The 123,012-nt window shown below is 40.5% G+C and overlaps 9 protein-coding genes and 1 pseudogene across 11 annotated transcripts in view; 7 read left to right on the top strand and 3 right to left on the bottom strand.

The window, feature by feature from the left end:
• The first annotated feature begins 3,011 nt into the window (after window positions 1-3,011).
• On the top strand, window positions 3,012-9,925 carry LOC109476680. Its single transcript, XM_019777687.1, has 9 exons — window positions 3,012-3,221; window positions 4,042-4,187; window positions 5,303-5,477; window positions 6,240-6,327; window positions 6,851-7,026; window positions 7,526-7,910; window positions 8,636-8,800; window positions 9,293-9,356; window positions 9,388-9,925. The coding sequence occupies exons 1-9, from the start codon at window positions 3,028-3,030 to the stop codon at window positions 9,531-9,533; spliced, it is 1,539 nt and encodes a 512-aa protein (XP_019633246.1). The 5' UTR covers window positions 3,012-3,027; the 3' UTR covers window positions 9,534-9,925.
• Window positions 9,891-25,015, bottom strand: LOC109476776 (probable ATP-dependent RNA helicase DHX58). The gene is made up of 12 exons (XM_019777796.1): window positions 24,573-25,015; window positions 23,692-23,979; window positions 21,582-22,885; window positions 21,036-21,191; window positions 20,304-20,680; window positions 19,412-19,665; window positions 18,704-18,877; window positions 15,221-15,401; window positions 14,628-14,751; window positions 13,712-13,946; window positions 12,077-12,147; window positions 9,891-11,383 (listed from the first exon to the last, which is right to left on the bottom strand). Exons 1-12 carry the CDS (start codon window positions 24,856-24,858, stop codon window positions 11,261-11,263), a joined length of 3,573 nt encoding a protein of 1,190 aa, XP_019633355.1. The 5' UTR covers window positions 24,859-25,015; the 3' UTR covers window positions 9,891-11,260.
• A 1,229-nt stretch (window positions 25,016-26,244) lies between these two features.
• LOC109476746 (tripartite motif-containing protein 2-like) lies at window positions 26,245-28,416 on the top strand. Its single transcript, XM_019777756.1, has one exon. It carries the CDS (start codon window positions 26,245-26,247, stop codon window positions 28,414-28,416), a length of 2,172 nt encoding a protein of 723 aa, XP_019633315.1.
• A 1,140-nt stretch (window positions 28,417-29,556) lies between these two features.
• Window positions 29,557-31,728, top strand: LOC109476745 (tripartite motif-containing protein 2-like). The gene has a single exon (XM_019777754.1). It carries the CDS (start codon window positions 29,557-29,559, stop codon window positions 31,726-31,728), a length of 2,172 nt encoding a protein of 723 aa, XP_019633313.1.
• A 1,093-nt stretch (window positions 31,729-32,821) lies between these two features.
• On the top strand, window positions 32,822-35,148 carry LOC109476744 (annotated as a pseudogene).
• Window positions 35,149-50,172: 15,024 nt separating this feature from the next.
• On the top strand, window positions 50,173-71,687 carry LOC109476679. The gene is made up of 22 exons (XM_019777686.1): window positions 50,173-51,048; window positions 52,588-52,659; window positions 53,996-54,086; window positions 55,396-55,503; window positions 57,041-57,097; window positions 57,971-58,137; window positions 58,693-58,843; window positions 59,619-59,758; window positions 61,043-61,168; window positions 62,066-62,180; window positions 63,104-63,325; window positions 64,149-64,270; window positions 64,541-64,608; window positions 65,670-65,821; window positions 66,420-66,517; window positions 66,728-66,870; window positions 67,676-67,786; window positions 68,207-68,312; window positions 68,902-69,049; window positions 69,731-69,795; window positions 70,216-70,765; window positions 71,236-71,687. Exons 1-22 carry the CDS (start codon window positions 50,530-50,532, stop codon window positions 71,685-71,687), a joined length of 3,783 nt encoding a protein of 1,260 aa, XP_019633245.1. The 5' UTR covers window positions 50,173-50,529.
• A 5,565-nt stretch (window positions 71,688-77,252) lies between these two features.
• On the bottom strand, window positions 77,253-91,843 carry LOC109476678 (HMG box-containing protein 1-like). The gene is made up of 14 exons (XM_019777684.1): window positions 91,760-91,843; window positions 89,927-90,156; window positions 89,334-89,455; window positions 88,988-89,088; window positions 88,346-88,466; window positions 87,006-87,132; window positions 86,288-86,412; window positions 85,021-85,186; window positions 84,783-84,895; window positions 80,909-81,149; window positions 80,129-80,310; window positions 78,722-78,906; window positions 78,083-78,224; window positions 77,253-77,479 (listed from the first exon to the last, which is right to left on the bottom strand). The coding sequence occupies exons 2-14, from the start codon at window positions 90,033-90,035 to the stop codon at window positions 77,465-77,467; spliced, it is 1,749 nt and encodes a 582-aa protein (XP_019633243.1). The 5' UTR covers window positions 90,036-90,156; window positions 91,760-91,843; the 3' UTR covers window positions 77,253-77,464.
• An 811-nt stretch (window positions 91,844-92,654) lies between these two features.
• Window positions 92,655-104,922, top strand: LOC109476757 (nicotinamide phosphoribosyltransferase-like). The gene is made up of 12 exons (XM_019777772.1): window positions 92,655-92,753; window positions 94,706-94,837; window positions 95,524-95,622; window positions 96,929-97,057; window positions 98,362-98,520; window positions 99,040-99,170; window positions 100,523-100,607; window positions 101,259-101,402; window positions 102,304-102,430; window positions 103,269-103,402; window positions 103,952-104,074; window positions 104,713-104,922. The coding sequence occupies exons 1-12, from the start codon at window positions 92,694-92,696 to the stop codon at window positions 104,836-104,838; spliced, it is 1,449 nt and encodes a 482-aa protein (XP_019633331.1). The 5' UTR covers window positions 92,655-92,693; the 3' UTR covers window positions 104,839-104,922.
• A 3,502-nt stretch (window positions 104,923-108,424) lies between these two features.
• On the bottom strand, window positions 108,425-117,789 carry LOC109476677 (2'-5'-oligoadenylate synthase 1-like). Its single transcript, XM_019777683.1, has 7 exons — window positions 117,768-117,789; window positions 116,345-116,517; window positions 113,811-113,953; window positions 111,647-111,789; window positions 110,500-110,645; window positions 109,507-109,736; window positions 108,425-108,866 (listed from the first exon to the last, which is right to left on the bottom strand). Exons 1-7 carry the CDS (start codon window positions 117,787-117,789, stop codon window positions 108,746-108,748), a joined length of 978 nt encoding a protein of 325 aa, XP_019633242.1. The 3' UTR covers window positions 108,425-108,745.
• LOC109476761 (E3 ubiquitin-protein ligase TRIM69-like) overlaps window positions 114,758-123,012 on the top strand; it is a 12,064-nt gene continuing 3,809 nt past the window's right edge. Inside the window, exons 1-4 of one of the 3 annotated variants that reach the window (XM_019777779.1) lie at window positions 114,758-114,792; window positions 121,220-121,570; window positions 122,055-122,279; window positions 122,738-122,913. In XM_019777779.1, the coding sequence (XP_019633338.1) occupies window positions 121,222-121,570; window positions 122,055-122,279; window positions 122,738-122,913 (750 nt within the window). In that variant the 5' untranslated portion in view covers window positions 114,758-114,792; window positions 121,220-121,221. Of the gene's footprint in view, window positions 114,793-118,574; window positions 118,787-118,948; window positions 119,019-121,219; window positions 121,571-122,054; window positions 122,280-122,737; window positions 122,914-123,012 lie in introns of those variants that run through there. The other 2 variants (XM_019777778.1, XM_019777780.1) reach the window with 2 other exon arrangements.

Raw genomic sequence — 123,012 nt, 5'->3', positions numbered from 1 at the left:
AACAAAAAATAGTAACCCAATGAAGGGCGCACAAAACGATATATCGTACAAGACGATAAAAATACCGCTCTACCCGGCGAGATCACTGAGACCCCACCAGGTAAGCATACCGGAGTACCTACAGACCTTTTTTTATGGTAGACCGAACCAAACAAAAAATAGTAACAAAACTAGACAAGAGAGACAGGAGGTTTTTTTAACTATTTTCTTTTTTTTTTTCAACTTTTCGACGTGACAGAGACATAGACAAAGGAAGGGGAATAGAAAAAGGATGTGCCAAGCTACCCACGACAGGTTACTGAGACCCCACCAGGTAAGCATACCGGAGTACCTACAGACAGGTCTGTGTGTACTTCGCGAAGTTTTTTTTGGTGGCTGGCGAAGCGACATTCATTTTGCTTTGATGTGGATGCTCGCATTTTTATTATGGGCGGTATATTTCTGTTTACCATTCCAGGCAACTAAATTTATTTTGAACCTATTAAAACATAATATACTTTACACTTTAAGAAAATTTTGTTTGTTTTGCATGCAATGTTCCACACGTTTATTAATTAGGAGTATCAAATAGTGATTATTACATCCTGGCATAGATTATGTTAATGTAGACACAGGACCATACTATTTTCGGGGGTGCTAGGACATATTGTTCAGACTTCCGTCAACATTTCCGTAGCGATATATGGTAAATCACTTCCTCGCTGAATGTAAATTACTCCTTTGTATTAAAAAAAGCCCGTAATCTAAAGCGAGGGTTCATTGCCAATGTTGGGAAAAAGTTGCATTGCGGTTTGCTGCCCTCCTACCAACCGCGAACGTTCATCACATGCAGTTTACGTAGGAAATATGGACAATATGCCGTTTCAGTAAATAACCTGACATCTAAAATTGTTGAAATATTCACAGAAACTCAAATTACACTCTAGGTTGACCGTCTAATCGTGTGGTAAGCTACATGTGTGCTGTAGTGACATGAATTGGCACTTTTGTGGGGAGGGGGGCGTCCCAACAAAGGTCAACGACCTCCATGGCTTACGACCTATGTTTCACGCTTTTGCACTTCATAAATGAACAATTTTAGATGTCAGGTTATTAACTGAAACCAAGGAGGTTGAATACAATACTTGTATTTAACCTCCTTGCTGAAACGGCATATTGTCCATATTTCCTACGTAAACTGCATGTGATGAACGTTCGCGGTTGGTAGGAGGGCAGCAAACCGCAATGCAATTTTTTCCCAACATTGGCAATGAACCCTCGCTTTAGATTACGGGCTTTTTTTAATACAAGGAGTAATTTACATTCAGCGAGGAAGTGATTTACCATATATCGCTACGGAAATGTTGACGGAAGTCTGAACAATATGTCCTAGCACCCCCGAAAATAGTATGGTCCTGTGTCTACATTAACATAATCTATGCCAGGATGTAATAATCACTATTTGATACTCCTAATTAATAAACGTGTGGAACATTGCATGCAAAACAAACAAAATTTTCTTAAAGTGTAAAGTATATTATGTTTTAATAGGTTCAAAATAAATTTAGTTGCCTGGAATGGTAAACAGAAATATACCGCCCATAATAAAAATGCGAGCATCCACATCAAAGCAGAATGAATGACGCTTCGCCAGCCACCAAAAAAAACTTCGCAAAGTACACACAGACGTGTCTGTAGGTACTCCGGTATGCTTACCTGGTGGGGTCTCAGTGATCTCGCCGGGTAGAGCGGTATTTTTATCGTCTTGTACGATTTATCGTTTTGTGCGCCCTTCATTGGGTTACTATTTTTTGTTTGGTTCGGTCTACCATTAAACACGCCCATAGAAAATACAAAGTACCCACAGAAAAAACAAAGTACCCATAGAAAATACAAAGTACCCATAGAAAATACAAAGTACCCATAGAAAATACAAAGTACCCACAGAAAAAAACAAGTACCCATAGAAAATACAAAGTACCCATAGAAAATACAAAGTACCCATAGAAAATACAAAGTACCCATAGAAAATACAAAGTACCCATAGAAAATACAAAGTGGAATAAAAAATGCTAAGTGTACCTATGGGCCTTCGTAAATATAAGTTGAAAAACTTGAGTTTACCTTCAACACGTCTTGTGATTACGTGTTGGAATATAAAAAAAATGATACAGTCTTTGCAGACACCGAAAGATCTGCTTGGAGATTAGCGACATAAAGCTTATGCACAGAAGCGGATATTGATGTTTACACTGGACACATTAGACTACAGATAAAAGTTGTATCACAGGACGTAGGTAAAGGTAAATGTTTGCTGTTTCAATAACTAACAGCTGTAGATTCTCACACATCTGCATTCTGTAACATGATTTTTTTTTAATGTAGAACTCTTCGTTTCCATCGTAGCTTTGTTGTACGTATGTGTATCATTACAGACATAATAAATTGGAATTTGCTACCAAATTCAACGGAATACGAAATCACCTGTCCTTCAGTATGCCCAGTCATCAGCCATATCAATATCTTATGAGCTTAATAAGCAAATTGCTTAGTAATAATTAAAGGCTATGCAAAATGGGTCTCTTGGATTTGCATAATAACTAGGCCATGTTGATTTGATTATATGGACGACATCCCATGAGAACCCCCAAAACTGATGTAAGCGTGCGTATAAAAAAAGTTTTGCAAAAAAGCAAGTTGTCTTCATTATGAAATCTACGCGGTCATGAAGGTTGAACAAATGACTAAACACACAGAGTATGGCCTGGTATGGCGAATAATAGACTCTTCATTTTCATTTTTTCACATTTTCTTCTTGGCATACTACGACATTTCCAACAGTTTTTTTAATTCACGGCATATATTTGCTCATTTTGCAGCTGCGTTGTACGATTTATAATATGGTCGAATTTTTTTTTATTTGGAAACAGACGAAAATTCATGCGCGCGGGGATGTCATCCATAATTAAATCAACATGGCCTCAACTATAAATACGCAATATCGTCGACGCGTCATTCTCTCTTCTGTTCTCTGTGGCTGCCGTAACGATGAGGTTCCCTGTCCCGGCTCTAGTGCTGCTCCTGTGCGGCCTGCCCCATGTCCTGGGCACGTCCTGCAAACTTCTCCGTCCCACCAACACGGACGGGGCGGAGATGGGCCTGATCATCGTGCCGGGAGCCTACATCAAGGGCACGGCGTACCAGCCGCTAGCGCAGACCATCCAGGACCTCTCCCCGCACAAGTGAGTCATCGTGGGGCCGTTCGTGTGGCGTAACGGTAGAGTGTTCGTCTCAGAACCAAGAGGTCCCGTTTGAACATTTTGAAACATTCGGCGATCACATCCGCTGTTAACATACGTTTAAAAGATCGTTGTTACTGTATCACTATATGTTGATGAAAAATTTAAAAAAGGGGTAACATAGCATATGGTATACACACATGTACTACCAGTCAATCCTTACAATCTTTTAATGCTTAAGTTATATATTCCGTGCGCAATGTTAACCCAGTATGCCAAACGAAATGTAAACGGCAAGTCAATTCAGAACCCTTATATAAGGGAGCCCTGCGACTTTGTATCGTTAGGGGTGACGAATAAAACCACCATAATTATTATACTCAACTCAGCATCGAAACAGGAAGGCATAACCGCACATCCCTTGAGCAAAGAATTTTGCCAATTTTGTACAGCATGTAGCTTAATGAAGATGAAGTCCACTTTTTCGTAGATTGTAGTAATGATGGAAATAACCTGTGTGAATACAAGAAAGTTTCCTTATTTCCAATCTCTGACTAATGTTGAAAATTCATCTTTCTTATGCGACTTGATCATCCTAAATCAAACAAAACCCATTTCAAATTATATTTCTAACATCACAAAGAAACGAGAAGCCGAACCTCTGTATTAGCCGGTAGCTTTAGAGCTGATGTAGTTATTATCAGAAGTCCTGTTTGTACTACAATTATACCTTTTTATCGGTTTACCTGTACCTTATATATAAGGAATGTGTACAATAAAGGTTATCTATATATATGTATATTAATTATATCTTACTCCGTAGACTGTGGGTGGGCCTGACGGACGGGTACGTGACAGATCTGCCCAACCCGCTGGAGCTGTCCTCCGCCATCCAGGCGTGTAAACAGGCCATCGTGCAGGACGGCATGAAGACTGACGTTTTCTTCATAGGCGCACATTCTCTTGGAGGTAAGGCCAACTTGTCTAAGACGACCACCCATTGGGACCAAGGAAAAGTGTTCTTGTTAGACAAGTGTTCTTGTTGTTCAATAGACTTGGCAAAAAGACAAGAAATCCACCCATAGACCCAAAGCGACCGAGCCGGCGCCATTTTACATTGCGCAAAGACTGTCATGCTGACAAAAGCATTTACAAACTATTTAATCAATATGTTAGTTGTCAGCATAAAAGGTTTTCGGCCACACGCTTGAAAATAACGTGGTCGTCATAGGCAGAGATTGGGTCATTTTCTTTTTGTTTTGATCATTTATTTTGGCATTCTACGACATTAGTATCATTATCCAATATTTTTTTTGCAATTTGCAGCATACATTTGCTCATGGTCGAAAACTATTTTTGGGGGGGAGGGGGCGGACGAGAACATTCATGAGCGGGGATGCATCCATCCCAAATTTACATGTATTTTCGCCCAGCGCATTTTTATTTTTGATATATATATAGATAGAGCTTTACTGCACGGCAATTGTACATGGTACAATACATAAGAATTTCATTGACTCTACAAAAGTACAGCGACTTTCGTAAGGTCTATAACTAGTCATACAAACAGACAGTCACGTGTATGGAAACGACTATTTACCATGATAGTACAAAAATAAAAGGGTATAGAATCCTAGTTACTAGACATCAAGTGCTAATACAATATACAATCATACCTGCCACCACCTCTTCAAGCTGGCCACCTGTTTATGGTGACCGCTTTTTCTCGGTCCCAAAAATTTTCCCAATTGACACAAGCATTAAGCAACCTGTCCAAAATGACCACCGTGACCGTCCTGAGTTGGGTCCTCTCAAGGCCTGATACCAGCCTATGGGTGACCACATCCGATTTTCGATCATTTTGAATTTAAAACCAGGCAGTTTGCCTTGACTGCTGGATGATGTTTTTGTTCGACGTAAATTGTTCCATGTGTCACCCTCCCCAGATGCATTTACAGTATTTGACATTATATATTAGAACATCTCGACTTGGAAACCAGTTATGCCACAGTCATGTTGTAAGGCGACCCTCTTCTTGGAGACCACCTGTCCAAGGTGACTGTACTATCATATTTCCTTGGTAGGTACGTTCCTGCAGATGTACCTGTCTGACAACCCACGCCAGGCGAAGGGCATGTTACTGTGGGGGTCGTACCTGACCAGCTCCTACCCCATGTCGACCTTCCCCGTCCCCGTACTCACACTCAACGGCGATCTGGACGGTCTGGTCAGACTGGGGTACTCCTGGAAGAAGTACAGGTCAGCTTTTTTTTTATTTGTTTTTTTATTTATGAAGATTTGCCACATTTGTGGAAGGATTGACATAACAGGTGACTATCACTTCAAAGATGTCAAAGATGTCAAACTGAGACCAGACTGGAAGGTTTGAACCACTCACGCCGGGAAGGTCCCCTATTCTTTTCGATAAGTGTGGTAGGTTCTTTAACGTGCTAGGCGTGTGGCTCTCCCAAACACGGGACCTCCATTTAACGTCCTAGCCGAGGGACGCCCCTAACCGAAGCTAGGTACTGATTTTCACCCGAGTGAAGTGAAGAAAGTCGTGTAAAGTGCCTTTCCCAAGGACACAAGATCGGTGACAAGGTGGGGTTCAAACCCGGGACCTCTTGGTTCCGATCCGAAGACGCTACCGCTACGCCACCCGACTTGGAACCAAGAGGTCCCGGGTTCGAGTCCTGATATGCAACCGATCTTGTGTCCTTGGCAAAGGCACTTTACAGTTCTCAATTAACTCAAGTGAAAATGAGTATTGTCAACCTGTCCTGGAAGTCACTGTGTAAGTCATGAAATGTTGGAATAGGAAAAAAAACATTTTGAAAAACTCAATAATTTACTAAGTTGTACCAAATGTTTAAGAGCGTCGTCAGAAAGAGAATGTATTTCAAACTCTCTGTATTTCTGTACTGTACAAACTGTTTCAAATTGATAATTCTAAGTTGCCAATTTGCTTGGCTGTGAATATACATGTAACACATATTCCACCCTATTTCGTTTTCTTCACAGGGAGTTTGTAGCCATGGACGGCAACTTTTCCACTGCATATGTGTACCAGAAACCGGTGGTCGTTGTACCTGGACTAAACCACGGACACGTGAGTATGATGATCTTGTAATTGTTGCGGTCGCTATTGACAGTGAAGAATGCAACCATTATTTTGTTTTCTAGGCGTTTGGTAAGTAACATGCATATGCTTAAGTCATGTATACAATGAATACGTCTTTTGTGAACGGTTAAGCCATACAATGACTATTTATTTCTCATTGACCACATTTGTGGAAGGGTTGACATAACAGGTGCCTGTCACCTCTTCAAGATGTCAAACCGGAGACCAGACTGTAAGGTTTGAACCACTCACACTGGGAAGGACTCTTATTTTCAATAAGTGGGGTGGGATCTTTCTCGTCCTCAAGGTGTGCCTCTTGGCTTTTCGCCCAATTCGAGAAGACGGCCCCAACCGAAGCTAGGTACTCATTTCTACCTGAGTCAAGTTAGGAAGTAGGTGTAAGGTGCATTTCCCAAGTATACAATAAGGGGCCTGCCAGGGATCTGAGTCCACCAACCTAATCACACGAATACTTATTGGTCTCCTTCCGTCTATATTTCCTTGACCCCAGATCGCGTCAGGACCCATGCCTTCAAACGTGCTGAACATGGACCTTCCTGCCGAGATGACCATGGAACAGGCGCACAGGCTGATAGCCAACTCTTCCGTCAACTTCATGGTCGCCAACAGTCCCAACAACACCGCAGCCATGCAGGCAGCGGCGGTCAAACACCTGCGGACTCAGATGTAAGTAGAATGTTTACTATGTAGTAAGTAGACAGTCCAACTTCTGACCGCTAAAGTGTAAGAGTGTAAGAGAGCTAATCTCAACGCAAATCTTTTGGTGGCAGTATCCACTGGCCAGGCAGTTACCATTTCGGCACTCATGTAAATGTTTGCGGCAAATGCATCTTTGCAGCCACCAAAAGATCTGTTTGGGGATATTATAAGAGGGCGCCAAATACAGGGTGGCGTCGATCATGTCAAAGATGCGAAAATTGTACTTATGATGGGGTGATCCTTGAAAAGCACTGTATGGGGGTTTTGAGTACTGCATTTTGTACATGGGGTTTTTTTTAAACACTGAAAAGCACTACATGGGAATACGTGTTACTGAAAGGCACTTGGGGCTTTTGAAAAACTATAAACGACACTGCGTGGTAGGTTTAATGTTGCAGAAAGTCAGTGCAGCACTTACTAAGTATTGAACATTGACGTTATACTTGAACATGTATTCTTGGTACAGGAACGTCACGGGTAGGATTCTGGCCCCCTTCGACATCATCTCCGCTCTCGACTATGACGGTAAGACCTCGCCCTGGGTCACCACAGCCCAGCAGAGCATCATCGGAGCTCCGGCCGCGTTACAGAGCAAGCTCACGGTCAAGACCAAAGTCGTCGACAACATCTTAGAGCTAGGTGACAACAAACCCAAAGTAGAGAAGGAGGGAGACATGGTGACTGTACAGACCTACACTAAGCTGGACTATCCGCTGAACCCCATCGACAACTCGGAGCCGTACGTGTCTACGAACATGCTGTCCACGAAGATGAAGAGGCAGTCAGCGGTTGTGCAGGAGCTGGGTCCGGGGGACTATAACAGTCCCATCACCTGTAAGGACTTGAACCAGGTGTGTACTACACATTAACGACATTTCCCCGATCTGTTCCCAAATACCAACCGACCAGGTTCAGGTGACGTTCGGGAGCGTTTTGACCAGATTTAGACCACGCCTACCGTTTTATACGAATAGAAACGAATTTGAGTTAAATTGGAGTCAAATTTAACCCCTGAACACGCCCAAAACGCCAAATTCTGAATGGATGGTTGGTGTTTTCCTAACTTTAATACGGTCAAAGACCAGCCAACTATGATCGAACCTCACGTGGAACGTCGACTCACGTCAATGTTTTAAACATGTTGAAACATTTGCAGCCGAACTGTAGCCGAATTCGCCAAACGCCAGCCGACTTTGTGCCGACTCCGAATCATGGTCCCGGGGAGTTCGCTAGCGTTCGGCTAGCGTTCGGCAGGCCAAATTCGTGAGACAGGGGCTCTTAGCTTGAGGAATGAGTCTAGAAAAGAAACATACATACTTATACCGAAGATGTTCGAACATATTATGACATCTAAGCACTACGATGTAAATGAAAAACTATGTAAATTTGTCCACACGTTTCAAAAAGAGAGAAGAGATCCTGTAGATAGAGACGTAGCACAGAAATGTAACACTTGTTTCTTCTATACCTGTACCCAAGTATCTAACTTAGTGCATTTGGCCCATGTAGGGTGTGAATATGCAATTAAGTTCATTGTCATTGTCGTTATATCCAGATCCTTTTGTCTTTTTTCCAGATGGCTTTCCAGATTGCTTCCACCGCAGCTTCCAGCACCGCCATGACCAGGTACCAGCAGAAGGGTCACCACCTGACGTTCGCGGATGACGAGATGAAGAGTACGGGGTCAGGCTGGCTGTCAGGGGCGCTCACGTTTGAGGACCAGGGGGATGGGACAGTTAAGGTGGGTGTTCCTATTTACTTAAAGGTACCCTATGCAGTTTTATGCTAGAAAACTACATTTTTCAATGCCAATATTCTAGTCACTTATCTACATACTAAGTTGAAACAACACTATCCCAATGTATATCAACATTCGTGGAGCAAAAATGCCCAAAATTGTGACGGAAAACGATTACTGGTAGGATCCTGGGCCTCGGATTTTTGGGTACCACCAAGAAAATAAAGGACTCATCTTGAGATTGACAAGTTACAAAAATAACGAATGCCCAATTAAGAAAATTGTGGTTGTGAGAAAAAGAACTTTACTATCAGTTGTTTGTAAGACTAAGAAGTTTAAGCTTTATTAGGTTGATGAACTCTACTAAATAACATTACTTCCGGACGTTTCTAGTGACATCCGTCACTCTTCTTCAGCGCCACTAATTAAACTGAGATTTGAGTTTTATCAATGCTATAGCTGTATACTGTAGTTGTATTGTACCATTCCCTACAGGTGACGAGCCCGGCCCTGGTGACGGGTCTGGACGCGTGGTTCGGGTTTGACGGGATGCACTACTGTAACAGTATAGTGTATAATTGTATTGTACCATTCCCTACAGGTGACGAGCCCGGCCCTGGTGACGGGTCTGGACGCGTGGTTCGGGTTTGACGGGATGCACTACTGTAAACTGCTGTCTCCGTTCCGCGCGCTGGAGTACATCTACACAGACAGTCTGCGTCATGTGTCATCATAGACATAGATAACGGTTCCCTTACATCCAAACCTAAATATTTATACTGTAATTACTTAAAGACAGACTTAAAGACAGAATAATACTTTAATAAAGATAACTTAGAGTAGAGAACTTTATTGACACAACAAAAAGTACAGCGACTGTCAATAGCAGAGAAGAACTGATCAGACATTTTCAAAATACACATTGACTGTTAGGCTGTAACATTGCATCAGAGATGGTTTAGTCCATAGAATTCTTAATTCGAATCATGCAAGGTACAGTAAATGTTACTGCAGCAGCATATAGTGTTGAATTGAAACAAAAGCCTCTAAAGTACAATGTATGCCACTCGTTTTTGTCTATTATGATAATAAAGGCTTTGCCTTTTCAATGATACATAGCAGGACAAAGTACGACTAAAATTGTGTTTCATTTTCAACATACACATTGGATAATTTGTCATGTAACATTTCCAAAAGATATGATCCAGTCAATGTGATTATTTACTGTAGCAGCATATAATTAAAAGAAATACATTGAGGATTGCGCATAATTTTTATCTATAATAAGTACAAGGCTTTGCCCAATAACTATTTAGAATTCATAATTTTACATTGATATAGATACAGTGCAAAATGAACTGTCTCAGACAGCATTTTTTTGCATACAGTCCAGAATACATACACTAAGATTAAAACCTTTTGCATATAAAATCACTACATTCCTCTAAATGGTTTATATCTCATGTGATATCTTTTGATGCTGTTAAACAGCATTCAACTTTTAAAACTTTGTAAAATTTACCATTTAGCCTAGTAAAATAAAAAAAAAATTTACAATTCAAATGCATCTACCTTGCAACGTTTTAGGAACATTAGACAAAAAACCATTAAACAATTAAACAAAAAAATTACACCAAAGGCACTTACGTGTTGAAGAAACAATAGCCAGATGAAATGATTGTCAATAGCACTTGATGCTTTAGGTATACTTGACTTACAATATACTAGTACTAAGAATGTAATGCTACCTACTTTAAGTATGGAAACATAATCTGGTGAATACAAAGCCAGAGGAACGTAACATTAACAGAGGGTGGCAGTGGCCAAGAATTGCACAAAGTGAAAAACTGAAAACTTGAATAATCAACAAGAGCCAAAAAATTAAAAATTCAGCTTCATGGGGATGTCTTAGGAAGTATTGGATAATGCATGAAATGACCGAACAATTTTTCAATTTTTCTTTCTGATTTTTTTTGGGGTAAACGTCTTGAGCTCTCATTTAAGCCGGTCAGTATTTTTCCTCATGATTTTCCTTGGTTCTTCCTTCCATAATTTAGGTGCAATAAAATTTCCTATCAATGCAGCATACACCCACTCACTCACTATCTCTTTAATGTCTTGTGGTCCTCGTTGCTCGAGGGTTGGACATGTGACAATAAACTTGCTATGACCATTTTTCCATTGAAATTGAAACAGTGACAGGTACTGTGAACTCTCTTTTCCTCTTTCAAGTAGATGTCGGGTAGATATTGTAAATAATGATTTACGTGTATTCTGTGGTACTTTTATATTCACAGTTTTTGAAGTCACTTCTGTACCACAAACTTATTACTGTGAACAAAAATTCGCCAACTTTGTTTTGCTGCACCTACGAACGTATAGTTCTGCAAACATGGTTGCCCAATTTTTCTCAGACAGCGAACTTTTGCCACCGCAATCATAAAGTGATTTACAGTTATTGTTTTATACATAAGGTTCCTCAGTGATGGGGAATGGTGCCTTGGACCACTTAGAGATGGGTCTGAGCTGTCCGTCACCAAAGTCAAACATGAAGCTGCTCACATTCATCCCATAGCCAGTCTCCACCTGGAAGGGAACATGGGACAAAATTCATCACTCTCTCTAGTACGTGTTACATGCATATACATGTATGATGGAAGCAGGCAAATGAAAAAAAAAAATTTGGCAAAAAAAAGCTTCCTTCATTATGAAATCTACATGGTCATGATGGTTATACAAATGACTAAACACACAGAGTATGGTATGCTGAATAATAAAAGACTCCTCATTTTCATTTCTTCACATTTTCCTTTTTTTCCTTGGGCATTGATTTCAGTCTTCTAGTACAGTACCGTTTTTTAAATATTTGTCTGCAACCTAAGATATATTTACTCATTTTGTAGGTGCTTTGTACAATTTACAGTATGATAAAGAACTTGTTTTTGGAAACGAATAAAATTTATGTGTGTGCAGATGTCATCCATAATGAAAATGGCCTACATTATATTATAGTAACTGATATTTGTGCATTGAGGGCATTGGCATATCACTTGATTACAGAATAAACAGTTATTATATACCTGAGAACATTTATGGGTAGCAATAATGATCAGACAGACCCTTAATTTTATTTGTCGGATTGAATCATATACTAGTACACAGAGATATACACAGTGGTAACCAGCGATTGAAATGTTAAAAAACATCTAAACAGGTAAAAAATGCTAAAAACGAGTTTGTTACCAAAAGGCAGCCCCAGTATCGAGAGATGAATTTTACCTGTCCTTTCTTGTACTTGATGATTGGACCGTACTGATTATCACAGGTTGGGTTGCCGCATTTGATAACACCTGGAAATTGAAACAAAAATGTTTGAGTGGAGTCTACCATAAGCTGATTGCAACAACTGCAATGGAGGTATAATAATTTGTATATATAAATAATTTGTTTATTACCTCCATGAAATGGAAGGTATTGTTTTTGGCGCGTCTGTGTGTGTGTGTGTGTGTGTGTGTGTGTGTGTGTGTGTGTATGTGTGTTTGTGTTTCCGCTTTTTTGTACCTTCACAAGTTCATAACGCCTTCATGGATTGTGGTGATATTTGGTATGCTGGTAGGTGTTAGGGGGGCGAAGGTCAAGGTCAAATATGGGCCTCCTGGTGGATGGCCTTGGTAGTGCAGTAGCACTTCCGGTTTAATGAGGAATCTCCTTTGCAGCCAACAGATGTGTCATTGTGTGGCTATCGAGTCAGTGGGCTTGGCACCCGGTTTGATTAATGGGGTTCCCTCAGGGAAAAAGGTGACCTATTACAGGGTTAGGGTTTGTATTAGCTGCAGGCCTGATTAGCTGTGTGTTTGAAACACTTAGTGTACTGTATACAAAAACTCATATATTTCATGGAGGCGTGTCTGTCTGTGTGTGTGTGTCTGTATGTGTGTGTGTCTGTGTGTTTGTGTTTCCGCACATTTGTAGTCAGCATAACTCCATAACGCCTTTATGGATTGCGATGATATTTGGTACGCTAGTAAGTCTTAGGAAGGCAAAGGTCAAGGTCAAATATGGGCCTCCTGGTGGATGACCTTGGTACTGCAGCAGAACTTCCGGTTTTTGTATCTTTTGTCCTAAACATGCTATGGTCTTGACTTTTTGGTGACAGCTTTTTCTGTCAGAAATAAGTGGCGTGAGTTTGGTCCCCCTAGCAGCTTGTTTTGGAACTGCAGGAGATTTTCGGGCGAAATCTTTAAAAGCCAATAAGTCCAGATAGGAACAAGGTATTATCATCATTTTTGGTAGGTAGGTAGCTGAGAGAGAGATGTACATAATTAACTACAAATTATGCAAATGATGACTTAATTTGCATAATTAATGAGGAAATTCTATAATTACAGTGTTTTACATTATAGTACTTTCATACATGTAATGTATGTAATCTATGGCAGATGGAACATCAACAGATACCAATTATGCAAATGATGACCTAATTTGCATAATTAATGCGAAAATTCTATGACTCCTTAGAGGTAAATGATAGGAATTTCATACTTGGTACATGTGTAAGTTAATCAAAAGTTAACATCACGATGCATTTATTATGTTAATGTGGAGGTAATTTACATAATTAAAGAAGAAATTCACATTTACATGTCAAGCCCATATTTCATGGAGGTATGAGATCTCGGAACTCTTGTATACATATGTATGTATGTATGTGTGTATGTATGTATATACACAAAGACTTCATTTTGTTCATTGCAGCTATAGAGAGTACAATTTGAGATAAAATGTGTTACGTCTTCCACAGTACTAGTATTCAACGCACAGCATTTGCAGCAACTTCGTACACATGAGACTTCTTACATGTATGCCACCCTCTCGCATTTCAAAAGGGGGTGCACTAATATACGATGTACTTACCCAAAGTGTCTGTGGTCCGATATACTTGTGGTCGAGTCCTGTAGACTATCTCACACTTCTCAGGAAGAGATGGCTCCCTACAGATGTAGTTGGAACCTTTGCGTATGATCTGAGTGCCGTCACAGACTTTGTGGTTACACTGTTCACAGTACACCTTCACATCTTTTGCTTCAAAGGCACTGCTTCTTGTAGATTTGTTCCTCAGCCTTGCTTTCCAGTTCTCCAACTGTATTCTCTGTAGAAAATTTCATTCAAAAGTTACACACAAAAGGTGCAATAGTACATTCATAAAATGGCATATTAGAACATAATCTTTCTCATACTAAAACTTTACTGTACAGTTGTACATTTAATACTTCCATACAATAGGCCACACCGATTTACACATTCAATCAAGACTGGTTCTCAAATTTGCCCACTTTCTTTTTTCAGATTTACAAAATTTTAAAACAAATAGTATTCAGGTTCTGAATCAACTCCAAAATGCCTATATTTTGATCAAACAGTTGAGGAAAGTCCTTGCCTTCCTAGTAGTTATTTTTTATTTTCCATCTAACAGTGGTTTGATTTAAAGTTCAAAATCCATTGTAATTATAAACCAGCCTGGTAGAAACCACCAGACTGCTTTTTCCATCCCCAAATTGGACTGGACTGCTTTTTCTGCCAATTGGACTGGACTCCTTTTTCCACCAACCCTTTTTGCTTTTGCATTTGTGCTTGCTATCTAATGCTCACAAATCAATGTGAATAAAATAAAATAAAATTTAGGGCTATCAAAGGATGTAGGCCTGTTTTTATTCTAACTTATTGCCTCTTGCTTCATGTGTTTTTTTCTGAACAAATTTGTGAACCAACAAATCAAATTGGTGTGGCCTTAGAATAGCTAAATATGATGAATAGGTTAAGATAAGTTCACCTGTTCTGCTTTGACTCTGGTGTCAAAGTCCACCTCGGTTAGCTTGTCCATTTCTTCCAGTGCCTCCATCATGAACTTCTCCTTTTCTTGGTTCTCCAGTTCTCTCTTCTCATTGGTAGAACCTCTGCAATTAGATCAACAAAGTAATACTAATAGGTGATCAAAATCATTACCTTCGCAAAGAATGTTATGTTTTCGAGGCTCTGCATGTGTGTGTGTGTGTGTTTGTTTGTGTTTGTGTGTGTCTGTCTGCCAACAGCACAACTTGAGAAGGCTTACATTTAGATGGATTAGCTTGACAGTTGCTACGTGTAGGTGGGTAGGAGTTGACGAGACCTCAACATGATTAGATTTTGGGCCCCCTGGCGGGTTATGGTACTGCAGTGGAACTTCCAGTCTGATATCTCCTGATCTAGACATGCTAGGGTCATGATTTTTGGATGGTGGTAGCTCTTGTGCTCGGGAAGAAGTGATGTAAGTTTGGGCCCCCTTGTGGCTTGTTTGGGAACTGTTGTTCTTGTTATTGATTTTTTTGCGTGTTGACATTTTCAATTCTAGCATAAGGGCATTTTTCACTTTTAAGTTCCACTTACGCAGTAACTAGGAGGTAGCACTCTGCGTCCTTGGCACGTGCCCTCCCTCGAGCCTGCACAGATCCGATCTCGTTGGAGACAAAGTCGTAGCGGATCACAAAGTTGCACTTAGGCATGTCCAGACCCTCCTGGGCCACGTCTGTTGCCACCAGCAGGTTGCAGCCATCCTCAGATGAAAGTCCTAAGAAACACAATGTACATTGAGGTCATCCTTCAACATACAAAGTAATTAACATTCAACAGCTATCAATCAGACATTATGATAATATTTGATATCTTATTTACTGCTTTAGTGCTTGTATAGGACAACTAAAAACTATAAATTCTGAGGGAAATATACTACTGCCCAAAAATTATGGCAAGTGAAATGTGATTAATAAACTTATCATAAGGCCACACCAATTTATTTCCTTGGTTAACGGATTCGCCGCTTGCTTTTTTTGCCGAATGAAAATAAAAATAAAAAACGTCATAGTTTAGACCCCACAGGCCGGTAATACCCTGAACAGGGAGACCCCAATGAAATTGCTGCAGTTGATACGAATGTCGCTAGAGGCGCTCCTGCACACATAGTCACATGACGTAAAGTACCCAATCGTGGATTGTTTTACTTTCTGACCAATCAGATGCGATGTTCTGGAACCATGTTGGCTCAGTCATTTGTTTTGTTCTGCATGGCGGGAGCCTCATGGCGGACAAAATTTGTGGCGGAAGCTTAAATTGTTTGAGAAAGCTGGAACTTTGGATCAAGGCAGAATCTAGGTACAGTACATGTAAAATTGAATAAATCTTGTCCCCTTTAAAGTTAAAATTGCTTGTGAGAGTTAACATTCGTGTCATGTTTTCGAGTATACGTACATATGATGATGGTGGAAATTGGAAGTAACATGCTAAAACTTGTTTTCTGCATTTTGCTCGTGTACGAAAAAGATTATCAACCTAATGGTGTGGATAGCAAATAAAACACAATACGGTACATCCTCTCTTGTCTTTTGTTTCTTTCCCAGTATTTTCGTAACTTAATAAGCAGTCTGGATTTCACACTACATGGCTGTATGGCAGGTAGTATCAAATTTTTATTTTTATTTTTTTTCGCCCGCCCGCTCCATTTTTTTTCTACAAAAATCCGTTAACCAAGAAAATAAATTGATGTGGCCTAATAATTATATATATATATATATGACTGGTTTATTTTTTGGAAAAACATACATAATACAGCAAATTAAAAGCTTTTTTGCAGCCTAGATTCTGGATTATTTCTAATATAAGTATTCTTTCAGATTCCAGCAGGGCGAGGGGTGATCAAAAAGTTCTCGGTCTCACCTAGAAAATAAAGGTCAAACTCCTATTCTTTAGTATAACTGTATACTATGACGTCTTACATCACTGCACACAAAAATTCAAATTTCTATATTCATTAATTAGCACGTGATGCCCCGGGAAAATGGGGTGGGTGAGGGCAAAATCACAAAATGGTCGCAACAGAAGCGTGTGCTGTGATCAAGTGTATCGATAAAAAGGGATGTCTCCTAAGGAAGTCCATGAAGACATGGTCAAGGCACTTGGTGATGACTCCCCTTCTTATTAAAATATAAAGAAGTGGGTTACTAGCTCTAAGCGCGGCAAGGAGAGCACAAAAAATGAACATAGGTCAGGATGCCACAAATCAGCACCACGGACAATCCAGTTGAGGCCACCCATCACATGGTAGTGAATGACAGATGTGAGACTGTCCAACATGTAGCAGAGTCTTTGGCCTGTGTTATATGACTCAGTTCACAATGTTTTGTCATACATCCTGGGCATGAACAAACTATCTGCATGGTGGTTGCCTCGAATGTTTTCTGAACATCAGAAGTTATACAGGCGGGACATTTCAAGGAACGAATTCAGTCCAATGCATGCAATTTCCACAAAACATTTGTAACCCAAGATGAGCTGGGTTCACCACTTTCACCCCGAATCAAAACAGCAGAGCAAACAATGGATGAAGAATTTTTCCCGGCCCCTCAAGACGTTTTAGCGACTTTAGTCCGTTGACAGGGTTTTTGCCTCTGTTTTCTGGGACAGTAAGGAAGTAATCATGATTGACTACCTGCGAAGGGGTTAAAGCATCAATGGGGAGTACTATTCAACAGAATTATGACAGTTGAGGACAACGATCAAAGAGAAAAGGAGAGGAAAGCGCCGAGCTGGCCTGCTAACAATGCACCTGTCCACACGGCACAGGAGTCATGATCAGTGGCAGCAGTAAACGAATTTAGGTTTGCAGTCTAACCCCACCCTTCCAATTCACCTGACCTAGCACCCTCGGACTTCTACCTGTTTCCTAAACCCAAGTTCCACTTACGTGGTCAACATTTTTGATGGTAATGATGACGTCATCTATACGTTATAGGCCAAGCTGGGGGGGTCCAGATTCAACCTTCTTCCACAAGAGGAAAATAAAGCTGGAACATCACTAGACCAAGTGCATTGCAGTTAGAGAGGACTATATTAAAAAATAGTGTAAGAAAAATTTTACTGCCATGACGTTTTCTAGGTGAGGCCGAGAACTTTTTGATCACCCCTCGTATATCCACCATACACAGTAACAAGGTCAGAGCTAGGGAGGCCTGCCCGACGCAGCCCACTCAGGCAGTATAACCTTCTACTGCCCTTGGACACCATGGTGTCAACTTGATCAGACCACCGTAGGTCAGAGCGTATGTGCAAGCCGAGTAACTTTGCTTGTGTAACTATGTTAAGTGGCTGACCTCTGAGTATAAGAGGGTGCATTACTGGGGGGGGGGGGAGGAGGGTTTGCATGAAGCAAAGTACATTGCTTTACATTTTTGGAGATTACATGTGAGTAAAATGGAGTTCAGTTTGGTCCAAGTGTCCAAGGAGTCAAGGTCGGTCTGAAGGTTTCTTGGGGTTGACATTTTTTGTAGTCTAGTACTTCCAGTGTGGGTCATTGGTAGAGGGTTTTGCATTGTTGATCATGGCTAGGAACACAAGTGGGCCCAGTAAAGTGCCCTGGGTCACTCCAGACATTAAGGTTTCCCAGCCCATCCTCTGAAGACCCCAAATAAACTAGTGCACGCAGGGCAGGGAATAAAAAAACTTCCAGCCCTAAAAATGCTGCTAATCCAAAGGAATACAAAGCTGGTGTTTGTGAATTTTCGGTAGTACATAGTGACTTTTACAACAAGTCAGCACATGATGGCCTTTTGTGGCACTGAGTCGGCACTGTATTGAGTTCTTGAGTTCCATGGAGCTTCAGTAGCCTGGCTGGGTGCCATCATCCAGAGTTACCACCGGCTCCTTATTGTCACTAGCTACCATTGACTATGGAGAATGGCACCCAGGCCAGAGCCTTGGAGGAGGGGATATTTTATCGAGAACAGGCAAAAATCAATGCACGCACAAATGTCATCCATAAAATCAGTGTGGCCTTACTCAGTAGAAATCACAATGAAAAAAAAGTAGATGTCACCATACCTTTCCTAAAACTTTTTAACACTGCCATCTGTTGTGCATCAGTGATGGCCTTGTCCTCCAGTTTTCCCTGCCCCACCAGGCGCTTGGCACGCATCTTCCCATGTAGCACCTCTTGTTCCTCCACATACTGGATAATAGCCTCTGTCTCCCTGCGCTGTTGTGTTAGCACAATACCTGGAGGGTCAAGAAGTTGAATGAGATATTTAAATTATAGAATACATCAAAGTACATCAGTGAAGGTTATACATCCAGGTCTAGATACTAAAAAAAACGTAACAGTTGGAGCAACTGGATATGATTTTGGAAATATATCTAGTCAGACAATTTTTCTGTAAGTTGGCATCCACTATCTTTTGTCAGTGACAGTGTAGAAATGTTAACTTCAGCTGAATTTGAGATTTCTCTAATGAATGCTGCCTGCCTTCATATCCAGTTGCTTGTCTATTTTTTAGTAACTTATTTGATTACAGAATACGATGTACATATAGCAAAAGGTGCCAAAATTGATATGATAATGTTACAGCTGCTATAACAAAACATGGCAAGGTTATGGTGTGTTATTCTGCAGTCTTGTTCTGAATTAGCTTATTTTACACTGAATAGAGTACCAGTGGATTATCACAAAGAGTTGAAAATCAAATCAGACTATTTTGGTTTTGAAAATATCTTATACATGTGTACCATGTACCTAAGAAGGACCAAACAAACCATAGGATTCTTCCTCGTTGAACTTCTGTATGAGTAGGCTCCTGAGTTGCTGCAGCATGGGGTTGGGAAACTTGGTCTCCTCTTCCTCCGCATACACACACAGCTCATCCCTGATCTCGTCATACTGTTGGTAGCAGAACTTCTCTGTTGGAAGCTTGGGCGGGTCCTTCAACCCTTCGCGGGACTGGTAGATCTTCTCATCGAGGTACTGTATAGCGTCCACTGCTCGCAGTTTAGAATACATCCTCAGTGCCCTGGAGAAGAGAAAATAGAGGGAAATGTACAAAATATGTTTCAAGCAGCTCATAAGTCCGTTCACCTATTGTATAAGTTGTACTGTTTAACGGGGTCATGAGGCATGTTCGGCTCAGAATCAAGAGGTCCTGGGTTTGAATCCTGCAATGTGACCGAACTTGTGCCCTTGGGAGAGGCACTTAACAATTGACTTTCCTGACTCCTTAACCTTCAGTTAGGGACGTCCCTCAGGTAGGATGTGACATGTAGGCTCTGTGTTTGGGGAGAGACACACACCAGGCACGTTAAAGAACCCACCACACCTTTCAAAAAAGTAGGGGCATGCCAGGTGTACATGCCACAGTGGTCCAAATCCTACTGTCTGGCAGTTGGTGATTCAATACAAATCTCCCAGATGGAGGCCTGCAGCTGGCACACCTGTCTCACATGGTGTACATGGTGCTTTAATTCACATATCATCCCCCCTATGTAGACGTTTAATTATATATACATGTATAAGCAACCCCATTGTGTATCAGCAAATGAAAGGTATATCACCCTTTAGCCCAAATGCAGCAATATATCCACTATAAATTAACTTAACCAGAACTTATAACACATTAGAGATAAGATTAAAAGTTTCAGGAATATACCTCACCTGTTAAAGTTGAAAAGGTACTTTGACACAATCAGTTTCTTTCTCGCAGACATAGCCTGAGCCTCCTTCTTCCTCTCCACGATCCAGCTCTCGCACTGCTGCGTCCCGCGGTCGTACGGACACGTGTCCGTGAACACCCTACTCTCCAGTCTCTGCATCAGGCTGTCCAGCGCTGTGCTGAACGGGTCGTGCGGCCTGCGCGGCTGGCCCGACAGGATGTGGATGGCGTCTGGAGTGAAGACGTGTCTGCGCAGCTCTCCACGGTTCTCCTTCACGTGGTCCACGCGGCTGGCATCTAGGCTGGCGCAGAGCTTAATCAGGTGCTGCAGAGCGTTCCCCGATTCCCCTGCGCCGAGGGATGCAGTCAGGCCGATGATCTGTGGTAAAAAAAACAGAAGCAATGTAAAAAAAGATTACAACAAATACACAGCTAGAAAGTTAACATTTGCAAAGCAAATGCACAACGTTTACCTTTAAATTTGCATATGGTCTGCTCTGTTAATTCTTACCCAAACACATTCATATACATGTATAATTATATAGTGACAGGAGTCTGAATCCCTCCTGCTATAAAATTGCAACATGAATTAATGTAACCCAACACTAGCTACCATGGTGACAGACGTCTGGTTCAGGTGATTGACCTTATTTGTTTAAAGAAGAAAAAGATAAAGAGACTGAGTAAAAACAAAATGTTTTCCATCAGTTAACGTAATCAAACATCAAACGTACCTGAGGTAACCTCTTCTGCTGAGGATTGCTCATCTTGAGCTCATCCTTCCTCATGAGATAGTAGCGCATGATCTGGTTGTAGGGATGGTCCAGGGTGGTGTGATGACACTCGTCAAGGATAAGCTGATTAAGGTCAGTGAGATCCAGCGTCCCCGCCTTTATAGTTAATATAACCAAATCAAGAATCAGTTCACACTGCAGAGAAATTGAAAAATGTTGACACCAAAATATATACCAGCCAACCAGAGTATAATCACAAGTAAATTTAGTAACTCTTTGCCATAAGACAAGCACAGCAATTTTCAATCCACTTGTGTCGTGCCATAGCTATGTACCTAGGCCAATATGTATGTAGTGCTTTAGAAAAGAGAGAAATGTTTACACTTTAATGTACACCATGTGAATATGCAATTTATGTTCATATTTATGTAGTATTGGATAATACTAATAGTTTTTAGGAATCGACTAGTATTATTGCATTGTCATTGTTGCCATACATACATTGAATCTTGTACAACTGTCGAGCAATATCATTCATTCATTCACCTTCAGGGAGTTGACAACAATCTGTGCAGTCAGCATCACGATATCTTTTTTCTTCAGGGTTTCGCTGAGCTCTTCGGTGTCCCCGATTTCTTGAACCACTCCCAGAGGGAAGAGCATCTCATACTGATCCTTCTGCTGCTTGGTGAGGTTTCTGATAGGCACGATGAACAAGGCCTTGAAGGGGAGACCTTTTGCCTTAGCTTCGCTCCAGGCTTTTTTAGCCGTCAGCGCGCTGACTAGAGTCTTACCGCTGCCGGTAGCACACGTGATGATCACATTCTTCCCTAGAAGAGCAGATCTTGCTAACTCCTTCTGGTATTTTCTCAGAGTTACCTTTTCTGAATTCTGCCCTTCTGGCAAATCTTGTTGTGCCACGTCTTGCCAGTTAGGACTTGTAGCTCTCGTAGCCTCAGGAGATGTAGACACAGACCTTATCTTAGGTCTAACCACCGGGCCTGTCTCTAGGTCTTCAAGCTTGGTGGGTGAGTCAACTTCCAGGTCTTCTCCTGTCTTGTCGCCACTACCAAGGACTGGAGATTGGCCAATGTTGCTACTGATTCCACTTGGGCTCTGGTAGGGGATGTCGCGGAGTGTCCTATACTCTAGAGGAGACGCAGCTTCTTTAACACCCTGCATGTCACTTGGCGAATCTTCAACTACATCGTCATCGAGATTACGCGTAGTACTAGGGGAAGACTGGGTGGGGGTGTTGCTGTTGTTAGACTGTTGCTGTAGTGGTGTTCTTGAAAGTATTCCAGCTTGTTGTGAGGAGGCTACAGCTTGCTCCTCTTCCCACCATTTGTTCACCTCCATCAGGTCGAGATCATTTTCTTCATTCAACGATGCCCCCTGGTGGATTCTAGTAGGAACTGCAGGAAGTTGAGCTGCGTGGAGTTGTTGCTGCACCTCGATATGGCTGGTGGTCTTGTCCATGCTGCCTACTGTGTCTGGAAGGTGAAGTTGGCCTAACTGTTCTTGGATCTCTCCTACACTTGTCATCTTTTCTTCATTCTGGATTTCTTCCTGTTGATGCTTTGCCCTGTGTAAGGCTTCTGTAGCATCACTGGTTTGCTGACGGAACTCGGTCAATGTGGGGGCTTTGTCGAGACTACCCACTGTGTCGGAGCCAAATTGGAACTGTTTGGGAGATGTAGGGATATCTTCATGCTCGCTTCTTTGTGCTTCACTAGCATGCTCCCATTGTTCTCTCATTTCATGCGTGGTTGCCTGTTTACCCTCCAAGTGCGACTGTACTTCTCCATGGCATAGGAGCTGTTTTGGAGGGGTTTGGTAAGTTGACATACCTGGATGAATGAAAGAAACAAAGAAACAATAAATGAATGAATGAATGAATAAAAGAAAGAAAGAATGAATTAATGAATGAACAGTTAATTGTTGCACAAACACACACAAGAAGCATTTCACAGCCTCATCACTGAATTGCATGCTCCTTTACAATTTTTTCAAACAGAATTCTTGATTTCTTTAACATTACTCTAAAATTACAATTAAAAGACCAAACAGTTCAAATTCAAAACACTGTTACCTGTTGATTGCATGCCCCTTTAAAATTTAAAAAAATGGTTTGATTATCTTTAGAATTAATCTAAAATAATTACAATAATCAAAATTTGACAACAATTAAAATTTAAAACACTGTTACCTGTTGATTGCATGCTCCTTTACAAACATTTTCAAAACAGAATTCTTGATTTTAACATTACTCTAAAATTACAATTAAAATTCGACAACAATTAAAATTCAAAACACTGTTACCTGTTGATTGCATGCTCCTTTACAATTTTTTTATTTTGATTTCTTTAACATTATTCTTAAAATTACAACTAAAATTTGACAACACTTAAAATTTAAAACAATGTTACTTGTTGACTGCATGCTCCTTTACAAATTTTTTAAAAACAGAATTTTTTATTTCTTTAACATTCCTCTAAAATTACAATAATCAAAATTAATTTGACATCTACAATTTAAACCACTGTTACCTGTTGATTGCATACTCCTTTACAAACATTTTATAACAGATATATTTAACATCACTCTAAAATTACAATTAAAATTCAAAAACAATTAAAATTGAAAACACTGTTACCTGTTGTGGGGGCGTGTATGGGGACTTGTTTAGGGATGGTGTCATGTGGAGGTGTAGGAGGGCTGGCAAGGGGTCCAGGATGTGGGCTGCCTGTTCCTGGGGTAGACGTACTTTGTTGAGGACTTGTTGGGGCATCAGCATGTTGGGGGGATGATATCGGTGGCCGTGCTACAGTTGGGGCAGTCTGCAGATTTGGAAGAGGTGGTCTTGCTGAAGGATCTGGGTACTGTTGAAACTGGTTTGCCGAGGAAGGCTGATGTGGTGATACTAGCTGCTGTGTGTTTTGTTCTGTTATAATAGAGAACAAAATCAGTCTCTCAGCTACATGTAGGCCACATTACTTTTACAATCACAATTTTATCATAGTGGGTTGTAACATATCAAAAACTAAATATTTGTGAAATGTGTTTTTGACCAGGCAAGAAAAGTTCAACCCGTAGCAAACACACACACAAACACACACACAAACACACACACAAACACACACTGAAACACACACACACCACACACACACACACCACACACACACACTGAAACACACACACACAAACACACAGTCACACACAGACACACACTGAAACACACACACACACACACACACACACACACACACACACACAAAAACACAGACACACATGCATACACACACGCGCAAAGATTATACACAGTTTTTTCTTTAGATTGGTTTTATCGGAAAGGGGCTTAAAATGTAAACATGGAGGTACTAGTAAGTGTAAACGCAGGTTGGGGAGGGCGTGCATCCGGACCTTGGGATGTCATATGACTGGCATTCTAACTTTTGTACCTTACGATTGTCCTGACATTATCGCATTGTTTGCCATGGAAACGTCAATCTACATTTGCTAAGAATAAAAACCTACCATTCCGAAGCGTTGTGAGTAGATCCAAGAGGTCATGACGGCCGATCCCATGTTCGCCCAGAAGGTATTCAAGGAAGCTGAAGTCAGTCTCTGTGATCCTCCCGATTTTTGTGAGCTCTCTGAACAGCTTTATGGGGGTGTCGACCTCTTCAAGTGCACCGTGACCAATTGTACCAGTGCAAAGAAACTTCATGCCCTCTAAGTCGTCATTTTTGTCCAGATCCCGAGCTATTTTGAACAAAATACTGTAGAGCTGTTGCGGCGCGTTGTTGCCCCTGGCCGCCATCTTGTTTCTTGTCAGTTTCGGGAGAGTACCTGAGGGGGATTCCCCTACCTCGGAAAGTCTGGAATGACGTAATCGACCGAAAGCGCGAAATTTCAATCACCCAAATGCCCCAAAATGACACATTACTAGCACGCATTAAAGCACTTTCAAACTCACTCCACCAATTTTAAAATATAACCGCATGAAACCGTACTATTAATCGATAATAGACATTGGACCAACCAGCTACAAGTGCATGACCTTTGGACTGCGTTGTATTCATAAAGTCACCCTTTGCACAATATTAAAATCGTGGCCTTTTAGAAATTATTATAACGCATTTGCAAGCTAGTAATGATATAACTAAATACCTGACCAAAACACTCTTTTGGTTCATGGAATATGTGGTGCAGGTGTAGCAACAAAACCCCATACATGCTCCTTGGCAGGTATAAAGGTCATGCGATGCGAAAGTTCGCGGCCTCGAGCAACACGTATAAGCATGTGTCTAGTTTTGATCGTTCTTATTGAACGCTCTGTTATGGTGTAGCAATTGTGTGCAATTGAAACTTCTGATGCACATGGCACAGTGATAATTTAACGAACTGGGCTAGCGTAACAAAAGATACCAGTGCAAAAAAGAAAGCCCGATAAAAAAGCCTATAAATCAACACACCAAAAATAAGCCAAAACTCAAACCTCTGCTTGGGGGAAAACATCTATTTGGAGAGCACATCCCGAATTGGCGATGAGCTTTTTTACAGATTTATCTCATATCATTACAAAAACTCCTACACGCTATTCTTCTACAACTTACAAGGCCTAGACACTAGTACTGGGATTTTTTAATGCCATCTCCATGCCCCAGCACCAATGGTGTGTAATGGTGTTTGGTGGATTTATATGTTTTTTTTTTTGTTTGTTTTTTTTTTGTCTGGTTACGCTCCCAGCGCACAATATACCCACCTGTTGACGCCTCTCCAATTCCTGGGTAACGACCCCAAAAGGAGGCACAAGGACGGGCCAAGATAGGCTAGTGGTGGGGGTGTTACGTATCTGGCAGGTAGTGTACATGTAAATGCTAGTTCAAACCAGACATAAACAAACGTGGTTAAGACCTAATCCTCTTTGTATATGCATTTACCCCACCCGTATCCCACCAAGCCCGACCTGAAAGTTTAGAGGTCACGCGCACTGCCTGATGGATCAAGTTGGAAAATAATGTCGTCAGCAGATATCACCTAGCAACGTGGTCACCTGATACGAGTGAAACCAACTTCCAAGAAGAAATTTGCTCGAGCGGATCGCGGAGGACTGCTTCATGATCGCTGAAAGTGGCGACTAAGCTACGTACCAAACACTGTGAAACTAGTGAACACTGACGAAAGCTTTAGCTAGCACCACAAGATGGCGAGTAACATAACTGACGACTTTGGCGACCAGTTCCTGACGTGCGCGATCTGCATGCTGAACTTCCGGGACCCCAAAATCCTGCCATGTCTGCACAGTTTTTGTAGGGAGTGTCTTCAAGAATGGGCCACCAAACAACAGCCACTGGAGTGTCCAACCTGCCGCGAACCGGTCAGGCTACCAGACCAAGGCGTGGACGGACTCAAGACCAACTTCTACGTCAACAACCTGCTGGACTTCGCGGCGGCCAAGAAAGGGGCGGAGCCAGGTGTGCCGTGCCAGGTGTGCGGGGGGAATGTGGAGGGGTCGAAGTCTTGGTGTGCGGATTGCGCTACCTTACTGTGTGGGGCGTGCACCAGCGTACACCGGAACCTTCCGTGTTCCAAAGATCACGAAGTTACCACCGAAGAAACCCTCAAGGCCGAGGAAGCTATTAGCAAATTTAATCGTAAGCGACACTGCGACAAGCACAAGAAGTATGAGCTAGAGTTCTACTGTGAGAGTTGCAAGGCTTTGGTTTGTACGGCGTGTACCGTGGTCGACCATCGGCCGGGCAAAGATCACAATCCCGTAGAAATCGCCACCGTGGCTCAGAAAAAGAAGGCAGAACTGCAAGGACTTTTTCAAGACATAGACCCACGACTGAAGGAAATACAGAACGCTGTAAAGGAAGTTGACCGAAAGATGTCTCTCTTGGTGCCATCGAAAGAAGAAGCCACCGACCAAGCCAAGGCGTACTTCCGTAAACTTGTCGACCTTCTGCAAAAGCGGGAAGACGAGATTTTGAGCCAGATTGACGAGCAGTGCCTAGCAGACGGCAAGGCTCTACAGACAAAGAAGGAAGCGATAGAGTTTGAGTTGGTCGGACTGACGAGCGCACAAACGTTCTGCCAACAAGCTGTGGAACACGGAAGTGACGTGCACGTTTTGGAGGTGGGAAACCAAGTCCAAACAAGGGTGGAAACTCTGCTGGCAAAACAGCTGGACCTGGAGTCCGACTGGAGCGAGTTTCAGTTCGTCGAGAACACAGTTATTGTTGACGTCGAAAAAGAAGTCGACAATTTCGGTGGCGTTAAAACAAACGTCGACGTTTCCAAGTGCAACGTTTCTGTGAAGCCAGCAGTCCAGGGGTTTCCGTGCGTCGCTGAACTGACAACAATGAGCCAAAAATGCCGCCCGCGTGTTACGAATAGTAAAGCCGTCGAAGCTAGCATGAAGGACCCGTCTGGGACCGACGTCCGGGCACAAGTACAGATGAAGAGCGAAGGCTTGTGGGAAATCTCGTACACACCTGAGCTAACGGGTAACCATAGGTTAGAGGTCAAGGTCAACTCGCAACAAGTACCAGGAAGTCCGTTTGATGTTGATGTGAAGGGGAACCCAGTGTTGACTATCGGACAGAAGGGCAGCGGGGTGGGGGAACTGAATGAACCGATAGGTGTCGCTGTTGATAAGGACGGCAACATTGCAGTCGTGGAGAAAGGGAACAAACGGGTTCAAGTCTTAGACGCGAACACAGGTCAGTCTTTGCGTAGCTTCCCAGTTGGTGGCGAGAATCCAGTCGGCATCGATGTGGACTCCCAGGGAAGGTTTCTTGTGACGTCGTGGGGCGAAAATTTCGGACTAAGGCGCTACTCCAAGGATGGCAAACTCTTGAACACGTTTCAGTCTGACTGTCTGCGCAGCCCGCATGGCTTGACAGTTCTGAAGGATGGCCGCATGGTGGTGGCGGATGTCAGACAGAAGTCCTGTCTCCTCCTGCAGCCTGACGGGAGCCTCATCCGGGAGATCGGCAAGGGACAGTTACAGGATCCACTGTACGTGTCGGTAGACGAATCACGTGATGTGGTGTTTGTCACAGACAAGAGCGCACACAAAGTAGTCGCGTTTGACCTGGATGGAAACCGAAAGTTCGATTTCGGCAGACAAGGTGACGAGGATGGCGAATTCCAAGACCCAAGAGGTGTAACAACAGACCAGGAAGGTAACATCATTGTAGGTAACAGAGGAGACGGCCGTGTGCAGGTGTTCGTGCCTGACGGGACTTTCAAACAGAAAGTGGGACCAGTCGACGGGGGTTGTGCCACTGGAGTCGCTCTGACTACCGATGGTTACATAGCAGTGGCATGTTGGAATGGACATTGTATAGAACTGTACAGGTACATATGAGCGGCTATCACCGAGTCAATCGCCATTGCACATCAGCATATGTCTTGACCAGGTGTTGAAATGTACTGTGTTTATCATTTTCTTTTTTTTTTTGTTATAAGATTTTGCATAAAATTAATGATGTTTAACTTCAAGTCATACATGGCACTAGTGTACTGCATGCTACATGTATATGACATGTTAAAGGCTTAAAATAATGGCGAACAGAGTGAGGAGTTAAACCCACAACCTTGTGTTCTGTGGTTCCAAATGTTGTTAAATACCATACAATACTAGGTAAAAATATATGTTATGTGCTTGTTCAAGTAATTGTTTTATTCAAATCACATAAAACATCGTCAGCACCAAAGCCACTTGCCATTTCCAACTTTTAGTCATTAAAAACGGCTTTACTGTTCACACTTATGATTCTAAAAATATAAAAACAACCATTGGACCATGCACATTATCCTCATGAGGTGCTGAAAAATGATGCATTCTTTTAGACCTAGTGATTGCAAAATAAGTTTCATATTTAAACGCTAATTAGTTTAACATGCAGCAAAGGTGACTGTTAGAATGAAAGTTCTGAGGTAGACCGAATGTATCTTGACATGATTATTATAAAAAAACTGAGTAAAACAGCAATGGTGCAGTGTGTGTCCCTCCTTTCAACTCTCATCCTGGCTGTCAAGCCTGCCAACACTAAGAAAGCAAAGTCCCCGGCAGAATGTCATACAATCCATCCCAACTAGTAGTGTCTCGCATAAAAGGAGGCTAGAAAACCATCTACTTGGAGAGCAAGTCCAAAATCACACAGCAATTTATCTGTTATGACAAAAGGGACAAAACGTTCAGACCAACACTGAGTACATTGAAACGTACCCAAATTATACATTACCCCACCCGTATCCCACCTAGCCCGACCTGAAAGTTTAGAGGTCACGCGCACTGCCTGATGGATCAAGTTTGAAAAGAATGTCGTCAGCAGGTATCACCTAGCAACGTGTTTGTCTTTGTCACCTGATACGAGTGAAACCAACTTCCAAGAAGAAATTTGCTCGAGCGGATCGCGGAGGACTGCTTCGTGAAGAAAGTGTCGACTAAGCTACCTACATATGCTCAGCCAGTGAACACTGACGCAAGCTTAAGCACCACAAGATGGCGAGTAACATGGCTGACGACTTTGATGACCAGTTTCTGACGTGCGCGATCTGTATGCTGAACTTCCGGGACCCCAAAATCCTGCCATGTCTCCACAGCTTTTGTAGGGAGTGTCTGCAAGAATGGGCCACCAAACAACAGCCGCTGGAGTGTCCAACCTGCCGCGAACCGGTCAGGCTACCAGACCAAGGCGTGGACGGACTCAAGACCAACTTCTACGTCAACAACCTGCTGGACTTCGCGGCGGCCAAGAAAGGGGCGGAGCCAGGTGTGCCGTGCCAGGTGTGCGGGGGGAACGACGAGGGGTCAAAGTCTTGGTGTGCAGATTGCGCAATATTACTGTGTGAGGCGTGCACCAGCGTACACCGGAACCTTCCATGTTCTAAAGATCACGAAGTTACCACCGAAGAAACCCTCAAGGCTGAGGAAGCTATTAGCAAATTTAATCGTAAACGACACTGCGACAAGCACGGGAGGTATGAGCTAGAGTTCTACTGTGAGAGCTGCAAGGCTTTGGTTTGTACGGCGTGTACCGTGGTCGACCATCGGCCGGGCAAAGATCACAATCCCGTAGAAATCGCCACCGTGGCTCAGAAAAAGAAGGCAGAGCTGCAAGGACTTTTTCAAGACATAGACCCACGTCTGAAGGAAATACAGAACGCTGTAAAGGAAGTTGACAGAAAGATTTCTATGTTGATGTCATCGAAAGAGGAAGCCACAGACCAAGCCAAGGCGTACTTCCGCAAACTTGCCGACCTTCTGCAAAAGCGTGAACAGGAGATTTTGAGCCAGATTGACGAACAGTGCCGAGCCGACGGCAAGGCTCTACAGGCAAAGAAGGAAGCGATAGAGTTCGAGTTAGCCGGACTGACGAGCGCACAGACATTCTGCCAACAAGCTGTAGAACACGGAAGTGATGTGCACGTTCTGGAGGTGGGAAACCAAGTCCAAACAAGGGTGGAAACTCTGCTGGCAAAACAGCTGGACCTGGAGTCCGACTGGAGCGAGTTTCAGTTCGTCGAGAACACAGTTATTGCTGACGTCGAAAAAGAAGTCGACAATTTCGGTGGCGTTAAAACAAACGTCGACGTTTCGAAGTGCAAAGTTTCTGTGAAGCCAGCAGTCCAGGGGTTTCCGTGCGTCGCTGAGCTGACGACAATGAACCAAGAAGGTCGCCCGCGTGTTACGAATAGTAAAGCCGTCCAAGCTAACATGAAGGACCCGTCTGGGACCGACGTCCGGGCACAAGTACAGATGAAGAGCGGAGGCTTGTGGGAAATCTCGTACACACCTGAAGTAAGGGGTAATCATAGGTTAGAGGTCAAGGTCAACTCACAACAGGTACCAGGAAGCCCGTTTGATGTTGATGTGAAGGGGAACCCAGTGTTGACTATCGGACAGAAGTGCAGTGAGTTCGGGGAACTGAAGCTACCGATAGGTGTCGCTGTTGACATGGACGGCAACATTGCAGTCGTGGAGAGAGGGAACAAACGGGTTCAAGTCTTTGATGCGAACACAGGTCAGTCTTTGCTTAGCTTCCCAGTTGATGGCGAGAATCCATTCGGCATCGATGTGGACTCCCAGGGAAGGTTTCTTGTGACGTCGTGGGGCGAAAATCTCGGACTAAGACGCTACTCCAAGGATGGCAAACTCTTGAACACGTTTCACCCTGACTGTATGCGTGGTCCGCATGGGTTGACAGTTTTGAAGGACGGCCGCATGGTGGTGGCGGACGGCATACAGAAGTCCTGTCTCCTATTGCAGCCTGACGGGAGCCTCATTCGGGAGATCGGCAAGGGGCAGCTACAGGTGCCAGTGTTCGTATCGGTAGACGAGTCACGTGATGTGATGTTTGTCACAGACGAGAGGGCACACAAAGTATTCGCGTTTGACCTGGACGGAAACCGAAAGTTCGATTTTGGCACACAAGGTGACATGGATGGCGAATTCCAAAAACCAAGAGGTGTAACAACAGACCCGGCAGGTAACATCATTGTAGGTAACTCTGGAGACGGTCGTGTACAGGTGTTCGCGCCTGACGGGACTTTCAAACAGAAACTGGGACCAGTCAAAGGGGGGGATGCCGGCGGAGTCGCTCTGACTCCTGATGGTTACATAGCAGTGGCGTGTTGGAATGGACATTGTATAGAACTGTACAAGTACATGTGAGCGGCTATCACCGAGCCAATCGCCATTGCACATCAGCATATTTCTTGACCAGGTGTTGTAATGTACTGTGTTTATCATTTTCTTTTTTTTTTTGTTGTTATAAGATTTTGCATAAAATGAATGATGTTTAACTTTAAGTCATACATGGCACTAGTTTAATGCATGCTACATGTAACGTTATATGACATGTTAAAGGTTTCAAATAATGATTAACAGAGTCATGAGTTATACCCATAACCTTGTGTTCTGTGGTTCCAAATGTTATTTGTTGAATACCAGACAATACTATGTTAAACAGAAAATAAACAAGGTAAAATATATGTTATGTGCTTGTTCAAGTAATTGCTTTATTCAAATCACATAAAAATTCGTTAGCACCAAAGCCACTTGCCATTTCCAACTTTCAGTCATTAAAAATGGCTTTACTGTTCACACTTATGATTCTAGAAATATAAAAACAACCATTGGACCATGCACACTATGCTCATGAGGTGCTGAAAAATGATGCATTCTTTTAGACCTAGTAATTGCAAAATAAGTTTCATATTTAAACGCTAATTATATTAACATGCAGCAAAGGTGGCTGTTAGAATGAAAGTTCTGAGGTAGACCGAATGTATCTTAACATGATTATTATTTAAAAAAATGAGTAAAACAGCAATGGTGCAGAGTGTGTCCCTCCTTTCAACTCTCATCCTGGCTGTCAAGCCTGCCAACACTAAGAAAGCAAAGTCCCCGGCAGAATGGCCTACAATCCATCCCAACTAGTAGTGTCTCCCATAAAAGGAGGCTAGAAAACATCTATACTTGGAGAGCAAGTCCAGAATCACACAGCAATTTATCTATTATGACAAAAGGGGCTAAACGTTCAGACCAACACTGAGTAAATTGAAACTTTCCCAAATTATACATTACCCCACCCGTATCCCACCTAGCCCGACCTGAAAGTTTAGAGGTCACGCGCACTGCCTGGTGGATCAAGTTTGAAAATAATGCCGTCAGCAGGTATCACTTAGCAACGGGTTTGCCTTTGTCACCTGATACGAGCGAAACCATCTTCCAAGAAGAAATTTGCTCGGCCAGTGAACACTGACACAAGCTTTAGCACCACAAGATGGCGAGTAACATGGCAGACGACTTTGATGATCAGTTCCTGACGTGCGCGATCTGCATGCTGAACTTCCGGGACCCCAAAATCCTGCCATGTCTGCACAGCTTCTGTAGGGAGTGTCTGCAAGAATGGGCCGCCAAACAACAGCCGCTGGAGTGTCCAACCTGCCGCGAACCGGTCAGGCTATCAGACCAAGTCGTGGACGGACTCAGGACCAACTTCTACGTCAACAACCTGCTGGACTTCGCGGCGGCCAAGAAAGGGGCGGAGCCAGGCGTGCCGTGCCAGGTGTGCGGGGGGAACGACGAGGGGTCGAAGTCTTGGTGTGCAGATTGCGCTACCTTACTGTGTGAGGCGTGCACCAGCGTACACCGGAACCTTCCGTGTTCTAGAGATCACGAAGTTACCACAGAAGAAACCCTCAAGGCCGAGGAAGCTATTAGCAAATTTAATCGTAAGCGACACTGCGACAAGCACAAGAAGTATGAGCTAGAGTTCTACTGTGAGACTTGCAAGGCTTTGGTTTGTACGGCGTGTACCGTGGTCGACCATCGGCCGGGCAAAGATCACAATCCCGTAGAAATCGCCACCGTGGCTCAGAAAAAGAAGGCAGAACTGCAAGGACTTTTTCAAGACATAGACCCACGTCTGAAGGAAATACAGAACGCTGTAAAGGAAGTTGACAGAAAGATTTCTATGTTGATGCCATCGAAAGAGGAAGCCACAGACCAAGCCAAGGCGTACTTCCGCAAACTTGCCGACCTTCTGCAAAAGCGTGAACAGGAGATTTTGAGCCAGCTTGACGAACAGTACCGAGCCGACGGCAAGGCTCTACAGGCAAAGAAGGAAGCGATAGAGTTTGAGTTGGCCGGACTGACGAGCGCACAGACGTTCTGTCAACAAGCTGTAGAACACGGAAGTGACGTGCACGTTCTGGAGGTGGGAAACCAAGTCCAAACAAGGGTGGAAACTCTGCTGGCAAAACGGCTGGACCTGGAGTCCGACTGGAGCGAGTTTCAGTTCGTCGAGAACACAGTTATTGTTGACGTCGAAAAAGAAGTCGACAATTTCGGTGGCGTAAAAACAAACGTCGACGTTTCGAAGTGCAAAGTTTCTGTGAAGCCAGCAGTCCAGGGGTTTCCGTGCGTTGCTGAACTGACAACAATGAACCAAGAAGGCCGCACTTTTGTTACGAATAGTAAAGCCGTCGAAGCTAGCATGAAGGACCCGTCTGGGACAGACGTCCTGGCACAAGTACAGATGAAGAGCGGAGGCTTGTTGGAAATCTCGTACACACCTGAGGTGACGGGTAACCATAGGTTAGAGGTCAAGGTCAACTCACAACATGTACCAGGAAGTCCGTTTGATGTTGATGTGAAGGGGAACCCAGTGTTGACTATCGGACAGAAGGGCAGCGGGGGTGGGGGAACTGAATGGACCGTCAGGTGTCGCTGTTGATAAGGACGGCAACATTGCAGTCGTGGAGTGGGGGAACAAAGGGGTTCAAGTCTTTAATGCGAACACAGGTCAGTCTTTGCGTAGCTTCCCAGTTGATGGCGAGAAGCCATTCGGTATTGATGTGGACTCCCAGGGAAGGTTTCTTGTGACGTCGTGGGGCGAAAATTTCGGACTAAGGCGCTACTCCAAGGATGGCAAACTCTTGAACACGTATCAGCCTGACTGCATTTGCAGCCCGCATGGCTTGGCAGTTCTGAAGGACGGCCGCATGGTCGTGGCAGACCCCAATCAGCACTCGTGTCTCCTCCTGCAGCCTGACGGGAGCCTCATCCGGGAGATAGGGAAGGGGCAACTACAGCATCCAGTGAACGTGTCGGTAGACGAATTACGTTACTTGGTGTTTGTCACAGACAAGACCGCACACAAAGTAGTCGCGTTTGACCTGGACGGAAACCGAAAGTTCGATTTTGGCAGACAAGGTGACGAGGATGGCGAATTCCAAGAACCATTCTGTGTAACATCAGACCCGGCAGGTAGCATCATTGTAGGTAACGCAGGAGACGGTCGTGTGCAGGTGTTCGCGCCTGACGGGACTTTCAAACAGAAAGTGGGACCAGTCAAAGGGGGTTGTGCCAGTGGAGTCGCTCTGACTACTGATGGTTACATAGCAGTGGCGTGTTTTAAAGGACATTGTATAGAACTGTACAGGTACATATGAGAAGCAATCACCGAGTCAATCGCCATTGCACATCAGCATATTTCTTGACCAGGCTTTGTAATGTACTGTTTATAATTTTCTTTTTTGTTATAAGATTTTGCATCAAATGAATGATGTTTAACTTTAAGTCATACATGGCACTAGTATAATGCATGCTATATGACATGTTAAAGGTTTAAATAATTGTGAACAGAGTCAGGAGATAAATCCATAACCTTGTGTTCTGTGGTTCCAAGTATTATTGATTGAATACCAGACAATACTATTTTAAACAGAAAATAAACCAGGTAAAAATATATGTTATATGCTTGTTCAAGTAATTGTTTTATTCAAATGACATGAAACATCGTCAGCACCAAAGCCACTTGCCATTTCCAACTTTTAGTCATTAAAATGGCTTTACTGTTCACACTTATGATTCTAGAAATATAAAACAACAATTGGACCATGCAGTTTATGCTCCTAAGGTGCTGAAGATGATGCATTCTTTTAGAACTTATAATTGCAAAATAAGCTTCATTTATACTGTAATGAGATTAACATGCAACAAAAGTGACTGTTAGAATGAAAGTTCTGAGGTAGACGGAATGTATCTTCAAGTTGACACAATGATCATTAAAAACCTGAGTAAAACAGCAACAGTGCTGTACGAGTACGTGTCCCTCCTTTCAAATCTCATGGCTATTAGGCCTGCCGCTTTTATTCAACACTACAAGAACAAAGTCCCCGGCAGAATGGCCTACAATCCATCCCAACTAGTAGTGTCTCCCATAAAAGGATGCTAGAAAACATCTACTTCGAGAGCAAGTCCAGAATCACACAACAATTTATCTGCATTACACAATCTTAAACCAGACATTGGGAGGAAAGATCATAGCATGTTCTAAACTTCTGTTTCTGACAGATGACCATCCCAAATCACTAGTGTCGGAAACACGAGGTAGTAATAAGATATTAACATCTCCCAATGTAGAAAACATTGTACAGTTACACTCCAACACACATAGAAAACATTTTTACACACCAACACAGAATTTTAATTCTGTAAAGCTGAATAAATAAATAAATAAATAAGATAGGGACATACCAGCACAATAACATTCCTGTCTTCAAGGGCCATTCTGGCATTACTGCTTATATACACATTAATGTATATATCTTAATTTGAATAAAATAGAGGACGAATGTCATTTTGTAATAGAATGTGGACTGTATAGCAAAGACTGGAGGGGTCATTATATCCCTACAAATATATGTATCCCTACAAAGGACATTATACAGGGCTTCTTTGGAGTTTACAGTTATAAAAGGTCATCAAGGTACATTGCTTTCCTACGCATACATCTATATCTACAGGATCTCTTCTCTCTTTTTGAAACATGTATGAACACATTTACATATTTTTTTCATTTACATCGTAGCACTTGGATGTCATAATATGTTTGAACAATTCTATTTTCGTATATGTCTGTTCTAATTGTAAGGAACTAATAAAGGTATATAGCGGTGTATAGCGAGCGTTCTTAAACGAAATGTGCTTCATTTTCTGAACAAGATTCTGCCATTACAGCTCTATTGATGTACGTAGCTGGTGGGCGTGTAAGTTGTCACGTGGTGTGAGATTAGTCTGGTGCTATTTTTTTTCAAGGTTTTCATTCAGACGTACACAGACATAAGAATGGTGTGCGCACACTCAGTTGGAATATTGACTTGACACATCGGCTGGTACATGGAGGCAAAATAAGGTATTCTTTCCCATTCCGTGATAATCTGTGAAATGTGTTGTGAAATCGAACATTCAGTGGTCAATTTTTCCCACCTCGATATCCTAGAATACTTGTTTTTCTTTTCATGTTTCTGTTTTTGTTAAATATAACAATAAATCTACTCGAAAACGCCACAAACTTGAAAATTTCAGCCACACATACTGTTATGTTTTATCTAAGAGCAATGTAGCAATTTCAACCTGTTGTTTTGTATGTTGTTCGCTAAATGTGGGAATGCAGGTTGACAAAAACAGTATTGCTTCCAGTGCACCTAATCATACAGGACCACACCATGTAGTTATAACAAGTCAATAATGTTTGGATTGTTTATTTCTCGGAACAGAAATGGCGGCAACCGAGGAAAACCTCCCTCCGGAAGGAGGAAACCCAAAGGGGGAGACCGCGGACATCACCAAGCTGAGCTCGGGGCGACTACACCCTGTGCCCGATGAATGTTTGGGGCACGACGAGGGGTCTGCCCGGGACACGCCCGAAGATGCTCACGTGTACAAAGATGAGTCTGGTTATGGAACTCCAGAAGATTTTCACGTATATAAGGATGAGTCTGGTTATGGAACGCCCGAAGATGCTCACGTATACAAGGATGATGTCACGCCCGAAGATGCTCACGTATACAAGGATGAGTCTGGTTATGGCACGCCCGAAGATGCTTACGTATACAAGGATGAATCTGGTTATGGAACTCCAGAAGATGCTCACGTATACAAGGATGAGACTGGTTATGGCACGCCCGAAGATGCTCACGTATACAAGGATGAATCTGGTTATGGAACTCCAGAAGATGCTCACGTATACAAGGATGAGACTGGTTATGGCAAGCCCGAAGATGTTCACACATACAAGGGCGAGTCTGGTTATGGAACTCCAGAAGATGTTCACACATACAAGGGCGAGTCTGGTTATGGAACTCCAGAAGATGTTCACACATACAAGGGCGAGTCTGGTTATGGAACTCCAGAAGATGTTCACACATACAAGGGCGAGTCTGGTTATGGAACGCCAGAAGATGTACGCGGATACGAAGAAGACGGGTCTGTCCACGACAAACCAGAGGGTGCTCACGGGAACAAAGCTCCCGGCGAGGAAGAAAGCTTTCTTTACAAGGCTAAAGGTACGTCAGAACACACACTCACAAATCAGGGATCAGTCAGTACTGCTACAGTCTGTAGGGCCGACTTGTGCTTCAAAGAACGCTTGAAGGACACATTCTTCTAGATCGCTGGTTGGCGACGAGAAATAAGCAGTTGTAGTAAGCTAAAAGCGAATACCCAAGTAAAAACTGACTTCACATTGGAAAATTTCTTTTACGACAATCAATCCGTAACAAAGCCTTTATAGTTAAGAATCAGTTCGCACAGCTTGGCAATAGAATTAGACTAGAAAAAGGTCGGTTTTCTAAAGCAGACGTAGGATGGGTCGCTTATTAGATCCAGTTGCGCGACGCCCGTTACAAACTTCTTGCAATAGTACTAGTATACATTCTGTTCCGTTTTTTTATATTCCAACATGTAATCACAAGACGTGGTGATGGCACACTCAAGTTTTTTTTTGCAACTTACAACATGGGGGGGGGGACAATACAATACTCATTTTTACCTGAGCGAACTGAGGAAATTTGAAGTGCCTTTCCCAAGGGCAGAGATCGGTGGCATGTCATGACTCGAACCCGGGACCTCTTGGTTCCGAGTCGAGCACTCTGCCGTTACGCCACACGACGCCACATGTTCCTTGGTCTTAATTGTCGAGTTTAAGGTAGCTATTGGAGTCAACAGCTTTTTATCTTCCTGTTGTGTTTAGCGCGTGTCACTGGCCTGTGGACTAGGCTGCCATCCAGTAGAGTGATCGTGCCTGCAGTGGGTTGTGGGATCGTGGTGATAGCGTCAGTTATCGCCTCTATAATCCTGACGACTCATGTCGGCCTTGAGAAAACTGAGGTAGGCCTGGAGGTCTTCATTCATAGATTGATTGAACGTCCGTCTTTGTTGGAATGATTCATTCTAAAGCTTTTTTAAAGGCATCTAATGCGGTTTTAGGGGTTGGAAACCCGGTTTCAAAGCCACTATTTTCATTTATTTACCCCTTGAGTTGAATCTACCCATGGAGAAAAAAAATCCTACAATTTTGACGGAAAATGGTTAGTGGAATGGCCTTGGGCCCACCAGCAAGAAAAGAAATAGACTCACCTTGGGGCTTGTTTCTTCATGTGCTAATGTGAAGCAGTATGTGTCACAAAAGTTGCCTTATTCAGAGTATTTTAGTTTTGCTGCCCTAGAGTCACATTGGATGCCTTTAAACTGTATTCCAACACGCGATAAGGCTGGGACTTGCCGAGATTTTCCACCGAACAGTATAATTCAAGGCCATTTGGAACTAATGCATAACACACACACACACACACACACACACACACACACACACACACATACACACACACACACACACACGCACACACACACACATATATATATATATATATGTCAACCGCATGACAATATAAATAGGGTTATTATATAATCCTTATACATGTGTTGTTAGTCAAATCGATTCATTTTTTGTTTGTTCTACGAACGGTAAAATGTCAGCGGTTCTTCGAAAGAAATTGTTGTGAACATACTTCTTTCAAAGACTTATTAACCTTTTGTGGCGCCGACATTAGGATTGTTGTAATGTTACACTTAGGAGTTAAAGATCCTAAATGTAGTCTACGTGCGGTTGTAGGACGCACTTGGCTCAATGATGCAAGAAGACATGATGGTCAGGGCGACCCTACAGACATCGAGCACTCCATCGCTGACGACATACATGTACTTCGACGATAACCACACTGCTTTACTGGAATGGACCGAGCCATTTGCAAACATCAGTCTGAACTCCAAGACCCTGCCAGTAACCGTCACGTCTCTACCAACCACAGGTAAGCAATGTTTGTATGAGGCCCTCAGTCCTCATGATTGGCAATCATCCAGTCGGTGCAAATGCTGATTGGCTATTTCACCTGTCCTGTTTGGAAATGAACAGCCAATGAGGAAAGGATACAACAGCAAGTGTGAGACCACACCACTATCTTGTCATTCTGTAGAAGGATTTCTGACAAAAAGATGCTTGTTTCTCTTGTAGTCTCTCTTGAAATGTGCTTCCACATTTTCAAAGGTCCTTGTCTAATTGGCTATCAGTCTATGATAGTCAACATCTATGCTCGACAAATGTTTACCAATTTGCTCCTCCATTAGCACAACAACCTGTTTTTTCCGTTTTCGTGCAGACCTGAATGAATGTGCCAGGAACCCATGCCAACATGGACGCTGTGTGAACAAAGATGGCGGATACAAATGTACCTGCAACTCTGGTTGGACTGGACAGAACTGTCACCTAGGTAAGTTATTTTTGTGTAGTAGTCAAAGTTTATATACATGAAGTGTTAATGGATTTCTTTTCTTTATCAGTCCTTACTGATTGACTGCCATTTTCAAAATAAGACTAGAATGGCCGACATCCATGTACTGTAGTTGCCTGTCTGCTAGTTCCATCTAGCGCATTTCTAATTTTTTTTTTTTCGTTTTGACGTAGACCTGAATGAATGTGCCAGGAAACCATGCCAACATGGACGCTGTGTGAACAAAGATGGCGGATACAAATGTACCTGCAACCCTGGATGGATTGGACAGAAATGTCAACAAGGTAAGTTATTTTTGTGTAGTAGTCAAAGTTTTAAATGAAGTTTTAAGGGATTTCTTTTCTTTGTCAGTTCAGCTTACTGATTGACTGCCATTTTCAAAATAAGACTAGAATGGCCGACATCCATGTACTGTATTCACTTCTTTGCTACTTCCGTCTAGCACATTTTAAATTTTTTTTTTCATTTTGACGCAGACCTGAATGGATGTGCCAGGAATCCATGCAAACATGGACGCTGTGTGAACAAAGATGGCGGATACAAATGTACCTGCAACCCTGGTTGGATTGGACAGAACTGTCAACTAGGTAAGTTATGTTTGTGTAGTAGTCAAAGTTTATATACATGAAGTGTTAAGGGATTTCTTTGCTTTATCAGTCCTAATAAAAAATATACTGATTGACAGCCATTTTCAAAATAAGACTAGAATGGCCGACATCTATGTACTGTAGTTGCTTGTCTGTTAGTTCCATCTGGCGCATTTTTTAATATTCTTCTTTTTTTTCTTCATTTTGACGCAGACCTGAATGAATGTGACAGGAACCCATGCCGACATGGACACTGTGTGAACAAAGATGGCGGATACAAATGTACCTGCAGCCCTGGATGGACTGGACAAAACTGTCAGCAAGGTGCCTGAGTTCTTTTTGTGTACAAGCCAAAGTTTTAAATAACGTGTTAGGGAATTTATTGTCTGTATTAGTCTTAGGTCCCTGGCTCATTCACTGTCATTTTCGGAATAAGGCTAGAATGACCAACATCTAAGTAATGTAGTTACTCGTTAGGTCGATCTAGCTCATTTGTTGAAGACTTTTTCTTTTGATGCAGACATCTAGCACATTTTTTTTTTCATTTTGACGTAGACCTGAATGAATGTGCCAGGAATCCATGCAAACATGGACGCTGTGTGAACAAAGATGGCGGATACAAATGTACCTGCAACCCTGGTTGGACTGGACAGAACTGTCAGAAAGGTGCCTGAGCTATTTTTGTGTACAAGCCAAAGTTTTAAATAACGTGTTAGGGAATCTATTGTCTGTCTTAGTCTTAGGTCCCTGGCTCATTCACTGTCATTTTCGGAATAAGGCTGGAATGGCCAACATCTAAGTAATGTAGTTACTCGTTAGGTCGATCTAGCTCATTTGTTGAAGACTTTTTCTTTTGATGCAGACATCTAGCACATTTTTTTTTTCATTTTGACGTAGACCTGAATGAATGCGCCAGGAATCCATGCAAACATGGACGCTGTGTGAACAAAGATGGCGGATACAAATGTACCTGCAACCCTGGTTGGATTGGACAGAACTGTCAACTAGGTCAGTTATTTTTGTGTACAAGCCAAAAATAGTTTTAAATGAAGTTTTAAGGGATTTCTTTTCTTTGTCAGTTCTTACTGATTGACAACCATTTTCAAAATGAGACTAGAATGGCCAACATCCATGTACTGTATTTACTTGTTTGCTACTTCCGTCTAGCACATTTTTTTTTTCGTTTTGACGCAGACCTGAATGAATGTGCCAGGAATCCATGCAAACATGGACGCTGTAAGAGCAAAGATGGCGGATACAAATGTACCTGCAGCCCTGGTTGGACTGGAAAGAACTGTCAGCTAGGTAAGTTATGTTTGTGTAGTAGTCAAAGTTTTAGTAAATGAAGTGTTAAGGGATTTCTTTTCTTTACCAGTCCTTATAAAAAATTACTGATTGACAGCCATTTTCAAAATAAAATAAGAATGGCCGAGATCTATGTACTGTAGTTGCCTGTCTGCTAGTTCCATCTAGCGCATTTTTATACATCCTTTTTTTTTCATTTTGACGCAGACCTGAATGAATGTGCCAGGATCCCATGCAAACATGGACGCTGTGTGAACAAAGATGGCGGATACAAATGTACCTGCGACCCTGGTTGGATTGGACAGAACTGTCAGCAAGGCGTGCTTTCATCTTACAAATGTATGTGCTGGAATAATAATAATAATAATAATAATAATAATAATAATAATAATAATAATAATAATAATAATAATAATAATAATAATAATAATAATAATAATAATAATAATAATAATAATAATAATAATAATAATAATAATAATAATAATAATAATAATAATAATAAAGTTTAGCGCATTCAGATTCCTCCAAGAGCACTTATATACTGCTTAAATACTGAAACTGAAAAACTGAATAAAACATCAATTATCGTTTATGTTACAGCAAGGACATTCTATAGCTCCTTGGTTACAGCCAACACATGCCCTAAAGGGTGGAGTGAATATAAGAACCACTGCTACAAGTTGATGAAAGACGCAGCTAAATGGGAAAAAGCAAATTTACAGTGTAAACTACTCGGTGCGAATCTGACTTCTATCACAAGCCGCCACGAGGCCAATTTCATCAACCAAATCATCACTGGCGGTGGGTAATACAACAAAGCTCTTTATCACATTATAATCGTTTCCAGGTAGTGCCTCAAAACTTTGTTCCGACACAAAATGAGTGTCAAATTTGTAATGCCCTACTGCAGCAAGTGTTCAAAATTCAAGTGCCCAAACGCCTAGGTCACGTGAAATTTGTGACAAGTAATGTCAGCAATTGGTAGTGAAACAGAATTCTAGAAGAGTGAGAGGTGATCAACAGATTTTTTGGAAATGCTTCCCTGATAAGCTCCAGGGCATACTATAGGATAGCAGAACATGTCTGATTGGTTGAAAAGCTGAATAATGAAAGAATGAATGAATGAATGAAGACCTTTATTGCACATTTTGTCACACTGGGCTAAGTACATGTCACAACAAAACATGATGAATAGATATATAATGACAATGACAATGACATTGTCAAAATACAAAATAAAACTAGCAATCATTAGATAATTCAACTTCTCGTTTTTTTGTCATTGAAGAGATAAAGGAACAGATATTTTTTTTCGATGGAAGTTTTGTCTACTTGCATTAGGAATATGAACTTTTCTACAGTGCTCAAGTGTAGGAGTAGGGAAATAGGTTTTGTACAAACCTATACAGTTCATTTCTCTCTTTCCTATGTCATCTACAATCTATAACAAAGTGACATTCGTCCTCTATTCTAGATCTATTCAAATTACAATATTTGCATCTATTCAAATTACATTATCATCTTAAAATCCCAAACAAAACTCAAAGAACCACCATCACCAAACTACGAATCAGCTGTCATAAACTCAGCATTGAAACAGGAAGGCACAACCGCACACCTCTGGAGCAAAGGATTTGCCAATTTTGTAGCTCAATCAAAGTAGAAGATGAAGCCCACTTTGTTGTTGATTGTAGTTTATATAGTAATGATAGAAATGATCTTTTCAGATATATTACAAGTACGTTTCCATACTTCCAATACTTGACTAATATTGAAAAATTCGTCTTTCTTATGCGCTTTGATCATCCTGTATTAAACAAATTACATTTCAAATTATATTTTTAACATCACTAAGAAACGAGAAGATTCCGAACCTTTGTATTAGTGTAGTTTTAGAACTATTTGTACTACATGTACAAACATGTATATTACCCTTTCATCTGTTCACCTGTACTTAGCCCGATAGGGCATGAATGTACAATATTAATAAATGGCCACAAGACCGCGCTAACTGTGATATAACTGCTGGCTATATAACTGTCGTTATTTGTTGTCTCGAATCAATAACTTTCACAATGTTGATAAGTTGACTTGCCTTGTACTTTCTAAGTTTATTTATTTGTTTTTCAAATTGTATTATGTGATTTGATTACTTTTTGTATTGTTTTGTCATTTTATTGGTATGGCGGTTTTGAAAAGGTGTTTCATGTCAGAAAGACCTGTTTCGCCATGCCATCCACAGTGCATATTGTACGTGGTAAAACTTAATAAATAAATGAATAAATAAAAGGTTATTAATATTTGCTCCTTTAATCACAGCCCCTGCAGGGGAGTGGGGTGTCCATCTCGTCTGGTTTGGACTGCATCGCAACGATGGAAAATTCCGTAAGTTTACGGATGGGTCACAGGTCACCTACACAAACTGGCAGAAGGGTCAGCCCAACAACAAGCGCCATTTTTGGAGCAAAAGTGAAGCACAGGACTGCGTCGGCTTGTACTCAAAGGTGTGTGCTCAAATTTGCTGAGATTGCTAGCCTAGGGTTGCCAGCTACTAGTATATAGCTTTATGAAAAATCACGTGTCCACAGCATTTGGGTCAGATAGCTGAGGAAGACTGAGTGATTCAGTCGAAAATTTCTGGTGAGTCAAATTTTGAGTTGGAGAACAGTTTAAGTTTTTCATAATGTAATTTACCAACTCAGATGAACTTTCATGCTGATAATAGCTTTATATTTAATTGTAAATCTAAGATGCCGGTACAATGTACAGCAGTCTTGGCGGGCTTGTTACAGGATGTTGAGCTACGTACGCTTAGCCTACGATAAATTGACAATGGACAATGGTTAAATTGTTCTACGCTTTTTTTTTCAAGCAGAATCGGGAGATCTGAGTATTTTTCCCATTTATTTAGTATTGAAAAATATTTCACTGTAAAAAATGTGCTAATCTATATTGTGGGAATTACTTAAGGGTTAATGACCCGCGCCGAGGTGAATATGGTGTGATAAAGCCTTGTCAGTTGCCATCGAGTGAGCGCAGCGAACGAGGTGGCTTTATGAGGTGGCTATAGCAACTGACAAGGCTTTATCACACCATATTCACCGAGAAAGGGCGGGCCATTAATGCTATTATCATGTAGCCTATCAAAACTTACACAGTAAAGAGTGACACATTCCTGTATAACACATACAAACTTAAATTATATAACAAACCGTTACAGTCACTCCTCTATCTTCCCATCCGCTGGCCATTGTTCCTGTGCATCTTTCCCCGATTCCAAGGACCCACATATTGAGTCCAAATTGGCCTCAATCAATGCCACTACAATCTTTATATGGTGATTCAATGGGGGTAACCCATCAACATCCCTGTCATCCCATTAATTCACAAGAAAGAGATTCAGAAAATTTCTATATGGTAAATTAACGGGGAAGCACCCCTATTATCCCATTAATTGACCAGAAAGACATTCGGACGCAGAGGAGACTGATGAATGCCATCACACTGCAGAGATGGACACCGGCAAGGCAGTGATATGTGCCACTTAAAGGCATTCAGTACAGTTTTTAGGGCTTTGAAACCCGATTTTCCAGAGCCAATATTTTAGTCACTTATCTACATACTGAGTTGAAACCACACGTTCCCAATGTATATTGACCCTTATGGAGCAAAAATTCCCAAAAATTCCGACGGAAAATGGTTACTGGAAGGGCCCTGGGCTGATTTCTAAGGTAACACCCAAAAAATAAAGGACTCATCTTGGGACTTGTTCCTGTAGTTCTGTAACCAAAGTATGAAATGCTGACTCAAATGTGCTAATGTGAAGCAGCATGTGCCAATATCACAAAGATTGCATCATTCAAAATATTTCCCGTTCTGCTGCCCTGAAATCGCATTGGATGCTGTTTAATGTTGTTGTTCTTCCTTCCACAGGGTGGACTGGGTTCTGCCGGCATCGCTTTCCTGCTTGCACGCCCGCAAAAGGGACAGTGGAACGATGACCAGTGCAACCGTCCCTACCCCTTCATCTGCAAGCGTCCAAAATGACAATACTTCATTATTACCGTTGTTTCCAAACAAGACAGGTGAAACTGGACAAACTAGAAAGACCAACATTTGCCTAGGATCAAATACAACATATTTCACTCCATCCCCCTTCCCATCCCAGAATGGATTATGACAAGTGTGTGAATAAGGACATGTGGGCATGTGTTCTAGGCACTTGCATGCTTAATTTCATGCTCTCAACACAAGGGCATCATTTCTCTCAAAGTAGCTCAAAAGACCCGAAATACACAATTTTTCAGCTGAGTATGTTAAATGTGTGATTTCTGTAGGCATATGTCCATGATCCAACGTAGCCTTATACCGAATTTTAAGTCATTTGATTTAAATACCAGGACACACGAGCAAAAAAACATTTTAGACGACTTTTTGGTCTAAAACTAGCCCAAAGGCCCATGTCATATGGTTTTCTAAGTACAGTATGTCAGAGGAATGAATGAAAGTCTTTGGGCGTATCTCCAAGGCACCCACACTGTTACTAAATGACATTTGGTTCTAATGTCAGGGTAGTATTGCACCCTTTTTGTTCTTGTCTAGTGGATTTTGCATTAGGAATTGTGACGTGAACAGGCATTTTTATTTAATGATACAGTGTCTGTAATACAAAATATAACAGATTCTTTACTGACACAATAAAAAGTACAGGGACTTTTGTATGGTCTTCTACAACTAAAGTTAATGCATGTATGGATAACGTCATCTTACGTACAGAATACATGTATGCGGCAAATTACGTACAGAATATATACCAGTGGTACATTTGTAACAATAAAGGTTTAACTATTCCCTAACATGTAGTCTCTAAGATTGAAACATTCTTTATTTTCCTATGTGAACACTGTATTGGTTATCTCACCTTAGAATGTAATTAAATTTATCTATAGGATCTAACGTATCAAAATCAATTGAACAAGTGGAAAGAAAGGTGAACAGCAATAAGCACTTATCATTGTATAGTGTACAATCCATTATAAAATTGTGCTCATTTTCAATCATGTTTGGACAAAATGGACAACATTTGGTCGTTTGGTATTTTCTTGTATCGACCCATTTCTATGTTTAATTTATGACAACTAATTATGTGCTTTATTAATTCTTAATTTTGTGATCGTTTTTCGGATATCTAGATTGTGTATACTTGAGAGGTATTGTTTTTGTCCATATTTTTCCTTTAAGGCGCTATGAACAGAAAGTTTTTGCGTTGTTACCAATGGAATCACACCAAATATAACTTTAATTAAATTAAATTAACGTTATTATTAACAATTAAATGTTGTATTGTTATAGGTTTGGTCTGTGGCAAAATATTTCAAACTCTTCCTCACTGAAATTCTGAAGATAAGCAACGATTGGTCCTGCTAATTGGTCAGTAGTCTTGTGGTAGTCTAGCCTGGGTACCATCCGGATTTTCGCTACGCAACGCTCGAAAAAATCACGCGTTGCGTAGCAAAAATCCGGATGGTACCCAGGCTAGTGGTAGTCTGTAATTACGCCAGAAAGCAGTTACTCTAGCAACTGGATATGATTTTGGAAACGGACGTAACTGCTTTTTGGCGTATCGTATTACCTGGCCGTCTAACCTTCATCGACGTAGTCTGTAATTAGCCTGGGTACCATCCGGATTTTCGCTACGCAACGCTCGGAAAAGATTTTTTCGAGCGTTGCGTAGCGAAAATCCGGATTGTACCCAGGCTAGTCTGTAATTACATTTTACGCATTCATTGTGTGCGATAGGGCGCAATAAAAACAAGATTCCGGTTACATTATCAAATTTTGACATCATAAACCCTGTTAAACAAGAAAAGAAAAGAATAGTATACTGTGCTAGGTTTACTGCCAATTATTACAGCGTCCATTTGTTACTGAAAAATAAAAGTTTTCAATCATTGTACAAATAGTTTTGATTTAGTGAACATCACGTATAAAAGTAATGAAATACATCACTGCATCAAAGTAAAAGACAAAAAATAAATCATAGCGTTGTCTTGTCTCCTCTCTTCATAGTTATCTCCCATCCACGTTCCAGCATGGCGCAACAGACATCTGCCTATTCATTACATCTTGAAATTTCTTGATTATTTTCCAAATTCAGGCGAAAATAAATGCGCGCGTTGATTTCATCCATGAAAATTACATGTGGCCTTACATATTTGAATACTAGTACTTACAATGCCATGACAAAATATCAGCACGGCGAAAGCGACAAGTATATTTACAAAAGACATAAAAAAATTCATCAAAACTATTTCTACATATGGAATCATTTGATAAAACGACTTCTTTGCGCTATTGGAACACTTTTGATGCTTTCTTTAGATGTACTTGTAGTTTTCCCCGATGCAGGTTCTACGTTATTCGCTGGAGGGCGCTGCTTCTTGGAGCAAAATCTAACTGCCCAGTTTGAGCCCAGGTACTCTGCAACCTCCAGACCGTTATGACCCTGGCGCCTATAAACAAGCCCGTCATGCCACCCATGTTACCTGGGCAATACAACAAGAAACAAACAAATAAATACTATTACTGCTTGATAATCGTGATTCTAATATGTTGATTAAGAAGAAGTCGAACCCCATAATAGCTAGCGTAGTAGTAGAAGTAGAAGTTTTTCCAGACAGTTGTTACCTGTCTCCTGTTACTGTATTGCAATGAGTATTATACTTGATTGTACAAGCAATTAGCCTTCGGGCATGATTTTGCAAATAAAGTTTCTATATTATATGTTTATATTTAATGCAACTTCCAGCATTGTTTATTCATATACATGTATATGATGACCAGTGGCCCCAACGCTTTTAAAACTGCAACTTGCTACATAATGTAATCAACCCAACACTACATGCAGGGGTGCCTGGTACAGCACTAGTTACCATGGTGACAGACGTCTGGTAAAGGTCTTTGACCATGTGTTTGGAGAAGAAGAAAAAATAGAGCAAAAAGAGTTTTTCTTCTCATCTTCCAAAGGATACTTTGCCGAAAAAAGACACACCATTAACAGAGCTTGAAATTCATTTTTTGGGAATAGGTGCACTGGTGCACCCAGCCTAAAAAATTAGGTGCACAAGAAATTGTCAGCAAAAACTAATTCTATGTTTCCTTCTTAAGTACTACAACAATGATTATATTATTTTTCTGACACTTGGAGGGTTAAGAATATACTGTATACATTTAACAGCTTTACATAAGGTAAACATTCGCTGTTGTCAATTTTTAATATACGATAGTGTAATTACAGTAACGGACTGGTGTGAATTTTTATGACTAAATACCTCTCTTCATTGGTTTATAGGCCTCGTAAGCAGCCAATTTACTAGCTGTGTGCACGTCAAGTGGTAGCCTGGTGGCCAGTCTATCGTGGTTGGGCCGGGTTCTCTTCGGGGCTGCAGGAGCTCTTCCCCGCCAGGCTCAGCTAGGTTCCCCGATAGGTTTTGCACGACGGGATCCGGAGTTAAATTAACCCCACCACGATCTAAAATCAACCCCTGGCGTCCAAAACTCGTGCCGGGCGGTCTGTTGAGCTGGACGGGGGAAAACTATCAGAGCCCCGAAGACAGCCTGCCCCAACCACGATAGACTGGATTAACCAGGCTAGTCAAGTGGCCACAGTAAAGTTTATATGGCGTTTACCAGTGTTTATTCGCTTGAAAGTCATTGCCACTTTAGTGACTATGCACTGAGGTTTAAGACGGATACGGATAGAGTTGTCCATTTCCATTGAAATATAGTTTTCAAGCTATGTACAACAGTGGGGTATCTGGCTAACTTGGAACCAAACCTTGCCCTAGCTGGCTCCTTGGCACGCAAATCATAATCACAGCTAGCCCTATGTACATAATATTATTTCATCCAGCGAAAATACCACACGACCTTTTCCTTGTGAGAGCCACTGGAGTTTCAACAAATATAGCGCTGTTATTGACCGCATGTATTTACTTAGACTCAAGTGTGCCAATGTTTTTCGACTAAGTAAACGCTATGTAACAAAGCCCCACGGACAGACCAATGTTGAAGTATGTTACTGAAAGTTACTCTCCCAGACTCCGGGAGGCCAGAAACTTGACAAACAAGACAGGAAAAGCACCCGTATATTTGTCCCAGGTCGCTTCGGGTCGAAGTGTCTTGAGAATTGAAGGATGTGTCCTTGAAGTAAGCCGTGTTGTGTGTTTCTTGGCTCAGGTGTCAAAGGTGCTACCCGAACAAAGGGTCCGAGGGGGTGTGTGTGACCCTCATTTGCATAGCGTCCATAGCGACCCCGCCACGTTCCTAGCAACCACAGAGAACAATATGGCGGCCATAGTAGGTTAGTCACAGAACTTGGTTCAAAAGATTTGAGCAGTAAATATGCAGTCTTCCAGGGACAAGCCGGTCTTGCAGCCATGACGGAGGATGAGCAGTTCCACTTCACGTTTTCTCCTAAGATTAACGAAGCGAGCAAGGTTCTCGCGGAGCAGAAGAGGGCGCGAGAGAGACTCGCTGTTATCACGCGCATGGAGACCATGATGGCCGAAGAAAGACAGAAGCAACAACAACAACAACCGGACCAGCAACCCCAGGAAACTAAAGATGACAGCGGGATTCCTCAGCCCACAGGTAGCACGTCTCTCCCTCAAGGCGCCGCTACGTCTAAGCCACCCGTCAAGACTTTTCAGAGGTACAGTTTCGAGAGCGAGCTCACCTTCGCACCCAGACTCAACGCCACGAGTATGAGATTAGCGCGCGAGCGGGAGAGACAGGGAAACGTGGTGGCTTCTTCCGCGGCAAAACAGGCGTCAGAAGAGGAGTACATGTTCACCTTCCAACCCAGGGTCAGCTCCAGTAGTCGGAGAATCGCACAGAACCTCGGCACCACGTTCATGGCGCGGCAACAGATGCATTTAGAAAGGCAACGCAAATTGGTAAGTCTTAAAAAGGTTTTAAGCTTTAGCTAAGGAATGAATATCAACAAATGTAAACACACACATTCGACGTGTTTTAACGCTTTAGGAAAGGAGTATCTAATTATTATCATTATTTCGTATATATGGTTTTGATCTGAAAGGTGTCTATCAATGACAGTCAATTTACGTTGTACTCAAATTAGTCTATAAAAATGAAAGCAGTGCCAACTCAATTTGTGCAACAAAATAATGGAGTAGCGCCTTTAAATCCCATTTTGTTTCTTCACTACCAGTCTTTCCAGTCCTCCGCTATTTGCCTAAGTCCCATTTTAGTAGGCTTGATGTATACACTGGTTTTAGAGAATCTAGGTCACCCCTGAAGGCAAAATCTCCCTGAGCTCTTCTATAGGGCGTTGTCACTTTCTCAGCTTGACGTCTCAATTGAATTACTTCATTTGAATAGAAGGGCTTCACCTTGAATTATGGCTAATAATAAAAGTGTTTTAGTGTTAAATGAAATATTTACTAAATTCAATTTGGTAATTTGCTTCTATGAGTTCAGAGGTAACTGAAAAAAGGGAAAATTTCTAGGTTAACACAAGAGAAATGGTGTTTTTTTTTTCATTTATAGCATACTGAGATCACATATTATCTTTATGTTGAAACCTTACTAAAATGCACTGGTTCTTCATGCCTCATTTTGATGATATTTTGTAAGAAATGATCTTAGTATTCTTCTAATTCAAGTAATGGAATTTTAAGAACCGTCTCTGGTCCACCCATAAATGACTGATTATGATAAAAGGCCAGAATTAATTTTCATATTTGTGAGAGGGAAAACATATTCTTGTCATCTTGTGTTCAGCGCAAGGCATACTGTAGGACTACTTGGCAGGTAAGACTTAAGTCATATTTAGCTAGAGAGAAAAATTGGGTTGGCTCCCAAAGGACATTACTATGCACCAGGTGACAGTATTCAAGGAAAATTGTTGCAAAATAAGGTTTAAAAAAAGCTGAATGTGAGCCCCCTGAAAATTATGACTTCGTGTAATGATCATTTTTTTTCAAATATGCGAGCAAAGTGCTTATTTAATGAGCCATAATTATTATTCTACTGTAAGAATATGTGCAAGCACATATCTCATTAGATGAATTTATGGCACGTACTCATTATATTTTTTATATCAGAAAATAACTGGCATTTATCATGTTAGACATTATAGAGATTTGTGATGTTAGAATTTCACCTTTAATGATTATACCATGTACCGTTGTTACAACCTGAAGAATATTCCCTACAAATGATTTGTTTTATTCATTCCATTACTACAGTACTATGTTTATCTGCTGGGACAGTGCTCACGTAAAACATGAATATTGTATAATAACAGGTTTTATTTGCTATTCGATCAGGTTGTAGGGAGCGTTTTTAATTCCCGTGTGTGTCTCACAAATCTGAGCTGTGATGTTATTAGCCTTGCAGCATCCATCTTCGTGTAGTGGCGGTGTTACGACTAATTGGATTTGACGCGTTTTATCGTTGTCTCGTCCCCACAGCTGGAGCAGGGGCAGCTCCCGTCCTTCAAAGAGCCGATGCAGTCGCGACCCAAGAGACTACGCCATCACAAGGTTCGCCATACATTTATGCATGATTTGTTGTGGCAGCGCTCTTGTTATTACCGCAATCATGTAGCCGGGGTTAGATCGCGCTCGGGGAAAAGCGTTACTCTCTGAATAATTGAAGAAAACACTGATTTCAAACAGTATCAATCATAATCATAATAACATTACCTACCAAGGACAGTAGGCGGGTGGATTCTTAAAAGTCAAACATTATATTAAGCACTGATTCAAAATTGTTTTTTTTTTCTTTATTCACTGCATACACTATTAGTATTACAAAACTGTAGTTTATATTCGCAGTTTTATATTCACAGTTTTTGCGGTCACTTCTGTTCTGCGAATTTATAATTACTGACTTTCTTTCTTCTGAACCTGCCACCACTGTGAACATATTGTTCCATGAACATGTCCATTTTTCTTGGACTGCAAAATTTTGCTACTGCAAATATAAAGGGATTTACAGTACCCAGAGTTCTTAATTACCAGTCTACTGCTGCCAACTACATTTGTAGAAATTGTTGAAATTAAAGAAAGCCACTAAGTTGTGATAATAGCATTTTGTGAATCAGTATATATACTCACATAAGATGTTGTATACCTGACTACAAGGTCATTTTGACAGGCCACCGTATTAAGGGTGATTTATTAACTGTTACGTTTTCCACTACCATAACAACCAAAGTTTGCCCAAGCAGCACTTGTTAATTTGTCTCAATTATCCTGGACAATGAGGGTATTGAAACGTCAAGAGGAACATACCATATTAAATATCCAGGTGTGAAACACCTGTGCGTATATTAAAAAAGGTTACGTCTAAGTCTGTTCAAGCTTCTTTTTGTCATAATGGTGTCTTGAAGAGTGTATTGAAGCTTTGAACAGCTGAGAACTTCCATAATCACTCGGCTTATTGTGGCTGTAGACGCACTTTTGTTCCCTTCTTTAGGCCTCACCAATTTAATTTGTTGTTTCTTGGATTCGCCCTGTCCATTTTTTCCTACTTTGCAAAAAAAAAGACATATTTTGGCCCCAGTGGTTGAAGAAAGTCCTTTTCTTCCTAGTTGTTAAAGTGTTTCAATGTAATTAATACAATGCAACTTTATTTCATTAAAAGTTCAAAATCTATTGTTTTAATCATACCCCAGCCTGGTATGTTGACTTATGGCTCATATCATAACATTTCCGGCTATCATGGGGTGCCTTGGCCTGTTTTTTTTTGCCCTGTCGCTTCATATTTTTTGTGGAAAAATCCGAGAAACAACAAATTAAATTGGTGTGGTCTTAAGTTGGAGCCTGTTACACAAAGAATAAGTCCATGAATAGGTGTTGATGTCGTTCTTCACAGTTGCCCGGGGAGGCCAAAGCCAACCTTCCGTCTCTTCCCGGTAACACCAGCGGGGAGGAGGGGGGGCAACAGGACTCCTCTTCTGACGGAGGTGAGTTCTAAATGGGCTAAACCATTTTTAAACCTTTTAGAGGTGGGGATGCTGCTTAACATGCTTGGGTTGCGTAGAGATTTTAGTATGGATAGTATTACACAACTAGCATTGTGTTAACTTAAAAAAACTTTAAAAATTATCAATAATGTGCAAAAAATTATCAACATTGTAAAATATTAGCAATTTTGTTGATTATTCATTTTACCAGGTAAAAAGCAGCAACGTTGGCTTTTTGTCAATCAATATTTGAGGATAACTTTCTTCCGGATTAACTATTATATTTTCTGAAAGCAAAGTAAAATTTTCTTCACCATGTAGATCATTGCTGTACTTAGCTTGTTGGAGCAAATGTATAATAAATGTCATTCATTCATTCATTGCCTTTAATACTTTTAAAAACCATTATGTACACTCAGGAAGCCAGTGCAAATACTCTTCCCTGACAGTGTTCTTTTTCCCAAAGTACAGTAACTGTTGTATTCATTCCAGAGCAAATGTAGTGGAAATGTACTGCTCCAAGTTGACAAAATACAGAAACGTAATGCTCAGACATCTGCCCAGGTTTCAGTGGGAAGTTAAGTTGTTCTGAACCCGTGTCCATGATGTTTTCATAACACAGTATAGGTCATGCTTCCTTGGCTCATAATGGTAGGGGGTGAGTCATTGTAGGATCACATGTACTGGCCTTTCATTACCAATCTAGTTCAGTTTAAACAAGGGGAAAGACCATTCTAGTCTTAGGCCTCACCAATTTAATTTGTTGGTTCTAGGATTTTTTCAGAAAAATATCAGGAACAAGATGAAAAATTGAAAATAAATACAGGCCTAGGCATCTTATGATAGCTACAATAGGAACCATGAAGTCAACATGCCAGGCTGGTTTATGATTCAAACAATGAATTTTGAACTTTTAATCAAAGCACTGCATTGATAGATGAAAAAACTGTAAATTTAGTAAAACAAGGGCCTTATTCAACTGTTTAGGACAAAATATTATGCATTTTGGAAACCTTTCTTTCGCAGTTCAGAAAAAAGGAAGCCGGTGAATTCAAGAACCAACTAATTACATTGGTGTGGCCTAGGTAAAAATGTGTAAAAATTCTGTAAGAATTTGTGACTGATTATTAGAGGTTGCTGAAAAATGTAACCAAAGGTTTTGTGTTTACTGGAAATTGTAATGAAAAGGAAAGAAATGTTCTGTAATTCCTTCAAATTGCCTTAATTCACGTCACTATTCTACTTCGAATCCTACAACTTTTTCTGGCCTTGTATATCATTTTGACATGACCTTTCCCCTTTGACCCAGGTTCGGACAGTGGTCTGACCCCTCGTAAGCGGCCAACGAGAGGCGGAGAGGTCAGCAAGTCACACCCCGTACCTTCACTGGGCAGCAAACTTGGTGCCTCAGCAAACGGTGAGATATGTTATGAAGATGTATTTGCTTTGCTAACATATAGTTTAGATTATTGTAATTTTAAATGACACCGTGGATATTCAATGTCTTAAGAATAGACCACTGCCCACTGTTGTCAAGAGCAACACAATTCAGGCAAATGTCTGTTTTAATAAAGATTGAATTGAAAAAAAATATGTAAGACATCTGTGAATCTACCATGACATACATGTAATAACTAACTTGCCTCATCTTTGAATGAATGTACACACTGGACGTTCATGACATGTGCAATGGACCTATACCATTATTAGGTCACAGTTTGTTTACCTGTTCTAAAGAACATTCTAGAACGGTCAGTTAAAGAATCAAGATCATTTCAAAGTTTTCAAAGTAAGGTATGTCTGATTTTTGCTGCGTCTAGTTGTGTTGACACAGCATTACATGCCGCATGGGTGATTTAGTTGTGACATTAGACGAAAGTAGTACTGTATCATAAGCCTTATATAAGGCTAACGCTACACAAACACACACCGCGCTATGCACCCCTGTACAATATAGACGTGGATTGACCGGCATTCATTGCGGTTAACAAACTGTGACTACCAATAATGGTATAGGTCCATTGTTCTAGAACAATACTAGATGAAATCATACCATAGGTCAATTAAGGTCAACTGAGGTCAATTAAGTGCAGTAGTAAACCAGCATATCGGCAGATGTGTACTGCACCTGCGCGAAACCCCCATTTTTCATGGTTTTCCGACTGTTCGTTCAATTTTTGGTCATCGTTGCATCAGAATTTTGCCTTTTTTCCTTTATTTCCAATATTTTTTCCGAAATAACATTCTCAAACTACAGACAGAGTGTTAACCTTAAATTATATACGCGAATACATGTACAACCTTATATGAGACGTTCTGCCAAAGTGCTAAAAAAGTATGCACAATACATTTAGTCGTTTCTTGCAGGTGCAGTACCTGAGGAAGGTGACAGACGGTCACCGAAACTTTGGCTGAATAAACCTCTTTGTTGTGTAAAATGAGTTTCTATTCAATATATCAGACAATAAGTATCTGGAAGAAACTATGTAAATCTATTGCTTGTCTGTTCTTAATGTGAATACCCAGAAGGAGAAATTGTTCTTGCTATAAAGTAGCTGCTCATAAGATGTTGGAGTTGCATGACTAAAATATGTTAAAATTTTGTCATTTTAGATCTCCCATATATTCATTTTTTGTATTTTTCTGATTCTTCAAGAAAATGTGCCTACTTTTAGTTTGTTTACATTGTATGTCAGATTCTGATAATAAAAGTCAATATACATGACATGTATCAATGTACTCTATCTCATATATAGAGTGCACTTTTTACAGAAAAGCACTTAATGGGGGCTTTCTAGAACACTTTTGCTAAAAAGCACTGTATGCGGGTTTCAAGAACACTTTTACTGGGAACATGAAGTCATAGATTGCTAATGGCCGTGTGTCAACAATAAGCTTTCTGTTGTTGCCATTGATAGTAACATCTTGTGACTGTGTCTATGTTTATGACCTAGGACTACATGGTTCCAGAAGGAAAACCTTGCCTCCCAAATATCTGCCTGGCCTCCCAGGTTGTTGTTTTGAATAATTTTACATTTGGTGATGGCATTCTTGTTGTCGGTGTTGGTCTGTGGTGTATCTGTTGGGTCCGTGTTGTGATTCGCCTGAATCAAAGGGTGACTATCCAGGTGTGCTGAAGAAGGGTGATGGAGAATTTAACCTTTCCAGAGACATCTGAATGTGACAAATTCCAGCTCTGATTATCCTTTACATTGAAGCATTTAAAGTGGGAAAATTTTGTACTGGACCAGGGCTCTAGCAAGCACCTGTTTTTCTGTCAATTGCAGGAACCTTGAGGCATACGATAGAAAAATTTTCAAAGTTTAACCAATCTGTCAACTTTGAGGGACAAAATTGAAAAAAAAATCTTGGGTAAAAAAATATTAAAAAACATCCAAATGACCACCATCAACCACTCTCATTCCCGTGATTTGCCTCTCAAAATGTGGGGAAAAAAATGGAGCTGACTAGAGCCCTGCTATACTGGACAGACTTTTGAAAAATAAGCAGATATATTTCTGCCCTGTCCATTCTAGAACACATTAATACAATAATGTACATGTATGTTCATCAATGTTTCGGTTTGAAATTAGGATCAAGTTCTATGTTAAATGTTGTCCTCCTTTTCCATCTTTCGCTCTCATTTGTTAAAAATTTTAAATTTATGACATATTTGTTAATGCATGAACATGGTCTTTCACAGTCTAGTATGTGACTGTTTAACACTGTGGCATGAAAAATAAAGAACAAAAAGAGACATTGTGCCTTGCACAAACTAATGCATGTTTTTGTGTTGTGCAAACAATAACGAAAATGAAGAAACATGTTTTAGAATACATGTATCACTGTTCTCTTTTGTAACATTCAATATTGTGATTTTCCAGATATCAACAATCCCCCAGCCACAGCCCCTCCCTCTCACCAGCGCTCACAGACACTACCTCCCACCACCGCATCAACCTCCCCTCGACGCAGGGTCAACACAGCAAAAATCTACGCCAACGTAACACGGGTCAAAAATGCCAAGCTTGCAGCTGAAAGGGCTATGAGGGTAATTAGTGGTCAATTTTATCAGAGATTTCTAGCTACAGATTTCCTATTGTAGAGTGGAACTCTCTGTCACCAAGTACAGTAGGGGCATCACCACTAGATAGCTTTGAACAATGTTTAGAGTTAGATGTCTAAGGGCTAGGTGAAACACGTGGTTGAGTGTAATGTAGCCAGCTGCTGCTGTGCCACGTGCCTGCGAAACGGGTGTATTATGCCAAGGGGCAGTTATTCCGGTTATTGATAGATACAGATAATAGTATGTGATATGGCAAACTTTGGCTGCAACAAAATTTGAGAATCGTTGATCTTTCTCAGGTCTTGGAATTTATTTAGGAACATAACTGCTGATTTCATTTTTCAGGATTGCATTATACAAACAACCCAGTCTATTTCAGTTAATATTCAATACATAATTATCTAAATTGTAATAATTTTTATTTTCTAAATGCGTCTAACCCTCAGAAGACAGGGAACAGCTGATACTAAACCGGATAGTGAGTGTGTGTGTTGTGAGCATTGTTGAAATTGAGAATATGGCTGGTTTGTTTTTCCACAGATGAAAAGAGTATTTACCATTCATGGTCCCTACCCATTTGTGAGGAAGGCTCTGAGGGAAAGAGGCTGGGTGGAACGGTTTATCAAACCTGAACTGAAGAAAAGGGAACGTTCAAGCAAAGAGGAGGATAGCGATGATGATGATGATGGAGGTAAGGTGCTTTCTTTAACTTTATGAAAACATGACTTCAGTGGTTAGTGACCCTGCTTCTGGACCAAGAAGTTGGGAGTTCGAATCCTGCCCATTGTTGTTCACCCGACATGCACTGAAAAGGGTCTCAGTCCCTAGGACGTAATATTCAGCCATGGTCCACTGCTCATTGTGCTTGTCAAAAAGAGCTAGGGGAATTTCCCAGGTACAATGAACCTGTAAATACTGTACATAGTGTAGGTTCTTCTTCTGTTATGACCAAGGACTGGATCGAGATCACTTTCCTTTCCTTTCCTTTTCTTTCCTTTAGTACACAACCAAAAGAAACACGTGTTTGCTGTTCAATGTTGGCAGCTCTTGTGTTAATGCACAAATGTTAATTGAGAAAAGACTAGCCCAGCCAAGATAGGTTATCTTAAGCTTTGAACGGAAAGCAACCAGAAATTCAGCACTGTGGACAGCAATCAACCTAACCCTCTCAATTCTTGGCATTTTTGTACAACAACCAGCTATTACTGTAATTCCTGATTTTTTGTAGTACTTTTATGTTCGTGGTTTTCATGGTCACTTCAGAATCTGTACCAGGAACTTATCATTAACAAATAATTTGCAGACTTTCTTTTTTCTGTACCTGCTGCCACTGTGAACGTAGTTCCATGAAGATGTACACTTTTCTCAGACTGCAAACTTTTGCTACCTCAAACATCAGTATGTAGTGACTTGCACTTCCCTGAAGTGAACATTACTGAAACAAGACAACTGTCATCTTGCCACAGATAATGGGAACAGCAGTGACAGCGATGATGACGGCGTGTGTGACGCTGTTTGCCAGGACAGCACGACGGAGGTGGACAGCGGAGACGGCGACAGCGAAAACGTGTATGGCATCATGGTGGGTAACGAAGAGATGCTCGTGGTACGTGTGTTGCCTTATTTTTCTTTCGCTTCGTTTGTTTTCAAAGTTGCATGAAGAGGTGGCACGTGTTGTAAGTATGATAACAGCACCGAGGATTAAATACTGGCTCTGAAAATGGCTTCTCTATGAAGAACTCGCTGTTACATGCAAATTCAAAATACCAAAAATTGTACGATTCTTAGTGGCAAATTTGCAGACACCAAATCGGTCTGTGTCCTCATCAGTGTTTGGACACAGTATCAACGATTAGCCAAAAGGCCTGGTGGGCGTCACTTCACCATACAGGGAGAGAAGTCGTGCAAAGTACCTAAATTCCCAAGGGCTTGTCAGGGATTCAAACCTAGGATCTCTTGGTTCCGGGTCAAACGCTCTGACCATTACCCTATGCGATGCCGCACTCAAAATGTAAGGGCACGAGAGTTCTTCAAAGGGGACATGTTTTGAGAGCTAGGGTAATGCATGCTTCACTATCTGTTGCACTATACTATACTATGCTGCCTTAAATAATATATGCTAACTTCAATACATAAAGCACTTTCATAGTCTTTTTAATATTAGTTTGCATTTGCATAATATGCCAAGCATTGTGTGTGTTAACTATTTTGTGTTGCATGTTCTAACAATAGATTTTCTTGCAGTATAAGTTGCATTATTTTATGTTGCCATGTCAATCATATCTTTTTCTTTTTGTACATCAATGCCTAACACGTTGCCTGCCCTGCTACATGTATGTCTTGGCTATGCTTCTCTACTGTACAAGAACTTTTCAAAATCTTGCGAAATACGGGGCATCTTTGCAAATTAGGAGGGTCTTGGATCTGGATGAAAACAAAAATGACAATGAAATTCAGAGACCTTTTCACATTTGACAGTCTTTGATACTGTAAAAGATATCAAATTCTTCCCTAAAAACAAATCTTCCAGGTTCGTTTTTCGACAATTGCAGGAACTTTGCTGCATATGAATTCAATTTAAAAAATTCTAAACAAATCCGTCAACCTTGACATTCATAATTGACAAAAATTACGAAAATGGGAAACAAACATACCTAAAAGCATCCAAAGGACCACCACCACCAACTCTCAACCCCGTGACTTGTTTCTCAAAATTAGAAGTTGTGTTTTTAAAGGCTTGAAAATTTGGCCCGGACTCCCCTAGACTGCGAGCACTCTCCCCCCAGGTCTGATCATGAACCTGGGCTGACAGAAAGAAATTTTGAGCTGACTAGAGCCCTGCTATAGTGTTATGTGTTTTTTTAGTAACCATGGTTGTTTTCTGTTACAGTCACGGATGTTGCGGAACGCTAACCCCTCCTTCATCTGGACCTGTCGGGCGAACACATTTGACAGCAGGATGCTGAGAAAGGACCAGATCTACAATCATTTTACAAAAGCCAACTTCACCACCAAGGTCTTGTCTGCATTCTCATTTGATATACATCACATGTATAATTTTTATAAGTTTACCTTCACAGAAGGAAGTCATATTGGTTTTACTCAGTTTCTTCTTCGTCTTTTTGAAACAAATAAGGTCAATGACCTTGACCAGACAGCTATCACCATGGTAACTGGTGCTGTAGCAGACACCCTGTTGTGTTAGATTACATTATGTTACAAGTAAGAGGGGCTGGTCCCCATATAATGTGAAATGTTTTAGTAAGAATAAACAGTCTAGCAGTAGGTTGTTGGGCTTCACCATTTGAAGAATAATTTGTCTTAATATGTTTAACTTGAGGTACTTTTGGAGAACCCAAGTGCTCAAAATAGATTTGTATGAGTTTTGCTTCAAGTTGGTTGCAGTTGTTTCACATCAAGACAAAACTTGTGGTTTTAGCTCCAAAAATATATTTTCCTTAGGTTGATAGAATATAGGGATTTTCTTTGTACACAACTGGTAATGTATCTCACCTGCTTACAATGTTTAACGAAACGGGATGAGGGGGGATACAAACTTAGCCATGTTTTGGATTGTGTTCTTGCCGCAAAAGTGCCACCTACATTGGCGACATACAAGCATTATGTTAGACACATACCAACTAGTAACTTTATTATTTGCCATACATTGTACCCGTGACAATCGTTGTGCAATAAACTTTGACTTGACTTGACTTGACTATTGTATGGTGGCGAGAAGCAGAACTCCAGTCAGAAGCTCTGAGGAAGGTGTCTTATATGCATGGAAACATACTCTAGTAGGTGAAATACAATACTTGTTGTGTAAGACAAAAATCCCTATATTCTACATGTATATAGTGGTTTTAGCATTCAAAAGCTTTCAGTTCTAAATTTGCTGCAAATTTTTTTCCAGGTGGGGCTGTGCATGAACCTACGGCAGCTACCCTGGTATGAAGACACAGATGCCAACTGGTTTTACCCTCGCTGCTACCGTCTAAGTGTCGATGAAGAAAAATTTGATTTTATTGGTAAGTACTTGACTTTTGTAAGTCCATGCAGGTTTGAAGATTTTCTCACATGATGTTTGGAAAGGGATGGAAAAACTCAACTAGGATTTAAACAGTAAGAAAATAGAGTTCCACGACATCCTATCTTTGCCAAATAATAAATTTTATGACCATTGAATTATAAATGTTTTTCATTAATCAATATGCAAATAAGATCATCATTGGCATATTTTTTTTCATCTAATTATGTCAAGTATCACTTAAGCTACCTACAGACCAAAAATCACAATGTTCCTGCAATACGTTCAATGAGTTATCTTCCTTGAAACATTTTTTCAACAAATGCCCCTGCAGTTCCGGAACAAGCTAGATTTTGTGAATGTAGCCTGTCCAGATCATAAGATATCAAAACCGGAAGTTCCATAACAAGCTGACAGGGGGCGCAAAATTTAGTCATTTTGAGGTCTCTTTAAGACTTACCTATCCAGCAGATATCAACTTGAAGATAATTCATTCGAGTTATCGTGTTTAGAGACAGACAGACACACACACATACACGGATGCCACCAATGGACCTATCATATTACGTCACAGTTTGTTTACCGCAATGAATGCCGGTCAATCGATGTTTATATTGTACAGGGGTGCGTAGCATGGTGTGTGTTTGTGTAGCGTTAGCCTTAATATAAGGCTTTTAATACAGTACTACTTTCGTCTAATGTCACAACTAAATCACCCATTACGGCATGTAATGCTGTGTCAACAAAACTAGACGCAGCAAAAATCAAACATACCCGACTTTAAAAACTTTGAAATGATCTTTATTCTTTAACTGACCGTTCTAGAATGTTCTTTAGAACAGGTAACAAACTGTGACGTAATAATGTGATAGGTCCATTAACCTGCTTGGCAAAGGTAACATAAAAATGTTTTTTTCATGACAGATGACTATAGACTGACGGCAGCAGCCAGTGTGCTGAAGGTCACCCTCCAACAGCTCAGACCTGAGGTCGACACTCCCAGCCAATCAGACGAGGAGGAGGATGATGATGATGAAGAGGAGGATGGGGAGGAGGAGGAGGAGACAGTACCGTCAGATGTGGACACACCGCGCAGTACCAACAGCCAGAAAACCAACACTACAACAACTACCTGCAGTCCCAGAGGTTTGTCTGCATTACACTCACATGCACCTGCAGTTGTTGTGAGATGTACAGTCAAACTTGCCCAAGCAACCACCTCATGATTTGACAGCATGACAGTGTTCGTGCAATGTAAAATGATGTCGACTTGGTCACTTTGGGTGTATGGGGCAGTCTATTCTAAAATAGGTGGAAGTTTTACTGCAGTTTTCTAACCATTTTTTCTCAGTCCCCGGGGTGGTCTTAGACACATTTGACTGTACACTGATTTGATATCAACTGTCCCAATTGCTAAGACTAAGAAATTCATAATGGTTTAGACTTTATTGTTCTAGAAAGCCATTGTTATAGTAATTGTATTAAATGTTCTGGAAGGTCATTAAAAATTTGTTGTAACATCATAGAACGTATTTCAGAAGAATGATATAACAATTCAATTATCAAATAAATAATATTTGTGTAAACTTTTGTTCCAGCACAAAAAGTAATTTAATGCTCTCACCTATAGCTAGAGCTTTTGACCAATCATTCTGGTCTTCTTCAATAGACTGACCCAGTGAGAATTTCGCCAGATACATGCAATATGCTTTGACCCAGTGTTGATGCCACACTTTAGAAAAGCCATGTGACAAGTCTCACTGGGTCAGTCTATTGCAGAAGTGAACATTTGAAAATGAATGTGTTGAACAAAAGTTTAATATTTTTAACTACCAACAAAGATGGACTTCAATGAATGATTATTTCATTATGCATGTAACTCATGTAACTGTGAAAAGAAATTCTTGTATCAAAATCAATATTTTTCTGTTTTTGTGTAATGGGTAATATAATTTCTGTGTCTCCACAGTAACAGGTAGAAAACAGAAGAAAGGTGGAGTTGTACCGACACAAGTTGTGCAGACATCCCTGACTATCCTGGACAGTTTCCTCTCCTGTCTGGAGCATGATGACATAGAGGATGGCAAGGAGGTGTGTTTTACATTATCATCTTTTCTGTTAAATGATACACTTCATATCACGTAAAATCACGTACAACTGTTTAGTAATAGTACACTTCTGTCACAGTAGTAACTGTTGCAATTGACTTCAATATGTAAGATATTATACTGAAGGTATTATACAGCATATGTGTAATGTTTAAGTTAAAAATTGTATGATTTTTTTTACTATATGGATATCTCTCATTATGAGATGAGGTACATACTCATTAACCAATATCATATTTTTCTCCATTTACAGCATTTTCCTCCTAACCTGCCAGAAGAGACATGGAACACCTTTATACAGCAGTACTATACTTTGGTCCAGTAAGTTGACTTTTATTTGCCCTTAGTCTGTCCAGTAAGTTGACATTTACTTTAGTCAATCTGTATCTGTATCTGTATAGCCGGTATAACCGCCTTTCGGCGTAACACACCAGCTTCGCAGGCACGCGGCGCGGCGGCAGCTGGCTATATTACACCGATCGACTTGTTACACCTAACCCTTGAACTTCTAGCTCTAGACATTGTTTAAAGCTATCTATTGACAATGCCCCTACTGTACTTGGTGACAGTGAGTTCCACTCTGCGATAGTTCTAGGAAAGAATGAATTCTTGAACACCTCAATCCTCGGTTGATAACTCTGGTACTTGAATGCGTGGCTAAACTAAATGCTAACTAAATGTCTGACCGTTTCTAAAATCATATCCAGTTGCTTGAGCAACTGTTTTTTTGGCATATTTTATTACTTGGATGTCTAACGCTTAGTATCTAAGTATGAATTAATGTATCCTTCATCGATGTACCTTTATCCTTGAGTTGTGATAAGGATAGTTGTTATTATCATTATTATTATTGTTATTGGTTAGTTACTGTTTATTCTTTATTATCATTGCCATTATCATTATTTATTGTATCCCAGTTTTACTGTTTGTATGTGACTGTTGTGTTTTGTTGTGTAAAACAGGGCCCCATTGAAAAGAAGTGCAATCACTTAATAGGCCACCCTGTATAAAAATGACAGAAATAAAATAAAAAAATATTAATAGATTTTGAGAATAAAGGAACTAGAGAAGTAACATTCGCATCGCAAATGCATATTATGTTTACCTTCGGACATGGTCTGCCCTGTTAATTTTTACTCAAACACATTCACATACATGTACTACTAGTATATGGTGACAGGAGTAGAGCAGACCATGAAATTGCAACATTGTGTAACCCAACACCAATCACCATGATGACAGACGTAAACAAATCATGTTATTGGCCTGGTCAGAGGTTAGTGTTTGGAACAGAAAAGGAGGAAGAAACTGAGTAAAAGCAATATGTTTTCCTTCGGTAAACATAAACATACTCAATACTCTTATATGCCTTTTTTCTTCAGTGACTGTGGCACCCTGAGTACAGACAGTGATGTAGACATAGATCGGTGTGTGGACACACTGGAACAGTTTAAGGAGGCGTGGCCACAGTGTCAGATAGACGGCACCACCAACATGTGGATCGTCAAACCTGGGGCCAAGTCAAGAGGCAGAGGTGGGTTTGGTTTTCCTCTTACGTATCTGGATCCATCTGGACCTTGCAGAGTAAAAAATGTCCACATGCATATATAGCTTAACCAATTTTTTTGTCTCCTGGGAGAGTTTTTCGCTGCCGAAAAATCAATCGTAAAGTTGGGCTGCAAATCCGACATTCTGGCGGCGGCAGTCGGTACGGGCCTTCCCGCGCTGATTTTGACGGAGGTGTTCGAGTTGCTAGGGCATTGCTAAGGGGGGCGTGGCTTATGGAACGGTCCATTGCAACATTATATAACCCAATACCAGTCACCATGGTGACAAACGTCAACAAATCATGACATTGGTCAGGTCAGAGGTCACTGTTTGGAGAAAAAGAAGAGGAAGAAACAGAGCAAAAACAATATGTTTTCCTTTGGTAAACATAATAAACAAACAAACAAGCACAAACAAACCATCTGGCTATTGTGGCCACATTTTATTGGTCCAGGTTTTGGATTATTTCTCGCACTGATCCTATCCTATCTATAGTAGTATCTGATAGAATCCTATCTATAGTAGTCTGTCTTTGCTAATCATCTGAGAAAAAGCCATTGATAAGGTTTTTCATTGTTTTTCAGAAATCAAAGTGATGAACAAACTAGAAGATATCTGTAAGCTGGTAGAAAGCACAGTTGTGAAGAAGGAAGGAAAGTGGGTTGTGCAGAAATACATTGAGGTATGTCAACATTTTTTTCTTAGACACACATGATAGAATAACTTTAAAGTTAATATTATTCAGTGTTGAACAATGTCTGTGTCAAAAAAAAAGTGTATTTGGTACTATATGGAACTTTAACTTTGTAATCACTGATGCTCGATATGTTATTATATATACTTTGCATTACTACACACATTTCATGTTTGAAACCTACAATTTTTATTGCAGGATCCTCTGCTGATTCACAACACCAAGTTTGACATCCGTCAGTGGTTCCTGGTGACAGACTGGAACCCTCTGACCATCTGGTTCTACAAGGACTGCTACCTGAGGTTCTGTTCTCAGGAATTCTCCCTGGAGAACTTCCACGAGTAAGTGCATGTTCCCATTAAGGCCACACCAATTTAATTTCTTGGTGAACAGATTTTTCTAGAAAAATAATGGAGCGGGCGGGCGAAAAACAAAAAATAAAAACAGGCCTAGGCATCCTATTATGGCCCAAAATAGTACGATAAGAGCCATGAAGTCAACACGCCAGGTTGGTTAAAAATTTAAAGAATGAATTTTGAACTTTTAATGATCCCACTGCATTGAAAGATGGAATAACCGTAACAACTAGGAAGAAACGGACTGTTTTCAATTGTTCAGGGCAAAATATGAGCATTTTGCAGTTGATTCTGAATTTTTTTGGGGGGGGGGGGGCAAATCAGAAAAAAATGAAGCGGGCGAATCCGTTAACCAAGAAATTGAATTGGTTTGGCCTAATGGCATCCAGTGCAATTTCTAGGCCTGGATTTTCAAAGATAATTTTCTGGTCACCACATAATCATCGGCCATTGTACAAAACGCCAAGCATTGAGATGGTTAGGTTGATTGCTGTCCAAGGTGCTGATTTTTTGGTTGCTTTCCGTTCAATGCTAAAGATGACCTATCTTGGCAGGGCTGGTGTGTTCAGTCAATTTTGTCCAACTTTCATAACCATATATCCTAGTAGATTTCATAATGAAGGCAACTTTTTATTTCCCAAAGTTTTTTTTTTATTCACATACACATTTGCATCAGTTTTAGGGCTCCCAATGGATATCATCAAATAATCAAATCAATATGGCCTAATAATAAATTACTGTGAGATACATGTAGATACAGTCATTATAATGCTGTTTTCCTTTTTTTCAGAGCCATTCACTTGTCAAACAACTCAGTGCAAAAGAACTACAACAGCCCTCGTGCAAGTAACATCCCAGCCAACCTCATGTGGCACTCCAAGACCTTCAAGGAGTACCTCAGGTGAGGGACATGTCTTAGAAACAGGAACACTAAGACACAAATTTTGAGATTTTAAAAAAATATTTGAAAAAAAATCTCCAGATTTATTTTGAGATTTTTTTCGTTTTCAATGAAGCAGGAAGGGTCTCACTTGGGGGGGTATTATGATCCTTTGGGTAACAGAGAACCTTTCTGCAAAATATCAGATGTGTAGGTTTAAGTAGTAAAAGGCTAGATGCACTTAAACTGCTCTCCTCAGTCTAAAAAAAATCAGTTTGCTGTTTAGTACTTTTTAGGTCATGTAGGAAATTGACTCTATGTTTAATATAGACTATTTCACCTTTCTCTCAATCGAAAAATGTCTTTTAAAAATCTATAGTGTAATGTATAGTGTTAGCACTATTATTAAAATTCTGACTTTTTGTTTCCATGTGTAATCAGATCTGATGGCAATGGTGACATGTGGGAGTCCCTGGTGTATCCAGGCATGAGACAGGCTGTCATCTATGCAATGGAGGCTTCTCAAGATATGATCGAGGGCAGAAAGGTAGGCTGAAAAACGCTGTACAAAAAATGCAAAAATAAGTGAAAATTTGAATATTATAAAGCGAAAACAAGCAAAAATAAGCGAAAACTTATTTTTTTGAGACCCCTGAAAAATCTATTTTTTTTTTGTGTGTGTACCTCAGTGAAGGTTAGACAGGTAATGAGATATGCAACACAGTTAGTTACTCAAGCAACTGGATATGATTTTGGAAATGGTCGTGCATTTCAGGTGACATCTGTGTCCATTATATCACCAGGGTCCATAATATCGTCACCTTGAGAAACAGTGTGCTTAAAGATATTTTACTGCAACATACTTTTGGTATGCACTCCTTCACACATCAAATGTACATACCTAGGGTATGTTGCAGTACAAATATCTTTAAGCACACTATTTCTCAAGGTGGCGATATTATGGACCCTGGTGATATTATGGACACAGATGTTAACTATATACAGACACTATTTTTTTCAGGATTGAAACCAGAATCACAGCATTAATTTTCATAGGCCTAATTATTGTTGCCCACACATCTACCAGTGCTTTACAATGTCACCAATCCATTAACTGCCTTTTTAATCTCCTGCAGGGTTCCTTTGAGCTGTATGGAGCAGACTTCATGTTAGACACAGACCTGAACCCGTGGCTGATTGAGATTAACTCCAGCCCCTGTATGTCCCCCTCCACCACCATCACAGCAGAGATGTGTGCCTCTGTGCTGGAAGATACCATGAAAGGTCAGGAACAGTACCTGTAATTCATCATCTTTTTGTGGTACTTTTATGTTGACAGTTTTTGTGGTCACTTCCGTACTGCAAACTTATCTTTAGTAGACTTTACTGTGAACAAGTAATTCACAGACTTTCTTTCTTCTGCACCTGCTGCCAAGTCAAACATATACATGTAGTTCTGCAAACATGTCCACTAGCTTTTCTCAGACCACAAAATTTTGCTACTGCATGTGAATTACAGTACTCTTACTAGTTGTTGCTGCTTACTGTAATTCCTGATTTTTCATCACTTTTTGTGTTCACGGTTTTCACAGTGACTTCTGTGCTATGAACCTATCATTACTGTTATCAAATCATTTGTCTTTGGCCCTCCTCTATGCACATGCTGCCACAATGAAGATTACATTCCGTGAACATGTCCATTTACTCAAACCATGAAATTTTGCTAAAAAGAAGAAAAAGTTGTAACTATCCCAGGCCTGTATAACTTTCCTCTGTTTGCATCTTTATTACTCAATCTTGCTCCCAAATGTGTTGGAAAAATATAAATGGCTTTCACAATTTTCAACATACGCATGTTAACAACCTCAACTCAGTTGTGTTGAAATGACATATTTAAGTTTTTTAGCAGGACAGTTAGCTCTGTACATCATTCTTACCAATGTTTTTTTCTTCCCCTCTATTTAGTTGTTCTGGATAGAAGATCAGATAAAAATTGTGACACGGGGAGATTTGAATTAGCATTTAAACAGGTAAGTTTTGTCATCAGTACACATGTCATGTTGTTAAGCTGTTTTTATGCTGATTTTGTGTTGTGTAATATAAGTAGTTTATCTTTTTCAAATTACATTATACAGCTTTATCGACTTTGATAAAAAGATGGCCATCCACCAACTGTTCAAACAATATAAACTGTATATATGATTTAGTTTGTACATTATGTTCTTTTTGTTTGTATATTATGTAAATTTTGTGCCAATTTATGTAATTTGATTTATCTTTTGTCTACTACTGATTAATTGTAAAAGTTTTGTTCTTTTATTCTATTTGACTGTATTGTATTGTAGCAGACTCCAGGAAGAATAGTTTTAGATTAATTGTAACACTAGTGGAGATCCAAATAAAACAAACAAACAAACAAACAAATAATTAAACATTCTATGTTTCAACAGAGCACAATCCACATCCCACCTTACATCGGGATCAGCCTGTCTGTTGAGGGGCAGGCCATCCACAGACCTGTGGAGAGACGACAGTCGCAGGCCAACAATGGGACAACAAACGGCAATGACTCAGGAAACGCAACCCGCGACTCCAACAACGCTTCAACAAACAAAACAAACTCTGCTGTCAACTCTTCGCAAAACGGTTCAAGTAGATCTGGAGTTGGCAACGCTGGCGGAAACTCTTCGCAAAACGGTTCAAGTAGAAACTTTGGACAGCAATCAAATTCTCCTCCGAAAATCACGTATTCGACACAGGGACATAATAATAAGGACTCCTCCAATGTACCCGAACCTGGGAAAAATGGCGGCCCGCCTCTACCTCATGGGTATCACAACACGAGAGTGAAGGCTAAAAGTGCGCTGATGCAGTCCAGTAGGAAAACCGCGGTGCCCGCCATCCGACTGTACAACAACAGGTCACCCAACAACAGACAGGCCATGCCGCTGAAACATGTGGAGGGGTCAGACTTCAGTAATGTGGAACAGGATGATACAGGTCTGCTATAGTCATTAAATGTGTTATTACCTTTGTCAGAAGGTTATGTGTTTAGATATACCATACAATGTATATAGGGGTTGCTGATTTGGCCTTTCAGTCACCTTACTGATCTCAGTCTATGCTAGCTATCGAGTGCTGCTTTATCCACATACTGTAAGCTGAAGCAATCTACAATATATATTGCATAACACAAAGCAAAACAACATACACGTAATACACTACTATTACATAGAAAAGCAACACAAATATTAAACAAAATGACGAAGGTATTAGATTTTTGACCTCTAGTTATGTTTTTCAATTCAAGGATTTATTTTTTTCTTTGAAATTTAAATTCAATTTTACTATTTGGCATTTCCTGTCCTTTCAAATTGTTTATTTATGGGCTTGTTAGTAACATACTATATTAGGTATGTTTCATTGTTACATAGTGTGTGACCCTTCTAACCTTTGCCCTTTGCCCCTAGCCACAGCGGAAGCTTCCTCCGACGTCCAACCACAGGCCTCGGGCCTCACCTGCGTCTCCTGTGGTGGGGTCGGCAGCAGAAAGACGTCGGCGCTACCAAATAAGGAAAACCTCCTGTTCCCAGTGCCCAGGGACGTTCCCATCATGCCCCTGCCCCTGGCCATGCAGGGCATCGACCTCCAGCCCAAAATGGTGGCCAAGAACTCTGTCATTAGCATAAACGCCCTCCCCATCCAGAGCGATTCCGTGAGAATCGGTTTTCACCGTGACGCGACGGGACACCACCTGCACCGCCGCCACCACCTCAACAACCCCCATCACCCGCACTACCACGAGGGACGGGGTATGAACGGGAAGAAGAAGTCCAACGCGGTCCACCGGACCGTCCTCAACACGGGAATCGTACAGCCACACGTCCGCCCCATCGCAATCGTGTCACAGTCATACAGGTGATGCAAAAGTCACCATCCTCAGCATGAGTTACGCATAAGGCCATGTTGATTTGATTACATATGGAGGACCTCCTCTGGGAACCCCAAAACTGAGAACTAGGTCATCTTCAGCATTCAACGGAAAGCAACCAACAATTCAGCACTGTGGACAGCAATCAACCTAACCCTCTCAATCCTTGGCATTTTGTAGAATGATTATATAGTGACTTATTAGCAGCTGCTTTGTATGATTTACAGTATGGTCTAAAACTTTTTTGGGGGAAACACACGAAAATTTGTGCACATGCAAATGCCAATCATATCAACATGGCCTTTACTGTAGATTGAATCTTGAGAGTTGTTATACCAGGGATTCACAAACCAACACCCAACATTATGTGGTTATGTACATGTACTAAATGTACATGTGACATGCAGCAAATATTTGTATACTGCAATTTTCTTATGGTTCCAGGTGTGCCACTGATGAAATTTGTAAACTTTCCATGACTTGCTCTTACTGTTGAAAGAACATTGTCACTGTTTGTGCACTGTCTCTGCAACAGTTACTGTTTGTCTAAATGTTGTGGCAGTGATTGTACATGTATAGACCCAGTAAAACTTTTTACATTATGAGATCCTCTGCAGTAAGAATCATACTGTCGATTAGAAATTCTGAGATTTTTAAAAAATATTATTTGGGCTAGAATATGCAGTTATATGCAAGCTTTGCCTATGTGCAGAATTTTGAGCCTTGAGCTGGAAGATTATGTAAATGAGTGAGATTACTTTTAACTAGACAGTAACTTTGTTACAAATCTCCATAAGACACTTTAGGTGTTTTTCCTTTGGAGATATATTTTGTTTATAGACCTTCTAGCTTGAAACAACTTCCAGAAATGACTGACCATCACAGGCTAGATTTTATTTTATTTTTTTAAATTCCGAGATTGATTCATCGAGTATGTACAAAAGTGCAAAACAGAAAGCAGCAGACTTTGTCAAAAATATCTGCTATTTTTCCATGACCAGGATATACTACACAAGCTCTCCTTGCTGGCACTGATTTCTGCAATATTCTTTTTTTTTTAATGCTTGGAAACTTGCTTGAGTGCCTTCCTTGTTGCAGCTTGATCCAGATTGTTTGCCTTATGTTGTTGTGTTTGACAATGAAAAATCAGTGAGTTATGTGTTTTTCTTGCATTATAAAGATTAATCACAACAAAAGTAGAAAACAAATAGATGAAGGATTCTGCACTCCTCTACAGGAATATGTAATGTAAAATCTAATAGTTTGTATTTTTCTATTTCAGTATTTGCTTCTATCAGTTGTTTAAGTGTAAAGGGTTTGAATGTCTGTGTGTATGTCTTAGTCCAATGTTATGTAAATTTCTATTGCAACGAATTACCTCTTGTTGTACAAGTGGTGATGTAATGTTCCAATTGCAAAAGTATGATATATATTAGTGTGTATCAACCAGTAAACCGAATGAAGAAGCATTTATATGTATATAATACTTTACTCAGACTATATTACTGATTTTATGATCTGTACTCAGTTTTGCCTATGATTTTTTTTATAATAGACAAGGTTATGAATCAAAGGTGTGATGATTTAAACATGTGGAACATATATCATGGTGAGGAATTTGATATGCTGCATGACTATCATGAATTAATAATGGCTGATACCATGATTACTATCCTGTATAATATTGTGGTATATTCACTGAATAAACCTATTGTACTCTTACTATTGAGAAGTGTTGCAATGGTTAAGCTATAGTTTTATACATACAGATTATGTTTCTATTCTCGTATTATAAGTCAACATAATATGGACAAGCAAATTTTTTTTGGGTGTAGCAATAAATTGTCTTGCCCAAGGATTCCACTAAAGATACAAATGAAAGCTCATTACATTAGGCCACACCAATTTGATTTTTTGGTTCTCAGATTTTTTTTCAGAACAAACACGAAGTGACAGAGCAAAATAAAAAATAAAAACAGGCCTAGGCATCCTATGATAGCCCCAAATGCTATGATAGAAGCCATGAAGTCAACATACCAGACTGGTTTGCAAATCAAACAAAGAATTTCAAATGCCTAGTATGTATGTCACAATGCTTAGTATGCCTAGTACATATGTCACAATTACACTACATTCCGGAATGTATTGTAAACAGCGCACTGTGAACTATGTAACACCTTTAGTGCACTATGCACCAAGTAACATCTAGTGTCAGTAAACCAGTCAGAATTGCCCTGATGAAGATGACAGACGGTCATCGAAATGTCGGCTAGTGAAAAATAAATGGTTGTGATCAAAGAACTTTGCTATTCAAGAATTTCAAAGTTTTAATCAAACCACTGCATTGATAAATGGAAAAACATGTTACAACTCTGAAGGGAAGGGACTTCCTTCAACTATTGGGGCCAAAATATGAGCATCTGAGTTAATTCAGAGCCTTAAAATTGTTTTTTTGCAAATCAGGAAAAAAATAAAGTGTGCGAATCCGTGAACAAATGATTGTTGTGGCCTTAGTATAAAGTTACCAGAGTGAGAAAACATGGTTTACTGGATGAATTGATGCGGAGGCACAACTGAAGTAACTGTGTATTACTTGTTTAATATCACAAAACAGTCTTCAAATGCAACTTCACACCACAATTCACTTCTTTCATTCATTCATAAAAACAAGTACAATTTACACACAATACTTTCCACGCTATAAAAATTTTCAGTCAATACAATAAATATATTACAATTCAAAATCATAACAATGGTAGGTCAATGTTTAGGTAGAAAAATATAAAAGTCTTTCTATAACATCTTGACTGGTATACAATACTACAGAATCAGTTAACTTTAGAAGGTAGTAACAATTCACACTGTACTGTCACATTCACACCATTCATATTATGTACAATTATATTTAGACCACTCTTAATTATAAGAAGAAGCAAAGAAAAATGCAGTACAGTTACAGATCAAAATGGACCTATACCATTATAACCTCACAGTTTGTTTACCTGTTCTAAAGAACATTCTAGAACGGTCAGTTAAAGAATAAAGATCATTTCAAAGTTTTCAAAGTCAGGTATGTCTGATTTTTGCTGCGTCTACTTGTGTTGACACAGCATTACATGCCGCATGGGTGATTTAGTTGTGACATTAGACGAAAGTAGTACTGTATTAAAAGCCTTATATTAGGCTAACGCTACACAAACACACACTGCGCTACGCACCCCTGTACAATATAAACGTTGATTGACCGGCATTCATTGCGGTAAACAAACTGTGACGTAATAATGGTATATGTCCATTAAAGAGTGCATTTCCAGCTTTACCTGGCTTCAAATTATTATCACAATCATTGATGGTTCTAAGTTTAATAATTAGCCCACAGCAAGTAAATTTTATGGATGACATCAGGACGCACATTGATTTTGCTCAATTTCAAAACAAATTTTGCCCTCTGGCGGTGGTCAAAATGCTAAAAATGTCTATCGGTTCAGAGACCATCAGGGATCCAGCAAACGTGAGGCACAATCGTTCACATGGCAAGTGTTGACAGTCTAAGGTGTTCCATCGTACATGAATACCCAGTGTAGTAGCTGTATACACATCATGGTACGACAAGCTATTTTCTACATTATTGTTGTATACACCAGGACAGGTAATACTAATGAATACAGGAATAAAAGACCCCTGGGCTGTGTGGTTATCATACTCTACTCAGGCTCAGTACTGTGGAATAACTTATCAACTGTGGAATAACTTATCAACTGAGCTGAGAACGGCTGCGTCGAGTCATTTAGAATGACTAAATTTGTGAACTGAAACTTGGATGTTTGATACTGATGAGATATACAAACTGAGATAAGGCCACACCAATTTAATTTCTTGGTTAACGGATTTTTCTAGAAAAATAATGGAGCGGGCGGGCGGAAAAAAAAAATAAATAAAAACAGGCCTTGGCATCCTATTATGGCCCAAAATGGTACAATAGGAGCCATGAAGTCAACACACCAGACTGGTTCAAAATTAAATAATGAATTTTGAATGATACCACTGCATTAAAAGATGGAATAACTGTAACAACTAGGATGAAAAGGACTGTTTTCAACTGTTCAGGGCAAAATATGAGCATTTTGCAGTTGATTCTGAATTTTTATTTTTATTTGCAAATCCGAAAAAAATGAAGCGGCGATTCCGTTAACCAAGAAATTAAATTGGTGTGGCCTAATGTTTGAATTTTGTATGGACTTGTATATAATTTATATTGTATTTCTACGACTGATTGTAACTGAACTGGAGAATTTGCAAAGACCCCTGACCTACCTCCCCTTGACCTCTTGAAAAATGGCTTAGGCCGAAGAGTGGTACTGTTACATACATGTACTGTACATTTTCAAGGTTAAATAAAGGTTGAAAAAAAAAAGTTTTGTTTCCTCAATTCTTGTTTAACAAGGTTTATGATGTAAAATGTAGGAATCATGTTTTCTTGCCCGCCTTGTTTTTTTCGCTCTAAATTTGTAAGTTTGGAGTCTGTGGAGGATGTCATCCATAAAACTTACTTGCTGTGGCCTCATGATGAAGTCAATTAAATACTGTGGGAGAATCATGGGCACAATGATGTACAATAATTCCTGATATTTTTACAGTGGTCTCTTCTTTTCGCGAGAACTTATCCTTACAGTTAACAAATAATTTGCAGTCTCTTTTTCTGCACCTGCAGCCATCATGAACATATAGCTCTACAAACGTACATTAATTTTTTGTAACACTTTCGCTACCGTGAACATAAAGTGAATTACAGTACTAAGGAAAATTAAGGGCACAGCAATTCCTAATTTCTCTGTCAGTAAGTTTTCAAGAGCATGCAACTTACCAGATACACTCAACATACACACTTCCAAAATCCAGCAAACTATTTCTTAACAATACAATCTTGTAAAGTATAAGCAACACACTCATTTTTGAGTGCTTTAAGCTTGTACATCTTTTTACAAAACCTGATTTTTTTAGTATCTTTACAAAAATTCCTTTTTAAAATCACTGTTCCTTGAAGTTGGCAATCTAGAAAACAGGCTCTGCCATACCTGTATCTTTATGACAACTGCTGTAAAAAAATTGCATAGCAATTTTGATATTATCAGCTTCATAAGATCAATGTTTCAAAACATTGTCTGACTCTATATTCATCATTTTTTTTACTTTTACACAGAAATGGGAAAGTTGTAAAATTTTTATAAACGCTGTACAAAATACATGCCTTAGGCCACACCAATTTAATTTGTTGGTTCATGGATTCCCCATTTCCGATTTGGAAAAAAAAAACATTTCAGCCTCTGAATCAACTAAAATGCCCATATTTTATGGCCTAAACAGTTGAAGGAAGACCCTTCCTTCTCTTCCTAGATGTAACAGTTTGTCCATCTATCAGTTTGAAATTCATTGTTTGAATAGCATCCAACCTGATGTGTTGACTTCATGGCTCCTATCATAGCATTTGGGGCTATGCTATCATAGGATGCCTAACAGCCTGCTTTTATTTTTTTCGCCCTGTTCATATTTTTTTCATATAAAAAATCCAAGAAACAAGTAATCAAATTGGTGTGGCCTTAGCATGAAAGTTTGTTTCAATGGTCAATGCAAGGAGGTTCAAAAAGCCTCCTTGGTCAGTGTCAAAAACTTGAGTAACCATTGAGATGAGTTTACAAATGTATGCACCAATGTTGAAGGTTGGAGCTGCCAATGGGTTTCCTGTGAAGGCCTGTTGTCTCCAGGTGTCATTATGTGGAGGATGCCTGTAATGGAAACACAACAACAACACAGATGTCAGTACCATGGACAACTATGGACAATGCACTGTCATGCCTGTAGTAGGTAGCATGCAATGCAATTTCAGGTTGGCAAAACAAAAAAGATATTCTGGATAGGAAAATCTGTCTGGTAATAACATTATCTTACTGCCATTTCTTAGCACATTTAATACTTGAAGCATTTAAAATACTTGTAATAGCGACCTCCTCTGCATACAGACCACCTCTCTATTGTGACCACTTTTTGTTGGTCCCCTAGATTTTTCCCATTGCCTAAGCATTACGGTAATAATCTTGCCTATAGTGAAGGTAGGCAAATTTCATGATACAAGGATAAATTTGGAAATTTCAGACACCGAAAGATACATTTAAGCTACTAGTAAGTTAGACATTCAACTAGAGTAACTTAATGAAGACCACATTTACACTTTCTATATGGGTACAATTACATTATGTATTATAACTTGTCATATACATTTCATCTGTCAATTAAGAATATATCTCGATGGAAACTTAAAGCCTTTCTCACCGGACCCCCACCCCTTCCCCCAGACTTAATCCCCTGTTTAACAATCTAGAGACACTGACCGAAGTAGATCTCTTCCGTTTCCAGCAGTCTGGGTGGATCTTCTTGTGTCTCTCGGCCAGCACCTTGGCTTCTTGTGCGTAAACCTTTCTCTCCTCCACCTTCATCTTCTTCCACCTGTCTCCAAGGATCACACTGATGGCCCTAAGACAAGGAGGCAAAAGTAACACACACTTCAAGACTCCCAATGGAAACAAACTTTGAAACTAGAAACTTTAAGGTAACATTTACAAAGCAAATGCATGATGTTTACCTTCGCATATGGTCTGCTCTGTTAATTCTTACTCGAACACATTCATACACAGGTATATGGCGACAGATGTCTAAGTCCCTCCTGCCATAAAATTGCAACATTATGTAGCCCAACACCAGTTACCATGGTGACAGACAGTCTAGTTCAGGTCGTTGACCAGGTCAGAGGTCAGCGTTTGGAATGGAAGAAGAAACTGAGCAAAAAAAACAGCCTGGTATGTTGACTTCATGGCTTCATTTGTAACATTTTGGGCTATCGTATCATGGGGTGCCTTGGCCTTTTTAAAAATTATTTCACCCTGTTGATTCATATTTTTTTCGAAAAAATCTGAGAAACAACAAATCAAATTAGTATGGCTTAAGAAAGAGAAAAGAAATTCTATTCTTACCTGTTGTCCTTTCCAGGGTACAACTGTGTGTACTCCATACGGAATTTCTTGGCAAACAACATGAATGCATTCATGGGCCTCTTGGCCTTGACTGGCTGGTCACTGTTCCCACTACTGTTCCTCTGTCGCTTGGTGGGGGAGGAGGGAGGAGACCTCACAGGACTGCTCTGTAACTCTCGTCTTTGCTGTAAGGACACAAAACCAAGTTACGTCGATGAAGGTTAGACATCCAGGTAATACGAACGCCAAAAAACAGTTACTCAAGCAACTGGATATGATTTTGAAAACGTCAGACGTTTCAGCTAGTATCCACTAGTCCCGAGGACAGACAACACTTAAGCTCCTGTTCTGTATAACAGGAGCTTTCAGACTAATTTGCATCATCTTGTCTTGACTTGTCTGACTTTTGTTACTTTTTCGACTTCCAAAAATTTGTCTTCACTTTATTTGCATATCAATCAACAGGTTGTGTTTATAAACCTGCTTTCCCCTCTGGTCTCTCAGTCACTGACGAAAGCTAGTGGATACTAGCTGAAACGTCTGACGTTTTCAAAATCATATCCAGTTGCTTGAGTAACTGTTTTTTGACAAAACCAAGTTCATGACAATGTTTATTGCTTATTTTTATTTCACCAGGACAGACTTGCCTTCTGGCATTTTTCAAAGAATTCCTTGGGGGGACAAGCCCAACAAGCAAAAAAAGGTCAACTAAAGAAAAGTCTAATGAGAACAAATTAGCCCTCATGTACAAGTAGAAATCTCAAATAATAAATACTACAAAAATATAACAAATTTCTACAAAAAAAATTACATGGATGTTGTGAAACACAAGTTACTACTTTAATTAAGTAAATAATAGACTCTTCATTTTCATTTCTTCACATTTTCTTCTTTTCCTTTGGAATTGATTTGGCATTCTACAGCGTATCATTTTTCAATATTTGTTTTGCAATTTAGGCCATGTTGATTTGATTATATGGATGACATCCGCGCGCGCATGAATTTTCGGCCGTTTCCAAAATAAAAATTTTCAACCATACTGTAAATCATACAAAACAGTTGCAAAATGAGCAAAAATATACCATAATTTACAAAAAAAAATAATAAAAACTATACCAATGTCGTAAAATGCCAAAATCAAACGAAAAAAGACGAAATTGTAAAGAAATGAACTTGAAGACTAGATTATTCGCCAAACCATATTCTGTGCCATTTGCTCAACCCTCATGACCACGTAGATTTCATAATGAAAAGAACTTTTTTTTTGCAAAACTTTTTTTTTATTCGCACGCGGGCATCAGTTTTAGGGCTCCCGGAGGATGTCATCCATATAATCAAATCAACATGGCCTTACGGTTACCGTATATATAAAAAATTATATATTAATGTGAATCAGATCACAGTTACCTTAGCCAGGGTACTAAGGAAGTTGACGGCAGAAAACTCGTCAAACACGGAGTCCGTGTCCTCCTCTTGCTCCGGGGATGAACCACTGTCTGGAGGGGGGACACACACGTCTCCGTACTCTATCTCCTGGCACGGGAGACCGTAGCGGGTGTACGTCAAACCTGGATGGAAGGAGCACCAACCTGGTAGAGAAGAAAACAACACAGCTTACTACAAGACCCCGTTCACATTAAAAAATAAATTTTATAAGTTAAATGAATCCTAAATAACGACTAGTATTTCATGTTTGATTTCGAAATAGCAGAAAATTACCTAATGTGTAAAATGACTGATATAAACTGTTAGGCCCCTTCCCCACTAGGATAGATTGTAATTTTCTGCTGTTTCCAGAAAAATATTTTTCTTCTACTATATCATGATGACATTAAAAATTCAGTTGGCAGGTACTAGGTATTTCTACTCCAGGGACTCCAATCCCATAATGCACGTGGCTTAGACTTAAGTATTTAATATAAGCTATACGACAAGGAAAATGTATATTCAAGCAAACGTGTGTGCAGACATTTTATCCAGAACATAAACATCTAACGCTCAGTGTGTGTTGGAGCAGAAGTCTGTGACCACGATGGCACAAAACAAGGCACTGCTGTACTTCCTACTCCTGGTTTCCAATCAGCTACTGTTCGTGTCGGCACCAGCTTTACGGTGTCCTTACAGCTGTCACTCCAACCTCGTAAATCTATCGGGAAGGAAGCAAGTCATCTGTCACTGTCCAGATACAATCTGGGGGACACAGGCTGGGTCCCCCTGCAGCTGGATTGGGTACGGAGGAACGTACAGCTTCCCCGCATGTCTCGACACCATACCAACCGACTTCGACAAAGCCACGCGAACCATCTTCATCAAGCATCTCCGTTCCTCTACCATTTTGGAGCGGTCTTTCCCCAACAGCCCAGAAGTACGGTTCCTTATGATCCAGCAGTCCAACGTGTCCACGGTACAGCCAGGGGCTTTCCAAGGTCTGCCATTGGTGGAAGACCTTTCCCTCAGAGACAACCGTATCTCCAGTCTTGGTACGTTGACAAAAATGTGTATTTTGGGCTCCTGATATTTAATTTTCTTGCTTTTTAAAGCTTTAAAAAAATTCCTTATTTATCAAGACTAGTTAATATAATACACGAATCCTCAATGATATCACTCATATTTCAATGACATATTTGATTAAGAAATAGCAGAAAATGACCTACGTGTAAAATGACTGATACAATGAACTATAGGTACTTGATTGTATGTTAGTCCCATTCCTCACTAGTATAAATTTGTACTGGATCGAACCGAATAGATTAGCTGAATTGATCTGCCACCTATGCGGCTCAGCTACAATCCATCTCACTAGGTGGATCATACAAATGTGGCTGAGCCGGATCTAGCTGGATACAGAAAACAATGTTCCCACTGGGGTAAAGTTGACCAGATTGAACAAAAAAAATCCCTGCAAACTTACAATGATAAAAATTTTACAATATTCTGTTTTGTTTATCCTCAGAACCCGCTACCTTCCTTGGGCTTGAGAGGGTAACAAACCTGTACCTCGAAAAGAACGCCATTTCTGTCATATCCCAGCATGCGTTCCGAGGCCTACCTCTCCTGGCCAGGTTGAGCGGAATTCTGCTTGCCACCGTGAGGAAAGACATCAGGCTGGGGAGATGTGACAAAACGTCCACCACAACAGGTCCTCATACCCACCACACCAGTCGTCTGTACAACGACACCATTCCCACAGAGATGCCATACACAAACGCCACACCAGACTCAGAATACCAGGCTACAACAAGCCAGGCTACAACCGGGACTGACATTGTCACTCGTCCAAGTTTTGGCCCAATCCTCACTGAGAAATATGACAGTTATCACATCAATGCCATCATCCTGGCTGTTGCTGTGCCCCTCCTCATGGTGTTGGCAGCGGGGGTTGTTGTCTACTTGTACGAACGCTGTCACGACACAGGTCTGGCCCCTCACAACGCCCCTGCTGAAACAGATGGAAACTCCGCCCCTTCAGACAGAGACTCAGTCACAGGTGGACAACCGAGTCCTGCTGAGGACCAGACATCAGAGGGCAACGATGACATTGAGCCGTACGCTGTGTCATACATGGATGTGTCGGGGAAGGGGAAAAATGGCAAGCTTGCACCGTACGCAACAACTTCCTTTGCTAACATCAAGCCAACGGAACCAGACAACGATGACATCCAGCCAACGGAACCAGACAACGATGACATTGAGCCGTACGCTGTGTCATACATGGATGTGTCTGGGAAAGGAAAAAACGGCAAGCTGGCGCCATATGCAACGACCTTCATTAATGAAGACCCAGGACCACAGCTTCAGCCATATTCCGTGACCCAAGATGAAGACCCAGGGCCACAGCTTCAGCCATATGCAGTGACCCACGATGAAGATCCAGGGCCACAGCTTCAGCGATATGCAGTGACCCACGATGAAGATCCAGGGCCACAGCTTCAGCCATACGCTGTAACCCACGATGAAGACCCAGGGCCACAGCTTCAGCCATATGCTGTGACCCACGATGAAGACCCAGGACTGCAACTGACAACAAACGTCACAAATCCGGTCACCCGACCAAGGGTTCAGTCAATGCCAAGAGACCATACACTAGCAGGTTATATGTCACTGACAAATGCCACTAACCAACGGACAACTAACACCACTCAACCAGTCACCCAATCAAGGGGCCAGTCACTGCCACGAGGCCATACACTAGCAGGTTATATGTCACTGACAAATGCCACTAACCAACGGACAACAAACGGCACACAACCTGTCACCCAATTGGGGGGCCAGTCACTGCCAAAAGAGGCCAACATCAAGCCAAACTATGAAAGAGGCTGTCCGTCATCAAGAGACGACAGGGGTCCTTACGGAATGGACGAGGGGAAGGAGGTCCCAAGTGTCAGTGGGGCACTGTACAGGAGTGGCTCACAGCACACTGGTGCTGAGGACAGCACATCTCACAGGCTGTACTGTACAACACAGCTCAGAATGAGAGTGAGAACAGCACATCTCACAGGCTGTACAGCACAGCTCATGGACAGAATGAGAGTGAGAACAGCACATCTCACAGGCTGTACAACACAGCTCATGGACAGAATGAGAGTGAGAACAGCACATCTCACAGGCTGTACAACACAGCTCACGGACAGAATGAGAGTGAGAACAGCACATCTCTGTATAGTGGATTATCCTTAGACCCTTAGCTGCCTAGAGATGTATAGTAAGTCATAATGTATTTCATTGGTATTTTACAAATCTAATATTTTAAATATTGTGGCATCATCATCTTATTAAAAATTTGTATTGTGCTATGTTCGCCTGTGGTGTGCCTATGGCTGCGTACTACTACATACTGTAGTGTGTAACAACACTTAGTAATGTTTTTTCACTGACTGATAAATAAAAACAATAAAAATACAACTTTTTTTTTACAAATTTTCATTCAATTCAGAATCAGATTCAGGAAGTTTGTCAGACTAGGTTTTAATGACTTAAATCAAACAAACTGTAAAATGGATGTACCATTAAATGCAAGTTAAAATGATTATTTTCTGCTTTTATTAGAAATCTGAACAGACAGCTCACAGCCCTTGATGAAAAAAAAAAACACCAAAGGAATTCTTTCTCCACCTTGCTTTTATCTAAAATGAGTCTTATATAAAGGCAAGACGGAGAAATAATCCCCTTGGCATTTTTCATCAGTACATGTATGCCATGTATTCTCCTGAAGCACTGAGAGCTTGGATCAAAGAGATGCCGTTTGAAAGTGGTATGATTAATTTCTGAGCGTTTCTGGATGTTTCACTGGAAGTGATGAATATTAAAAGCTTACCGGTAATCCAAAATTAAAGCACATTCAACAGACAGCTAATGATTCTACCCAGAAGTAGTTTTGAGATTTATCCATTTTGGTGTATTTTTTCCCTAAGGCCACACCAATTTACTTTCTTGGTTAACGGATTCGCCCGCTTCATTTTCGTCTGATGTGCAAAAAAAAAAAATTCAGAATCAACTGCAAAATGCTCACAGATTTTGCCCTGAACAGTTGAAAACGGTCCTTTTCTTCCTAGTTGTTACAGTTATTCCATCTTTCAATGCAGTGGTTTGATTAAAAGTTCAAAATTCATTGTTTAAATTTTGAACCACCCTGGTGTGTTGACTTCATGGCTCCTACCGTACCATTTTGGGCCATAATAGGATGCCTAGGTCTGTTTTTATTTTTATTTTTTTTTTGCCTGCCCGCTCCATTATTTTTCTAGAAAAATCCGTTAACCAAGCAATTATTATGGCCTAATGAAAAATATAAAACAACATTTATTTCATGGTTCACGATACAAAAAGTGTAAGTTGCATACCATGTATTATGCAACGCTATTCGTCATGTTGTTGTAGTATCTTGGACTAAGAAAAATTCAATCCTTAAACAACCTGATAAAATTATTTACAGATGGTGGACTCTTGTCCTTACCTTTGTCCCGTACGTAGAAGGGATGGTCCAGGGCACACTCTGCACTGATCTCCCTATCTGCCACCTCTGTTCTGAACACCATGTGTACCATGTTCTCTGTTAGAGTTCTTACCTTTGTCCCGTACATAGAAGGGATGGTCCAGGGCACACTCTGCACTGATCTCCCTGTCTGCCACCTCTGTTCTGAACACCATGTGTACCATGTTCTCTGTTAGAGTTCTTACCTTTGTCCCGTACGTAGAAGGGGTGGTCCAGGGCACACTCTGCACTGATCTCCCTGTCTGCCACCTCTGTTCTGAACACCATGACTGTGTACCATGTTCTCTGTTACTAGTGTTAGAGTTCTTACCTTTGTCCCGTACGTAGAAGGGATGGTCCAGGGCACACTCTGCACTGATCTCCCTGTCTGCCACCTCTGTTCTGAACACCATGTGTACCATGTTCTCTGCTCTCCTGTCTGCTGATGTAGTCTCCTCAAACTCTACAAGTCTCAGGCCACACAGGGACGTGGTGTCCTACACACAACAACAATGATGATGTAAACAATGTCGATGTAAAGTAAACAATGTTGATGTCAACAATGTTGATATATACATTGTGAACAATGTTGATGTAAAAAAATGTTGATGTATTCTAAGGCCACACCAATTTAATTTGTTGGTTCTCGGATTTTTTCAGAACAAATATGAAGCGACAGGGCGAAAAAAATAAAAATAAAAACAGGTCTATAGGCATCCCATTATAGGCTTAAATGCTACGGAATGAGCCATGAAGTCAACACAAAAGGCTGGGTTAAAATTTAAACATTGAATTTTGAACTTTTAATCAAACCACTGCAATGATAGATGGGAAAACTGTAACAACTAGGAAGAAAAGGACTTTCCTCAACTGTTGGGGGCAAAACATGAGCATTTTTCAGTTGATTCAGAACCAGAATCAATTTTTTTTTTTTTTGCAAATCAGAAAAAAACGAAGAGGCGAATCCGAGAACCAACAAATTAAATTGGTGTGGCCTAAACAATGATAATGTAATTATGTGATGTAAAGAATGTTGTAAACAAGGTTGATGTAAACAATGCTGATGTAAACAATGTTGATGTAAACAATGGTGATGTAAACGATGTTGATGCAAACAATGTTGAATATAAACAATCTTCATGCAATGTTGATGTAAACCATGTTGATGTAATCCAAGCACATGAAATGTAAACAATGTTGATGTAAACAATGTTGATGTAAACAACATTGATGTAAACAAAGTTGATGTAAACAATGTTAATGCAAATAATGTTGATGCAAACAATGCTGTTGATGCAAACAATGTTGATATAAATGGTGTTAATGTAAACAATCTTGATATAAATGATGTTGATGCATACACTGTAAACAATATTGATGTAAACAATGTTTATGTATCATATTATAGTTCCTCACTGATTTGCTTACTCTCACTAGCCAATCAGGACCTACCTATCACACTAATACATGCAAATTCCTCCTTTCAATGGTCTAGTTACTAATCACGCATATCAAATGACTGTTACACACATCTATTTTCCATGCATTGTAATGCATGCATGTATTAGGATAAGATCTAGAGTTCAGAGATGCTATACCTTCCCCAGCAGCACATTTAGCACCTCCTTGAGTGTCCTGTCCTCCTGTAAGGAGTCGTCAGACGGCACGTCTTCCGCCAGCCGCCACTCCCGCCGTGTGTCTTCACTCAGTCGCACTCTCGTGCCTGGGTGGGGAACAGACGGTCTTTAGTATCTAGTAAACTACATTTTACTTGCTATTGGACTGGGCTGGCTTCTCTCTCCTTGCAAAACCTGAAACCTTAAGTTTTTATTTTTTTGAATCTGAAAACATGAAGAGGCAAATCCAAGAACCAATTGCTTAAATTGGTGTGGCCTTGAATGAATGAATGATCACAGGTATAGAAATGACACAATGTGCTGAACATATACAAAAATAAAAATAAACTAGAGAGGTTAAAACAGTTACAAATGCATAATGTTTACCTTCACCTGGTCTAGCCCAAAAAACTACTGCACTGTTTATTCTTGCTTAAACTTGAAGTCCAATACATTCAGTATGGTGAGTAGCCTCTTGCCATGGGAAGATGCTCCAACTCGTTTCTGCTACATAATGTAATTCAACACTACTGGGTGTTACCAGTTACCATGGTGACAGACATTTGGTCCAGGTCATTGACTTTATCTGTTTGGAACGGAAGGAGAAGAAGAAACTGAGCAAACACGATATGTTTTCCTTCTGCGAAGGTAAACATAATAAATAAGAATGATGATATTATGGTGAATAATCAGTCCTAACCTTTCATGAAGCAGTGCCAGGCTGTGGTTGGCCAAGACTTGGACAGTGCTGGTGGGTCGGCCAGTCTTTCGCTGGAAGAGAAGTGTGACGATGCAGACAAACCATTGCCCCCGGAAATAAGGCCACTCTGTGGAAAAAGGGACGAGGAATTGTTACACGTGGATGGCAAATAACATGTAAAGTCTTATCAGTAGGATATGTTGATTTGATTTAGATGGATGACATCTTCTGGGAACCCAAAACTGATTTTCATTGAGACAAGACTTTCATCAGGTCACTACAGTTAGCCCTGCCAAGATAGGTCATCTTCAGCATCGAATGGAAAGCAACCAAAAATTCAGCACTGTGGACAGCAAGGCTTAGGGAAAAAATGTTGTGTTTCCCGACCGACCCCAGCCTTTTTTTGTGGATCCCTGCTAGGAACAATTTTTGAAGCTGAGGCCACACCAATTTAATTTGTTGGTTCTCGGATTCGCCTCTTCATTTTTTTCTGATTTGCAAAAAAAAAAAAAAAGATTCTGGTTCTGAATCAACTCAAAAATGCTCATATTTTGCCCCCAACAGTTGAGGAAATTCCTTTTCTTCCTAGTTGTTACAGTTTTTTTCCATCTATCAATGCAGTGGTTTGATTAAAACTTCAAAATTTATACTTTAAATTTTAACCCGGCCTTTTTTGTTGACTTCATGGCTCATATCGTAGCATTTGGGGCTATAATAGGATGCCTAGACCTGTTTTTATTTTTATTTTTTTCGCCCTGTCGCTTCATATTTTTTCTGAAAAAATCCGAGAACCAACAAATTAAATTGGTGTGGCCTGATAACCTTTTCTAACTCCATGATCTGACACCCAAGGGATGAAACTTTGTACAATCAGTTTTCTAACATTGACATTGCATATACAATACATACATACATACATATATACATATAATAGAAGTGTCTTCATGCAACCGTTACTTGATTAAAGAGTATTGTACAATGTATAAGTTGGATCCCTAGAGATCGCCAAAGTCTAAAAAAAAAGATAATTCCTACCTACCGACATAAATTTTTTCGAGACTGAAACAGGAAACACAACATTATCGTTCCTTGGCCCAAAAACACAACCCCCTATAGTGACCTGCACTTCCCTGAAGTGAACATTATTCTAGTCTTGGTAAGTTTTTGAACACCTTAATTCTTCGTTGATAAGTCTGATATTTGAAGGCATAACTGTTTCTTGTTCTTTTCTGGGCTGGTATTAGATACTTAGTAGTTGGTACATCCACCAGTTTATTAGTCAGATCTGACAGCAAAAAGAATCTAATATGGTTGTATGGTTGTCTATATGTTCAGCTTACCTGTCTGTGTCTGCTGGTGTGTGTGAGTGGGGGGCTGGATGAAGGGGGAGGGGGGCGAGCGTAGTTGTGCATACAGCGGTCTGGTCTGTCTGTCATCAGGACTGCATGTTGCTGGGGACTCCTGAGGAACAATATAGGACAAGTACTTAGGGACATTATGTTAACATTAACAACACTTGTCAACTTGAGATGTACATGCCTGGCTGGTATAATATACTTTCTTCCTTTCTTTGAATTCTTACTTCTGGTAAGGCCACAATAATTTAATTTGTTGGTTCACAGATTCACCAGCTTAATTTTTTTCTGAGTTGCAAAAAAAAACATAAAACATTTCAGCCCCTGAAAATGCTCATATTTTAGCCCCAACAGTTGAGTAAGTCCCTTCTCTTCAGTTTTTACAGTTTTTCCATCAATCAATGCAGATCAATGTTTGAATTACTGATGTTTGATATGTTGACTTCATGGCTCCTATCATACATTTGTAGCATTTGGGGCTATCATAGGATGCCTAGTATTGTTTTTTTAATTTTTTTGACCTGTCACTTCATATTTTTTCTAAAAAAATCAGAGAACCTACAAATCAAATTGGTATGGCCTGACAGAAAAACAGGTACTGGCTAGAGCCGTGGATGGTATACATACCTCCTGTGAGAGTGATGGGTTGTCTTTGGCATGAGAGGACTCTGAGGTGAGGTGGCAATGATGGCAAGTTCAGCCAGCCAGTTGATATTGGTAGCTGCTTCCTGTGGTAACATAAACACAAAAAATTAAATATTGTGCGTCCAGTTTCAGTCCTAAAGGTTCGGTAGGAAGGAAGTCTCTTAAAGCTTTTTAGTTTAATTGTGTGTTTAGATATCTAGAAGCAACTTGTTGCTGATGACTGGACCAAAAATGCTACATGGTAGCAATCCAAATGCACAACTACTACAAATAAAAAACAAACAAACAAACAAACAGCTACATGTATCTGATACAGCCATGTCCTGACCTGACGTTGGCTGTCCTGCTCCCTCTGTACTGACTGGTGATGTGACACATCTGCAGGCAGTCTGGCAGCGAAGGAAATACCAGCTGATGTCACGTTTGGTGCTGTGAAGGGTGGAGGCTCATCTAGAGAGGAAAACAAGATGAGAATAAGATATCAAACTTGTTTGTCTCAACACAAAGAATTGTTCTCACCGAGAGCTTTTGACCAGTGACTCTGGACTTCTTCAATAGAATGACCCAGTGAGACTTGTCACAAAAACTTGCCTTCATTACAAAATCTACATGGTCATGAAAGTTGAACAAATGACTAAACACACAGAGTATGGTATGGCGAATGATGGATTCTTCATTTTTATTTCTTTGCATTGCCTTCTTTTCCAATGGAATTGATTTTGACACTGTACAACATAAGTATCATTCTCCAATAGTTACTTGCAATCTACAGCATACATTTTGCAGCTGCTTTGTATGATTTACAACTTATGGTCGAAAAATTTTTTTTGAAACAGACCAAACTTTGTGTCATTCATATAACCAAATTAATATTTTTAACTTAATAAAAAATAATCTAAAGAAATAAAAAAATAAACCCACCATCAGGTGAAAACTCCTCCTTGTCCTGTGTCAGCTCTGGAGTATCACAATCCTCACGGCACAACAGATCCAACTCCTCTGTCTCTCTGTTCTCACTCTCCATGTACATTCTGACGTACTTTGACAAGTTCACAGGTATGACAATGTGCAACAATAATATGGGTAGAGCCTTGGAAAACTGTGTGAAACTGTGTAAAAGAAATCCTTGCGGCACCTTTTACTCATGGCATCTGTGGGAGGAAAAACAAAAGTTTCTTATTAAAGTCTTTTTTTATATTCCAACATATATTATAATCACAAGAAGCCAGGTGACAACACACTTAAGTTATATCAACTCATATTAATGCCGCCACCAATACAGGGGACAATACAATATTCATTTTCACCTGAGCAAAGTGAGAAAAGTCGTGTTAAGTGCCTTTCGCAAGGGCACAAGATCGGTGGCATGTCAGGAATCGAACCCGGAACCTCTTGGTTCCAAGTCGAGCACTCTGCCACTATGCCACACGACCCCAACAATTAAAGTTCTCATGCATGACTTTGCAATTTCTATTTTCCATCCTTGGCTGGAAAAATTGAATGCAACTATGCACTAGCTTGGAGACAACTAGTAACATTTTAATTACAATGTATTATTAAACAATTGCTCGCACTACTTTTGGTAAGTTTGAAAATTCCCTTTGAACAACAGTACTGTTGTGTAACTACCCATCTGCAATCTGCATTTTGCTGAGAGATTTACAATATTGCAGAAGAAAAATCCTACTGCAATTTTGCATTATCAAGTTGAGAAGGTTGTACTATTGAGGCTTGTGTATTTGCAGAAAGTGTTTCCAAACTGCTGAACAAGATTTTGATTCATCTACAATATTGCACAACATTGAAAAATATTTTTATCAGTAATTGGTAGAAAAAATTCTATCGGTAATACTTAAATGTTACTTAACAGAATTGATAAGTAGTGCTCAAATGAGTAAAAAAAAGCAACTGAATTAAAACCATTGTCACAATTAAGGTACATTAATTAATAGAATTGATATGTTGTGCTCAAATGAGTTTAAAAAGGAAGCAACAAATAAAAACAGTGACAAAATGTGACGTTTCTACCATAAAAATGACCTTGATCCTAAGTATTTCGCGAGTAGTGTTTCAGTGTGTCAGCTGAATACACATTACATTGTATTACATGTAACGTTACTAGTAGTACGTACACTTGGTAGTATGATACTTCTACCTTATGTCCCGTTCCTACACCTTTTTAATACAAGTTGACATAATTCACAGACACTTTTAGCAGACAAGCAACTGTCAACTGGTAATCAAGGGTGACTAGGGTATACTTTTAAGAAGTATGAAGGCAAAATGTTGCCCGATTGAATGCAACTTTTCTTTCAACCGGAACGAACCAGGATCCTTATACACCATTCACACAACCTCTCACGTCGTATCGAAGCACTTAAAACCTCGTATTTCTATCCTCAAACACACTACAACACTATAATCTACCACTAAACGTGAAAAAGGTAAAGTTTCATTCATTTCTATCCGGTTGTCAGCGAGTTGTGACATGCCTCCGAGCGATTTTCCATTCAAAAACCGTACCCGGGCAACTTGAGTTGAATGAAAAGTTTTGACAGGATTCCAATGAATAGGGTCCTATTGTCAAATTTTCGGACGCCTCTTAAAACGTTCTAAAACGAATACAACGCTTAATTTTTAGTGCATACGTTTGATGGATCAATTATCTACGATTTCTGACAGGAAGAGCTTGGTGATAAGGTTTTGTTTAGTTGCAAACGGCGAAAGAAAAGTTTAAAGGGACAAGCTACTCACCTTCACTGACGCCATTTTCTTTGTTGTTAGCTGGAAACGCATGCGCGTCGGCAAGGTTATTTCGTCACGTGACTTTTGAGGTGATCGTATTACGCGGAAGAGACCAAATTTTGGATAGGGGTGTGAGTCAAAAGAAATTAACAGAAATGGTACCAAAAAAAGAAAGAAAATTGCCAGAAAATAACACTAATTGAGACAAAATTAACAGAAAATGATACAAAAAGAAGAAAATGTAATCGGCATCGTTAAAAGATATTCTATGTAACGTTAATGATCTTTAAATAAAATAAATAAAAAAGGAATGATAACTTGATATTAAACCAAAGTAAATTCCCTCTGCTAACAACTTGGTCTGTTTTGACCGAGACAAAAAAGAGAAACATTTATAAAGAAATGCAATTGCTTTATACATTATAATTTTTTATATGCAAAGTGTTTGGGATTTACCAAGGAGGTTGACTCCAAAAAAATAAATATGAGCCATGAAATCGCTTCGGATTTTTGTTCCAGTGTTTTTTTTTTAAATAGTTCATTTAAACTCATCACTTTGCATAAGTTGAAGATGTATCCTATGTATGCACAATTTCAACTTATTCTCGCTTCTTGTCTTTTAATAAAATCCACGTTGTGAAGCTGCCCGACAGATACTCTCCAAGCAGAGGTTTGGGTTTGGAGTTATTTTGGCGTGTTTTTTTGGCTTTTTTTATCGGAGTTTCTCTTTTGCACTGGATTTTTTTTTCACCCAACCCAACCAACATCCAGCGCAAAAGAGAAACCCCGATAAAAAAAGCCTAAAAACACGCCAAATATAACCCCAAACCTCTGCTTGGAGAGTACTTGAATGGCTTTTGCCACCCCTCAGGATGGATTTGGTACAGTCTAATTTAGTCATTACACGGCGTGCAACAACCTGCCCGACACACAGAGAATCATCATGGCGACCTGTGTCGGACCGTGCATGGACAATGTTCTTCTTATTACAGACTCCTACAAGGTAAAATAACCTCACAACCACGTCTTAGACAACGTGTCTTAAGTGCAGAAGGCAACTGGATACTTCTGTGGCCGAATGAGAGCGTAGAAAGGCCGCTATGATGTCTTAACTTTGTTGTTTTTGAGGCGTGGCTGGGTGTAGTTAGTCCGACTACTGTCACCAAATTTCTTGACAGCAAAAAAAAACCTCGCAGGAAAAAGTATATTTCCCATGGCTTGGTTCCACCTTTAGAGAATGTAACATGCCGTTACGTTGTTCTCTTACATTGTGGATGTTTGTGATTTAGACGTAGATGGTATGAAAGGAAGATGTAATCATTTCTACAGACACGCAAAGATGAAGTAGTCCAACAACTATAAACATGTAGGGAGGGAGGGGGGCGGCGAAACAGGAACCGAAACTAAGAGTAAGACAAGTACAAAGATCATAAACACGTATAGTCAAGGTTTGGTACCATAGAGAGAGGTCCAATGTCGCTAGAAAATTCTTAAGAAGACCAAGACTTTAACTTGTCTCTCTGTTATCTCTTTGACATTAAAACTGCATTTTGCAGAGTAAGCAAGGAGCTTGTAAAACCACAAGTTACATATCTTATATGCATGCATGTGTTGTATAATTTTGGACCATGTTTCTACATGTTTACGTCTCATTGCCCCTGATATTACTTTGAAGACCTGATTAAAATCACCACTCTCTTGATCATAGCTTAATGAGGGCCTGTGTAACAGTGCTAACTGACCATGCTATTAATGGTCATGCGACCTTTTAGTGTAATGGTTAGCGTTGGTGACCGCCAAGCGGACAACTCGGGTTCGATTCCCGGTTGTGACATGCTCGCCCCTTTCGGTTTTTACAGTGGCGCCCGATGTGGGCCCTGTGAGTACTGGCACTGAGGATAAGTGTGGCAGCTCCAGGGATGTCGGACTCGGAAGATTCGAGGACGAATCTTGAAAGAAAAGGGGGAGTAGTGTAACAGTGCTAACTGACCATGCTAAATGGTCGTGCGACCTTTTAGTGTAATGGTTAGCGTTGGTGACCGCCAAGCGGACAACTCGGGTTCGATTCCCGGTTGTGACATGCTCGCCCCTTTCGGTTTTTACACCTGCATGAGGGGGTCCCGACCACGCTCTACGCTAAATTTTGAGAGCCGGCTACACATTACGCAGTCGCTACAGTAGCGATTACTCTTTATGATAAATTCTAAGTGGCTACAACGCATTACGTGGAATTAAATGCGAATTACGCTCTACAAAATACGGCAATTACGCTCTACGTTGAATTAGATCGGTCCGTCTACGCTCCACATAGAATTAAAATGGAAAAGGGCATGCAGGCCCCGTTACTGTATGTTGTAATTTAACTTAAGCATGTTGTATAATTTGAGGACCAAGTTTTTACATGTTTGCTTCTCATTGCCCCTGGTATTACATTGCTTAATGCCCTTTTTGGATCATCACTCTTTGAATTTGACTACTGGTAGTCATACTGATGACAGAGCAGATGATGAGTAAGATATTGATGATGATAAGCATGTTTGAAAAATGTTTCGTCATCCATGACACAAAGATATTTTTAAAAAAAGAAGATTTTTAGGAATTGTAATGATTTGCAGACAATTTTCATTTGGGCCCTCCTAGCAAAGAGATTTAAAAACTTGTCTGAATCTGAACTGTTCCACCAAGCCATCATTTCCCATTCCCAAGATGCAAAGTGCCATAGGGTAAAAATTCCCAGGACTCACGGCATGTTCCTGTGTTTTACATTTGTTGATGACAGAATCAATCGTAAAAAAATGATGGCTGGTCCCTTAATATTCATGTGCTTCAAAGAATTTTAAGTTTTAATTTAAGATATTTTTGAATGCAGACCTTTATCAGGATTAGACCACTGAGAGTATCAACTGTTAATTTCAGTGCATGAAATAAAGTTATCCTTTTTTTCATCCTCTGTAGGTGACCCATCACATGCAGTACCCACCAGACACAACCACAATATTCTCTTACTTTGAAAGCCGAGGTGGGAAGTTTAAGGAGACGGTGTTCTTTGGACTGCAGTACCTTATAAAGAGATGGCTGGTTGGGCAGGTATGTATAGACCCCTTAACTATAGCTGGCCATGGTTTCCAAAATTTGAAGAAGAGATATTATATTTCATTAATGATATTGTAAAAAAAAATACTGTTTTGATTTGTCGAATGTTTATCCTAACTGAACAACTGCAGTATTCAACTCTGGAATCACAGAAAGTTTCGTTCTTGGTGGTGTCCTTATAATTACAAAATTTTCTCCCTCGGTCTTGTTCATGGAATGGACCCTTCTTAGTGCTGCATACCGGTTCACTGGACTTGGATCCGGACTTGGAAGAATGTTTAGGTTCAAGTCCAAAAAAACCTAAAAGTCAAGAACCGAGTCCGGACTTATTACCATAAAAGACCATTTCACATACCCCTTTTCTTTCCAAACATCCTAAAACCTTCCATAGATTGCAAAATCTTTGCTGCAAAATGAAGAAAACATTGCCATCAGGCATCGTCAAGTACCGGCCTCCATGTTATGTGGCCAAAGTTTCACCCAGACAACATTGCAAGGTTGCCTACATGCAATTTTGTATATGCCATGGGTTTAGGTTCGGACTTACAAGTCCGGAACTGAACCTAAACCTCTGGACTTGAATCCGGACCTGAACCTAAAATTGGGTTTAGGTATGCAGCACTACTCCATACTAATGTTACATTTCTTCACATGTTATTGCACCGTTGTACAACTTGTAGGTTGTCACAAGGGAAAAGATTGCAGAGGCTAAGGATATCTACAAGAAACACTTTAAACAGGATGTCTTCAATGAGGAAGGGTGGAACTATATCGTAGAGGTAAGTGTAGCTGTTATCTACATGTAGCCTGGAATGTGTGGAATACTTCTTCTTGGAGGTTTGAGGAGGCCAACATTAGCATCTGCTTTGAGGCCTTGAGTAACATTTTTTTTACCAAAAATTGAAATATCTTAATGTTTAAAGAAATATTCATGTAATTGTAATTACTATAGTACTAGTACATCAACTTTTCCACATATTTGTTGAAGTCTCACACTTCTGACATTTACAACAAAACACTCATTTTGTGGCACCACCACAAAATACCAGAATGTAAACAAACATGGCTGACAGCTGTGTTTCCGGCTTTGAAACACACTCACAAGGACTGTCATATTTTCGCCCCCCCCCCACTTCCTACAGTGGAGTATCATTGATTCAACTTTAAGAAATGACCAGAAATTATACTTTCTGTATTCAATTTGTTGTAATGTTACATGGGAGTCTCCCCAAAAATTCTTAGGGGAGAGGTGCTCGAGCTCCCTAATCGGTTGATGAAAAATCAGCAAATTTCCATTTAATACATGTACTAAGACTAGTTAGGCCACACCAATTTAATTTCTTGGTTAACGGATTTTTCTAGAAAAATAATGGAGCGGGCGAGCGAAAAAAAATAAAAACAGGCCTAGGCATCCTATATAATAGCCCAAAATGGTACGATAAGAGCCATGAAGTCAAGACACCAGGCTGGTTCAAAATTTAAACGATGAATTCTGAACTTTTAATGATACCATTGCATTGAAAGATGGAATAACTGTAACAACTAGGATGAAAAGGACAGTTTTCAGGGCACAATATGAGCATTTTGCAGTTGATTCTGAATTTTTATTTTTATTTGCAAATCAGTGGGCAAATCCGTTAACCAAGAAATTAAATTGGTGTGGCCTTAGGGAAAAACCTAAACTTGAACATTTTGGGAGAGGTGCTGCCATGATTTGGGGGATTGGGGGAGCTTTCAATGCGTTTACAGAAGTTTGCAGTCAAATCTTAACAGTGCAAAGTATTGAGGAGATGTTTTTTCGGGATTGCCATTACAAATTGAGTGGCACCCAGGGTAGTGGTAAACATTAGGCAGCTGCTATTGGTGGAGCTAATATAATCAAATCAACATGGCCTTACAAATGTCTGTTCTGAAACATTAGGCAGCTGCTATTGGTGGAGCTATATAATCAAATCAACATGGACTTACTGAATGTCTGTTCTGCTGAAACATTAGGCAGCTGCTATTTGTGGAGCTATATAATCAAATCAACATGGCCTTACTGATATCTATACTTGAGAATTGACTGGTATTCTTTGTCCCCAGCACCATGGAGGAAAGTTGCCGCTGCTCATCAAAGCTGTACCAGAGGGAACAGTCGTCCCAGTCAAGAACGTCCTCTTCACTGTGGAGAACACAGACCCTAAGTGCTTCTGGCTTACCAACTGGTTTGAGGTAAGAAAACTGAGTAATAATACTCACTGGTAACCTTTGTACAGATATACAAATGCCCAGACTTTATTACAAAATTTTTTTTAACCGAATTTTACGTCATTTTTCCCCAACTGGGGGTTAGACGTGCTTGCACCAGGTACAAGTATTTTTTTGAAGCAAGATTTTTACGGCTGGATGCTCTTCCTAACGCCAACCCAAACCCTAGTAGGGCCCAGGAACCCTCTAACTGAGGGGGGAAATGCGTGTTAAGTGCCTTTCCCAAGGGCACAACGTCTTGGTGCATGTCCGGACATGTCTGGGGATTGAACCTGGGTCTTCTTGCTTGACAGTCGGACGCTCTATCCACTACACCACACAGACGCCACAATGACTACATAGTACATGTAATAAACCGGTGGATGTACCAACTACTGAGTATCTAATACCAGCCCAGAAAAGAGCAAGAAACAGTCATGTCTTCAAATATGTTGGGCATCAAGGAGAAGAAGAATATCAGAGTTATCAACCAAGAATTGAGGTGTTCAAAAACTCAAATTTTCCAAGAACTATAATTGAACTTGTTGCCACCAAGTACAGTTGGAACTTGGAGCATCATCACTACATGTAAACAGCTTTAAACAACACCTTCAGTTAAATGTACAAATTATTACAGGTCGTTCGGTGTAATATAGCTAGCCGCCACCGCGCCACGTGCCTGCGAGGCTGGTTTTACACCAATAACGTTACAGACACAGGCTATACCAATACAAATATCCCTTTGTAGGGCTCAAAATAGTTTTTTTCTACACACCTGCATTAGTGCAGATAACCTGCACCAGTAGTGCTGTGTACCGGTTCACTGGACTTGGATCCCGACTTGTAAGAATGTTTAGGTTCAAGTCCAAAAAAAAACAAAAGTCTGAAACACCGAGTCTGGACTTATTACCATAAAAGACCATTACACCCCTTTTCTTTCCAAACCACCTAAAACCTTCTGTAGATTGCAAAATCTTTGCTGCGACTGCGGGCATCAACAAGTACTGGCCTCCATGTTATGTGGCCAAAGTTTCACCCAGACAACATTGCAAGGTTGCCAACATGCAATTTTGTATATGCCATGTGTTTAGGTCCGGACTTGAACCTAAACCTCTGGACTTGAATCCAGACCTGAACCTAAATGTGGGTTTAGGTATGTAGCACTTATGCACCAGACAAATTTTACCTGCACCACTCAGACATTGACTTTGAGAAGACAGTATGGATCCTATTAAAAACTGTTCAGTATGTAGTAAGATTAAAGGAGAAGTTGGATCCCGTTGTTACAGACACTACTGGTACAAGTGTGGTACCCGATGACTGTCGCCACAAACTCCAGAGAACAGAAGAAAATCATCGCCAACTTCCTACACGAGACGGCAGACAACATGGACGGACTGCCGTTCAAACTACACGACTTCGGCTTCAGAGGAGTGTCAGCTGTTGAGGTAATATTATCACTAATAAAAATTGTTTAACAGAACAGAATTGTATTGTTAGTTCTTGCTTGACATTGAGCAGTAATTTCTGTATTTAGACTGTCTTAAACATGTCTCTTCTTTTCTGTGATTCTTGTTATTTGATTCATTGATTCTATGGCGAAAAATAGACTCTTCATTTTTATTTCTTCATATTTTCTTCTTTTCCTTTGGACCCGAATTTGGTATTCTATGAGTATGACATTAGTATTGTTTTCCATAATATTCTTGCAATAAATGGCATATATTTGCTCATTTTGCAGCTGCTCTGTACAATTTACAGTATGGTCAATAAATTTGTAGTCAAATCAACATGGCCTTACTGAATGTCTGTTTTGAAACAATAGGCAGCTGCCATTGGTGGAGCCATATAATCAAATTAACATGGCCTTACTGAATGTCTGTTCTGAAACAATAGGCAGTTGCTATTGGTGGAGCCATATAATCAAATCAACATGGCCTTACTGAATGTCTGTTCTGAAACAATAGGCAGCTGCTATTGGTGGAGCAGCTCACCTGGTTAACTTCATGGGGACAGACACCATCGCGAGTCTGGTCATGGCACGGAAGTACTACGGAGCAGACATGGCGGGATTCTCTATTCCAGCCGCTGAGCACAGGTTAGTACCAGACGATGTAATTTCAGAGGCAAAACCACTGAACCAACGTTGCTGAATAGTGCTACGGTTAGTGCTGTGTACCGGTTTGCTGGACCGGTTCTGGACTTATTTTTAGGTTCAACTTCAAGTCCAAAAAAAAACTTAAAGTCAGATTCCAGACTTATCATGAAAAAAAAACATATCACATACCCTTTTTCTTTCCAAACCACCTAAAACCTTTGATAGATTGCAAAATCTGTGCTGCAAAATGAAGAAAACAATACGTCGGGCATCGTCAAGTGTCAGGCTCCATGTTATGTGGCCACAGTTTTGCCCGTACAACATTGCAAGGTTGCCAACATGCAATTTTGTATATGCCATGAGATTACATGTAGGTCAACTTACAAGTCCAGAACTGAACCTAAACCTCTGGACTTGAATCCGGACCTGAACCTAAATGTGGGTTTAGGTACACAGCACTAGCTACGGTTTACTGGACCAGTTCCAGTAAAAAAAACTGAATGTTGGAAACCAGTTGAAAACAAAATCATGTCACATTCCCTTTTTTTGTTCTAAACCACCAAAAGCCTTTAGAATCCATTGATACATCAAAAAATCTGCGCTGCAAAGTGAGGAAAACATTGCCAGCCTCTGTAATTATGTGGCCATAGTTTCACCCAGATGTGTTGTGCAAACAATACATCTTGATTATATATTGTATTGTTTTTAAACCCTGGTAGTGCAGTATGCACTACAAAATTTTTGCTAACATGCAATTATGTACAAATACAGTACATTGTATGTGCAATCTAATACTCTAAACCTCATATGACATGATCAAATGAGACACCAGATCACTATTTATTGCACTGCAAATTTTATAATACTGAAATTCCAAAATGTTGTTATCCATATCTTGCCTTCATCTTGAAAACATACTCCCTTCCGATCCACTCAACGCAAATGACGCCACATTATGTACTTTACTTCTTACAGGTAGCCCCTCCCTCCCATACTCTACTAACTGCCGTATCTTTGATATTGTGTTCAACTATATCCATCACTCTGGAAGATTTGACCAATCTCCTTAATGTTATGTTATAGGTATTGGTGCGCCAGCCACTTTCATTTAATGTTTATGTTATACTTTATGTCATCTTTATGTTTACTTTTGTATTATGTTTTATGAGCAGCGGATTCACACAAGCACAACAAATGCTTCCTATCCAATGCTCAAAAATCCATGTGAATAAAATAAAAAAAATAAAATAAAATAAACCTCAGGACTTGAATCCAGACCTGAACCTTAACATGAGTTTAGCCCATCATGGCCCCCAGCAGGCTTTTTTTAAAAGCAGTTCTTTTTTTTTCAGTACAATCACAGCTTGGGGAAAGACTGGTGAACTGGAAGCTTTTAAGAACATGTTGACGAGATTTCCCAAAGGCCTGGTGGCCTGTGTAAGTATGGAACATCTTGGATGATTCTCTAGTCTCAGCTACTCTTAGGGTGAAGATTGTCTTTTCTCTGCCAGTAGCTATCATACTGAAGGAATAGTTGGGATTGTTGCAAATGAGTGTTTGACTGAGAACCATAGATGTGTGTCAGCAAAATCCCAGAGATGTGAGACATTCCTGTGGACATTCCATTCCTGTGGACAAAATGCCTGTACAATTCCTAGAATTTTTGCAAACTGCACACAATACTGTACCATTAGGCTCCCCCCTGAGGCGTCGCCGAAAACACTTAAAATTCTGTGCATATTCTGCTGCTGCCAACGAAGCCAGGCCAAGAGAAAGAATCAAAGTGATCTTGATCCAGTTTAGCTCAATGAAGAGCTAATAATCCCCCACTGGTTGAAACGCTATTTACAGGTTCATTGTACTGGGGAAATTCCCCCCTAGCTCTTTTCGACAAACACAATGAACAGTGGACCACAGCTTAACATCCTGTCCTAAGGACTGCGACCATATACAGTAGCATGCATGTCGGGTGAGCGACAACAGTTGGGATTCGAACTCCCAACCTCTTGGGACAGAGGCAGGGTTGCTAACCACTGGACTATGCACGCTACACTCATGTTAATGCCTGGCATGTGACTGCACCTGCAGGTGAGCGACAGCTACGACATCTGGAACGCCTGCGAGAACCTGTGGGGGAAGGAGCTGAAAAACCTGATTGTGAAGAGAGGAGAGAGTAACTCTACTCTAGTCGTCAGGCCAGATTCCGGAGAGCCTGCTGATGTAGTCGTTAAGGTAAGAACATACAGGTGTTTGACATACTAGTAGATGTACACTCAGGGTTTGAAATACTGGGTGCATGTGCAGCTTAGTGCACCCAAATTTGGAGCTGTGCACCCAATTTTTTTCTGTGGATGCACCAGTGCACCCAAATATTTTTATGGGGTTACGTATGTAAAGATGCATGTATAGTAGTATAAAGCATGTCCTTAAATTCTAAGCGTCAGAAAAATACTAAAATCATTGCAGTAGTACTTTTCTTTAGAAATGAAACATAATTAGTTTTTGCTAACATTCTACTTATTTTATTTTATTTTATATGGTGCACCCAAAAAACTTTTTGTGCACCCAATTTTATAGGTTGGGTGCACCAGTGCACCTATTCCCAAAAATGAATTTCGAGCACTGACACTGTATGCTCTTAGTGCTGTATGGTTGTACAGTCAAGTGTTTCAAAGGTGCCCAATGCAGTTTTTAGGGTTTGAAGTTTCATAGTTACATACCTCAAGTTCCAATTACTCAGGCCATTTAACGTTACAGAATCTGATGTATTTGTGTGTGCATAAAACATCTTTCAGCACCAAGGACAGACATGACTGGCATGGATGTACATGTACTGTATTTAACAACACTATTCCAATGTATAAGAGGGGATAATGGTTTAAGGGGTACACAATGTCATGTACATGTAGTGGTACCACACAAAAAGTAAAGGACTTGTTTCTGCACTGTTTTAAATGCCCAAAGCATGAAATACTGATACTTGGTCACTGCTATTGTGTGGCACTGCTATTGTCACTGCTATTGTGTGGCAGTTTGTGTCAATATCATACAGAAACATGTACAAACACACACTGACGTAGTGAAATTTTTACAATACATTTTCTGATAGAAGCTTGCTTTGTCTTCCCCATAGGTACTAACCATCCTCGGCAAGGCCTTTGGAACACAGAAAAATTCCAAGGGATATAAAGTCCTGCCTCCATATCTACGTATCATCCAGGGAGACGGTATCAGCTATGAGACACTAACTGGCATTCTAGGTAAGTAGAATTGTTGATTGGTGTATTAAATTTGTCTATACAATTTTGTATGACAAAGTTAAAACTTAAATTTGATCCAATACAAAGAAGTTCTCTCACCTAAAACTTTCGAACCAGTGACTCTGGTCTTCCTCAGTAGACTGACCCAGTGAGGCTTGTCACGTGGCTTCTTTGAAGTGTGACGTCAACACTGGGTCAAAGGTATCTGGTAAACGAGTGTTGGTGTCAGTTAAAGTATCATAGGCTGGTTCTAGCTATTTATAGGTGGTACCCAAAAATAAAGGTACACCTCATCACATGGCTTGCTTTGGGGATATTTCAAACACTTCCAGTATGAAATGTTTTTTGTCTAAGGCCACACCAATTTAATTTCTTGGTCAACAGATTCGCCCGCTTCATTTTTTTCTGATTTGCAAATAAAAATAAAAAATCAGAATCAACTGCAAAATGCTCATATTTTGCCCTGAACAGTTGAAAACAGTCCTTTTCTTCCTGGTTGTTACAGTTATTCCATCTTTCAATGCAGTGGTATCATTAAAAGTTCAAAATTCATTATTTAAATTTTTAAGAACCTGGTGTGTTGACTTCATGGCTCCTATCGTACCATTTTGGGCCATAATAGGATGCCTAGGCCTGTTTTTATTTTTTTTTCGCCCGCCTGCTCCATTATTTTTCTAGAAAAATCCGTTAACCAAGAAATTAAATTGGTGTGGCCTAACCTCCCTGAAATTATATTAGATGCCTTTAATTATATTCAAGCAAGGTGTTGTTGTTTTAGCAATCAAGACAGTTTTAAAAAATGAATTTAAAATGTTTTTTATTACAATGTACATCACAGAGAGGATGAAGAAACTGGAATGGAGTGCAGACAACATTGCCTTTGGCAGTGGAGGGGCTCTGCTACAGAAGCTGAACAGGGACACTCAGAAATGTGCTTTCAAGTGCAGCTTCGCAGTGGTGAATGGGGAAGGGGTAAGTAGCCTGGATGGAAGCACTGATCAATGTAAACCCACAGGGAGTGCACTGAGTAGGTGGGGGGGGGGCTTTGACACTATGTAAAATAGGAGCATAGGAAATTGAAAATAGGTGTATATTGAAATATGAGATATGAGTTCTTGTCACACAACCAAGAGGTTAATTCAGCTGACGTTTCGGTGACCGTCTGTCACCTTCCTCAGGGCAATTCTGACTGGTTCACATTGCACTGCAGTACGGGTGTCGATGCTATAGATGCATTCCCAAATGTGAAGTATATATTACATATCTACACGGTTATAGGGAACTGTATCTACTTTGTGGTCAGTGTAATATGTACATGGTACATAAAAAGAGTCTCTTTTTATTCAGTGACTTAAAAAAACCTGAGGAAACTATTCACGGAATACAAAGAGCACTTTGCATCATCCACTACTCCAATAGATACAAACTTTAAAGTGCAGTCCTAGAGCCACATGTACAATGTGTACGTACTGTCTTCTTCAGACAAAAGTTCTCATTGGATGATTTATGTGTCAACTCCAGGTGGATGTGTTCAAGCAGCCAATCACAGATCCCGGCAAGAAGTCCAAAAAAGGGCGGCTGACTTTGGAGCTACAGAACGGGAAATATGTGACTGTACAGGAGGGACAGGGTGACCCAAAGAAGGTAACAAGCATAAGTCTTCCCTCTCTTTCTCTGTCTGTCTGTCACTCTCTCTCTCTCTGTCTTGGTTCTCCTGTCGCCTTTCATGTGTGAATACAGTCTGATTTTGGACGAACAGTCTCTGTGACTGAAGCTGCATATGAAAGAAAATAACAAACATTAATTGATTCCTGATGTAATGGCAGGTTGCTTTAGGCCAAGAAAAAAATGCTGTACATGTATTTCTGGTTTTCTGACCGACCCTAGCAAAATCCCAACGACCCTAGTCTGGTAAGACTATAAAATTTTCGAACTGACATCTGAGTTTCAAACTGGCTGAATGAGTCTGAAAAATCATGTCAGAAGCAATTTTTCTTCAGTACATCAGGTCAAAATATTTGTCTACAAGCTAAGGCTTTATTTGTGGGATCATTTTTGCCGAAATCTAAAGAAAGAAAAAGAAAATCCTTACCTACAGACCCTACTTTTGTCACGGCTGAAAACACAACAATCACACAACAATCACACACAATCACGTTACTTTTCCTGGACCTTTCCAACTGTTCAGGTTGGGTACACCAGTGCACCTACATGTACATCTATTCCCAAGAATAAATTTTGAGCCCTGACTTAGAATATTTCCACTATTTTCTGTTGTACAGGACTTGCTCGTACCGGTGTTCAAAGACGGAGAACTCCTAAAGGATTACACGTGGCAGGAGGTCCGCGAACGAGCCGAGATTCCACAGGTTCTGGAACAGAAAAAGAAAAAGAACGCTACGAAATAGTGACATAGCAACCCTCTGTTTCTGTATGGGACCCTTTTGCAGGGCTCTAGCCAGCACCTGTTTTTCCATCAATTGCAGGAACTTTGTTAGGAGTGGGGGTTTGGTGGTCTTCGGCTGTTTTCTGATTAGCCCAGTTCTAAAAAACGGGGGTAATTCAACCAGGCCGGCTATGTTGTCTGTATGCAATCAGAAAATAGCACATAAAAGCTCCCAAAGACCCCCAAAACCCTCAATTTTTGGCCTGCTATCATGGAGGCTGAAAATTTTCAAGCTAATCCGTCAACCCTGACACAGTCTTGGCAAAATCTTGGGTAGGAATTATATAAAAACATCCAAAGGACCAACAACAACCACTCTCAACCCCATGATTTGCCTTTCAAAATGTGGGAAATTGCGTTTTTAAAGGCTTGGAAACCCAAAATTTGCCCCCGGACCCTCCTATATTGCGAGAACACTCCCTCCAGGTCCAATCACGAACCTGGGCTGATAGAAAAAAATTCCAAGCTGGCTAGAGCCCTGTCCTCTTGTACACATACTTCTCAGCAGTGAACATGTTTATCAGAATTTTTGTATTTCAAAAATTTCCATTAATAGTTGGTCTTTTTCTCCAAATGTCACAGATATTTTGTACCTTCATTTTCTCACTGTTTAGGAAAGACTTTGTAAATAGCAAAGTGAAAAATGTTTGATTTCATTTCACGAGTTTGTATGGTAGGTGGGTATATGGTTGTTTGATTTGATGATTTTGATGAGTGTACATATTCCTGAATCATGCAAAAAGTATCATTTATTGTACTTTGCAGGATGCCATTTTAAAGATATAAATATAAGTAGTAAAAGAATCTGGCTGTGAAGAAACTGGGTGAAAGTTGAAAGTTGGTGGTCATTAGTATAAAGAATGATAATTTTTGACACAGATTGTGTTCAGTTTGTAACTTAAGGCCACACCAATTTAATTTGTTGGTTCTCGGATTCGCCTCTTTGTTTTTTTCTGATTTGCAAAAAAAAAAAAAAAATTGATTCTGGTCCTGAATCAACTGAAAAATGCTCATGTTTTGCCCCAAACAATTGAGGAAAGTCCTTTCTTCCTAGTTGTTACAGTTTTCCCATCTATCATTGCAGTGGTTTGATTAAAAGTTCAAAATTCAATGTTTAAATTTTAACCCAGCCTTTTGTGTTGACTTCATGGCTCATTTCATAGCATTTAAGCCTATAATAGGATGCCTAGACCTGTTTTTATTTTTTATTTTTTTCGCCCTGTCGCTTCATATTTTTTCTGAAAAAATCCGAGAACCAACAAATTAAATTGGTGTGGCCTAAGGCCTTGTCACACATTCACGATTTGCCCTCCTGACATTAACCAAACGCCTCCTGACCATGATTAGGAGTATGAGCATAAAGTTCATCTGTGTTGGTATAATTCATTATGACCAAAAGGGCTAAACGTTCAGACCAGCACTGAGTAAATTGGGACTTAACAAAATTTTCTCCCTCGGTCTTGTTCATGGAATGGACCCTCTGGAATGTGACGGTTGGCCCAAATGTACACCGCCTCATTTACTCCTCTCGCAAAGGAATCCGATTCTGAGTCCAGAATTTTCACTTTGTGCAGCTAGACGGAGCGCCCTGGAGATTATATGTTGAGATACTTCTAAACGAATAGAACTCGGGCGTTGGTGTTCCAGAAAACATGTTTTTAACGAGTGTTCTGTTTCACCGATGTATGGTTAGGAGTATTTCGGTGCAAAGTCGGCTGGTGTTCAGCCAGGTCGGCTACTGTTCGGCTGCGCCAGCCAAATGTTTCAAAACGTTTAAAACATACAGGGGTTGGCCGGAGATTTGATCAAGGTTGGCTGAATGTGTTTAGCTGCAAGTCATCAGAACACCAGCCAACCATTCGGTAGTAAGTCAGCAGGGTTGGGGTTGTGTTTTGGGCGTCAAATTTGACTCAAATTTAACTCAAATTCATTTTGATTCGTATAGAAAGGCAGGCATGGCCTAAATCTAGTCCAAATGCTCCTGAACGCAAGCTGAACCTGGTCGGCTGGAGTTTGGGAACAAATTCGAGGGAAGGTTGTGAATGTGTGAGAGGAACTTTACCGAGAAATTCCATAGTACATGTTTTAGTTCAGCTTACTCTTACCCATGAGGATAAGGCCACACCAATTCAATTTGTGGGTTCTTGGATTTTTTTCTGAAAAAATATGAAGCAACAGTAAGGAAGAAAAGGACTTTCCTCAACTGTTGGGGGCAAAATATGAGCATATTTGAGTTGATTCAGAACCAGAATCTTTTTTTTATTTGCAAATCAGAAAAAAATGAAGAGGCGAATCCGAGAATCAACAAATTAAATTGGTGTGGCCATATATAGTAATGTTTGTTTTTATAATGAGATCAAAAGATGCTTTAAATAGCTGCCAATATGTATTATCAAAACCCTAGTAGACAACAAATGTAGTCAATTCATTTATACTGCTTAGTCAACAAGAAATGGATAAACTGTATGCAATATTTCAGTGTTGGAGAGAGATGTATAAAATGTGTGTTGGGAACAGGTGAATGGAGGGGGATTTTGCACAGACATTTTCTCATGTTGCCACATGAAAAAGGAGGGGCAATAAAATGTCAATACTGGGTCTTGCCTTTCATGCCATTTTTTAAATAAAGGGTGGTTCACAAAACCTTGTATCATGTCTCCGTTTTGGTTTATATCATTCATATGGGAGCAGTCCACTAACTTTAACAGTGAAATTCTGGTAACACTGTAACATTTAAAGCCAGGTTGAAATCATGATAATATGGATGACATTCTCTGGGGACCCCAAAACTGATACGAGCATGCAAATAATAAAATATTTTGGCAAACAAAAGTTGCCTTCATTATGAAATCATGTGGTCATAAAGGTTGAACAAATGACTAAACACACAGAGTATGGTATGGCAAATAACATTTTCATTTCTTCACATTTTCGTCTTTTCCTTTGGAATTTATTTTGCCGTCATTCTACGACATTAGTACTTGAGTACATTCTTGGGTACATTGAGGTAAAATGATACAGACCAGAACTAGCTACTTCACAAGAATTGTATTGGATACAATTCATAACAGAAATGAAACAATGCAATCCATTAGAATAGTAGACTACCATGATTATTAATACAGGTAAACTACTCTATCTTAATACATCAAGCTAGTTTATATACCAATGGATAGTGCGTCGATACCTTTGATCTCACCGAGAACCATATAACAAAGTCAATCAAATTGGTGTGGCCCTAGGGAACATAAATGATACTACAATAGAGGTAAGCTATTAAAATCTAAGATAGCTAAAATCTTTAACTCCAGATTACATTAATTATGTTTACCGAAGGAAAACATATTGTTTTTACTCAATTTCCTCTTCTTCTTCTCCAAACACTAACCTCTGACCTGGCCAATGGCATAATTTGTTGACGTCTGTCACCATGGTAACTGGTGTTGGGTTACATAATGTTGCAATTTCATGGTCTGCTCTGCTCCTGTCACCATATACTTGTAGTACATGTATGTGAATATGTTTGAGTAAAAATTAACAGGGCAGACCATGTCCGAAGGTAAACATTATGCATTTGCTTTGCAAATGTTACTTCTCTAGTTTTGTAATTATAAATGTAAAAAAAAAACTTGAATGGACAGGTCACTGTCTCTGCCATTTGTTGTGTTGGTTGTCTACAGGTAACCTCTATATACCAGGCTTCACGACTGAAGAGTAGAAATTGGCCAAAAGAGAGATATTAAAACAATAGTGTTGGTCCACTAGAGAGTACAGTTTACTTTCCAGTCACTTTCCGGAGCCTAGAAGAGGCTAACTATAGACATGAAGCCTGTAGACATTGAAGCCTGGTAGAGGCTAGTGTTGGTTGTCTACAGAGACGCCAGCAGTGGACTGCGCAGTGCCTCACGAGCGGCCTGCTCCACCAGACTCCAGTGCTTACAGCGGTCAGCCACGTTATCCCAGGGGTTGGCAGGGTCCAGAACCAATGGGCTGGAAGAAAATTAACATTTATGTAACGTTAAATTTCATTGGCCGGAGTTTGATTTCATCACTTTCATGAGATCACGTTATCCCAGGGGTTGGCAGGGTCCAGAACCAATGGGCTGGAAGAAAATTAACGAGTTTGTTGCAAATTCATGCAAGAGGGCTAATTGTAAGAACATGATAAAATGAAAAACGGTAAAAATAACCATAAACAATTTTGCAAATGCTACATTTGATAAAGTTATTGTTGGGTTTGATTTCTGTGTGCAGTGGAGTATGAAATGCCCCACGTTTTGCGAGATGTATGAATTGGGAGGTGTTATTATAGAAGTGCAGTTTTTGTAGGCTGGGAGGGTGAATAAAGCTGGGGAACATTTTGGTGACCATTTTAAATAACTCGTCTCTTTCGGTCCTGTAATGAGGGCAATGACAAATTGTACTTCATCCTCCACTGCATTTTCTGTACAATATGATAATTAACATTCATGTAAATTTCATTAGTGACTTTGATTTAATCACTTTCATGTGGTACTCATGTGTCCAGGCCTGTGGTTGGTGGTTATAGCCGTCACCATGAATGTTATCATAGAAAGATTATCATTATTATAATGTACGAAACTAGGAAATATGTAGAACATGTCTGTACCTTCCAGTAGACGACAACGTCTCGCGAACCACGGGAAACCTGTCTGAGTAGTAAGTCTTCCACCACGCCCGGAGACTGCTGTAGTTCACCGCCGCCTCCATGACCAGTTTGAAGGCCTGCCGCATGTTGAAGCTCGATGTCGACCCCACCCGCGTTTCACACACGTGGATAGTGATCAACTCCCACAGCCACGAAGAGCCAAGCTTCTTTCCAAATTGGTCATCCTGTGCCTGCAAAAGTTGTGTTTACAGTTAAAACTTTTGTTCCAACACAAAGATTTGCTTTCGACCAGTCACTCTGGTCTTCCTCAGTAGACTGACCCAGTGAGGCTTGTCACGTGGCTTCTTTAAAGTGTGACGTCAACCCTGGGTCAAAGGTATCTGATAAACGATGTCGGCCCCCGTCTCACTGTGCAGGGACTGGCCGAAAGCTCTTGGTGAGAAAATTTACCTTGTGTTGGGTCAAAAGTTTTAACTTTAACACACATAACTGATAGTGTTTGAAGTTTAAACTTTTGGTCCAACACAAAACGTTCTCTCACCTAGAGCTTTCGACCAGTCACTCTGGTCTTCCTCAGTAGACTGACCCAGTGAGGCTTGTCACGTGGCTTCTTTGAAATGTGACGCCACCAATGCATGGGTCAAAGGTGTCAATGTCGGTCATGTCGCTTCAAAGAAGCCACGTGACAAGCCTCATTGGGTCAGTCTCCTGAGGAAGACCAGAGTGACTGGTCAAAAGCTCTAGGTGAGAAAATTCCTTTGTGTTAGATCAAAAGTTTGAACTTGAAGCATGAAACTACCAACACAGATGAACTTTCATAATACTAGTAGTTTGTTAGAAATGTGTTGAAATGTGTCTCAATATTGTACATTTGTTTAAAAAAACTGCAACGCCCAATTTCTAAGTTCTTTAGAAGTCATTGATTTGGCTATCAACACCATGGAAACGCTGCATTGTATGTGTTGAAGACTTGTTTTACTGCTCATGATATACCTTTTTCCAGGACTTGACCAGTCGGATGAGATTCTTCAGTCGAGCGGGACGTTCTCGCACAAACTCGACCTGAAGTCCAACAAAGGACGCAGAGTACTTGTAGGAGTCCTGGCCTCTCATGGACTGGTACACTTCGTTTCGCTTCACTACAGTAGTAGAAAAAATAAAAAGACAAAACCACTTTCAAACTCAAAGGGGTGTCCATACGCTGTCAAAACGCATCATTGTCATGCCCTAAAACACACATACTAAAAAAGCAAAACAACGTGCACCATCTACAGGCCAATAGCAAAACGTATACCAATTCCCAGAAATATCCGTCCACCCAAGCGCGAGAAACGGCTGCGAACGTAAAAAATCTAATCTCCCACAAAACCCGTCCGCGGAGGGATACATCCCTCCCCGGAGGTAATAAAGGAATCGTATGTGTTTTGGCATTAGCCATAGGCCATGTTGATTTGATTATATGGATGACATCCTCCGGGAATCCCAAAACTGATGTGAGCATGCGAAAAAAAATGTTGGGCAAAAGAAGTTCATCACGAAATCTACATGTACGTTGTCATGAAGGTTGAACATATCTGACAGAGCATGGCTAATGATAGACTCTTAGTTTTCATTTCTTCACATAGTATTCTTCTTCGCCTTTAGCATTCTGAGACATTAGTATCGTTTTCCAATATTTTTGTTGCGATTTACGGTATATACTTGCTCATTTTGCAGCTGCTTTGTACGATTTACATACAGTTTGGTGGAAAAGTTTTTTTTAAATGGACGAAAATTCATGCGCGCGCAGATGTCATCCATATAAACAACATGCATGGCTTTAACCCCAATTTTACTAAACTTACAGACCAAGAAAAAACTATTCTTCTTTTAACCTCCCAAAACCCACCAATTTTAGAAAAGGTGGGACATTACGTCTTCCATGGTCTAAAAAAGAGAAGTCAAACCCCTTAGACATACTTTTAGACATAGCTGTAGCGCTAGACAACTACCTTTTATCATGTAGATTTTAGTTATTTTATACTACGTTTCATTGTTGTTTTATGTTTGTATGTATGTATGCAATTAGCCCCCCGGGCATGAATTTGCAATAAACTTCAAAATGTTCTTGTAAAGGAAAAAGAACAAGACTGCATCGTACTTGGGTTTTTCTCGACACCCAGGTTGTCGTAGGCCGGCACGATGTCGACTTCCATGCGGTGGTTTCCAGACCTCAGCTCCAGTGTAGCAGCATTTGGCTGTGCCACAACCCTGACAACTCCATTCTCACGAGCCCACCTGGATCTGTGATAATGATATATGTCTTACAACCAAGAGTACACACCAAAGCCGTCCTTAATGCTTAAAGTTAAAGACTCAGCGACTTTAACAAATTTAACCCTACCTAGACCGGGCTTTTTTTGACATGGGGGGACCGGGGGGGGGGTCTTTTGACCCCCCCTAAGAACTCGCGAACGGTATGTCGTATGACCACCAAATTTTCAGAGAATGGTGTACTAGTAAAAATTTATCATATCTACAATTTTTATGTCGTTATGACGTAATATGACGTCATTATTACGTCATTAATGTGATTTTATTGGCCAAAACCGTCTAAATAGGTTTTTCCCTGAAAACTAAATGGTATTCAACATAACTGTACCAAAAGTGTTTATGACAGAATATTATGGTGTACTAAGTCTTATGTTGCCCATAGCAACACCGGTGACGTCATAAAATGACGTCATGCATATTTAAGATATCCGCCATCTTGGATCATCAATCTTGAATTTTCAAAAATAGTTTTTTTTTCATGATAAAGCCTAAAATACATCGTTAACATACTAAAGACCTTCATTTAAACCTTTTTTGGAAAAAGAAATGGAAGTATTGATGAACTTTTAATGAAAATAGCCTGTATATACCTGTTCTTATGATATGGTCCGCCATCTTGGATTTGGGCCAATGACGTCTTCAAATTAGCATAAATTATGCATATTCAATGATAAAATGTACATAAAATTATTTGGGATGTTATTAATATTAGAAACCATGAGTAACTTGACATAAAACCCATAAAATTCTATTGTTGAAACAAAAAGTAATAAATTTAGCAAAAAATGCCTGTCAGAAACCCGTTGCCATGGCAACACAAAAAAATATTATCTTATTCCAATGATAGAGAATTGTTGCCAACAATATTCTAGGAAAAGTCACCAAGTTTGGCCGTTCTACGGCTAGCTGTTCAGACGCTAGGTGACATCAAAGTTGCCGCGGGCACTTTTAGCCCCCCCCCCCGGTCTAGGTAGGGTTAAAGCGCATATCTGAGAGTTCCTGTCAAGCCCATGTTACACATGCAGTACATTTTCCTGACTTTGCCTTTGTGACAGGAGCAGTCTGACTAGTAGAAGTTACATGAAATCTCTTATTAGTGAAAAAGTTAGTTAGAGTTAGAGGGGTGTTAACTCATTTTTTCACTAATATATGATAATTTATTGGGCTAAAAGTACAAACTACGCATTAGCACCACTTTTTCTCTTAACACGTGTTTTACCCACTTTTTCCAATACTAACTAAATAAATGTGCGAAATAATCAGGTCTAGATTTAGACCACGCCTATACATTTATATAAGAGTCGAAACGAATTTAAGTTAGATTTGAGTCAAATTTGACCCCCTCCAAAAACTGCTGACTTACTCCCAAGTGGTTGGATGGTGTTCTGCTGACTTGCAGCTGAACACTCGGAACCTTTTCAACATTCTGAAACATTCGACTGCCGTTAACGTTCGTGAATGTGTGAAAGGTGTTTATCTTAACATTATTCCCCCACACACACTGTCATTTTTTTTTGCCATTTTAGGCCACACCAATTTAATTTGTTGGTTCTCGGATTCGCCTCTTCGTTTTTTTCTAATTTGCAAAAAAAAAAATTGATTCTGGTCCTGAATCAACTGAAAATGCTCATGTTTTGCCCCCAACAGTTGAGGAAAGTCCTTTTCTTCCTAGTTGTTACAGTTTTCCCATCTATCATTGCAGTGGTTTGATTAAAAGTTCAAAATTCAATGTTTAAATTTTAACCCAGCCTTTTGTGTTGACTTCATGGCTCATTCCATAGCATTTAAGCCTATACTAGGATGCCTAGACCTGTTTTTATTTTTGTTTTTTTTTCGCCCTGTCGCTTCATATTTTTTCTGAAAAAATCCGAGAACCAACAAATTAAATTGGTGTGGCCTTACAATAAAAGATATATTTACATGTACTGCCATGGCAATGTTATATCAGCAAGTTACAGATTTATCATAGTAAATGCCGTGTTCCTCCTCACCCCTCTATGGTCCTCGCCACACGTCCGATGATGTCCTGTTGCTGACTGAGGAAGTCTCCCATACTGATGATGCCGTTCAGGAACAGAGTCACGTCCAGGTCAGACCTGTCCTTCAGCGCCGTACCTCTGCCGTACGAACCTCCCTGGCAAGGACAACAACATTGCCCGAATTCTTAGCCTGATCATTATGTTTACCAAAGGAAAACATATCGTTTTTGCTACATTTACTCTTCTTCTTCTTCTCAAACACTAACCTCTGACCTTGCCAATGACATGATTTCTTGACGTCTGTCACCATGGTGACTGGTGTTGTGTTACATGGGTTACATCATGTTGCAATTTTATCAGTAGGAGGGATTTATACTCTGTCTGACCATATATATGAATGCATTTGAGTAAGAATTAACAGAGCAGACCATATGGTAAGCATTATTTATTTGCTTCTAATTTCTCTACTTTTTTTGTTTGTTTAATTCTAAGCTTTATTACCATTCACAATACACTGTACAGGTCTTTGATAATTCACATTTATCTTATCAACAGATTTCAACAGACTCAATACTAGCTATAGACAGATTTATCTATATATTCAACTGCAATACCTCTCCTAATGAAAAAATACTAGTACTGTTTTGTCATTGAAAAATACCGAAAATCATGTATAGTCCTATTTAAGGGATCATACTAGCACTTGATGCTTTAGCAAGGAGGTTCAATACAAGATTTTAAACCTCCTTGGTTTTAGTAAGTAGGATGTTGAGTTTCATTTTATACCCTTTCTTTTGGTATATGTTCAAAAGGCGTTGCCCTACGTTGTACCATGTACAAAGTTCTTCTATTACTCGCGATGGATAATGAACAAAGGCTTCCCGCGACTGTGCGAAACTAGGCGGGAATGACGTAAACATACGGTCATGGTTTCGGTCCACATGCGGTCATGGTTTCGGTCCACAGGCGGCCATTGTTACCACTTGTGGTGTAGGTAAGTTTACCCTTATCACAGTGTACATATACATTTTCCGAACAATTGATCAATTGTATGAAGTACTGTGTCCGCCTGCCTTCCTATGCAAATCGAAACGAATTTGAGTTGAATTTGAGTCACATATGACGCCCCGGATACGCCCCAAAAGCAAAGCTGCTGACTTACTCCCGAATGTTTGACTGGTGATGTGCCCACGAATGTAGCCGAATACCTGCCAACCATGATCGAACCTGACGACGCAATGTTTTCAACATTTTAATATGAAAGTTTATTGCAAATACTTGCCCGAGGGCTAATTGCAGTTACAAACAACAAAAGAAAGAAAATACAATGGTATGTGAGACTATATCTACATCCGTACCATTATACTATACTCTACAACATACATGGTACAAGCTATAGTTTTACTGGGTTTGACTTCTTCTTTTTAGGCAATGGAAGACGAATTTACCCACTTCTTCTATAATATGTGGGTTCTTTGATTTTAGCAGTAAAATTGTTTTTTTGTGGTAGGGAATGGTGGGGAAGTAAGGGCGCATTTTGGACACGGTGGTAAATAATTGTTTTCTGATGTCATCATAAAATGGACAATTAGAGATGAAATGAATTTCGTCTTCCACTGCATTTGAAGAACAATATTTACAAATTCTCTCCGACACAGGTAGTTTCATATATCGCCCTTTTTCGATTTCCAAGGGGTGGGCAATGATTCTAATTTTACTAATAGCGGAGCGCTGATCGAAGTCACAATGTTCTAGGTATTGTTCTAAACAGTATTCAGTTTTACATATTCAGCTGGCGCAGCCGAACAGTAGCCGAATTCGCCGAATACCAGCCGACTTTGCGCCGACTTACTCCTTATTTATTTATTTAATACGACTGGGTAGCCCCACTTATTTATCCATAACAAAAAGAACAGTTGGGTAAGTACCTTATTTATTTTTAGGACAACTGATTTCCAAGGTACCCCATTCAGCTTGCAATAGCTGTTTTTTGAGGGGGCAGCACAGTACAAGACACGACATTGTTACAATGTACATATGTGTTGCCTGTTGGGGAACCGTTCGGCTAGTGTTCGGGAGGACAGATTTGTCATGGATGTGTGACAGTATATTTACCGTGTACATACACTACGTTGTATGATAAGCATTGTGTGAAGTGCCGGTGAAGGTTAGACATCCAGGTAATAAGATACGTCAAAAAAACAGCTACTGGAGCAACTGAATATGATTTCGGAAACGGTCAGACGTTTCAGGTAGCATCCACTACCTTTTGTCAGTGACACTGGAGACTTGTCAAAAGGGCATGTTTAGAAGCACGAACTATTGATTGATATGCAATATTGAAGACATTTTTTTAAGTCAGAAAGGAAACAAAGTAACGTAAGTCAAGACATAGCATTGTTACATAGAGGTTGCGGGCCGTTTGGCTAGTATTCGGGAGGATAAATTCGTGAATATGTGGAAGGGGCTTTACATATATGTACTCTGTACAAACACTACACACACAAATTGTTTGATTAACATTGCATGAAGTACTGTGACCGTACCTTGACCATACGGTTGACGGTGATGTTGTTGTACCTAACCTCGGTCTGCAGAGTTCGGTACAGCCCGTCCAGAACCTGGTTAAACCGGATTCTGTCCGACTCGGTCATCTGAAGTTCCCGGTCTATGTAAGAGTTTAGCTCCCTCTCATTGGTGAGTGAAGTTACAGACGATCCTGAAACATAACAAGAATTCGAAAAAGTTTTTGTAAATGTTTGTATTTTTTATTTGTCTCATTGCTTAATCATTTGCTACGTACGTCGGCTTCAAGATTTAGGAAACGGGACACCTTTATCTGTATCTGTATCTGTATAGCCGGTATAACCGCCTTTCGGCGTAACACACCAGCTTCTGTATCTGTATAGCCGGTATAACCGCCCTTCTGCGTAACACACCAGCTTCTGTATCTGTACAGCTGGTATAACCGCCCTTCGGCGTAACACAGCAGCTTCGAATTCTGTATCAGTATAGCCGGTATAACCACCATTCGGCGTAACACCAGCTTCTGTATCTGTATAGCCGGTATAACCACCCTTCGGCGTAACACAGCAGCTTCTGTATCTGTATCTGTATAGCCGGTATAACCGCCTTTCGGCGTAACACACCAGCTTCGCAGGCACGCGGCGCGGCGGCAGCTGGCTACATTACACCGATTGACTTGTTACACTTAACCCTTGAACATCTAACTCTAGACATTGTTTAAAGCTATCTAATGATAATGCCCCTACTGTACTTGGTGACAGCGAGTTCCACTCTGCGATAGTTCTAGGAAAGAATGAATTCTTGAACACCTCAATCCTTGGTTGATAACTCTGGTACTTGAAGGCATGGCTATTTCTTGTTCTCTTCTGGGCTGGTATTACTTACTTATCGATCAAGTGAACGCGTAAACTTTACAACAGATTGCGCTGGCAGACTCCAGACCGAAACTATCCGCATACTAGTAGTTTCGGAGGTCAACGTAATTCAACTAAGCACCTAGTACCTGTGTAAAGAACCTGTAGCATATTCTGATGCATGTACGCCTACTTAAAAAAAAAACTTGTTTAAAACTCGTATGCGTGAAGCAAACATACAGTATTGGTGAGAGCAGTTTTTTGTAAAGTCACCAATTTCCTACTACTATAGTAACTCTCAGTGTGAGGGTACCAGGTACAGAGCTAATGTGATCCGTAGTTTAATTTTCGCAAAAAAAAATGCATAAAATCTCTCTCCGCCTAGTCTCTATCAGACTAACTACGCTGGCTATATATAGGATAATATTTGCCAGGGGAGTTTGGCCGCCTTGTAGGTTTGACTGGCCGCCCAGTTCGGAGGGAAAGAAACTACCTCCCCGCGGCCGGACTCCCTTGCCCAATTTTACTCTCCTTTTGCCGAATTCTACGATCCGTATCCCCGTAGAAAGGCCTGGTGGAGGCTACTCACCGCCTACTGAAAAATACGCCATAGCTGTTTGGATGTGTGCAGTTTGTGATCTGTACCAACGCTAGATATCCTGATATGTTGTCGGCTTCACTCCGTCTTAGCAAAGAACGCAGAAGTGTTCAAACTGAGAAGATATATTATAAAACTCTTACCAACCATTCCAACTTTAGGTGTTGTCAAACGACATTGCAATTTTTACATTTTGTTCGGCGTATCATTTGAAGTCATGGAGAAGGTGGTAGATAGTGATGAAATAAAAATTCACAAAGATTCTTCTATAGGGAGCAATGAAATGTTATATCTATCACAAAATGCATGTTTTCTTGCTTGGTCAAATGTAGCAATCCCCCTCTTAGGTAGCAACAGACTAGCCCACCTGTGAAACTAGACAGACATGGCGCGTGTATTAGGTCATAGTTTCGCAACAACGTTAACACCTCAAGTGGGGGAAGGTAGCCAATCGTAGCCTGCCAGCTCGCATGTAAGGTTATAGGTCAGGAAGCTTTTAACAACAAAAAAAACGTCGAAAAAGAGGTATTTCTGAAATTAAAAAAAAAGTTTTAAATGGGTGGGGATTTTGTATGTGAAACACGAAGGGTGATTTTTTTTTCTTTTCTGTCGTTTACTTGACCTGTGGTTTTCCCACAATTCTCTAGTCAAGGTCAAACCGGAACTGTATGATTACTAGTAGTATACGGTTGTATTTTGTATGTGTAACAGTTGTGTTAACATAATCTCCAAGCAGATCTTTTGCTGGCTGCAAAGACAGTATCAAATTGGCCAGTCAGTATCCCTATGCCAGGCAGTTTACCATTTGCCACCCAAAATGCACGTGGTGTAACTGAAAGGATACCAGCACAGGGCACGATAAAACTAAAGCCTAAAATACGCCAAAAATTAGCTGAAGCCTAAACCTCTACTTGGAGAAGAACTGTTTACAGTGTTTACGCATTTCTAAACATAGAACTCTTCGCTAACTGGGAAGTACCTTCAGGACATGGATCCGGAGAGTGACTCAGGTATGTGCCCATGTTTTCTTCGTGAAGACAGACTGCTAAAGGCAAGGGGTGTGTGAAAACTGACGCAGGTACTAGTACACATGTAGTTGTCAAACCCGTCCTCAATTTTATTCATGACTTTCACACTTCCCATAATGCCGAGGAAAGATCACGGATATGACGTAAGAAGGGGATAAACATAATGCGACCGTGCGAGTAGGAGAGTCTTCGGTAGAAGGTAGAACGATAGAAGGTACGTCATTTTCTCTCATTCCAACAAAAAATACAATTATGGCATGCGCTTTATACTAGATAAATACTTCAAAACAATATAGTTGACCAATTTGTCGATAGAACTTGTTGGAAAGGGGGAGGGGTGGTCAACGTCATATCCGTGATCTTTACTAGGCATTATGGGAAGTGTAAAAATCATTAGCCTCCACCTGGCCTAGCTATGTACGGGGGTACGGATCGTACAATTTGGAAAAAAGGGGGGTTCCCGAAATAATTGGCCAGGAGAGTAAGTCCGCGGGAGGGTTTATTTTCCCTCTCCGAAGAAAATAAACTCTACAGAAACAACTCTACAGTAGCTAAATATAACATTTATTTTCTATATTTGGCTAAATTTTACTGTATTTGAACCCGTGTTGTTAGTCTACCCCACCCTTACGACGTCACACTTAGGCCGTGTTTAAGTGGAATCACCCAAGGCGGTTTACATGTGGTTTACCCCGAAGCCGGTTTCAAGTGGCTCCATGTGAACGCTCCGAAATCACATTGAAAGCGCCTCGATCCCAAGCCACTTCTAGAGGTGGTTTCGAATCGCTTTCCCCGCATCGCGATTTGCGTCTGAACGCAATGTGATTTCAATGTAACTTCGCCTGGTCATGGATTACGGGATGATATTTCTTTATTTATATGCAATACCAACTTTTCGTGGCAGCAACTTAAAGAGCAGTAATGGTCAAATAATGTGTCCGTTCTAGTGCGAGCTTCACCGCCTCTGGCGGTACCACGTCGGTATTCGGTCGAGATACGCTGGGAGGGGGGCATTAGCAAGCAGGTCGTTGACCTCTGACATTAATAACACGCCACCTTGCGTGTTAGCATCAAACAGCAATAAATGTAGCTCAAGCGAATTGTGATCGGACACGGTTTCACCAGATGTGAGGAATGTGAGTTACCCGAATCGCGGTTTGGATGATTTCACTTAAACACGGCTTTACTCTTCCGCCAGTCAGATGCTGATGATCAGTAAATACTTTAATCAAGTTAATAAGTCACTGAATAGAGAGTCCCCTTTTACACAACTATGTGTTTTATGCCGACGTGGATTGTAGATACAGTTTTCTGTAACCGTGTAGATATATATGTAAATATTTTCCGGTTCGGAACACATCTGTAGCAGCGACACCTATGCTGCAATGAGCTGCAATGCAATGTGAACCAGTCAGCTGACAGACGGTCACCGAAACGTCGGCGGAATAGACCGATCACGAATGTCCATCACAATTATAAGTTCAACCAATGAGAGAAGGGCAATTAGCGGCTCGACCAATGAGAGGGTGGTTTTATGTTCGTCAAATATTTGCTTTTCTATGGCCTTGTTCATATGAAACCACCCGAACCGCGATTCGGGTAACTCACATTGCGCACATCTGGTGCACGTGCCATACATTCCTTTCAAACCGTGCCCGATCACGATTCTCAGAAACTACATTCATTGTTGTTTGATGAAAACACGCAAAGTAGCGTGTTATTAATGTCAGAGGTCAACGACCTGCTTCCTGGTGCCCCCCTCCCAGCGTATGTCGGCCGAATGCCGACGTGGTCCCACCAGAAGCGGTGAAGCTCGCCATAGAACGGACACATTATTTGACCATTACTGCTCTTTAAGTTGCTGCTACGTAAAATTTGGTATTGCATATAAATAAAGAAATATCACCCTGTAATCCATGACCAGGTGAAGTCACATTGAAATCACATTGCATTCAGACGCAAATCGCGATGCGGGAAAACCGATTCGAAACCACCTCTAGAAGTAGCTTGGGATCGAGGCGCTTTCAATGTGATTTCGGAGCGTTCACATGGAGCCACTTGAAACCGGCTTCGGGGTAAACCACATGTAAACCGCCTTGGGTGATTCCGCTTAAACACGGCCTATAGCAGCGACACCTGTGCTGCAGTACAATGTGAACCAGTCAGAATTGCCCTGAGGAAGGTGTCGACTGAATAGACCGATCACGAATGTCCATCACAATTATAAGTTCAACCAATGAGAGAAGGGCAATTAGCGGCTCGACCAATGAGAGGGTGGTTTTATGTTCGTCAAATATTTGCTTTTCTTTGTTTCGACGGAGGTGGGCGGGGCTTCAGGATCGGTCTATAAAACACCTGGTTGTATAATCTATAATCGTTTCTATAATCAGATACTGATGATATTTCCCACAACAGGAATGGCATCCTGGAATCCCCACCCTTCTGGCCACAACACACACGACATGGAACAGAAGTTACGCCAAAGCGAGGAGGCAAGGGAAGACGTGGAAAGGAAACTTGAAGAAGAGACTCGGCTGAAAGTCTTCTACCAAGACAAAGCTCTCCAGCTGGAATCTAAACTTCAAGACCACGAGGAAAGGTTGTGCAGTCTGGAAAACAAAATGGCTGCACTGATGGAGAAGCATCCGATTCAACAACAACAACAACAACAAGTGGTGGGCGAAAGAGTTGGTAGAGAGAGTCAGGATCAGAGCGTGGCTGAAGACTCGGAAGAAACGGGCATTAGGGAAGTAAAAGTTGGAGAGGGTGAGCTAAATTCAACATGATACATGAGAAAAAGTCCACTTGGCAGGCGTTATTACACAGTTAACAATGTATAAACACACACACACACACACACACACACACACACACACACGTACACACGTACACATACACAGACACTCGCATTCACACATACACGAACACACACACATACACACGAACACACACACTTACACATGCACACACACATACATGTAGACACAAATACACACACAAATTACAAACACACACACAGACATACACACACACATGCACAATACACAGAGGCACAAACACATTTACACACACACACACATAAACACACATATACACGCATACACATACGCACGACACTCACACATAAACAAACACGCACAGACACGCATCACTATCAGCATTAAGTATTATATCGATTCCCCATAAATATTGAGATATACATGTGTTGATTTCTCAGAAATATAATTGCGATCATGTATACTCTCTGCAGCATTGACATTCGGTTTGGACCCAGCGACGATTCACGGCAAGTTGGATACCCAGGTAGACAGCGAGAAGGGCAAAATCCTCATCAGCTACAACGGGGACCAGGAGGTAGTGAACACCGTGGGGCGGTTCGTGGGGAAGTCCCACACCGCGCTGGCCGATGTGATGATCAGCGGAGGGAGGTGGTACTGGGAGGTGGACGTACGCAAGTCCAACCACTACCGTATGGGTAGGTACGGTCTACGGGCACAGGGATATTTCTGGAGAGCATAAAGACCTGGGAGCTAAAATAGGTCTGGTAACTAGGCTATGGATTATTGCCTTCAAATTTCATTTTGTTCTCCAACTCCTTGTCCTACCAGCCCAGAAAAGAACAAGAAACAGGCATGCCTTCAAATATCAAAGTTATCGACCAAGAATTGAGGTGTTCAAAAACTTGTATTTTCCAAAAACTATCGTAGAACTACATGTAGTTGACACCAAGAACAGTTTGGGCATCGTCACTTAAGACAGCTTTAAACAACTCCTGCAAAGATTGAGTGTAACAAGTCGTTCGGTGTAATATATATAGCGTGCCTGCGAAGCTGCTGTGTTATGTCAAAGGGTGGTTATACCGGCTCTACTGATACAGATGAAGTGTACAGTGCATAACTGAATTTATATATGTTCCTGTTTTTTAAAATTAAGGCGTGGCTTCGAAGACCGTTAAACGTGACAAGTGGATCGGCGACACGAAGAAGTCCTGGTGCATCAGGAACAATGATGGCGAGGTGTCCGCTAGACACAACTATGACGACTCTGGCCTGCGATTGGTCAGGAACCCACCAATCATCGGCGTTCTTCTCGATTACGACAGCGCAAAGGTGAGTGTCAGCGGAGACAGAGGGCGTATCCCACAATACATTGTAATTTTTGGTCTACCGAACACATAAACGGTTGAGGTGTTTTGTTTTGTTTTGTTT

The sequence above is a fragment of the Branchiostoma belcheri genome, unplaced genomic scaffold (assembly GCF_001625305.1).
Source record: "Branchiostoma belcheri isolate BF01 breed outbred unplaced genomic scaffold, Haploidv18h27 scaffold39, whole genome shotgun sequence".
NCBI classification, from domain to species: Eukaryota; Metazoa; Chordata; class Leptocardii; order Amphioxiformes; family Branchiostomatidae; genus Branchiostoma; species Branchiostoma belcheri.
Note: the sequence above shows the minus strand (reverse complement) of the source record. Positions and strands in the feature narration are given on the sequence as shown.

Coding starts and splice junctions, on each gene's coding strand:
- LOC109476680 (XM_019777687.1), top strand. CDS start 3,028: ATGAGGTTCCCTGTCCCGGCTCTAGTGCTGCTCCTGTGCGGCCTGCCC. Junction 7,027..7,525: donor AAACACCTGCGGACTCAGAT/GTAAGTAGAATG, acceptor TTCTTGGTACAG/GAACGTCACGGGTAGGATTC. Junction 9,357..9,387: donor GTTTGACGGGATGCACTACT/GTAACAGTATAG, acceptor TTGTATTGTACC/ATTCCCTACAGGTGACGAGC.
- LOC109476776 (XM_019777796.1), bottom strand. CDS start 24,858: ATGGCGGCCAGGGGCAACAACGCGCCGCAACAGCTCTACAGTATTTTG. Junction 12,148..13,711: donor TCGGACCACAGACACTTTGG/GTAAGTACATCG, acceptor TTCAATTTCCAG/GTGTTATCAAATGCGGCAAC. Junction 11,384..12,076: donor TCAAGTACAAGAAAGGACAG/GTAAAATTCATC, acceptor GTTCCCTTCCAG/GTGGAGACTGGCTATGGGAT.
- LOC109476746 (XM_019777756.1), top strand. CDS start 26,245: ATGGCGAGTAACATAACTGACGACTTTGGCGACCAGTTCCTGACGTGC.
- LOC109476745 (XM_019777754.1), top strand. CDS start 29,557: ATGGCGAGTAACATGGCTGACGACTTTGATGACCAGTTTCTGACGTGC.
- LOC109476679 (XM_019777686.1), top strand. CDS start 50,530: ATGACGGAGGATGAGCAGTTCCACTTCACGTTTTCTCCTAAGATTAAC. Junction 63,326..64,148: donor AACTACCTGCAGTCCCAGAG/GTTTGTCTGCAT, acceptor GTGTCTCCACAG/TAACAGGTAGAAAACAGAAG. Junction 70,766..71,235: donor TGTGGAACAGGATGATACAG/GTCTGCTATAGT, acceptor CTTTGCCCCTAG/CCACAGCGGAAGCTTCCTCC.
- LOC109476678 (XM_019777684.1), bottom strand. CDS start 90,035: ATGTACATGGAGAGTGAGAACAGAGAGACAGAGGAGTTGGATCTGTTG. Junction 89,456..89,926: donor GGAGGAGTTTTCACCTGATG/GTGGGTTTATTT, acceptor TTTCCTCTCTAG/ATGAGCCTCCACCCTTCACA. Junction 81,150..84,782: donor TTCTATGTACGGGACAAAGG/TAAGAACTCTAA, acceptor CACCAATGGCAG/ACCTTGGAAAGCCCCTGGCT.
- LOC109476757 (XM_019777772.1), top strand. CDS start 92,694: ATGGCGACCTGTGTCGGACCGTGCATGGACAATGTTCTTCTTATTACA. Junction 99,171..100,522: donor ATTCCAGCCGCTGAGCACAG/GTTAGTACCAGA, acceptor TTTTTTTTTCAG/TACAATCACAGCTTGGGGAA. Junction 103,403..103,951: donor CAGTGGTGAATGGGGAAGGG/GTAAGTAGCCTG, acceptor TGTCAACTCCAG/GTGGATGTGTTCAAGCAGCC.
- LOC109476677 (XM_019777683.1), bottom strand. CDS start 117,789: ATGGCGTATTTTTCAGTAGGCG. Junction 109,737..110,499: donor TGGTCAAGTCCTGGAAAAAG/GTATATCATGAG, acceptor CAACTTTTGCAG/GCACAGGATGACCAATTTGG. Junction 108,867..109,506: donor ACGTTGTCGTCTACTGGAAG/GTACAGACATGT, acceptor ATTTTCTTCCAG/CCCATTGGTTCTGGACCCTG.